This window comes from Oncorhynchus mykiss, chromosome 18, assembly GCF_057628025.1.
Source record: "Oncorhynchus mykiss isolate SJ-2025 chromosome 18, ASM5762802v1, whole genome shotgun sequence".
Classification (NCBI taxonomy): domain Eukaryota; kingdom Metazoa; phylum Chordata; class Actinopteri; order Salmoniformes; family Salmonidae; genus Oncorhynchus; species Oncorhynchus mykiss.
Window position 1 is genome coordinate 16,951,499 of NC_143039.1, and position 101,002 is coordinate 17,052,500.

The following is a 101,002-nucleotide window of genomic DNA, read 5'->3' on the forward strand; positions in this document are numbered from 1 at the left end:
ATTATAGGTGGGCTATGTACAGGTGCAGTAATCTGTGAGCTGCTCTGACAGTTGGTGCTTAAAGCTAGTGAGGGAGATAAGTGTTTCCAGTTTCAGAGATTTTTGTAGTTCGTTCCAGTCATTGGCAGCAGAGAACTGGAAGGAGAGGTGGCCAAAGAAAGAATTGGTTTTGGGGGTGACTAGAGAGATATACCTGCTGGAGCGTGTGCTACAGGTGGGAGATGCTATGGTGACCAGCGAGCTGAGATAAGGGGGGACTTTACCTAGCAGGGTCTTGTAGATGACATGGAGCCAGTGGGTTTGGCAACGAGTATGAAGCGAGGGCCAGCCAACGAGAGCGTACAGGTCGCAATGGTGGGTAGTATATGGGGCTTTGGTGACAAAACGGATTGCACTGTGATAGACTGCATCCAATTTGTTGAGTAGGGTATTGGAGGCTATTTTGTAAATGACATCGCCAAAGTCGAGGATTGGTAGGATGGTCAGTTTTACAAGGGTATGTTTGGCAGCATGAGTGAAGGATCCTTTGTTGCGATATAGGAAGCCAATTCTAGATTTAACTTTGGATTGAAGATGTTTGATATGGGTCTGGAAGGAGAGTTTACAGTCTAACCAGACACCTAAGTATTTGTAGTTGTCCACGTATTCTAAGTCAGAGCCGTCCAGAGTAGTGATGTTGGACAGGTGGGCAGGTGCAGGTAGCGATCGGTTGAAGAGCATGCATTTAGTTTTACTTGTATTTAAGAGCAATTGGAGGCCACGGAAGGAGAGTTGTATGGCATTGGAGCTTGCCTGGAGGGTTGTTAACACAGTGTCCAAAGAAGGGCCAGAAGTATACAGAATGGTGTCGTCTGCGTAGAGGTGGATAAGAGACTCACCAGCAGCAAGAGCGACCTCATTGATGTATACAGAGAAGAGAGTCGGTCCAAGAATTGAACCCTGTGGCACCCCCATAGAGACTGCCAGAGGTCCGGACAGCAGACCCTCCGATTTGACACACTGAACTCTATCAGAGAAGTAGTTGGTGAACCAGGCGAGGCAATCATTTGAGAAACCAAGGCTGTCGAGTCTGCCGATGAGGATGTGGTGATTGACAGAGTCGAAAGTCTTGGCCAGATCAATGAATACGGCTGCACAGTAATGTTTCTTATCGATGGCGGTTAAGATATCATTTAGGACCTTGAGCGTGGCTGAGGTGCACCTATGTATGTCTAAACCCTCTGTCTATTTCTACAATTTCTCTTCTTAAGATCTGTTTTTACACCTAACCCTAAGCACACTGCTAACCTTATGTCTAAACCTAACCTGACATTAAGATAATAAAACACATTTTTGTTTTCTTTATTTTTATATTTTTTACAATATAGCCAATTTCGACTCTGTGGCTGTGTTAACTAGTGACAACCGAGTTCCTTCAGCTTTCTACTCAGAGAGCAGAGGCAGGGGCAGAAGGGTTTAAAGTATGTTTTCTCATGACCCACTCATGAGAAATTATACTTAAAAAACATTATTCTTGAGAAAAGGTATTATGGTGTGCAGATAATTTGATTTCTGCCTGATGTTAACTAAAATGCCGTGAAATAGTTTTTAGTTGCAAGGTAGACATGAGCCATAAGGATGAAAATAATGAAAAATGCAGCAAACGCTCAAACTTGAAGCATATTGATAAAACCATGTCTATGTATTCATTCATCTACACAGTTATTCCTTTATTTCATTATGTTTTGTTTGGCTCTACCCTCTGCTTTGTCTGTTTCAGCCTGTTGACCACGTGTCTGGTCTGCTGAAGGGCCTGGCTGGGGCCACTGTGGCCCTGCTGCTTCTGGGTTTTGGGGTTTCTGATTGGGGCGACCCGGTCGGGGAACAGGTCCTGTACCACACTGTGTTTGTAGTCCTTCCAGCGGCTGTGTTCCAGGAACACAGTGCACAGCTCGTCGTCGCTACACAGGAAGACAACACAAACGCGGTCATAATAATAATAATAATATAGGCCATTCAGCAGACACTCTTTTCCAAAGCGACTTCCAGTAATGTGTACATTCTCCCTAGCTAGATCTGAGAGGATTAGATAGGTATAAGCAATACAGTGAAAGTTCCACCTTGCCCTCTGTGGATTGCTTGCCTCACACCTATCTAGTCCTGAGTCGTCTTAGATCTACACAAACACCTAGAGGGTAGGGGCTAGTGGTTGTCTTGCATGAATTGCACCAGTAAGGGCAGCCCATCTGAACTGGTATCCATAAGTCTCACCTTGGGTAGGTTTTCTGCAGGGCCTCCAGCTTCTTCATGGTGGTGTTGTCCACCAGCTTGTCAAAGCGAGTCTTCTCCACCCGCAGGATCTCCACGCTCTGGCTGACCAGAGTGAACCTGCGACAGTCTCTCTGCTTCGACGACATCAGGTACTGGTTCAGACCCTGAACCACACCACACAGCAGATACACGGAACCGTAGAGTTAGAAAACACTAGAGGAAGAGTTTAAGGAAGTGATTACAACTCAGAACACAGCATGCCATGGATGTCATATTATCATGTTATTACATGGTCATCCATGCTGAACACAAGGCACAAGTACCATACAGGTTTCTTCCAGTGTTGATGTGGGTAACGTCTGGACCTTAGGGCTACGTACAAATGTGCCGCTCTGATGAAGGGTGTCGATCAGGAAACAGGCGCTGGTGGGCAGGTCTGCAGGAAGTCCTCTGGGAGGACGTGGAGGATTATTGAGGAGGACTTTGTGTTTTATGACACTGAGGAAGAGTAGAACAGACAGACACAACTTATCACCGGGCAGCGAACTAACTGGACACAGCTGAGATGCAGCGATGTGACTGATGTGTGGTACATCCAGGTCAGTTACATTACCTTCCTGGTTGGTTTGTCAGCTCGCCTTTGAATCCGTGTGTTGGCAAACATGTACCTCTGCTTACTGAGAGAGAGGAAGAGGGAGAGAGAGAGAAAGAGAGACAGACATAGACAGAGAGATGGAGAGAGAAAGAGAGAGAGATAATGTTTTTAGTTTTTATTGTTCTTCAACATGTCATTACACAAATGTTATAATCTTACTCAAAACTCAATATAAACAACAGACACCTTTTTTAAAATAAAAATAAAATAAGTGTTATTCTGGTTGCTATAGGATACAGGGAAAACTGAGTTTGCCTAGAACTGAATGCTGAAATGTGAACTGTGTATATTGTATGCATATTTATTGTGTCTTCACATTACAGTAGGATTGTATTATAAACACGTGCCAGTACCTGAGTCTGCATACTGTTTTAGGAGGCGTTGGTAGGTACTGCAGGAGGTAAGGTCCACCACTCTCAACACGTCACATTGGCCCTGTAATGGAAATATTTCATCTCAAACATCTCTGCCTGCAACTACATTACCCAACATTCCCCACATGCACTGTAGGCCTACAACTTTGTCCTCCAGTTACCTTGCCAATGAAAATGATGTTGCCCATGTCGTTGGTGTCCTTGACGACCACGTGGCCGTATCGAAATTGCTCGGCCTTGGAATGGTCAGCCATCTGTTCAATGAGAGAGTATGACCAGGAGGACACTAGCTGGAGTGACCTGGGAGAGAAGGGGCACGAGGTGAATAGTTGCAAAGAGGGGCAATGTGACTCACGGTGAATGAGAGTTAGAAACACCGTTTGTAGTGGGAGTTCAAGGTGCAGCACCTCAAAGACAGGTTTGTAGCAGGAATTCAGGGAGGCCTTCGCTCTTCAGTAGGAAAGTAGGAGTGGTGCTCTGCTCAACAAAGACACGTTTGTGGCGGAAATTCAGGTAGGCCTTCGCTCTTCAGTAGGAAAGTAGGAGTGGTGCTCTGCTCAACAAAGACAGGTTTGTAGGGGGAATTCAGGGAGGCCTTCGCTCTTCAGTAGGAAAGTAGGAGTGGTGCTCTGCTCAACAAAGACAGGTTTGTAGGGGGTATATATTCAGATACTAAAACTCATCTCTGGCTGCAGAATCTCACCGGAAGAATCTGAAGCGATAGTCAAACTCCCTCTTGAGCTCTACGTCCATCTTGTTAGCGAAGAAGTCTTCCTTGTCGACCACCATGAGTTCCGTCTCCTCCATGCACACCACAGTGGCATTCCTCCTCAGCGTTTTGATCAAGGCCACATCCTGACAGACAACAGTTACAGACCATTAATAGTCAGAACAGTCAAAACCACACGATTGCGCCAGTAGCCTAGCTACAGTCAGGTTTGCTATTTCATGTGGTTGAAGCTACTCGTCTGCGTTGCCCATCGGGCTTTGAATGTATGTGAGTTATGACGTTCGCAAGAGCCCAGATATATTTTTCCTAAACACTAAACAATATCACTACTATTCTCACCACTACTACCTCCACTATCACTACTTCGACTATTGATAATGATATTGCATCTTAAAAAAATAGCTTCTACTAAAACACAGAATTGTGAGGCCTCACCCCGAAGCTCATGCCCTTCTTGATGAGGATGGGCTCCTTATCCACGAAGGCACTGCTACCGTCGTTGTCCTTGGTGACAGCCAGGAGCCCAGAGAACACAAAGTAGAAGCTGTGTCCCCAATGGCCCTTCTTAATGACCACTCTGCGCCGCTCCAACCTGCAGGCATAGCCGCGCGGGGTGATTGGTAACTCTTTATTTGGTATTTATTAGGATCCCCATTAGCTGTTGTAAAAGCAGCAGCTACTCTTCCTGGAGTCCCCACAAACCATGGAACATAATACAGAACATTAGACAAGAACAAACTTGTAAAGCATTAGAATGTCCTTGTAAACATATTTGTAGTACCTTACGCAGTCATAGTTAAATATAACTGCTGTGATAGGTCTATATTATGGCTTCTTGTTGTGCGTTAATGCTTGTACTCCTGTGTCCGTGGGAACCAGGGCTATCGCTCAACGCAAGCCATTTCGATCTACGGTGTCCACAGATCGATTTATGATCGAAAATGTGGGTCGGAACCAGTACCAGAACCGCGCAGGTCCCCTAAGCCGAAGGGGACTTTACATCTAAGTGGTTAATGCTTTATTGTACAGTTAAGTATAACGCTCTATGACTGCATCTATAAAGTCCTATGAATGTTTATAAGGCAATATAACACTTCACAAGAAGCCCCTTCAACTAAAGTGTTAGCGGACTATTATAGCCTACCAGTAGGTCAATGGCAGCTATACAGGCCAGCAAAGCCCAGTACAGACTAGTAAAACAAGGGTTGTGTTAATTTGACACTAAAAGAAACAAACTGACTGAAACAAGGAGGGACTATACTAGCTAGACATTTTCCATTGCGTTCCCTAAGACTGGGGTTTACAAACGTTTTCACTCAGGTCCCCCTTCCATGCAGAAGGCACAGTTCAGTTGAAGGCATTCAGTTGTACAACTGACTAGGTACCCCCTTTCCCTTTCCTTTCCAGCATTGGGGAACATCCGTGGGCCTCCCTGTGCACGCCATGTCTATTTCCATGGGCACAAGCACTGATCATGACATCAACTGTTCACACCCTTCTTGTTGGTGGAGAGAATGTTGCAGGTTTAAAGCTCATTTCCTGCAATTCTACACATTTTGTCATGGGGTGTGAAGAAAGCATTGCAGTTTTAAAGCTAATTTTGCCATGTCTAATGTGTATTCATGTGATATTTGAGAGACATGAACATTACTACAAAATCTACGGGCTAAAAAACATTAGCTGACATGAGCTAGTTTCTGACAAGTTATAAATAGCTCCCTAAGGTCTGCAATGACTGACATGACAAGAGAAATGACACCTTTTGCATTCTACTATTACAACTTTCAAGAGTAAGTTTGAAGCCGGACTGAGTTCCTTAATTTAAAAAAAAATATGTTTGGGAACCACTACCCTAAGGAACCCAAGTGATTGACAGGGGATTGACCTCTAACCTCTGATAGCGAACCACCCTGGCCAGTAGGAGTTGCAAGGTTCCACTGTAGCGACGGAACATGCTCACAGAGCTCAGCATGTTGTGAACCAGCAACACCTCCGACTCAGAACGCTCCTCTGGGCACTTCCGCATAATCTCCACCAGCAGGACAGGGATCCGGTCCTGGAATGTTCCAGACATAACGCTCACACACGTATACAAGCACACATATGCTCACACACATTCACACATAGCATTCACGCTCAGACAGAGACACACACACACACACCTACGCTCACACACCTACACACACAGCTTTCCCGCACACAGACAGAGACACACACGCACATAGCATTCACGCTCACAGACAGAGACACACACGCACATAGCATTCACGCTCACAGACAGAGACACACACGCACATAGCATTCACGCACACAGACAGAGACACACACGCACATAGCATTCACGCACACAGACAGAGACACACACGCACATAGCATTCACGCACACAGACAGAGACACACACGCACATAGCATTCACGCTCACAGACAGAGACACACACGCACATAGCATTCACGCTCACAGACAGAGACACACACACAAACGTACGCTCAAACACATACACACAAAGCTTTCACTCACACAGACGGAGACAAAGACACACACACCAACACAGGCAGACACACACACCAAGGAGAACAGCGTTCCTTCCAGTCATAAGCACAGTGTGGTCATACCCATCATAGGTCTTCTAAATCCATACGGTATCGTTACCTCTTTCACTTTGAAGTGGTTCAGGTCAAACACCAGACTTTTACCCTGCAGGAACAGAAATCACTGTTGACTTTCCAGTCTTTCTGGATATCAAAACTGTAGCTTCTTTCTCAATCTCCCATCAAGACCGCTACATAAACCTGGTGGCCCGTTAGTCCAGCAAAACACAGCACCTTATCACTTCCCCTTAACAGTAGCACTCTCCTACAAACACACACACACGACGCACCGTTCCACCGGCCGGCTGGTTGGTGATGGTCTCCCGGAAGTTGAACTCCATGAATTGGCGATAGTTGGAACGGGACATGAAGTAGCGGCAGAAGCGAGTCATCAGGATGACGCTGCGCACCGCCCACTTAAAGCCCAGCTTGCCCCGGCATGGAGCAGCCTGCACCGGGGACGAAAATAACATCTCCGCTGCCTGCTGGAAATGTAAAACCGCCGATGACTAGAGAAGGGAGGGAAGAACGGAGAGAGGGAGGGAGACAGAGAGGTCAATACATGGACTGGCTAGAGAAGGGAGGGAGACAGAGAGGTCAATACATGGACTGGCTAGAGAAGGGAGGGAGACAGAGAGGTCAATACATGGACTGGCTAGAGAAGGGAGGGAGACAGAGAGCTCAATACATGGACTGGCTAGAGAAGGGAGGGAGACAGAGAGGTCAATACATGGACTGGCTAGAGGAGGGAGACAGAGAGGTCAATACATGGATTGTAAGGTCATTGGCATTGTCCCTACATCTCCTAAACACCCATGGTCAGAGGACACAGGTTGGACTGAACTATGAACTAGAGTGGCATACATAACAGTACATGCCGTTGATAAGGGGGGAGGGGTTTATGTGGCCAGACCTGAAGGCCTAAACGTGAACTAAGAGAGCCTATGGAGAGCCCTGTTACCATAGAAATACAACTAAGATGGTATAATAATAATGGCTGACAGTTTGTGCTTGCAGTCTCTAACAAATATTCCTATCTAGCTTTCTATATCTATGCACATTACCACATCCTTGAGGTCCGTCTTGGCCTCCTTCGCAGCTGCTGGAAACAGAATGAGATGCTGATCAAATGAACTAATAGCCCTCACCAGGACAAAATGATAGACATACCGGTGGTGAGCATGTTTCTAAGCCACAGCATTTTTGTAGTGACTAAGATGTCAATTAAGAAACAATGTGGTTTTACCTTTCTCTGCTTTCTCTCCTGTCTCCATTGTCCAATGGTGTCAGGTGTTAGTTGTTTATTTTTGAGATATGGACTCCACCCACTAGAGAGGTTCCTCTGTGACATCACAAGGTGTATTTTATCACAGCGTCTCAGCCAGGACAGTGGTTGTGGAAGTGTCTTCTGAATCCCCCTGGAGAAAGGCCAAGTCCCCCCAGTGGTATACCTACCCCAGGTTGACAACCACAGCGCTAGTCCATATTTTAGGCATAGACTATTCAGTGATGTAGCTATGAATGTGTAGAAGTCAAACCTAACCACTGACACAGGGTCAGATATTAGTTCATCCCCCTAAAGGTTAAGTGGATGTGGGGTAGGATAATCTGATCTTAGATCTGTGGTTGGGGGAACTTCTACCTCAAGCAATGCAGTCCTAAACACATTATTGCCAAAAACCACCAATCCCAATGTCAACCTGACCTAACCCTTCAATAACCCCTTATACAGCTTTCTGCTTATTCAGGCTTTAACAGAGACTTCAGAAAGACCATACAGAACTTCCAAAGACAAGAAAAAAAGGGCCATTGTTTTAGAAAAATGTATAATGAATATATTTATAACACTTCTATAAGGCTCATACAGCTATAACATGTTTGATATGCACTGATACATAACATGTCTCTCATACACATAATCATCAATCACAGAATAAAACACATAAATGTATCATAAACAGTTCACAGATTTCATTAAAACGATACAATTGAGGACCCTCCCATTCGTTTATTATGACTAGAAGGAAGTGTATAGGGTAGCTGCATCTCAAACCACAGCAGTGGTCGTGTTATAGTTCTTATTTGATCACAGGGATTTCACTGGTTGTACAGGGGAGGGACAGCAGCCTGGTCAATCAGACGGACTGCTGAACTCACGTTTAGTTTCCCGTCGGGACTGTGAGCTATCGCGAGATCAGGCTGGTTTCACAAGACAAGAGGGATAACCATAGAACTTCCACTAACACACTAGCTATTCTCGTACCGTCTCTGCTCACACACTTATACACACTTATTATACCCTCTCCAACTCCATAACATATCTATTATCTATTATCTTCCTCTTCAAACCCTGACACATTATTATCTATGCCCTTTCACAGTCTAATAGCCTAAAATAGTTCACATTACTGTTCGTAGTACGATCCATATGAGTCCAGTGATGGGTCTTTAAACTGGCATAGGGGGTGTGTCCTCACTGTCCTGCAACGTCATTGGTTGTCATTGTCGTTGACCAGCAGCCACACCCATGGCACAGAGATCCTCATTGGATGGTCCAGGCAGAGCAGCTTCAATAATCCTGCCCTCCAATTCCAGCAGCTGGCCTATCTAAGGGGAAATGGCTCATTTCTGCCTCCAGGACAAGACTCAAGACAATAAACATCCACCTGCAGAGCCTTATTTGAGTTCCAAACCAAACATAGAAAAGCATAGAAAACTTGTAGAAAGGCTCAGAGTGGTGGGTAGGACAGGTCCAATCAGAGCACAGTAGAAAGGCTCAGAGTGGTGGGTAGGACAGGTCCAATCAGAGCACAGTAGAAAGGCTCAGAGTGGTGGGTAGGACAGGTCCAATCAAAGCACAGTAGAAAGGCTCAGAGTGGTGGGTAGGACAGGTCCAATCAGAGCACAGTAGAAAGGCTCAGAGTGGTAGGTAGGACAGGTCCAATCAAAGCACAGTAGAAAGGCTCAGAGTGGTGGGTAGGACAGGTCCAATCAAAGCACAGTAGAAAGGCTCAGAGTGGTGGGTAGGACAGGTCCAATCAGAGCACAGTAGAAAGGCTCAGAGTGGTGGGTAGGACAGGTCCAATCAAAGCACAGTAGAACGGCTCAGAGTGGTGGGTAGGACAGGTCCAATCAGAGCACAGTAGAAAGGTTTGGGCTCACTGTTTTTTTGATCGTTTTGATTGTCTTGAGTTAGGCTTGGTTGTCAGGTTTTGGGATGTTGGGGGGCAGAGGTGGAAGGGGGCAGGGAGGAGGGTTAGGAGAAGTCCCACACCTCCTCTGTGGAGTGAGCGATGGCGGAGGTGGGGGGGTGGCAGGACGGGGTAGGGGAGCAGGACACATGGGGGTCATCGGGGCTGGAAACTCCAAGGGGCACCGCGGGGTACATGAGACTGAGGAAGGAGTCCCGGGTATGATGCCTTTTCACCTGTCATACAGTCCACAGAAAAATACATGAATACGAAGTCAGCCACACCGTGCCACAGAATGGAATCCAGTCCAAAACACAGCCTTTTGATGATGATGAGACCTACCTGTTTGAAGAAGGCATGGGTCAACAGTGTAGAAGCAGAGGGTCTATGGAACACCAAAACAGGACAAAGTCACACCATGCCTTAATGTCCCACAACACTGTCATATCTAGCAGTCACACCGTGCCTTAATGTCCCACAACACTGTCATATCTAGCAGTCACACCGTGCCTTAATGTCCCACAACACTGTCATATCTAGCAGTCACACCGTGCCTTAATGTCCCACAACACTGTCATATCTAGCAGTCACACCATGCCTTAATGTCCCACAACACTGTCATATCTAGCAGTCACACCGTGCCTTAATGTCCCACAACACTGTCATATCTAGCAGTCACACCGTGCCTTAATGTCCCACAACACTGTCATATCTAGCAGTCACACCATGCCTTAATGTCCCACAACACTGTCATATCTAGCAGTCACACCGTGCCTTAATGTCCCACAACACTGTCATATCTAGCAGTCACACCGTGCCTTAATGTCCCACAACACTGTCATATCTAGCAGTCACACCGTGCCTTAATGTCCCACAACACTGTCATATCTAGCAGCACTGGGAATCTCACATATTACACACCTTTCAAAAATGACAGAAATTCAGACAGAACACAAGAACATTTAAAATTGTTCCTTGAATGAAATGAATGACTTCAAACGGAGGTACCAGAGCCCCTGTAGAACGTCTGCTGCTCCTGTGTAGAACGTCTGCTGCCCCTGTGTATAACGTCTGCTGCTCCTGTGTAGAACGTCTGCTGCCCCTGTATAACGTCTGCTGCCCCTGTGTATAACGTCTGCTGCTCCTGTATAACGTCTGCTGCTCCTGTGTATAACGTCTGCTGCCCCTGTGTATAACGTCTGCTGCTCCTGTATAACGTCTGCTGCTCCTGTATAACGTCTGCTGCTCCTGTGTATAACGTCTGCTGCTCCTGTATAACGTCTGCTGCCCCTGTGTATAACGTCTGCTGCTCCTGTGTATAACGTCTGCTGCTCCTGTGTATAACGTCTGCTGCCCCTGTGTATAACGTCTGCTGCCCCTGTGTATAACGTCTGCTGCTCCTGTATAACGTCTGCTGCTCCTGTATAACGTCTGCTGCTCCTGTGTATAACGTCTGCTGCTCCTGTATAACGTCTGCTGCCCCTGTGTATAACGTCTGCTGCCCCTGTGTATAACGTCTGCTGCTCCTGTGTATAACGTCTGCTGCTCCTGTGTATAACGTCTGCTGCCCCTGTGTATAACGTCTGCTGCTCCTGTGTATAACGTCTGCTGCTCCTGTGTATAACGTCTGCTGCCCCTGTGTATAACGTCTGCTGCTCCTGTGTATAACGTCTGCTGCCCCTGTGTATAACGTCTGCTGCCCCTGTGTATAACGTCTGCTGCCCCTGTATAATGTCTGCTGCCCCTGTATAGAACGTCTGCTGCCCCTGTGTATAACGTCTGCTGCTCCTGTGTATAACGTCTGCTGCTCCTGTGTATAACGTCTGCTGCTCCTGTGTATAACGTCTGCTGCTCCTGTGTATAACGTCTGCTGCTCCTGTATAACGTCTGCTGCTCCTGTGTATAACGTCTGCTGCTCCTGTGTATAACGTCTGCTGCTCCTGTATAACGTCTGCTGCTCCTGTGTATAACGTCTGCTGCTCCTGTATAATGTCTGCTGCCCCTGTATAGAACGTCTGCTGCCCCTGTGTATAACGTCTGCTGCCCCTGTGTATAACGTCTGCTGCCCCTGTGTATAACGTCTGCTGCTCCTGTGTATAACGTCTGCTGCTCCTGTGTATAACGTCTGCTGCTCCTGTATAATGTCTGCTGCCCCTGTATAGAACGTCTGCTGCCCCTGTGTATAACGTCTGCTGCCCCTGTGTATAACGTCTGCTGCTCCTGTGTATAACGTCTGCTGCCCCTGTGTATAACGTCTGCTGCTCCTGTGTATAACGTCTGCTGCCCCTGTGTATAACGTCTTCTGCCCCTGTATAACGTCTGCTGCTCCTGTGTAGAACGTCTGCTGCTCCTGTGTATAACGTCTGCTGCCCCTGTGTATAACGTCTGCTGCCCCTGTGTATAACGTCTGCTGCTCCTGTGTATAACGTCTGCTGCCCCTGTGTATAACGTCTGCTGCCCCTGTGTATAACGTCTTCTGCCCCTGTATAACGTCTGCTGCTCCTGTGTAGAACGTCTGCTGCTCCTGTGTATAACGTCTGCTGCCCCTGTGTATAACGTCTGCTGCCCCTGTGTATAACGTCTGCTGCTCCTGTGTATAACGTCTGCTGCCCCTGTGTATAACGTCTGCTGCTCCTGTGTATAACGTCTGCTGCCCCTGTGTATAACGTCTGCTGCTCCTGTGTATAACGTCTGCTGCTCCTGTGTATAACGTCTGCTGCTCCTGTGTATAACGTCTGCTGCCCCTGTGTATAACGTCTGCTGCCCCTGTGTATAACGTCTGCTGCCCCTGTGTATAACGTCTGCTGCTCCTGTGTATAACGTCTGCTGCCCCTGTGTATAACGTCTGCTGCCCCTGTGTAGAACGTCTGCTGCCCCTGTGTATAACGTCTGCTGCCCCTGTGTATAACGTCTGCTGCCCCTGTGTATAACGTCTGCTGCTCCTGTGTATAACGTCTGCTGCTCCTGTGTATAACGTCTGCTGCTCCTGTGTATAACGTCTGCTGCTCCTGTGTATAACGTCTGCTGCTCCTGTGTATAACGTCTGCTGCTCCTGTGTATAACGTCTGCTGCTCCTGTGTATAACGTCTGCTGCTCCTGTGTATAACGTCTGCTGCCCCTGTGTATAACGTCTGCTGCCCCTGTGTATAACGTCTGCTGCCCCTGTGTGTGTGTGTCTCACTTGCATTCGGTGTGTGTGTTGTTGTGTGTGTGTGTGCGTTGCGTTGCGTTCGGTGTGTGTGTTGCGTTCGGTGTGTGTGTTGTTGTGTGTGTGCGTTGCGTTGCGTTCGGTGTGTGTGTTGCGTTCGGTGTGTCTGCACACGTGTATGTCTCACCTGCAGTCGGGCTGCTGTTGCAGACACAGCTGGACCAGGTTGTGCAGGGTGACCGAGTGGTTCTTGGGGGCGGGGCTCTGAGGTCTCTCGGCGGTGGCGGTGCGGGTCAGGCTGCCCGTGGCAACACTCTCCCCGATGCCAGAGTCCACCCCGGAGCGGGACACCTTCAGCCCCCTCAGCTCCCCTAGGGGGGAGGGGGCCACGTCCAGCAGGCAGCAGTGGGACCCACGCAGCTTCTGGAGCAGCATCTGGAGGGAGAGACACAGACATATGGACACAGTCACACAGAGGGAGAGAGATGGAGAAAAAACGAGACTCTCATAGACTGAACTATGTTTTGTAATGTATGAGAACAGCCCTAGCGTATGGCATTGTGCTGTATTAATGTAAGGCCCCAGTACCTGTGTAGGGGGCATGTCCTGGAAAGGCACCCTGCCACTGACCAGCTCACAGACTACTATCCCCAGACTGTAGATGTCTGACTTCACCCCATAGCCATGCAGGTCCTGTCGTAGCAGCTCTGGGCTGAGCCAGGGTAGCAGGGCGGGGCTGTGGTGGGGCATGTCGTACACGGTCCTCACCTTCTTCCCATCCCGCATCATACTGTAAACACTGTGAAGCCCCGAGAGGTAGACACGGCCCTCCCCAGACAGCAGGATGTGACTGGCCTTCACTCCCCTGAGAGGAAGAGGAGAAGAGCGTTCACTCTCGCCAAATCTTCAGGCTTCTACACAACTACAGTCAACTAACTATTGATGATGCATGAGGTTGTTTTTACCAGCTCAGACCAACTGTCCCTGGCACATTCTACATGTTGAGAACAACTCCGAGCAACTATGTCCACCTGAGACAGCAAACTAGGCTGATTCTTTCAACAAATCAAATGAAATGTTATTGGTCACAAGCGCTGAATACAACAGGTGTAGACTTTGCCGTGAAGTGCTTACTCACGGGCCCTAGAAGCATTTGCTAAATAGGAAACACATAGTAACACAATAGCGAGGCTGTAAACAAGGAGTACCGGTACCATCTAACAGTTGGATTGGCTGTAGTTGGACAGAAGTGTATCGGTGTTGCTTCCGCCCCTCTCCTCGCCCCAACCTGGGCTCCAACCAGGGACCCCCTGAACACATCAGCAACTGCCACCCATGAAGCATCGTTACCTCTCGCTTGACCGCTAACTAGCGCACCGCTAACTAGCTAGCCATTTCACATCGGCTACATGTAGAAGCCTTAAAACGGTCCATATCTCTCCCTTGTCTCCATGGTGTCTTTCCTCCCTCACCTGTGCACGTAGCCCATGAGGTGCAGGTATTGCAGAGCCTTCAGGACTCCGTGGAGGAGGTAAGCGATCAGGGACTCACTCATCCCGTCAGGGAAGAAGGTCCTCAGCAAGCTATCTGCCGAACCTGGGACAGAGAGAGAGAGAGAGAGAGAAGTCGGTAACCATGGTTCCAAATAGTTCGTAATGTTTCTTACAAACATAGGCATTTTTTACCATGTCATTTCTGTACCATAAAAAATAAAGTTCAACCAACTTAACGCTGAGAGAAGGAGCATGGATGAAGAGAGATGGGGGGAGTAGGTGTGGGAGAGGGATGGTGAGAGGAAACGAGTGTTAGAAGATGCATGCAGTAGACTGACCGTAGCCCATGAGTGGCGTGAGGACCCAGAGCTGGCAGCAGGAGCTGAAGACCAGGCGAGAGGTCAGCAGGTTGGGGTGGCGGAAAAGCCTGGAGAGAAGAACCTCGTTCTGGGGACACAGCCAGGAAACACTGGGGTCACACAGCCAGGAAACACTGGGGTCACACAGCCAGGAAACATTGGGGTCACACAGCCAGGAAACACTTGGGTCACACAGACAGGAAACACTTGGGTTACACAGACAGGAAACACTGGGGTCACACAGTCAACCAGGTGGCTTGTACCACTGCCAAGTGCCAACAATGTTATTATGAACAATGACCTAAATGGTCCCTGACCCTGGATCTAGAGAGCAAGAGTGCAGGTTTTTGTTCCAGCCCAATGCTAACTCATCTTATTCAAGTAATCGTCCGACTCAAATAACTAAGAAATTGATTAGTTGAATCAGGTGTTTTGAATCAGTTGTGGCTGGAACAAAATATGTATCTTATGACATGAACTTCAATGAAAATACAAGGTATCTGTAGGACCTTTAAAACAGTACCGCACCATCAACTGTAGCAGCTCATCCTCAGTACACTCATCCAGGTTGGTGTTCTTGACTGCCACCAGCTGGCGGGAAGGGGTGTGGCGCGCCATGCGCACCTGGCTCAGGTTGTTGAAGCCTTTCCCTGTGAACACGGTTTGGTAATAAATATTAAGACATGTAGAAACACGTTCAACTCTGAAAATGCTTCATTCTCAGGTACTGTGTGGTTAGTATGGTCTTCAATAATCCAGGGAGATTTGTGAACTAATATTTTGAATTGGCCAGTTTATTCAACAGCTGTGCCAAAAGGTAATAGACTATGTGTAACAGAAAATGTCCACAATACAAACTATGTGTAGTATGGGACTTGGTCAGTGAAATTGTAAACAATGCTTTTGGATTAGCTATTCTATTCAACAGTAACATGCTAAAAGGAAATATGCTTTGTATTTGTCAGAGGAGATATTACTCTGCAGGCAACAACTATGTAGTGAAAGGACTTGTCTTTCTGGGTTGTAGTGATGAGTTGATTTGTGACCAATGGTATGCTCACCCAGCTCTGACAACAGCTGGTAGTGGGCGGAGTTAGCAGAGAGCGCTGTGATGTCATCGCTGCCTGCACCACCCCAGGTGAAAGTGCATTCTGAGACGTCGGAGCTCTGTGAAGAATCAAACACACACGTACTCACACACAACCCTGAAATGTATCAGCAGCATATTTCATTAGATCATAGAACATGTAGTGACAACATGGCAATAGTATGGAAACATGTTGTAGTTGGTCACAATAATAACCTTCTTTACCTGATGAGGGATAGTTCACCCAAAGGAACTGTTTTTCTTACCCTGAAGGCAATCTACAAATACAGTCTACAAGTACTTTAGTATAGTATGTTTAACTAACATGAAATGGGCCCATTTAGCAGAGAAGAGGAAGCAGAATGAGGGTGAGTGAGTGTTGCCTTTGAGCCTGAAGAGGTCAAAGTACTATGGTGTTGTGGTGATGACCAACCAGTGGCTGCCACAGGGGGGCCCTGTGGTGTTAAGCTACACAGGGTAATGCTGGGGTGGGGGTAGTTTCACTGGGGCCGGTGTTGGGGGGAGGGAGAGGCTGTAAAGTACTTTGTGTTAAGGGGTCAGGGCCGAGCACAGACCTTTCAGGGGGCCGATGCTTAAACGAATTTATATCTCGAAATTCAGAACAGCAAACTGTTTTATTTGTTTTAGCAGAGACCTTTTTATTTCTGCAACAACACACTCAATCATCACAAAATGAAAGCTAGTTAGTTACAGTGCCTCCTAAAGACGTGGGGAAAAGGAGGGCTATCAGCTGATCATTCATGTTGATGATTGATGTAAATCTGCTAGCTAGTTAGCAAGATTTGTTTTTATTGATTGTGATTTATCTTAAATGCTCTTAAATATTAACTTCATGATATGAACCTCATCATCCTCTAACTCAAGAGATGTGGTTGGCTGGCTATTGGCTTGTGTGGATATTTTAGTATCACCTGGTGGTTAACTAGAGTCTTAATCTCATGACTCTGGATCAGAAGGTTGTGAGGAGGACACTTGTGTTTTATTTTAACCCTATCCAAACCTTAACCCTTAGCTTAACCATTCAGAATGAGTGTCTAACCTTAACCCTTACCTTAACCAATCAGAATGAGTGTCTAAACTGAACCCTAAGCTTAACCATTCAGAATGAGTGTCTAACCTTAACCCTTACCTTAACCAATCAGAATGAGTGTCTAACCTTAACCCTTACCTTAACCAATCAGAATGAGTGTCTAACCTTAACCCTTAGCTTAACCATCCAGAATGAGTGTCTAACCTTAACCCTTACCTTAACCAATCAGAATGAGTGTCTAAACTTAACCCTTACCTTAACCATTCAGAATGAGTGTCTAACCTTAACCCTTACCTTAACCAATCAGAATGAGTGTCTAACCTTAACCCTTACCTTAACCATTCAGAATGAGTGTCTAACCTTAACCCTTAGCTTAACCATTCAGAATGAGTGTCTAACCTTAACCCTTACCTTAACCATTCAGAATGAGTGTCTAACCTTAACCCTTACCTTAACCATTCAGAATGAGTGTCTAACCTTAACCCTTAGCTTAACCATTCAGAATGAGTGCCTAAACAATGTTTTAACCCGATCCAAAACCTTAACCCTTAATCTTCTAAATTTGATGTTTGGAGCAATTTCGAAATGTGATGTTTGGAGAAATAGAACGATACCTAGCATGAGGAGTCAACCCAGAGTGTAAAAAGCACTTTGAAATGTGTCGTTTGGAGCAACTTCGAAATGTGACGTTGAGATAAATGTAAATAAACATCTGATTCTGCAGTGAGACTGTGAGAGCTTGTTGCGAGTCTAGACTACCTGTGACGCTGCTGCCAACTGAGGAAGGGATGGAGTCGGGTTGGGGGGAGGGTCGTTGATGCAGCCGCTCCTCTCTCTGTGCTCCGTGTATCAGCCAATGTAACAGTGTTCCTTCCGTCCCTCTCCTCGCCCCTACCGGGCCTCGAACCAGGGGTAACAGTGTTCCTTCCGTCCCTCTCCTCGCCCCTACCTGGTCTCGAACCAGGGACCCTCTGCACCCATCGAAAACAGTCACCCTCAAAGCAACGTTACCCATCGCTCCACAAAAGCCTTGCGGAGCAAGGTAAACAATTACTCCAAGGTCTCAGAGCGAGTGATGTCACCGATTGAAGCGCTATTAGCGCGCACCCCGCTAACTAGCTAGCCATTTCACACCGGTTACACCAACTAGACTGAATATTGATGATTATGTAACTCAAGGGTTAATCAAATGTTATACTGCTGTGGCAACACTGTTGAAATTATAAACTAGGTAGCTAGCTACACACACTAGACTGGTGGCCGCATCTCATGCATGTTTGGATACCGGGCATGTGCAATCTCAGTACATGGCAGACTGGGGAAAAAGGCGCAACTGGGCAAGCGCAAGATCTGTACAGGGCTGACCAACAGGAGCAACCAACAGGGCTGACCAACAGGAGCAACCAACAGGGCTGACCAACAGGAGCAACCAACAGGAGCAACCAACAGGGCTGACCAACAGGAGCAACCAACAGGAGCAACCAACAGGAGCAACCAACAGGAGCAACCAACAGGGCTGACCAACAGGGCTGACCAACAGGAGCAACCAACAGGAGCAACCAACAGGGGCAACCAACAGGGGCAACCAACAGGGCTGACCAACAGGAGCAACCAACAGGGCTGACCAACAGGAGCAACCAACAGGAGCAACCAACAGGGCTGACCAACAGGAGCAACCAACAGGAGCAACCAACAGGAGCAACCAATAGGGCTGACCAACAGGGCTGACCAACAGGAGCAACCAACAGGAGCAACCAACAAGAGCAACCAACAGGGCTGACCAACAGGAGCAACCAACAGGAGCAACCAACAGGGCTGACCAACAGGAGCAACCAACAGGAGCAACCAACAGGGCTGACCAACAGGAGCAACCAACAGGAGCAACCAACAGGGCTGACCAACAGGAGCAACCAACAGGAGCAACCAACAGGAGCAACCAACAGGGCTGACCAACAAGAGCAACCAACAGGAGCAACCAACAGGGCTGACCAACAGGGCTGACCAACAGGAGCAACCAACAGGGCTGACCAACAGGGCTGACCAACAGAGCTGACCAACAGGGCTGACCAACAGGGCTATCCAACAGGGCTGACCAACAGAGCTGACCAACAGGGCTATCCAACAGGGCTGACCAACAGGGCTGACCAACAGGGCTGACCAACAGGGCTGGCCAACAGGAGCAACCAACAGGGCTGACCAACAGGGCTGACCAAGAGAGCTGACCAACAGGGCTAACCAACAGGGTTGACCAACAGGGCTAACCAACAGGGCTGACCAAGAGGGCTGACCAACAGGAGCAACCAACAGGGCTGACCAACAGGAGCAACCAACAGGGCTGACCAACAGGGCTGACCAACAGGAGCAACCAACAGGGCTGACCAACAGGAGCAACCAACAGGGCTGACCAACAGGGCTGACCAACAGGGCTGACCAACAGAGCTGACCAACAGGGCTATCCAACAGGGCTGACCAACAGAGCTAACCAACAGGGCTGACCAACAGGGCTAACCAACAGGGCTGACCAACAGGGCTGCCCAACAGGGCTGACCAACAGGGCTGACCAACAGAGCTGACCAACAGGGCTGACCAACAGGAGCAACCAACAGGAGCAACCAACAGGTCTGATCAAGAGGAGCAACCAACAGACGACATCACGACAACTTGTGGGCAATCGGTTCAGAACAACAATGACCAAAACTTTTACAAAAAAAATTATATATACACCACCACACAAAAGGGCCCTTGGCGAGTGGGAGGGCAAAGTGCTGGGCACAGGTTGACTCCCATCTGTGCACGTGCCTGGGCAGGATGCTGTGGCAGTTAGCTCCAGGGTGAGCTGACACAGCAGCTATGAAAAAGGCTTGCTGCTGTGCTATACAGCATGAATAGCTTTGGTTCACTTATAGGCTATGTAATGTTCTAGAGATCTGGTCAGTGGCTGGCAGCCCTATTATGTGGTAGGTTACATGCAGCTCTACCATCACATAGACAGGACCCGGAACTGTCCTGTGTTGTCCTAGTGGTCCTTTTTGACCTCTGACCTGATAGAATAGGACTAGGCTGACCACACCATAAAGACAAGGCCGGGTGGGCTTCAGTGCTCCGATTGGATGCTAACAGAGTGGACACAGCACTGTACTGACCAGGTATTGGTGGCTGACGTCCTCATACTGGTCCTCTATGCTGATTGGCTGGACCTGAGTGGGGGAGATGCAGGAGCAGTCCTGGGGAAGAGGGGAGGAGGGAGGAGGGGGTGAGACATGCTCCCGGAGGAGAGGAGAATAGAGGAGAGGAGTGAGACGGTCCAATAGGGAAGGAGGGAGGAGAGGACAGGCATGCCGTCATGCCCTTATAGGGAGATAAGGAGGGACTTAGGAGGACAACACTGAAGAGATACTTTTGGAGCATCAAGGTTGGAGCCAATGTGGAAAACAACAGTGTTTGTGGAGGAAGACATGCAGTGCATGTCCATGAAGTGACTGCTACTTTAGAAAGAGACAGTTGATGACAGGGTTAGCAGCAGATTGGTACCCATGATATAACCTACAGGGAAAGGTAATGGCAATATGCATGGATAATGAGATGGGTTTTATGAATGAACCCTGATAAAGAAAGCATGAGTTCTAGGATTGGAGCATGGCCAGATCAATGCGCTATGAGAGAGAAACACTGCACACCTGGAGGAGACGCTGGCTCATTAGATCATCATCATCATCATCATCATCATCATCAACAACCTCTTTAGATAAATCAGTGTCATGATCGGCTAAACATCAAAGCCATGCTGATTAGAATAAATATCCCTTACCAAGAAAGACATGGATTTCTCTTCGTGGGGGTGTAGCGCTTCACGCGATGGCATTTATCCGCTCCACGACCACAGCACGCGCTGTACAATGAGAGCGATGGAGAGAGAGAGAGAGAGAGAGGGAGGGAGAGGGAGAGAGAGAGAATGAGCAAGAGGAGAAATACATGGTAACATGAGAGACTTAGTTAGGATTCAACCTGAGAGACAGCCTCCCCCATGGGGCGTCTGTATGTCCATACAGTTTACCTGGCTGTACTCTGCCGGGTTCAGATTCCACTGCGTTGGCATCTGGCTTCATCACTTCATGCAAAACACTGCTCCACGTTCTTGAAAAACATCAAACAAAATGATTGATGATTAAATAAGCAATAATAGCCCCAGCAGGGATTTTGTGCTGAACGCATGCTGTTGTAAAAAAATACATTTTCACGGAGGTATCAAAATGTCTCGACAAAAATAACTATGCCAGTCGGTGACCACAAAATACTGAGATTAAAACACGCATTACGTGACTGTTTGGTGCGCAATAGCCCGATTCACATCGGTATTCGTTACATTTTCGTGATACAGAATCATTGTAGCCACATCTGAATGTAAGCATCTGAAATGCATGTGGTCCATCGCTTTGGCTGTAGCTAAGTGCCTCGATGGATATTTTCTCCCCGTCTCTCCTGCCACAGCATGAATGGGAAGGGGACTTTGAGGACAGTGCGTCGTCGTGTCCCATTCTATGAGCGCGCGAACTAATGATGAGTCCTTGGTCCCTGACCGTTATTGTTCTTTATAGGTCGTCGCTGTCATCTACTCACCGTTGTGAAAACGGTAAGTCTTTAACAACCCTACATAGTGACAGTTCTTGCCTGTTGTTTTTGGGGAATTATTTAGCTTTTAACCGATATTCTATTGTATTGTATTCCAGTCTATTCTGTTCTATTCTAGCTATTTTATTATAATCTACTGACAGACACCCTACTAGGGAGGGTTAAATGGTTGAATCAACGTTGTTTCCACGTCATAAAATAATAATATGTAATGGCGTTGAATCAGCGTGGGGAAATGATTGGATGTGCCAAAAGTCATCAACATAAGGCCATTTCGTATTTTTTAAATCAGATGATGTGGTGACATTGTTGTTGATTTCCCGTTGATTTCACGTTAGTTGACAACTCAACAAAATGTAAATCAAAACGACGTTGAACTGACGTCTGTGTCCAGTGGAACGGGACCTACACATGTTTAGTACATGTTTTCATATAACCACGTAAAAAAAAGAATCCCATAATTAACATAATCACATAATTTGTGGATGCAGGATTGCATATGACTGCAATGAGTTTACTCACACTGAAAATCAGTTTATGAAATCTTCATGCCCAATCATAACAAAATCAGGCTGTTTTTTTTTAACCAACTTACTCTTGCTCTGAATGCGAAACAAACTTGAACAAACCAAGCATGACATGAGGAAGCTTACAACTCGAAACTTAAACATTTATAACTTGGCAAAATTAAGGTTTATGACAACGCAAAATATGACATAATGTACAAGTTGTGCGTACAGACACTGTTTTGACTGAAGATAATAAAATATTTTCAAGATGTAATGGAATGAAATAGAAACAAATTGCGATGCGTTATACACACTGTTAAAACAAATGTATATTGTTGAGAGTACGAAGTTTGAAACTTATAGTTAATGGCAACAACATACTTCACCTATGTTGTTGCTCTCCCCTCAGATGATTTGACGTAATGACGTAGACACTAAACTTGCGAGAACCTGATAAAAGTTTGGATATTATTGTTATACATTTAATTTTCATATGTGAACAGCACTGATTTATACCAGTACTTTTTTGGTATTTTTTTCCATAATTCGTAGTACATTTTAGTTTTAATTCCATGTATCTTAAATTGATTTTAAATATGAATTAACAAAATAGATAACAAATAACAAATCTCAATGTCTTTAGTGTAGGACTTTTATTTAGAAACACCACTCAATAAATATTGTCGCGTAATTTATACGTCACTCATTTAATCCGCGCGCTATTTCATGACGTGATGAAACTATCAACACCAACAGTCTGCCTGCTAATTTTCTCCCTAATATCTACTGTTGCCATTGTTTGAGATTTAGGATTGATGGGACCACATGTGCTCTGGGATTTGTCTAAGGTGTTTAAAATACATCGAAAGGTAGGTTGATGTTAATTTATATTACATGAAAATCCGGATCATGAAATCCTTGCCAAAGGCCGGATGGAAATCACGGATGTGCCACAGTACTACCTAGCTCTGCAATGTTCATCATACTATTCATCATCACAATCCCCCCAAAAAACAAATCTCAGTCTTCTCAGAACGAATTTTTTTGCGATTGTCGGTTTGGTTTATTATTATGAAACAAGTCCTTGCACTGTCCTCTTGTGTAATTGTTCCATTGGTAGCGAGATCAAGGATTATTTTTGCACTTGTCACTTCTGCTCATCGCAGTTTATATTTAAATCCATATACTACGCCGTTGTTTTTATTATTACCCACAATCAGCGAGATGTTTTGTTGTTGTTTGTGACGAACACTCCACGGTGGTTACACTGTATCCCGCGAACACATAATAGTATTCTTACTGTTGATAAAGTAACAATGTAGCTATCAATGTTTGACATTGCCCCATGCTGACTGTTGCAGATCCCAAAGTCCAGAAGACTATATTCGAATTCCCCGTTTAGGATCATTTAAGTGTAATGACTTGGGAATTAAACATTTTAGCTAATATCTAAACTTCACATCCAATCTTGTACTTGTTGGAATCAAGTAGATTATATTTCTACCAATCATTGGTTAAATTTGATTTATGAACATGTTAATGCACAAATTCTAGACCGAATGACAATTAGCTAATTATTTCTTCCCTCCTTTCTAACTTTTTTTTTTATTTTCCAAGTAAAAATAAGAGTACAGTTTCAAGTAAATGAGACATTTCTCCTCAGGATGAGTGTGGTTATGGACAGTTGTTCCACTAACTACTCAGCAGACCGTCCCAGAGCCGTTGTTATGTGTGCCTGGTGTTGAGTTGGAACTCCTGCTCAGACAGTCTGGTATCACATGGTCCTCTTGCCCCCTCCTGACACCCCCAAACAGTCATGTGCAGAAGAGAGTCCGTTAGATGGGGGCTAGCTAATTGGAGATTGTTTCTAGGGAATCACACAGAGTCAGAGGAAGAGAGTTGTAGGAACTCCTTTCACTCTACTGAACCGAGCTGTACTGCGCTGGCCAGGTTATGCAACCCTCATAGTTGCTAGAAAGGACACGGTTCGGCTCGTCACGATAGTATGAAAACAATAAAAGTGGGTGAGAGAGAAAGAGAGGGTTGGGGCAGAGCAGGTGGTCCTATCACTGCAGATGAGACCTTAGTCCGGCACCTGTACACAAGATTAGATAACCTCCCTTTCTCCTCTCTATTCCTTCATAACTACAGGAAGGGGAAAGGATGGCAACAGTCTCCACCACCAGCCCTTGTAGACAGTCTCCACCATGCTGCTTTGACCTGTCAAGCCCTTGTAGACAGTCTCCACCATGCTGCTTTGACCTGTCAAGCCCTTGTAGACAGTCTCCACCATGCTGCTTTGACCTGTCAAGCCCTTGTAGACAGTCTCCACCATGCTGCTTTGACCTGTCAAGCCCTTGTAGACAGTCTCCACCATGCTGCTTTGACCTGTCAAGCCCTTGTAGACAGTCTCCACCATGCTGCTTTGACCTGTCAAGCCCTTGTAGACGGTCTCCACCATGCTGCTTTGACCTGTCAAGCCCTTGTAGACAGTCTCCACCATGCTGCTTTGACCTGTCAAGCCCTTGTAGATCAGCGGTAGGGAATGACAGGAGACGAGGAAGGAAAGCCATCTCTTGGGAAATGCCTCTCATGACCTTTCACCTTATCAGAAAAGGGGGGGCGGGGCTACGCTCTGATTCTCTGCGCCTCTCCCCGACGTGTTTACTTGTTCACTGTCCCTCAGTTGTTAAAGGTATTGATTTCTTTGTGGTAACATGAGGTAGATGGGCTAGAATGAGATCACAGCTTGAAGAGAAGGATATAGGCTAGACAAGGCTAGAGAATCTTCCTGCAGTCAGGGAGAAGGAACAAAATAAAGAAATATAAACCCATGTCTCAGTTAGCTACCTTGTCTCTTGTGTGTAGAGTAGACCAGTGACAGCATGTGGTGCAGTGTACTGTCAACTCCAATTTGGTTTGCCTTGCCCAAGGATGGATATGTCACTGAAACGAGGCCTGCTGCACTACTGTGGGTAAGGATGGATGTATCTGATGCTAAGTCCAATTCAAAAGGTTGCATTAAACATACTTGGTGGGGCTGCTTCATCTCAAAGCAGGACTTCTGGGTCTTATTTACTGGGAAACGGCAAGAGGGCCAAAACGGGGAGGGACTTATAGTACCTGTACCTGACTTTGTCCAATAAGAAATGCATGTTTTAGTTTTCCATTGAAAAATGTTTTGATACGGTGTGCACTAATGAATACGACCCTGGTTGGGGTATGGAACATCTAGGCTATTTTGCTTCTAGTCATATGTAGTTGACTCATAAGCACAGTCCCTATGACTATCACCCCTGATATTGGAAATAGAGGGAAAACGAGAAGGAATGGAAAGATGAATGTCACTGTGATGATTCCCCTGAGGATGAGTACACTGCAGCAGGGATATTTTGGGGGTTCGTGAGACTGACAGAGTTATCTTATGTAAGGAGTCTGAGCTGCTATTTAGCTGAGGAATACAATCTCTTCTCTCGCTCTCTCTCGTGTGTGTGTGTGTTTCACATGCAGAGGGATACTCAGTCTCTCTCTTTCACATGGAGAGATTTTATATCATCTTAGAAGGCACTGCACTAGCCCTGACCCAGGATGCAAGTCTGGGACACGCTCGCACACGACACAACACACTCAGACAGAGACTCCTACTCTATTTTCACCTTGAAATGTTGTAGACAGCACTAGCTCTATACTAGCCTAGCCTTGACCCGGGACCAACACACCACACATGTACGACACACACTGGTCACTCGGTGCCTTAGCTCTGCCTCCAACTCCATAACACAGTCAGAAGCCTTTGCCTTTAAGACTGTGCTTGGCTTCTCGTGGGAAGCCGCCCCTTTAAGAACTCACATCCTGTCTTGTGTCATCCCTTTAACATTGGAAGGTGTCTCGGTGTCAAACAACAGGAAGGGGCTTCCCCCCCACCCCCTCTCTAATGCTATGTGGCACATTTCTGTCTGCAGCTTGCCTGTCCTTATAATAGGACTGTGATTGGCATTTTAGCTGCTGGAGGAGGCCAGGAGTGGTCTATATAGACAAATGTTTTCACTAGAGCCTGGAGGAGACTAGGAGTGGTCTCTATAGACAAGTGTTTTCACTAGAGCCTGGAGGAGGCTAGGAGTGGTCTCTATAGACTAGTGTTTTCACTAGAGCCTGGAGGAGACTAGGAGTGGTCTCTATAGACTAGTGTTTTCAGCAGGGCTCTAGCTGCTAGTCAGTATGACTCACTCAGACACTAAATGGTTAAGACCTCCAACAGCAGAATCAGCTGGAGGAATGTTTGTCCTAAGTGTTGAAATGTCAGAGAGGGAGTGAGATGGAGAGATGACAAGGAAGGATAGAAGGGGGGGGGGGGGGGGGCTAGAGGAGGAGAAGCTACAGCTCAATTTGTTTGTGGGTAACACTGAACATTTTTACAATAGCCTAGATTTTTGCCGTTTATGTTCTTATTGGACATGCTAACATACACTGAGTGTACAAAACATTAAGAACACCTCTTTCATTGACAGACTGACCAGGTGAATCCAGGTGAAAGCTTTATGATCCCTTATTGATGTCACCTGTTAAATCCACTACAATCAGTGTAGAAGATTTAAGTGCCTTTTAATAGGGTATGGTAGTAGGTGCCAGGTGCACCGATTTGTGTCAAGAACTGCAATTCTGGCTGGGTTTTTCACGCTCAACAGTTTTTAAAAAACAACATGTATTTCGCCAATTCCTCCTTTGGCCGGCTTTCCTTCCAGGTCTCTGCTGCCAATGTCTGGAACGAAATGCAAAAATCACTGAAGCTGGAGACTCGTATCTCCCTCAATAACTTTAAGCACCAGCTGTCAGAGCAGCTCACAGATCACTGTACCTGTAAATAGCCCATCTGTAAATAGCCCATCCAACTACCTCATCCCCATACTGTATTTATTTATTTGCTCCTTTGCACCCCAGTATTTCTACTTGCACATTCATCTTCTGCACATCTATCACTCCAGTGTTTAATTGCTATATTGTAATTACTTCTCCACCATGGCCTATTTATTGCCTTACCTCCCTTGTCTTACCTCATTTGCACACCCTGTATATAGACTTTTCTATTGTGTTATTGACTGTATGTTTGTTTCATGTCTAACTGTTGTTTGTGTCGCACTGCTTTGCTTTATCTTGGCCAGGTCTCAGTTCTAAATGGTGAGGTGCAACTCAATATTAGGAAGGTGTTCCTAATCTTTGGTATACGCAGTGTAGCCTATTCAAATATATGTGTGTGTGTGTGTGGGGGGGGGGGGGGGGGGGTTTGTACTCAGTGTATTGCCTACCTACTAGTAGTATCTCCTGTTTCACTCTGTTCCAAAACGTTTCTCCCTACTAAACACTTCTCTGGTCTGTTTCACTCTGTTCCAAAACGTTTCTCCCTACTAAACACTTCTCTGGTCTGTTTCACTCTGTTCCAAAACGTTTCTCCCTACTGAACACTCTGCTGGTCTGTTTCACTCTGTTCCAAAACGTTTCTCCCTACTGAACACTTCTCTGGTCTGTTTCACTCTGTTCCAAAACGTTTCTCCCTACTGAACACTTCTCTGGTCTGTTTCACTCTGTTCCAAAACGTTTCTCCCTACTGAACACTTCTCTGGTCTGTTTCACTCTGTTCCAAAACGTTTCTCCCTACTGAACACTTCTCTGGTCTGTTTCACTCTGTTCCAAAACGTTTCTCCCTACTGAACACTCTGCTGGTCTGCTTCTTTTGTTTCTGCTAAGGGTTAGGGTTCAGAGGCCAGTTGTGGAGACTGTGTGTGTTTGACACCACTGTCCTCCAGGCTCCTGGACGCCTGCCCGCCTCAGGAGGGGGCAGGATGTGATGTCACAGCGGCGCTCCCTTCTTCCTGTCCGGCGGTGTGTGTGAGAGAGGTGGAGGCTCCACCCACACGGCGAGCAGACGAACAGGAGAGATGTTTGAGGTGAAACCCTGTGGCGTGGAGAAGAAGGGCGGAAGCACAGAGACTGGTGAGTGAAGAGGAAGGGGGAGAAGAGTGGAGGAGAGAGGTAAACAGGAGGAGAGGGGGCAGTAGATACTGAGGAGAGAGAAAGGAGAGGAGAGAGGGCAGGAGACTGCAGGATAGGGGGAGATGGCTGGAGGACAGGAGACTGCAGGATAGGGGGAGATGGAGAGAGGACAGGAGACTGCAGGACAGGAGGGAGATGGAGAGAGGACAGGAGAGAGATGGAGAGGGGACAGGAGACTGCAGGATAGGGGGAGATGGCTGGAGGACAGGAGACTGCAGGATAGGGGGAGATGGAGAGAGGACAGGAGACTGCAGGACAGGAGGGAGATGGAGAGAGGACAGGAGACTGCAGGACAGGAGGGAGATGGCTGGAGGACAGGAGACTGCAGGATAGGGGGGAGATGGAGAGAGGACAGGAGACTGCAGGACAGGAGAAGGGAGCCTTGCGTGCCTGACTGAGGAAAAACTGCAACCACACACCCTTCAAGGCCTGTTTGATGATGGTGTGTGTGTGTGTGTGTGTTCCTGTCTGTGTACACAGTTGTGAGGACTCGAGTCTCCTGCTATAGTTAGCCCAGCCCACTAAACCACATAACCACTGAACCGGAAGACATTGTGTTATGCACCGCCAGAGCCACGGGAACACACACACATTCATGATTCACACACACACTCCCTGCCATACATACACATTCATGACTCTCTCTCTCTCTCTCTCTCTCTCACACACACACACTCATCCCTACTCTCAACCCAGCACTCAGTCTTCGCTCAGACGGATGGTGTCTAAGGCAGCATTACCGAAATCAGCTTCAGCAATGAGTTGGTTTCATCTATAGGGGGCGACGTGTAGATTCACTGTAATAGTTACTGTATTAGTATGGCGCCCCCCCATGATCACCACGAGTACTGCACCCACTATTTTGATCATACTATTTTGTTGCATGAATGATGGCAATATTTGTTTCTCTCTTTGGATGCTTAACCCCCCCCTCTATTCCCCAGATGACACCAGTAGCAGCAGTAAGCTGTGTGGTGGTGGGGGGTCGGGGTCGATGGGCTCCCAGGGGTCAGAGTCTCTGTACCTGTATGACAGCCAGGACTGGGTGATCTCTCCCATCTGCTCCCCTGAAGAGGAGCCCTGCCCCACCGCCATCTCCCCGATGCTGGCCGAGGAGACCTTCAGATACATGAGTGAGTCACCGTCGTGTGTGTCGGTGTGTGTGTCGGTGTGTGTGTGTCGGTGTGTGTGTGTCGGTGTGTGTGTCGGTGTGTGTGTGTCGGTGTCTGTGTGTCGGTGTCTGTGTGTCGGTGTGTGTGTGTGTGTCGGTGTGTGTGTGTCTGTATGTGTGTGTCTGTATGTGTGTGTCGGTGTGTGTGTGTCTGTCTGTGTGTCTGTCTGTGTGTCTGTCTGTGTGTCTGTCTGTGTGTCTGTCTGTGTGTGTCCGTGTGTGTCCGTGTGTGTCCGTTAAGGTTGGGAGGTATACGTACACCAGGTTATGTGGAAATACCCACGGGATGGTTTTCATATACCGTCAATACCGTTGAAACTATTTATTTTAAGTTTTTCAATTCATTTTAATATGTTGTAGGAAATGTACGTACAGTGCCTTGCGAAAGTATTCGGCCCCCTTGAACTTTGCGACCTTTTGCCACATTTCAGGCTTCAAACATAAAGATATAAAACTGTATTTTTTTGTGAAGAATCAACAACAAGTGGGACACAATCATGAAGTGGAACGACATTTATTGGATATTTAAAACTTTTTTAACAAATCAAAAACTGAAAAATTGGGCGTGCAAAATTATTCAGCCCCCTTAAGTTAATACTTTGTAGCGCCACCTTTTGCTGCGATTACAGCTGTAAGTCGCTTGGGGTATGTCTCTATCAGTTTTGCACATCGAGAGACTGAAATGTTTTCCCATTCCTCCTTGCAAAACAGCTCGAGCTCAGTGAGGTTGGATGGAGAGCATTTGTGAACAGCAATTTTCAGTTCTTTCCACAGATTCTCGATTGGATTCAGGTCTGGACTTTGACTTGGCCATTCTAACACCTGGATATGTTTATTTTTGAACCATTCCATTGTAGATTTTGCTTTATGTTTTGGATCATTGTCTTGTTGGAAGACACATCTCCGTCCCAGTCTCAGGTCTTTTGCAGACTCCATCAGGTTTTCTTCCATAATGGTCCTGTATTTGGCTCCATCCATCTTCCCATCAATTTTATCCATCTTCCCTGTCCCTGCTGAAGAAAAGCAGGCCCAAACCATGATGCTGCCACCACCATGTTTGACAGTGGGGATGGTGTGTTTAGCTGTGTTGCTTTTATGCCAAACATAACGTTTTGCATTGTTGCCAAAAAGTTCAATTTTGGTTTAATCTGACCAGAGCACCTTCTTCCACATGTTTGGTGTGTCTCCCAGGTGGCTTGTGGCAAACTTTAAACGACACTTTTTATGGATATCTTTAAGAAATGGCTTTCTTCTTGCCACTCTTCCATAAAGGCCAGAGTTGTGCAATATACGACTGATTGTTGTCCTATGGACAGAGTCTCCCACCTCAGCTGTAGATCTCTGCAGTTCATCCAGAGTGATCATGGGCCTCTTGGCTGCATCTCTGATCAGTCTTCTCCTTGTATGAGCTGAAAGTTTAGAGGGACGGCCAGGTCTTGGTAGATTTGCAGTGGTCTGATACTCCTTCGATTTCAATATTATCGCTTGCACAGTGCTCCTTGGGATGTTTAAAGCTTGGGAAATCTTTTTGTATCCAAATCCGGCTTTAAACTTCTTCACAACAATATCTCGGTCCTGCCTGGTGTGTTCCTTGTTCTTCATGATGCTCTCTGCGCTTTTAATGGACCTCTGAGACTATCACAGTGCAGGTGCATTTATACGGAGACTTAATTACACACAGGTGGATTGTATTTATCATCATTAGTCATTTAGGTCAACATTGGATCATTCAGAGATCCTCACTGAACTTCTGGAGAGAGTTTGCTGCACTGAAAGTAAAGGGGCTGAATAATTTTGCACGCCCAATTTTTCAGTTTTTCATTTGTTAAAAAAGTTTTAAATATCCAATAAATGTCGTTCCACTTCATGATTGTGTCCCACTTGTTGTTGATTCTGAACAAAAAAATACAGTTTTATATCATTATGTTTGAAGCCTGAAATGTGGCAAAAGGTCGCAAAGTTCAAGGGGGCCGAATACTTTTGCAAGGCACTGTAAATACCTGCAGTCAATTGGTGCAATACGTTAGGAGATAAAGAACATTCCGTTCTTCATTTCACCTGTCACGTTATTTAAAAAGCTTCCCGTAGTTCCCCAGAACAGCAGCCAGTCAGGTGTTGGTTGTAAAGAGGACAACGAGACAAAGCTGGTGAGTCCATAGTGTTGTGCGATGCTCATGAGGTGATGGAAGTTAGTTGTGTGCAATTCACTACTAAATGTTTGCCATCAGATATCTTGTAACTGTCTAAGATGTGCTTTTCTCTCCAGCTGGGTATTTGGTTACTTGTTAGTTAGCTGAGTAAGTGTCTGAATTAATAAGGGTGTTGGCTTTCTGACGTGTTTGAGAAGTCAGAGCTCTAGAGAAGGGATCCGTACAGCTGCCACTATTTCCCCACTAGTAGTTTTTTCATCCTCTGTTCTTCTCCCCTCTGCTCCATGTACACAGGCTGCTCTCCGCTCTGCTCCATGAACACAGGCTGCTCTCCCCTCTGCTCCATGTACACAGGCTGCTCTCCTCTCTGCTCCATGTACACAGGCTGCTCTCCCCTCTGCTCCATGTACACAGGCTGCTCACCCCTCTGCTCCATGTACACAGGCTGATCTCCCCTCTGCTCCATGTACACAGGCTGCTCTCCCCTCTGCTCCATGTACACAGGCTGCTCTCCCCTCTGCTCCATGTACACAGGCTGCTCACCCCTCTGCTCCATGTACACAGGCTGCTCTCCCCTCTGCTCCATGTACACAGGCTGCTCTCCCCCATGTACACAGGCTGCTCTCCCCTCTGTTCCATGTACACAGGCTGCTCTCCCCTCTGCTCCATGTACACAGGCTGCTCTCCCTTCAGACAAGCATGCATCACGGGCGACGCACAATTGGCCTAGCGTCGCCCGGGTTAGGGAGGGCTTGGTCGGTAGGGGTGTCCTTGTCTCATCGCGCACCAGCGACTCCTGTGGCGGGCTGGGCGTAGTGTACGCTAGCCAAGGTGGCCAGGTGCACGGTGTTTCCTCCGGCGCATTGGTGCGGCTGGCTTCCGGGTTGGATGTGCGCTGTGTTAAAGATTGGTTGTGTATCGGAGGACGCATGACTTTCAACCTTCGTCTCTCCCGAGCCCGTACGGGAGTTGTAGCGATGAGACAAGATAGTAGCTACTAAAATAATTGGATACCACGAAATTGGGGAGAAAAAAGGGGTAAAATTAAAAAATACAAAAAATGGTTATTAGCAGTACTTCTATAACTTTATGAGCTGAATTTGTCTTTGCATTTGGTTTGTGAATTTAGCTAAAAGAGCCTATGCGTCTTGTGTTCTATGCTGGTAATATTGTAAATCCTGGGATGGCAGAAGAACGGTATGAACACCTGGATACTGTAAATCCTGGGGTGGCAGAACGGTATGAACATCTGGATACTGTAAATCCTGGGGTGGCAGAACGGTATGAACACCTGGATACTGTAAATCCTGGGGTGGCAGAAGAACGGTATGAACACCTGGATATTGTAAATCCTGGAGTGGGAGAACGGTATGAACATCCGGATACTGTAAATCCTGGGATGGCAGAAGAACGGTATGAACACCTGGATATTGTAAATCCTGGGGTGGCAGAAGAACGGTATGAACATCCGGATACTGTAAATCCTGGGGTGGCAGAACGGTATGAACATCTAGATACTGCCCAGTTTAGTGGTTGAATGTTATTAACATACGAGAAAGAATGGGAATCCTGTGTGACTTTCTAGTTACAGGAAAGAGGTGGAATCTGTGTTTTGTATCCGTGGTAAAAGTACCTTGCTCTCATCACTTCCTGTTGTGTATTCATTGGTGTGACTGGCAGAGCAGTGTTCTATGATCTGGTGGGACTGACAGGGCAGTGATGGTGTTGATGGTGTGACTGACATGGCAGTGATGGTGTTGATGGTGTGACTGACATGGCAGTGATGGTGTTGATGGTGGGACTGACAGGGCAGTGATCGTGTTGATGGTGGGACTGACAGTGATGGTGTTGATGGTGTGACTGACAGTGATGGTGTTGATGGGGGGACTGACAGGGCAGTGATGGTGTTGATGGTGTGACTGACATGGCAGTGATGGTGTTGATGGTGTGACTGACATGGCAGTGATGGTGTGACTGACATGGCAGTGATGGTGTGACTGACATGGCAGTGATGGTGTGACTGACATGGCAGTGATGGTGTGACTGACATGGCAGTGATGGTGTGACTGACATGGCAGTGATGGTGTGACTGACATGGCAGTGATGGTGTGACTGACATGGCAGTGATGGTGTGACTGACAGGGCAGTGATGGTGGGACTGACAGGACAGTGATGGTGTTGATGGTGGGACTGACAGGGCAGTGATGGTGTTGATGGTGGGACTGACAGGGCAGTGATGGTGTTGATGGTGGGACTGACAGGGCAGTGATGGTGTTGATGGTGGGACTGACAGGGAAGTGATGGTGGAGCTGACATGGCAGTGATGGTGTTGATGGGGGGACTGACAGGGAAGTGATGGTGTTGATGGTGGGACTGACATGGCAGTGATGATGTTGATGGTGTGACTGACATGGCAGTGATGGTGTTGATGGTGTGACTGACATGGCAGTGATGGTGTGACTGACATGGCAGTGATGGTGTTGATGGTGTGACTGACATGGCAGTGATGGTGTTGATGGTGTTGATGGTGTGACTGACAGGGAATTGATGGTGTTGATGGTGTGACTGACAGGGAAGTGATGGTGGGACTGACAGGGAAGTGATGGTGGGACTGACAGGGAAGTGACGCTGGGCGTGCGTGTCGCTGGGCGTGCGTGTCACTAGGCGGCGTGTCGCTGGGCGTGCGTGTCACTGTGTGTGTGAATGCAGAACATGTTGATGTCTCCTAGGTCATAGAGATGCAGGGTTCAGTTAGTCTGTGTGCGTGCATGTTAGTAACATTTTGCAGCAGTCTCTGTGTGTATGGATGCACTCATACCTTTGCAGCAGAGTCTCTGTGTGTGGATGCACTCATAACTTTGCAGCAGAGTGTGTGAGTCGTAGCAGGCAGGAAATAATGTGTCCATGTAACTGTTTACATTGAAACGTGTGGTATGTGGTTACAAGTAGACAGTCTTGCAGTTAACAGTACATCACTACTCATTCTGGAACCCAGGCTGATCTGCTCCATACTGCAGTGATGTTATCTTCAGGTGCCAGTCAGTCTGGCAGTAGCAGAGAGCTGGCACAGTACTCTCTCTGGTTGTCATGTAATACACTCAGATCACATATCACCTTTGTCTTTGGATAATCAGTGAAGGGCATTGAACAACAGCAACACTGTTATTGCGGATGTTATGGACTCTGAAAGAAGAGGAATTGTGTGTGTGTGTGTGTGCGCGTTGACGATGCGTGTGTGCGTGCGTTGACGATGCGTGTGTGCGTGCTTTGACGGTGCTTGGGTGTGTTGACGGTGTGTGTTGGCGTTGGCATGTACTGTATGTATGCTATGCATCCTACTGGGACAGTAAAGGGGTACAGTAAGATTTAGGGGGTCAGACAGTTTCTCTTGGCACAGCCCACAGTGTACTGCCTGGAGGGTTGTTCAGTGGGGCGTTAAGCTCCTGTTCAGATAAGGGCCAGTGGGACACTTGCTCCACTTCTCTCCGAGGGTAAATGAAGACCGCCATGCAGTTATCAAATAAAATGTATTTATAAAGCCCTTCGTACATCAGCTGATGTCTCAGTGTTGTACAGAAACCAAATCAAATGTATTTATAAAGCCCTTCGTACATCAGCTGATATCTCAAAGTGCTGTACAGAAACCCAGCCTAAAACCCCAAACAGCAAGCAATGCAGGTGTAGAAGCGCGGTGGCTAGGAAAAACTCCCTAGAAAGGCCAAAACCTAGGAAGAAACCGAGAGAGGAACCAGGCTATGAGGGGTGGCCAGTCCTCTTCTGGCTGTGCCGGGTGGAGATTATAACAGAACATGGCCAAGATGTTCAAATGTTCATAAATGACCAGCATGGTCAAATAATAATAATCACAGTAGTTGTCGAGAGTGCAGCAAGTCAGCACCTCAGGTGTAAATGTCAGTTGGCTTTTCATAGCCGATCATTAAGAGTAGCTCTACCACTTCTGCTGTCTCTAGAGAGTTGAAAACAGCAGCTATTAGACCCCGGGGCAGCCAGACAGAAATGGCATGTCATATTTTAATGAGTCTCAATCCGGCGCCCGTTATCCCCACTGAATGGTACCCTCCAGAGACGAAGGGGGTGTGGATTGGAATGGAGTGACGGCGTGTGTATAGAGATAAGTGGGAGTGTTAGGATGGGAGGGATGAGGATAGATCTACAGTAACAACTGTTACTGTAAAACAGTTATGCCTAAAAATGTGATGGATTAATTTATAGAGGAAGACTTAAGTTGCTAGTACGACTTTCTTTACGTATTCTGTGTCTAGCATCACCTGGATGTTCCTAACTATCAGTCTTGATTGTTTTGATATAGACTAGGCCTAGTTAGCTTTTACAGGCAGCATGATCAGGTGAACTTACGTCAGTTGGCATCCATTCAACGTCGTCTGTCACTTAGAAACCCAGCGACTAGAACTGGCCGTGTTCGGACTCTGGCTTGCCTACTACTTACTTAAACTGCATACGGTGTATTAATCGTACTACTTACTATTTAGCATGTACTGTTCAGTAAACAGTATGTAGTAAATCTACGGCCCGAACCCGCTGGTTCCCAGAGTAGCTAGCCCGCTACAAGATCATTACCGGACTCGATCTTCATCAGCCTTCTCCCTGGTCATCTCCTCTGATCAAGCCATCCACTGTCCCTCTCAGACTTGGCCTCTATTGGTTGACCTAGCCAACCAGCTAGGCTACTCATGAGATTGTTTGTTTGATTATGAAAAGCGCAATAAAAATGTCAGCACTTATTATTATACCAAATATGGTTTACTTAGTTTAGTAAAGCAGAAAGCTCTGGCGAAGTGATTATTATTTTCTTTCAACTTATTGTTACCATGCACCTGCAACAAGAGAGCTCCGATGTGCAAGTGCACTTTTGAATGTTGTAAGTAAACATTTACCGGTCTAGCTAGCTAGACCTATTCAGACCGTAACCGTTTAGGTAGAAACTAATGCATAGCATGCACTTTACAAGCAGTTTAACACAGATAAACCGACGTGACAAATCAGGAGACAGAGAAGTGTTGGGACCAGCACCGCTGTGGAAAAGTGTAGGCCACCGCGTTACTAAGGTTCACTATAGCTAGTGGTAATGATTAGTGCGGTGGCAAGAGAGCGAACTACGGCCTCATGACTTACTTTTTTGCGGCATTTCTCCTGTGGTGTTCACCACTGAATGGAATGCCTGGTATTGTCATCAGACCCTGTAACAAGTTTGAACACAAGTCCTGATTTGTACAACTAATAGCCAGCTAAAGTAATATTATGACATTGTCGCTCAACAGCAAGTAACCCCGATGCCAACGTTACTGTTGAACAGTTAGTTATAACTTCTAGTCCTACGGAATCACGTAAGTAGCTACATAGTCACCGCATGCTGCAGGTATGTTGTAACGGTACGTCGAAATGGTCATGATCATTTTAAGGAGAATTAAAAACTACTTACATTTGGACTCCACTGCAGAAGCTGAGCTATTCACCATCTTCTAGGTTGTTTTGTTGTTTACTTGAAGAGATTTACATATAAAAATTAAGGCATTGGCTGCGAAATTCCTGTAAAGTGTGCAGCGAATTCTACCAGATGAAAAGCCGAAATCAGTATAACATTCTGGCATAAAGCATACTTTATTTGATCAAATGAACATACTATAAAACAGAATATTTTCGCATACTGAGAACGCGTCATGCGCGATTGCGTTGTTTCCCGCTATTCGTTGATTAAGGTAGCGCATACCGTGTCTAATTGATCAGCTGTTGTCCTAGTCGTTGATTAAGGTAGTGCATACCGTGTCTAATTGATTAAGGTAGTGCATACCGTGTCTAATTGATCAGCTGTTGTCCTAGTCGTTGATTAAGGTAGCGCATACCGTGTCTAATTGATCAGCTGTTGTCCTATTCGTTGATTAAGGTAGTGCATACCGTGTCTAATTGATCAGCTGTTGTCCTATTCGTTGATTAAGGTAGTGCATACCGTGTCTAATTGATCAGCTGTTGTCCTATTCGTTGATTAAGGTAGTGCATACCGTGTCTAATTGATCAGCTGTTGTCCTAGTCTAAATGAGTATGACTTCCGGACATTTAAAGTATACTAGATTTCCGAAATGTCACACTATTAAACTAGTTTCTCGCATACTCAAACGGCCTACAATTTAGGACGCAAGTATGGATATTTGGACATGGCTACTGATTCCCCTCCCTGTGATTATAAAATCACCCTAACCCCAAGGAGTTTGCTGTGTTTTATTCACAGCATATTACTCATAAGCCTAATTTATGACAAGTGTGCACTCGTTCACTCCTCAAGGATCAAAGCCCCAGCACACACTGCTGCACTAATATCGCTCCATAGTAATGGGAGAATCAGAATTGTGCTTTTGTCATCTGTGGGTGATCTATAGGCCTACCCCAGTCTTGCCTGCTGACAGAGTAGTACTAGATCACATGTGGGGTTGGTTTATAGGATTCGGCACTAATGCCAGTATGCCACTCTGAAGACTGGCCTAGATCAGAGGCTTTACACTGTAACACTGAAGACTAGATCTGAAGACTGGCCTAGATCAGAGGTCCTAATCTCCCATGCTCTCTCATTCCCCTCTACTGCATAGCTTTTGAATATGAATATGAAAATAGATTATGATTATGAATAAATAATAAACCATTATGATTTTGAATTAAGAAATTACTCTGTAATATGGTATGTTTTTTTCAAAGCTAAGGATAACCAGTTTTGATGACCCCCTACCCTTGAACTCTAGACAGGAGGTGTTTCGGAAACAGAAACCTTAGCCAGAGAGGAAGAGGTGAAGAAGAGGGTCCAATCCCGTGAATCTGTCCATGCGGGTTACGGTGATAAGCAGACCGCCAGCCAGCCTTCCCACCTTTGGGACGACTCCAATTGTTAGGGCGGAGACCATCTCGTCATAATATACAGTGTCTTTGCCTTAGCAGAGAGATCGTCTCAGTCATTTTATTGGAGAAAAAGGTTCAACCATGTTTGTCAGACCGTTAATAAGTCACTCATTGGTCATTGCTTTCTCAGACGCTGTGTGGGTTTACAGTGGCTTGCGGAAGTATTCACCCCCCTTGGCATTTTTTATTTTGTTGCCTTTACAACCTGGAATTAAAGTCGTTTTTTGGGGGGGGGGGGGGGGGGTTTGTATCATTTGATTTACACAACATGTCTACCACTTTGAAGATGCAAAATATATTTTCTTGTGAAACAAAAAAAAAAACAGAGTAGTTATGCACTCAAGTTTTTACCCCCTCAAAGTCAATACTTTGTAGAGCCACCTTATGCAGCAATTACAGCTGCAAGTGTCTTGGGGTATGTATCTGTAAGCTTGGCACATCTAGCCACTGGGATGTTGCCCATTATTCAAGGCAAAACTGCTTCAGCTCCTTCAAGTTGGATGGGTTCTGCTGGTATACAGCAATCTTTAAGTCATATGACAGTTTCTCAATTGGATTGAGGTCTGGGCTTTGACTAGGCCATTCCAAGACATTTAAATGTTTCCCCTTAAACCACTTGCTTTAGCACTATGCTTTGGGTCATTGTCCTGCTGGAAGGTGAACCTCCATCCCAGTCTCAACTCTCTGGAAGACTGAAACAGGTTTCCCTGTATTTAGCCATCCTTCAATTCTGACCAGTTTCCCAGTCCCTGCCGAAGGAAAAACATCCCAGGGATGGTGTTCTCGGGGTGATGGGAGGTGTTTGGTTCGGGCCAGACATAGTGTTTTCCTTGATGGCCAAAAAGCTCAATTTTAGTGTCATCTGACCAGGGTACCTTCTTCCATAGGTTTGGGGAGTCGCCCATATGCCTGTTGGCGAACACCAAATGTGTTAACTTATTTTTTTCTTTAAGCAATGGCTTTTTTTCTGGCCACTCTTCTGTAAAGCCCAGCTCTGTGGAGTGTACGGCTTAAAGTGGTCCTATGGACAGATACTCCAATCTCCGCTGTGGAGCTTTGCAGCTCCTTCAGGGTTATCTTTGGTCTCTTTGTTGCCTCTCTGATTATAGCCCTCCTTGCCTGGTCTGTGAGTTTTGGTGGCCGGCCCTCTCTTGGCAGGTTTGTTGTGGTGCCATATTCTTTCCATTTAAAAAAAATAAAATAATGGATTTAATGGTGCTCCGTGGGATGTTCAAAGTTTCAGATATTTTTTTATAACCCAACCCTGATCTGTACTTCTCCACAACTTTGTCCCTGACCTGTGGAGAGCTCCTTGGTCTTCATGGTGCCCCTTGCTTGGTGGTGCCCCTTGGTTAGTGGTGTGGCAGACTCTGGGGCCTTTTTTAATTTTATTTTTATCTTTAGCGTTGGACTAGTAACCAAAAGGTTGAGAAGAAAAAAATACTTGTTTTTCAACAATTCCACACATTTCTTGTTAACAAAATATAGTTTTGGCAAGTCGGTTAGGACATCTACTTTGTGCATGACCCAAGTAATTTTCGCAACGATTGTTTAGAGATTTTTTTCACTTATAATTCACTGTGTCACAATTCCAGTGTGCCAGGAGTTTACATACACTAAGTTGACTGTGCCTTTAAACGGCTTGGAAAATTCCAGAAAATTATGTCATGGTTTTAGAAGGTTCTGACATGCTAATTGACATAATCATGGGAAAATCAAAAGAAATCAGCCAAGACCTCAGAAAAAGAATTGTAGACCTCCACAAATCTGGTTCATCCTTGGGAGCAATTTCCAAATGCCTGAAGGTACCACGTTCATCTGTTGAAGCTATTCTGTTGTTGATTTACTTTTGTGTTTTTGTTGTGGTGCATCACCCAGCTTCTGATGAGCTTCAATTGGAGGACAAATAACATTACATTCTCCTGCAAAATGTCTTGATAAACTTGGGAATTCATTTTTCTGTCTGATGGCAAGCTGTCCAGGCCCTGAGGCAGCAAAGCAGCCCCAAACCATGATGCTCCCTCCACCATACTTTACAGTTGGGAGGAGGTTTTGATGTTGGTGTGCTGTGCCTTTTTTTCTCCACACATAGTGTTGTGTGTTCCTTCCAAACAACTCAACTTTAGTTTCATCTGTCAGAGAATATTTTGCCAGAAGCGCTGTGGAACATCAAGATGCTCTTTTGCGAACTTCAGATGCAATGTTTTTTTCGGACAGCAGTGGCTTCTTCCGGGGTGTCCTCCCATGAACACCATTCTTGTTTAGTGTTTTACGTATCGTAGACTCGTCAGAGATGTTAGCATGTTCCAGAGATCTCTGTAAGTCTTTAGCTGACACTCTAGGATTCTTCTTAACCTCATTGAACATTCTGCTCTGTGCTCTTGCAGTCATCTTTGCAGGACGGACTCTCCTGTAGCAACAGTGCTGAACTTTCTCCATTTATAGACATTCTGTCTTACTGTGGACTGATGAACATCAAGGCTTTTAGAGATACTTTTGTAACCCTTTCCAGCTTCATGCAAGTCAACAATTCTTAAGTCTTCTGAGATCGCTTCTGTTCGAGACATGGTTCCCATCAGGCAATGCTTCTTGTGAATAGCAAACTCAAGTTTTGCAGATTTTTTTTTTTATAGGGCAGGGCAGCTCTAACCAACATTTCCAATCTCATTGATTGGACTCCAGGTTAGCTGACTCCTGACTCCAGTTATCTTTTGGAGAAGTCATTAGCCTGGGGGTTCACAGACTTTTTCCATCCTACACTGTGAATGTTTAAATTATGTATTCAATATGGACAAGAAAAATACAATAATTTGTGTGTTAGTGTGCTTAAACTAATATGTTCATCTATTGTTGTGACTAAGATGAAGATCAGATCAGATTTGATGACTAATTTATGCAGAAATCCAGGTAATTCCAAAGGATTCACATACTTTTTCTTGCCACTGTACATACACACATACAGTGCCTTGCGAAAGTATTCGGCCCCCTTGAACTTTGCGACCTTTTGCCACATTTCAGGCTTCAAACATAAAGATATAAAACTGTATTTTTTTGTGAAGAATCAACAACAAGTGGGACACAATCATGAAGTGGAACGACATTTATTGGATATTTCAAACTTTTTTAACAAATCAAAAACTGAAAAATTGGGCGTGCAAAATTATTCAGCCCCCTTAAGTTAATACTTTGTCTAATTTATCATCATTAGTCATTTAGGTCAACATTGGATCGTTCAGAGATCCTCACTGAACTTCTGGAGAGAGTTTGCTGCACTGAAAGTAAAGGGGCTGAATAATTTTGCACGCCCAATTTTTCAGTTTTTGTTTTGTTAAAAAAGTTTGAAATATCCAATAAATGTCGTTCCACTTCATGATTGTGTCCCACTTGTTGTTGATTCTTCACAAAAAAATACAGTTTTATATCTTTATGTTTGAAGCCTGAAATGTGGCAAAAGGTCGCAAAGTTCAAGGGGGCCGAATACTTTCGCAAGGCACTGTATCTGTAAATAATCTGGGTTTTCCCCCTTTCCATCTGTGGAGCTCCATATGTATAAAATGACTTCCTTGAATGAGTCAGCGTTGGATAGAAATTCACTATTTGAATGCTAATTATATCTTTAGATGCTAAGACGAGTGTATGTAGTTCTACCCATACAATATTTATTCAGTGTTCCACAGACAGGCGATGCTTTTAATCCAGAGTAGGTAGAGACCAGGGATCCAGGATGTGTGTTTTTTTTGACCTACTCTTGTATATTATGGAACACATTTAGTATTTACATGTGGAGAAGTAACTTTAAACGTATTTGTAACATTGTCAATTATCAGATTGTAGTCTGAATTTAACAGAGATCACAGAAAGAACAATACTTATTAAAATAATAATCACCCATGTCCAGGTTAATATTTGTGTTTCTGTACGTACCTGGGTGTGTTTCCTGCTCCTCGTTGCTCTACACAGTCCACCTTCTGTCAAGAGGGGAGAGTTATGCAGTTGTACTTTCACTTTAGCAAAAAGGTATCTCTCAACACCTCCCTGTTCTGGACAGAACTTAACTGTTGCACTTTCTCTGCTTGGCTTAGTTTAGTTTATTTGACAACTAATTTTGTTTTGGTAAAGGAAAACTAGCTGTTTGTGTTCAAGTCATGTATAAATGTATCAGAGCCCAGTGTCGGTCCAGTCAACATGTCTGTTTCTTCCTGTGTCTCAGATGGCACCAGGGCCTGTATGTATTTTAACCCTAGGTGCTGGGAGGTAGAGGGAGGTGGAGGGAACAGCCAGATCTAGAGGTCAGTGTGGGTCTCAGATTACTACAATGCACTGCTGCAGTAACCCCTCTGTTCCACTGCCCTCTGGGATGCATCGTCCTTATAAACTATTTGGACTCATAAAAACAAGAACAACACATTCATTCACTGTATTTATGTTTAGTTGACATTGACCACATACAATGAAAACTCACAAGAAATTGGATGCATTGTACTAGATTTGGATAATTCAGGACATACTCCCAAATGAATCCAAACAACGTCTCAACACACTATACTGAAAAATGGGGAAAAGAAATGGGAACAAAGACACCAACTAAAACATATTCTACTGTAGATCAGATTTCAAGCATTATCCTATGATTTTAACACCAAAACCATATCAAACATCATGGTCTAAACAGGCCGCAAAGAAGTCATGCTGCACAAATGAACCAATCATTGAACACCACGTTAGATATATTGCAGTCATGCTTCAGATGATCATGTTGATGTAGTTTCTGACATGATGTTAAACCCCTAGATGTTATGAAATTTGGTGTACGACTACTTGGCAGACCCCCTGAAAAGCGGCCCAATATTATCAGCACTTCTGCCTTATTGGACCTCAATTCAGGCAGTGTGATTGACAGGAGAGATGACCAATGGGGCTGAGTTTGAACCCTCCTCATTATCACAGGGGTTCAAGTATGGATATAGCTTCTCAGTGAAGGTACAACCAGTGAAAGAGTAGATATGAGACCTGTTTTCTACATCATAAAAGGAGATCTGACCCTCCTCGTAATCCACAAACACCCCCACCTTCTGGGGTTTCTGACTCAGGAAGAGGTGCATATGGGGTGTGTCCTTGGCTATATACTTATTCCTATTCATATACAGAGCCCAGAGTCCACCCTCAGGGCTTACAGCCGTTGGTCCCTTCCTGATGATGGACTCTCTGGCCACTCCTACCTGCCATTCAATCTTCCCTCTAACCTGAACCTCAAAGTAGAATCTCCCTGAGGAGAAGCCCTCCTTTCCCAGGACCGATAGATAACATTCAAACCTCTCTGGGAGGTCAGGGAGAATCTGCCGTATGTCTCCATAGCTCACTTGTTTCCTGTCCTCCGACACAATGAGCTTGCAGTGTGCTGTATCAGGATCCAGAGTCACATCCACTGACCACTGCTGTAACCTCCTCAGCTCAGGATCCAGTCGCTCCTGGACCATCTGCTGCACTTGTGCTACTTCTCCAGGCTTGGAAGAGGACTCCTCTCTGTCTGAGACCTTCATCCTCTTAAAATGATCTGCAACATCTCTGAGTGTTGTGTTGGTTTTTAGGTCAGGTCTTCTGTTGAATGTGTCCTTACACAGTGGACACTGGCACAGGGCAGTGCTGTTCCAGTATTCATTGATACAGGCCTTGCAGAAGTTGTGTCCACATGGAATAGAGACTGGCTCAGTGAACACATCCAGACAGATTGAGCACAGGAACTGCTCTTCAGACAGGACATTGCTGGAGGTGGCCATTTCTGAAACCTAATAGAAGACCACAGAGTTAGAAATGTAGCTGTCTTCATTTTAGAGTTTTACTGCCCCCTGCTGAACTGGAGTGCTTGTTCAGGAACATGATTTATTGATTGATCCCTTCCACTGGCTTGGATGGAATCCTGTGATCCCTCCCTAACCCAGAACAAGTCCCACCCACTAGACTACTTTAAAAGGATGCATGTCTCTGTGTGAACAATCTTGTTTTCCCCATTCTATCTGTGGAAAAACCAGTTCTATAAAATGACTTCCTTGAATGAGTCAGTGTTGGAAGGTATCTTTAGAAGGTTAAACAAGAGTGTATATAGCTCTACTAAAATAATATTGATTCAGTGTTCCACAGACAGACCATGCGTTTTACCCAGAGTACTGTAGATAGAGAAACGATATCCAGGAGATGTATAATTTGTTCTACCTTTGTATATTATGGAGCACATGCACTAAATGTCTTTACATTTGGAGAAGTGACTTTCAACGTACTTGTAACATTGTCAATTCTCACATTTTTACCTGATTGTTTTACAAAGATCAAAGAAAGAACAGCTGAGAAACACAAAGTAATGTGATTTTGGAGTAAAATGATCACCAGTGTCCATATTCATCTCTTTCTCTACTTACCTGGGTGTGTTTTTCCTCTTTGTCTTGTGAGAAGGTTGACTGTGTATCTGTGTGTAGAGTGATGTGGAGCAGGAGAGTTATGCAGTTTCACATTAGCTAAATGTTATCACTCAACTCCTCCCTGTTCTGCACACAACTTAGTCAATCACGGACTACAAAACGAAATCCAGCCCAGTCACGGACACCAATGTCTTGCTCCCAGACAAACTAAACAACTTCTTTGCTCGCTTTGAGGACAATACAGTGCCACTGACACGGCCCGCTACCAAAACCTGCGGGCTCTCCTTCACCGCAACCAACGTGAGTAAAACATTTAAACGTGTTAACCCTCGCCAGGCTGCAGGCCCAGACGGCATCCCCAGCCGGCGTACACATCCTCGGCATACACATCACGGACAAACTGAAATGGTCCACCCACACAGACAGCATGGTGAAGAAGGCGCAACTTCAGGAGACTGAAGAAATTAGCTTGTCACCAAAAGCACTCACAAACTTTTACAGATGCGCAATCGAGAGCATCCTGTCGGGCTGTATCACCTCCTGGTACGGCAACTGCTCCGCCCACAACCATAAAGCTCTCCAGAGGGTAGTGAGGTCTGCACAACGCATCACCGGGGGCAAACTACCTGCCCTCCAGGACACCTACACCACCCGATGTCACAGGAAGGCCATAAAGATCATCAAGGACAACAACCACCCGAGCCACTACCTGTTCACCCCGCTATCATCCAGAAGGCGAGGTCAGTACAGGTGCATCAAAGCAGGGACCGAGAGACTGAAAAACAGCTTCTATCTCAAGGCCATCAGACTGTTAAACTGGGAGGTAGAGTATTGAGGTGCTGGGAGGTAGAGTAGTGAGGTGCTGGGAGGTAGAAGGAGGTAGAGTATTGAGGTGCTGGGAGGTAGAGTATTGAGGTGCTGGGAGGTAGAGTATTGAGGTGCTGGGAGGTAGAGTAGTGAGGTGCTGGGAGGTAGAAGGAGGTAGAGTATTGAGGTGCTGGGAGGTAGAGTATTGAGGTGCTGGGAGATAGAGTATTGAGGTGCTGGGAGGTAGAGTATTGAGGTGCTGGGAGGTAGCCAGATCTAGAGGCCATTGTGGGACTCAGATTAATTCAAGGCACTGCTGCAGTAACCCCTCTGTTCCACTGCATCACCCTTATAAACAATTTTACACACATAAAAACAAGAACAAAGCATTTATTTATTTTATCTTGTTTATTTCACATGGACCACATGCAACTAAAACTCACTAGAAATGTTATGCATTGTACTAGATTTGTAAAATTCAGGACATACTCCCAAATGAATCCAAACAACGTCTCAACACACTATACAGAAAAATGGGGGAAAATAAATGGGAACAAAGACACCAACTAAAACATATTCTACTGTAGATCAGATTCCAAGCATTATCCTCTGATTTTAACACCAAAACCATATCAAACATCATGGTCTAAACAGGCCGCAAAGAAGTCATGCTGCACAAATGAACCAATCATTGACCACCACGTTAGATACATTGCAGTCAGGCTTCAGATTATAATATCTTATTGATGTGGTTTCTGACATGATGTTAAACACCTAGATGTCATGAAATTTGGTGTACGACTACTTGGCAGACCCCCTGGAAAGCGGCCCAATATTATCAGCACTTCTGCCTTTTTGGACCCCAATTCAGTCAGTGTGATTGACAGGAGAGATGACCAATGGGGCTGAGTTTGAACCCTCCTCATTATCACAGGGGTTCAAGTATGGATATAGCTTCTCAGTGAAGATACAACCAGTGAAAGAGTAGATATGAGACCTGTTTTCTACATCATAAAAGGAGATCTGACCCTCCTCGTAATCCACAAACACCCCCACCTTCTGGGGTTTCTGACTCAGGAAGAGGTGCATATGGGGTGTGTCCTTGGCTATATACTTATTCCTATTCATATACAGAGCCCAGAGTCCACCCTCAGGGCTTACAGCTGTTGGGCCCTTCCTGATGATGGACTCTCTGGCCACTCCTACCTGCCATTCAATCTTCCCTCTCACCTGAACCTCAAAGTAGAATCTCCCTGAGGAGAAGCCCTCCTTTCCCAGGACCGATAGATAACATTCAAACCTCTCTGGGAGGTCAGGGAGAATCTGCCGTATGTCTCCATAGCTCACTTGTTTCCTGTCCTCCGACACAATGAGCTTGCAGTGTGCTGTATCAGGATCCAGAGTCACATCCACTGACCACTGCTGTAACCTCCTCAGCTCAGGATCCAGTCGCTCCTGGACCATCTGCTGCACTTGTGCTACTTCTCCAGGCTTGGAAGAGGACTCCTCTCTGTCTGAGACCTTCATCCTCTTAAAATGATCTGCAACATCTCTGAGTGTTGTGTTGGTTTTTAGGTCAGGTCTTCTGTTGAATGTGTCCTTACACAGTGGACACTGGCACAGGGCAGTGCTGTTCCAGTATTCATTGATACAGGCCTTGCAGAAGTTGTGTCCACATGGAATAGAGACTGGCTCAGTGAACACATCCAGACAGATTGAGCACAGGAACTGCTCTTCAGACAGGACATTGCTGGAGGTGGCCATTTCTGAAACCTAATAGAAGACCACAGAGTTAGAAATGTAGCTGTCTTCATTTTAGAGTTTTACTGCCCCCTGCTGAACTGGAGTGCTTGTTCAGGAACATGATTTATTGATTGATCCCTTCCACTGGCTTGGATGGAATCCTGTGATCCCTCCCTAACCCAGAACAAGTCCCACCCACTAGACTACTTTAAAAGGATGCATGTCTCTGTGTGAACAATCTTGTTTTCCCCATTCTATCTGTGGAAAAACCAGTTCTATAAAATGACTTCCTTGAATGAGTCAGTGTTGGAAGGTATCTTTAGAAGGTTAAACAAGAGTGTATATAGCTCTACTAAAATAATATTGATTCAGTGTTCCACAGACAGACCATGCGTTTTACCCAGAGTACTGTAGATAGAGAAACGATATCCAGGAGATGTATAATTTGTTCTACCTTTGTATATTATGGAGCACATGCACTAAATGTCTTTACATTTGGAGAAGTGACTTTCAACGTACTTGTAACATTGTCAATTCTCACATTTTTACCTGATTGTTTTACAAAGATCAAAGAAAGAACAGCTGAGAAACACAAAGTAATGTGATTTTGGAGTAAAATGATCACCAGTGTCCATATTCATCTCTTTCTCTACTTACCTGGGTGTGTTTTTCCTCTTTGTCTTGTGAGAAGGTTGACTGTGTATCTGTGTGTAGAGTGATGTGGAGCAGGAGAGTTATGCAGTTTCACATTAGCTAAATGTTATCACTCAACTCCTCCCTGTTCTGCACACAACTTAGTCAATCACGGACTACAAAACGAAATCCAGCCCAGTCACGGACACCAATGTCTTGCTCCCAGACAAACTAAACAACTTCTTTGCTCGCTTTGAGGACAATACAGTGCCACTGACACGGCCCGCTACCAAAACCTGCGGGCTCTCCTTCACCGCAACCAACGTGAGTAAAACATTTAAACGTGTTAACCCTCGCCAGGCTGCAGGCCCAGACGGCATCCCCAGCCGGCGTACACATCCTCGGCATACACATCACGGACAAACTGAAATGGTCCACCCACACAGACAGCATGGTGAAGAAGGCGCAACTTCAGGAGACTGAAGAAATTAGCTTGTCACCAAAAGCACTCACAAACTTTTACAGATGCGCAATCGAGAGCATCCTGTCGGGCTGTATCACCTCCTGGTACGGCAACTGCTCCGCCCACAACCATAAAGCTCTCCAGAGGGTAGTGAGGTCTGCACAACGCATCACCGGGGGCAAACTACCTGCCCTCCAGGACACCTACACCACCCGATGTCACAGGAAGGCCATAAAGATCATCAAGGACAACAACCACCCGAGCCACTACCTGTTCACCCCGCTATCATCCAGAAGGCGAGGTCAGTACAGGTGCATCAAAGCAGGGACCGAGAGACTGAAAAACAGCTTCTATCTCAAGGCCATCAGACTGTTAAACTGGGAGGTAGAGTATTGAGGTGCTGGGAGGTAGAGTAGTGAGGTGCTGGGAGGTAGAAGGAGGTAGAGTATTGAGGTGCTGGGAGGTAGAGTATTGAGGTGCTGGGAGGTAGAGTATTGAGGTGCTGGGAGGTAGAGTAGTGAGGTGCTGGGAGGTAGAAGGAGGTAGAGTATTGAGGTGCTGGGAGGTAGAGTATTGAGGTGCTGGGAGGTAGCCAGATCTAGAGGCCATTGTGGGACTCAGATTAATTCAAGGCACTGCTGCAGTAACCCCTCTGTTCCACTGCATCACCCTTATAAACAATTTTACACACATAAAAACAAGAACAAAGCATTTATTTATTTTATCTTGTTTATTTCACATGGACCACATGCAACTAAAACTCACTAGAAATGTTATGCATTGTACTAGATTTGTAAAATTCAGGACATACTCCCAAATGAATCCAAACAACGTCTCAACACACTATACAGAAAAATGGGGGAAAATAAATGGGAACAAAGACACCAACTAAAACATATTCTACTGTAGATCAGATTCCAAGCATTATCCTCTGATTTTAACACCAAAACCATATCAAACATCATGGTCTAAACAGGCCGCAAAGAAGTCATGCTGCACAAATGAACCAATCATTGACCACCACGTTAGATACATTGCAGTCAGGCTTCAGATTATAATATCTTATTGATGTGGTTTCTGACATGATGTTAAACACCTAGATGTCATGAAATTTGGTGTACGACTACTTGGCAGACCCCCTGGAAAGCGGCCCAATATTATCAGCACTTCTGCCTTTTTGGACCCCAATTCAGTCAGTGTGATTGACAGGAGAGATGACCAATGGGGCTGAGTTTGAACCCTCCTCATTATCACAGGGGTTCAAGTATGGATATAGCTTCTCAGTGAAGATACAACCAGTGAAAGAGTAGATATGAGACCTGTTTTCTACATCATAAAAGGAGATCTGACCCTCCTCGTAATCCACAAACACCCCCACCTTCTGCGGTTTCTGACTCAGGAAGAGGTGCATATGGGGTGTGTCCTTGGCTATATACTTATTCCTATTCATATACAGAGCCCAGAGTCCACCCTCAGGGCTTACAGCTGTTGGGCCCTTCCTGATGATGGACTCTCTGGCCACTCCTACCTGCCATTCAATCTTCCCTCTCACCTGAACCTCAAAGTAGAATCTCCCTGAGGAGAAGCCCTCCTTTCCCAGGACCGATAGATAACATTCAAACCTCTCTGGGAGGTCAGGGAGAATCTGCCGTATGTCTCCATAGCTCACTTGTTTCCTGTCCTCCGACACAATGAGCTTGCAGTGTGCTGTATCAGGATCCAGAGTCACATCCACTGACCACTGCTGTAACCTCCTCAGCTCAGGATCCTGTCGCTCCTGGATCATCTGCTGCACTTGTGCTACTTCTCCAGGCTTGGAAGAGGACTCCTCTCTGTCTGAGACCTTCATCCTCTTAAAATGATCTGCAACATCTCTGAGTGTTGTGTTGGTTTTTAGGTCAGGTCTTCTATTGAATGTGTCCTTACACAGTGGACACTGGCACAGGGCAGTGCTGTTCCAGTATTCATTGATTCAGGCCTTGCAGAAGTTGTGTCCACATGGAATAGAGACTGGCTCAGTGAACACATCCAGACAGATTGAGCACAGGAACTGCTCTTCAGACAGGACATTGCTGGAGGTGGCCATTTCTGAAACCTAATAGAAGACCACAGAGTTAGAAATGTAGCTGTCTTCATTTTAGAGTTTTACTGCCCCCTGCTGAACTGGAGTGCTTGTTCAGGAACATGATTTATTGATTGATCCCTTCCACTGGCTTGGATGGAATCCTGTGATCCCTCCCTAACCCAGAACAAGTCCCACCCACTAGACTACTTTAAAAGGATGCATGTCATCACAGGCTTTTGTCTCTGTGTGAACAATCTTGTTTTCCCCATTCTATCTGTGGAAAAACCAGTTCTATAAAATGACTTCCTTGAATGAGTCAGTGTTGGAAGGTATCTTTAGAAGGTTAAACAAGAGTGTATATAGCTCTACTAAAATAATATTGATTCAGTGTTCCACAGACAGACCATGCGTTTTACCCAGAGTACTGTAGATAGAGAAACGATATCCAGGAGATGTATAATTTGTTCTACCTTTGTATATTATGGAGCACATGCACTAAATGTCTTTACATTTGGAGAAGTGACTTTCAACGTACTTGTAACATTGTCAATTCTCACATTTTTACCTGATTGTTTTACAAAGATCAAAGAAAGAACAGCTGAGAAACACAAAGTAATGTGATTTTGGAGTAAAATGATCACCAGTGTCCATATTCATCTCTTTCTCTACTTACCTGGGTGTGTTTTTCCTCTTTGTCTTGTGAGAAGGTTGACTGTGTATCTGTGTGTAGAGTGATGTGGAGCAGGAGAGTTATGCAGTTTCACATTAGCTAAATGTTATCACTCAACTCCTCCCTGTTCTGCACACAACTTAGTCAATCACGGACTACAAAACGAAATCCAGCCCAGTCACGGATACCAATGTCTTGCTCCCAGACAAACTAAACAACTTCTTTGCTCGCTTTGAGGACAATACAGTGCCACTGACACGGCCCGCTACCAAAACCTGCGGGCTCTCCTTCACCGCAACCAACGTGAGTAAAACATTTAAACGTGTTAACCCTCGCCAGGCTGCAGGCCCAGACGGCATCCCCAGCCGGCGTACACATCCTCGGCATACACATCACGGACAAACTGAAATGGTCCACCCACACAGACAGCATGGTGAAGAAGGCGCAACTTCAGGAGACTGAAGAAATTAGCTTGTCACCAAAAGCACTCACAAACTTTTACAGATGCGCAATCGAGAGCATCCTGTCGGGCTGTATCACCTCCTGGTACGGCAACTGCTCCGCCCACAACCATAAAGCTCTCCAGAGGGTAGTGAGGTCTGCACAACGCATCACCGGGGGCAAACTACCTGCCCTCCAGGACACCTACACCACCCGATGTCACAGGAAGGCCATAAAGATCATCAAGGACAACAACCACCCGAGCCACTACCTGTTCACCCCGCTATCATCCAGAAGGCGAGGTCAGTACAGGTGCATCAAAGCAGGGACCGAGAGACTGAAAAACAGCTTCTATCTCAAGGCCATCAGACTGTTAAACTGGGAGGTAGAGTATTGAGGTGCTGGGAGGTAGAGTAGTGAGGTGCTGGGAGGTAGAAGGAGGTAGAGTATTGAGGTGCTGGGAGGTAGAGTATTGAGGTGCTGGGAGATAGAGTATTGAGGTGCTGGGAGGTAGAGTATTGAGGTGCTGGGAGGTAGCCAGATCTAGAGGCCATTGTGGGACTCAGATTAATTCAAGGCACTGCTGCAGTAACCCCTCTGTTCCACTGCATCACCCTTATAAACAATTTTACACACATAAAAACAAGAACAAAGCATTTATTTATTTTATCTTGTTTATTTCACATGGACCACATGCAACTAAAACTCACTAGAAATGTTATGCATTGTACTAGATTTGTAAAATTCAGGACATACTCCCAAATGAATCCAAACAACGTCTCAACACACTATACAGAAAAATGGGGGAAAATAAATGGGAACAAAGACACCAACTAAAACATATTCTACTGTAGATCAGATTCCAAGCATTATCCTCTGATTTTAACACCAAAACCATATCAAACATCATGGTCTAAACAGGCCGCAAAGAAGTCATGCTGCACAAATGAACCAATCATTGACCACCACGTTAGATACATTGCAGTCAGGCTTCAGATTATAATATCTTATTGATGTGGTTTCTGACATGATGTTAAACACCTAGATGTCATGAAATTTGGTGTACGACTACTTGGCAGACCCCCTGGAAAGCGGCCCAATATTATCAGCACTTCTGCCTTTTTGGACCCCAATTCAGTCAGTGTGATTGACAGGAGAGATGACCAATGGGGCTGAGTTTGAACCCTCCTCATTATCACAGGGGTTCAAGTATGGATATAGCTTCTCAGTGAAGATACAACCAGTGAAAGAGTAGATATGAGACCTGTTTTCTACATCATAAAAGGAGATCTGACCCTCCTCGTAATCCACAAACACCCCCACCTTCTGCGGTTTCTGACTCAGGAAGAGGTGCATATGGGGTGTGTCCTTGGCTATATACTTATTCCTATTCATATACAGAGCCCAGAGTCCACCCTCAGGGCTTACAGCTGTTGGGCCCTTCCTGATGATGGACTCTCTGGCCACTCCTACCTGCCATTCAATCTTCCCTCTCACCTGAACCTCAAAGTAGAATCTCCCTGAGGAGAAGCCCTCCTTTCCCAGGACCGATAGATAACATTCAAACCTCTCTGGGAGGTCAGGGAGAATCTGCCGTATGTCTCCATAGCTCACTTGTTTCCTGTCCTCCGACACAATGAGCTTGCAGTGTGCTGTATCAGGATCCAGAGTCACATCCACTGACCACTGCTGTAACCTCCTCAGCTCAGGATCCAGTCGCTCCTGGACCATCTGCTGCACTTGTGCTACTTCTCCAGGCTTGGAAGAGGACTCCTCTCTGTCTGAGACCTTCATCCTCTTAAAATGATCTGCAACATCTCTGAGTGTTGTGTTGGTTTTTAGGTCAGGTCTTCTGTTGAATGTGTCCTTACACAGTGGACACTGGCACAGGGCAGTGCTGTTCCAGTATTCATTGATACAGGCCTTGCAGAAGTTGTGTCCACATGGAATAGAGACTGGCTCAGTGAACACATCCAGACAGATTGAGCACAGGAACTGCTCTTCAGACAGGACATTGCTGGAGGTGGCCATTTCTGAAACCTAATAGAAGACCACAGAGTTAGAAATGTAGCTGTCTTCATTTTAGAGTTTTACTGCCCCCTGCTGAACTGGAGTGCTTGTTCAGGAACATGATTTATTGATTGATCCCTTCCACTGGCTTGGATGGAATCCTGTGATCCCTCCCTAACCCAGAACAAGTCCCACCCACTAGACTACTTTAAAAGGATGCATGTCTCTGTGTGAACAATCTTGTTTTCCCCATTCTATCTGTGGAAAAACCAGTTCTATAAAATGACTTCCTTGAATGAGTCAGTGTTGGAAGGTATCTTTAGAAGGTTAAACAAGAGTGTATATAGCTCTACTAAAATAATATTGATTCAGTGTTCCACAGACAGACCATGCGTTTTACCCAGAGTACTGTAGATAGAGAAACGATATCCAGGAGATGTATAATTTGTTCTACCTTTGTATATTATGGAGCACATGCACTAAATGTCTTTACATTTGGAGAAGTGACTTTCAACGTACTTGTAACATTGTCAATTCTCACATTTTTACCTGATTGTTTTACAAAGATCAAAGAAAGAACAGCTGAGAAACACAAAGTAATGTGATTTTGGAGTAAAATGATCACCAGTGTCCATATTCATCTCTTTCTCTACTTACCTGGGTGTGTTTTTCCTCTTTGTCTTGTGAGAAGGTTGACTGTGTATCTGTGTGTAGAGTGATGTGGAGCAGGAGAGTTATGCAGTTTCACATTAGCTAAATGTTATCACTCAACTCCTCCCTGTTCTGCACACAACTTAGTCAATCACGGACTACAAAACGAAATCCAGCCCAGTCACGGATACCAATGTCTTGCTCCCAGACAAACTAAACAACTTCTTTGCTCGCTTTGAGGACAATACAGTGCCACTGACACGGCCCGCTACCAAAACCTGCGGGCTCTCCTTCACCGCAACCAACGTGAGTAAAACATTTAAACGTGTTAACCCTCGCCAGGCTGCAGGCCCAGACGGCATCCCCAGCCGGCGTACACATCCTCGGCATACACATCACGGACAAACTGAAATGGTCCACCCACACAGACAGCATGGTGAAGAAGGCGCAACTTCAGGAGACTGAAGAAATTAGCTTGTCACCAAAAGCACTCACAAACTTTTACAGATGCGCAATCGAGAGCATCCTGTCGGGCTGTATCACCTCCTGGTACGGCAACTGCTCCGCCCACAACCATAAAGCTCTCCAGAGGGTAGTGAGGTCTGCACAACGCATCACCGGGGGCAAACTACCTGCCCTCCAGGACACCTACACCACCCGATGTCACAGGAAGGTCATAAAGATCATCAAGGACAACAACCACCCGAGCCACTACCTGTTCACCCCGCTATCATCCAGAAGGCGAGGTCAGTACAGGTGCATCAAAGCAGGGACCGAGAGACTGAAAAACAGCTTCTATCTCAAGGCCATCAGACTGTTAAACTGGGAGGTAGAGTATTGAGGTGCTGGGAGGTAGAGTAGTGAGGTGCTGGGAGGTAGAAGGAGGTAGAGTATTGAGGTGCTGGGAGGTAGAGTATTGAGGTGCTGGGAGATAGAGTATTGAGGTGCTGGGAGGTAGAGTATTGAGGTGCTGGGAGGTAGCCAGATCTAGAGGCCATTGTGGGACTCAGATTAATTCAAGGCACTGCTGCAGTAACCCCTCTGTTCCACTGCATCACCCTTATAAACAATTTTACACACATAAAAACAAGAACAAAGCATTTATTTATTTTATCTTGTTTATTTCACATGGACCACATGCAACTAAAACTCACTAGAAATGTTATGCATTGTACTAGATTTGTAAAATTCAGGACATACTCCCAAATGAATCCAAACAACGTCTCAACACACTATACAGAAAAATGGGGGAAAATAAATGGGAACAAAGACACCAACTAAAACATATTCTACTGTAGATCAGATTCCAAGCATTATCCTCTGATTTTAACACCAAAACCATATCAAACATCATGGTCTAAACAGGCCGCAAAGAAGTCATGCTGCACAAATGAACCAATCATTGACCACCACGTTAGATACATTGCAGTCAGGCTTCAGATTATAATATCTTATTGATGTGGTTTCTGACATGATGTTAAACACCTAGATGTCATGAAATTTGGTGTACGACTACTTGGCAGACCCCCTGGAAAGCGGCCCAATATTATCAGCACTTCTGCCTTTTTGGACCCCAATTCAGTCAGTGTGATTGACAGGAGAGATGACCAATGGGGCTGAGTTTGAACCCTCCTCATTATCACAGGGGTTCAAGTATGGATATAGCTTCTCAGTGAAGATACAACCAGTGAAAGAGTAGATATGAGACCTGTTTTCTACATCATAAAAGGAGATCTGACCCTCCTCGTAATCCACAAACACCCCCACCTTCTGGGGTTTCTGACTCAGGAAGAGGTGCATATGGGGTGTGTCCTTGGCTATATACTTATTCCTATTCATATACAGAGCCCAGAGTCCACCCTCAGGGCTTACAGCCGTTGGGCCCTTCCTGATGATGGACTCTCTGGCCACTCCTACCTGCCATTCAATCTTCCCTCTAACCTGAACCTCAAAGTAGAATCTCCCTGAGGAGAAGCCCTCCTTTCCCAGGACCGATAGATAACATTCAAACCTCTTTGGGTTGTCAGGGATATTCTGCCGTATGTCTCCATAGCTCACTTGTTTCCTGTCCTCCGACACAATGAGCTTGCAGTGTGCTGTATCAGGATCCAGAGTCACATCCACTGACCACTGCTGTAACCTCCTCAGCTGAGGATCCTGTCGCTCCTGGACCATCTGCTGCACTTGTGCTACTTCTCCAGGCTTGGAAGAGGACTCCTCTCTGTCTGAGACCTTCATCCTCTTAAAATGATCTGCAACTTCTCTGAGTGTTGTGTTGGTTTTTAGGGCAGGTCTTCTGTTGAATGTGTCCTTACACAGTGGACACTGGCACAGGGCAGTGCTGTTCCAGTATTCACTGATACAGGCCTTGCAGAAGTTGTGTCCACATGGAATAGAGACTGGCTCAGTGAACACATCCAGACAGACAGAGCACAGGAACTGCTCTTCAGACAGGACATTGCTGGAGGTGGACATTTCTGAAACCTAATAGAAGACCACAGAGTTAGAAATGTAGCTGTCTTCATTTTAGAGTTTTACTGTCCCCTGCTGTACTGGAGTGTTTGTTCAGGAATATGATTTATTGGTTGATCCCTTCCACTGGCTTGGATGGAATTCTGTGATCCCTCCCTAACCCAGAGCAAGTCCCACCCACTAGACTGCTTTAGTTTACAGAATGGCAATAAAAGGACAGCCACAGAGTTAGATATATCCTGTTAGAGGTCGTAGCAAAAAGTAGATTTATACCTTAATAGACATTGATACCCAATTATGAGAGGGCCATAAACAATAACTAATAATGCTGCATATGGTTAAATCTCACCTTCCTGGTAAAAATGGTTTTAGTTGCTGAGGTGTAGTCATTGACTTTTGAGGACACAAGCTCAAGTACATAGTAGAAAAATGATGCTAACATGTGAATTTTTTTTAAATTGAACCTTTATTTAACTATTCAAGTCGGTTAAGATCAAATTATTTTGGACTCCCGATCACAGCCGGTTGTGATACAGCCCGGAATTGAATCAGGGTCTGTAGTGACACCTCTAGCACTGAGATGCAGTGCCTTTAGAACGCTGTGCCACTAGGGAGCCCAGGTAAATATCATGTTATGTAGCTCCTATTCAACCAAAGTGGTTGAATGGGGCCTGAAATGACTGAAATGCCTTCTAAATATAGTAATAATTAAATGATCTATTGACTAACTATATGATTTCAACTTCCTTATAACTGTAAAATAATATATTTTGTGAAAGTACAATATGGCACCATTTTCATAGAACTGATGATAGTGAATGGTCTTCCCTGCTGGCTCTGAGCAATGCACAGATGCCATTTAAATGCCTGCCGACTTATAGTAACTCCCGCTTTAAGTACAAAGTGATGTTTGTCCATCTGTGACCAAGAGAAAGGGGCTGTTTCAGTTCTACAAAATGGTTTTGTATTTTTTCATGTTGGTTGGTCTTACTCTGTGTGAACATCACAGCGTTTGGGGCTGTGACCTACTGAGCCAGAGGAGATCAGTCCTTTGTTTGAATAGGTCCTGCTTTTTTGGTCTCACTCCTTCAGCTATTGAGTGGAACGGGACAACCTTAATGCTTTTTTGTAAATCCTTCCATTTGTTTCTAAACCCTCCACAGACACATCTACAAGCCAAAAACATTCAGGACAAATCCAAAACCCAAGTAAGTCCCTGATGTCAGGACTTTGTCTCTAGCAGGTCTTAGAGGGTGCACGTGGAACCTCTTATCTTTGGCATTGGGGAGTGTCATGGAGGGCCAGCTCCATTTTAAAGTAGTTGGTACATTTTCTTCTTTCCTGTTTTTGAGGGGTTGTAGAGCCAATGTTGGTGATTTACTGCCACCTTCCACGCTGGAGTGTCTGCTCAGTAGTGTCTGATCCCTTCAACTGATCTGGATGGAGTTATCTGATCTCTCCCTAACCCACAGCAAGTCCCACTCCGTTGACTACTTTAAAATGTTGCACGCTATCGGTCACAGGCATTTGTCCCAAGTGCCAAACCTTTTCTCACTCTGTGGAGGAACCGAATATTCGTATAGCTCACCTTAGATCGTTCATAACCTTGTGGCACCAGACTGATTGCTGCGTTCACCATTCTGTTTTACTGCACGTATAAGTCTGGGCTTTCTCCAACAGAAGGGCGTTTGGACCAGCCATTTTCTTTCTTATTCCAATCAGCTTCCTCCTTAGAAATAGGGGGTGTATATGGGACAAAAACCCACGCAACCAAATAGTGTGCTTTGAATTAGGCCGTCCTCTGATTGAATGGAACGTGTGATCCAATCGCTGACAAGTAGTTTTGAATTATACCTGCCGTTATAGACATGTACTCAAACTGTTTAAATTAATTAATTGTTAATTAACTGGTAATTCAACCAATATGGTTGGACTTTAGAGCCCTGGTTGGCATAGAGTCAAGTCTACAAAACCTTGTGGATTTTATTCATAACGGATTCTAGTTTTGGGAACAGAAAATTGTAGTGAAATCAGATTTTCATCTATGAAAACGTTTTGCTGAATGTCAACCCAGTTTCAGATATGGTAAGGAGATGGAGCCCCTAGTGGATGTGACAGGTTGTCCTCTAGTATTCAAATAGCGAATTTCAGTATAAGGCTTTATCGTTCCAGGAAGGACATTTTATGGTTATGGATGCACTATAGATGTGATAAGGAGAACGGGGATGGATCACATATAGAGGATATCCTCACGTTTGTTATGGGCTTCCTGTCCTGACCATATTTGGTAAGAAGAGGAAGTCCAGTGATAAGGCAGACAAGAGGAGCAACATGATGGATGAAACGTCCAATCTGTATACAGATTGAAAGGTTGTCAATGAGTCAAGTCTACAAAACTTAGTGGACCTTTTTCATAACAAGTTTTGTGAACAGAAAATTGTATGGAGATCTGTGAAAGAACATCAACCCACTTTCAGTTTCCTTCTGCCTTGCACTGGACCTCTTCTTACCAAATATGGTCAGGACAGGAAGCCCCTAGCAGTTGTGATAAGTCAGCGTTTTCCATGTCTGTCTGTGGAGCAACTATAACATGAAAGGACTTCCTGGAATTAGCCAAAATGACATAGGAATTCCCTATTTGAACACTACATTTATCTTTATATGGTAAGACGTGTGTATGTACATGTAGTTCTACCGAAATGATATTGATTCAGTTTTCCACAGACAGACCCTGCTTTTAATACAGAGTAGTAAGAGAAAATAATATACTTACTATGACTGAGGTGGTTGTCCCACCTAGCTATTTTAAGATGAATTCACTGACTGTGACTCACTGGATAAGAGCGTCTGCTAAATGACTTAAATGTAAATGTTTTCACATTTTGGATAAGTTCACATTTTGGATAAGTTCACATTTTGGATAAGTTCACATTTTGGATAAGATAAGTTCACATTTTGGATAAGTTCACATTTTGGATAAGTTCACATTTTGGATAAGATAAGTTCACATTTTGGATAAGTTCACATTTTGGATAAGTTCACATTTTGGATAAGATAAGTTCACATTTTGGATAAGATAAGTTCACGTTTTGGATAAGTTCACATTTTGGATAAGTGACATTTAACATACTTGTAACATTGTCAATTCACAAATTATTCCAGATTTTTTTTTTTAAACACATCTGAAGTAAAAACAGAACAGGTGAGAAACACAAAGCAGTGTGATTACAGAGTAAATAATCCAGGTTAATCTCTTTCTCTACTTACCTGGGGGGAGGGGGTCCCTTTTTGTCTTGACAGAAGGTTGACTGTGTCGCTGTGTGTAGAACGATGAGGAGCAGGAGAGTTATTGCACTTTATACTTCCACTTTCACAATCAGATATGGCCAGTCAATCAAATCAACGTTTATTAGGCACGTGCACACAGTACAGTGAAACGCTCGCTAACTCTTCTCAAAAATGCTGTACAATATCATTCAAAAATCAAATGCCAAATACAAAAGCGCCAAAAATAACAAGTAGTAATAAAAAGTAGAAGGAAAAACTAGTATGAGAAGTATGTACATATTATATCTGTGATTTATCAAAATGGAGACTTTAATACAAGTAGCGAAGTGACTTGGTACTGCAGCTTCAGTAAACAGCAGTTGAAACCAGAGGAGCACTGTCTCCTAGTCTGCTGTGTTCTGTTGCTGCTGGTCTGCCCGTCATCTGTCCACCAAACCAGAGGTGTTAGGCTAGGTAAACTGCCACTGACATGACGTTGTGAATGTATTTTCCCTTCCATTTACAAGCTGAATTGCAATAAACATGATGCACACATAGTATTACATAGAATGCTGTTTTATTTGATGGTTACCAGGTTGACCTCGTGTAAAGGGTCAGGCTGGGGTTGGAGGCCAGGGGTCAAGGTTGACCATAATAAATAAAATGGGTTGGTATCTCTCTACCCAGGGCCATCTGGCAGCGCTGCTGGGGTTGCGGTTCTGAGTCAGGTGCTGAACCCAAACAAACCACTCATCCTAATCCCCCTAACCCTATCTAAAGTACACACATGATTTATCCTGCTTCTGCTCTCTCTTTCTGTCCCTATATCTCTGTTCCTCACTATCTTTTTTCTCTCCCTCTATCTCTCTATTGCTCTCTTGATTTGTAGGTATTTCTCTCCTAGGTTATTCTCTCTCAGCTCAGCTGGTATTTCTCTCCTAGGTTATTCTCTCTCTGCTCAGCTGGTATTTCTCTCCTAGGTTCTTCTCTCTCTGCTCAGCTGATTCCCCTCTTTCTTGCCATCTAACATCTCTTTCTCTCTCTCTCCTTGTTATTCCCTCATTCCCCTCCCTGTCCTCCGTTGTCTCTCCTTGTTATTCCCTCTTTTCCCTCCCTGTCCTCTGTTGTCTCTCCTTGTTATTCCCTCATTCCCCTCCCTGTCCTCCGTTGTCTCTCTTTCTCTTCCTCCAGCTTATCTTTCCCTGGATCCCTCTTCCTACTCTCACCCTGGCTCCCGAGGTAAAGTGCTTCCCTCTATCTCTCTCTGCATCTTTCTCCATGGATAGCTCCAGAGCGTGAGGGGTAGGGCTTCAGTCCTCCAGTAGGCCCAGACAGTGCTCTCAAACCTGGATTAGACTAGGCTGAGTGGCCCCCTGGAGCTCTGGAGTCTTTCTCTTGCTATACCTTAGGACAGCATACACTCACACACTATGTCTACTGCCACTAGTGGGCTTGTCCTGGCATCTAGTAGTGTGTGGATGCATAGCTTGTAGTGTCTTAGGCTGTTTCACAGGAAAGTTGGTGTGCTTGCATGGAGGCGCATGCATTAGCATATATAGTCTGTGTCTTTGTGCATGAACGTGTTGCTTATTTTGGTGTGTGTGTGTACAGTATACATGTATGTGTGTGTATGCTGCCGTGTTTTCTTGTTCCCCTGCTAAAATGTGATTGTCTCTCTCTCGTTCTCGCCATCTCTCTCGTTCTCTCCTGTTCTCTATCTATCTCGCTCTCGCTCTCTCTCTCTCTCTCCAGTTCTCAGTGCTGATAGGGTGGAGCAGATGACCAAGACCTACAATGACATTGAGGTTGTCACACATCTATTGGCTGAGGTGGGCTCTCATTGGTGCACGGTCTTTGACACATGGCGGTGATTAGTTGTCATTGATGATTCTGACCGCGTGATTGGTGGACTAACTGTTGTATGTATCATTGATTGCAGCGGGACCGGGACTTGGAGCTGGCCGCTCGGATTGGTCAGTCTCTGCTTCAGAGGAACCACCTGCTCCAGGAACGCAATGAGTCTGTGGAGGAACAGCTAGCACAGGCCCTGGACCAGGTAACACACACACACTACTGTACGCACACACACTACTGTACGCACACACACTACTGTACGCACACACACTACTGTACGCACACACACTACTGTACACGCACACACACTACTGTACACGCACACACACTACTGTACACACACACTACTGTACACACACACACTACTGTACACACACACACACTACTGTACACACACACACACTACTGTACGTACACACACACTACTGTACGCACACACACTACTGTACACACACACACACACACACACTACTGGACACACACACACTACTGTACACACACACACTACTGTACGCACACACACTACTGTACACACCACACCCCCTCTGACCCCCCCTGTCCCAGGTGCACCAGCTACAACATGAGCTGGGGAAAAAGGATGAGTTGCTGCGGATGGTGGCCAGCGCTTCGGAGGAGAGTGAGACTGATTCCAGCTGCTCAACGCCGCTGCACCCCCGCCAACCCCTAGCACCAGCTGTGGCCCTCAGCCAGCTGGAGGCCCTGCAGGGGAAAATGTCTGATCTGGAAGAGGAGAACCTGGCCCTACGCTCTGAGGTATAGCTGACATGACACCCTATTTCCTAGAGTTCACTACTTTTGACCAGGACCCATAGGGTTAAGGTTAGGATAAACGTTAGGGTGATCTGATCCCAGATCTGTGGTCCGTGCCAATTCTACTCCGACTGTGCACTTTATGCGGTCCAGGCTTTTAAACGCTTCATAGTGGGGCCCCCCCACCTTACTCTAACCTCTGTACCTCTGGTCCTACCAGGCCCCCCCCACCTTACTCTAACCTCTGTACCTCTGGTCCGACCAGGCCCCTCACACCTTACTCTAACCTCTGTACCTCTGGTCCGACCAGGCCCCTCACACCTTACTCTAACCTCTGTACCTCTGGTCCGACCAGGCCCCTCACACCTTACTCTAACCTCTGTACCTCTGGTCCTACCAGGCCCCCCCCACCTTACTCTAACCTCTGTACCTCTGGTCCTACCAGGCCCCTCACACCTTACTCTAACCTCTGTACCTCTGGTCCTACCAGGCCCCCCCCACCTTACTCTAACCTCTGTACCTCTGGTCCTACCAGGCCCCCCCCACCTTACTCTAACCTCTGTACCTCTGGTCCTACCAGGCCCCCCCCACCTTACTCTAACCTCTGTACCTCTGGTCCTACCAGGCCCCTCACACCTTACTCTAACCTCTGTACCTCTGGTCCTACCAGGCCCCTCACACCTTACTCTAACCTCTGTACCTCTGGTCCGACCAGGCCCCTCACACCTTACTCTAACCTCTGTACCTCTGGTCCTACCAGGCCCCCCCCACCTTACTCTAACCTCTGTACCTCTGGTCCGACCAGGCCCCTCACATCTTACTCTAACCTCTGTACCTCTGGTCCTACCAGGCCCCTCACACCTTACTCTAACCTCTGTACCTCTGGTCCTACCAGGCCCCCCCCACCTTACTCTAACCTCTGTACCTCTGGTCCGACCAGGCCCCTCACACCTTACTCTAACCTCTGTACCTCTGGTCCTACCAGGCCCCTCACACCTTACTCTAACCTCTGTACCTCTGGTCCGACCAGGCCCCTCACATCTTACTCTAACCTCTGTACCTCTGGTCCGACCAGGCCCCTCACATCTTACTCTAACCTCTGTACCTCTGGTCCGACCAGGCCCCTCACACCTTACTCTAACCTCTGTACCTCTGGTCCGACCAGGCCCGTCATTTGATAGTTCCTCACACCTCACTGTAAAACCCTGTGGTCCGACCAGGCCCGCCATCTGATAGTTCCTAACACCTCACTGTAAACCCTATGGTCCGACCAGGCCCGTCATCTGATAGTTCCTAACACCTCACTGTAAACCCTGTGGTTCGACCAGGCCCATCATCTGATAGTTCCTAACACCTCACTGTAAAACCCTGTGGTCCGACCAGGCCCGTCATCTGATAGTTCCTAACACCTCACTGTAAACCCTATGGTCCGACCAGGCCCGCCATCTGATAGTTCCTAACACCTCACTGTAAACCCTGTGGTTCGACCAGGCCCATCATCTGATAGTTCCTAACACCTCACTGTAAACCCTATGGTCCGACCAGGCCCGTCATCTGAAGACGGAGACCATCACCTTCGAGGAGAAAGAACAACAGCTGGTCAGCGACTGTGTCAAGGAGCTACGTGAGTCACATGCACTCAAACACACACACACACACACACAAAAAAGGAATGAATCAGGTCAATTAACAAGTAATTAGGTTATTGATCTCTAATGATTAAAGAGCTGTGTGGGTGTGGGTTGGTTCAGGTGAGTCCAACAGTCAGATGGTGAACCTGACAGAGGAGCTGTCCCATAAGAATGAAGAGGTGATGCGACACCAGGAGGAGATTTCCCAGCTCCTCTCCCAGATAGTAGAGCTCCAACACCGCGTCAAAGAGGTGAGGGGAGAGGAAGAGCGCAGTTTGAAGTTGATGTTGTAGTAATACTTGTAGAGGAATAGTACTAAGGAAGTGTGTTTCCAGCTGGCCCTGGAGAAAGAGGAGCTGAGGATTCACCTACAGGCCTCGAAAGATGCCCAGAGATCACTCACTGCAGAGGTGAGTTGTCTAGCAATGAACAGTTCAATGAACTCTGACTCCATAGAAGTGCCTTAAGGTGGGCCCTTTTTCCGAACTCTCCAACATCATTTGAACCACCGCTATATGTCAGAGCAGAACTGCACCTGATAAGCAGTATGATATGGCCCAGAGTTGTAGTATTTAAAATATTATCTTGGGTTTCGTCTGCTATGTTGACACAAGCAGTGAATTTGTGTTCAATGTTATTAGCTGCATCAAGGTTTAAGTTAAGGTGTTTATTACTGAAGAATGAGTATGTGTGGAATACGGTCATGAAGTGTGGGTATTTAACTGTTGTGTAGCTGAACCAGCTAGCAGAGGGTTAACTGTGTTGTTGTGTAGCTGAACCAGCTAGCAGAGGGTTAACTGTGTTGTTGTGTAGCTGAACCAGCTAGCAGAGGGTTAACTGTGTTGTTGTGAAGCTGAACCAGCTAGCAGATGGTTAACTGTGTTGTTGTGTAGCTGAACCAGCTAGCAGAGGGTTAACTGTGTTGTTGTGTAGCTGAACCAGCTAGCAGAGGGTTAACTGTGTTGTTGTGTAGCTGAACCAGCTAGCAGATGGTTAACTGTGTTGTTGTGTAGCTGAACTAGCTAGCATAGGGTTAACTGTGTTGTTGTGTAGCTGAACCAGCTAGCAGAGGGTTAACTGTGTTGTTGTGTAGCTGAACCAGCTAGCAGAGGGTTAACTGTGTTGTTGTGTAGCTGAACCAGCTAGCAGAGGGTTAACTGTGTTGTTGTGAAGCTGAACCAGCTAGCAGATGGTTAACTGTGTTGTTGTGTAGCTGAACCAGCTAGCAGAGGGTTAACTGTGTTGTTGTGTAGCTGAACCAGCTAGCAGAGGGTTAACTGTGTTGTTGTGTAGCTGAACCAGCTAGCAGATGGTTAACTGTGTTGTTGTGTAGCTGAACTAGCTAGCATAGGGTTAACTGTGTTGTTGTGTAGCTGAACCAGCTAGCAGATGGTTAACTGTGTTGTTGTGTAGCTGAACTAGCTAGCAGAGGGTTAACTGTGTTGTTGTGTAGCTGAACCAGCTAGCAGAGGGTTAACTGTGTTGTTGTGTAGCTGAACCAGCTAGCAGAGGGTTAACTGTGTTGTTGTGTAGCTGAACCAGCTAGCAGAGGGTTAACTGTGTTGTTGTGTAGCTGAACTAGCTAGCAGAGGGTTAACTGTGTTGTTGTGTAGCTGAACTAGCTAGCAGAGGGTTAACTGTGTTGTTGTGTAGCTGAACCAGCTAGCAGAGGGTTAACTGTGTTGTTGTGTAGCTGAACTAGCTAGCAAAGGGTTAACTATGTTGTTGTGTAGCTGAACCAGCTAGCAGAGGGTTAACTGTGTTGTTGTGTAGCTGAACCAGCTAGCAGAGGGTTAACTGTGTTGTTGTGTAGCTGAACCAGCTAGCAGAGGGTTAACTGTGTTGTTGTGTAGCTGAACTAGCTAGCAGAGGGTTAACTGTGTTTGGGGTAAAAAAAACTAAGGTCAATGTCCTTGCCCCAGCTGAAATCTAATTAGCTAACAAAGAAAATCCCCATAAAAGATAAGTGTTAGATATCTGTTCTTTTGCATTAGATGCATCTCATTCCACCGCATGTGTATACTGTATGTCACACTTCCACATCTGAGGTGAAAGGTGACAGTGCTAGAGTGGTGTTTGTCAGACCATGAGACATCTTGAAAATAGTTATTGTCACAGAATGATCTGTAGCGTCCGACCGGTTTGGACTACAAAACTATTACCTCTATGGAAAGATGAGACTACTCTCAGTAACACGATGGTGTTCTCCGTTTTGCTCTACGACCCCCCCCACACGAGTCTCAGTACAGTCGATCTGCCTGTAGTGTCTGATCAGTCTGGGCTACACACTAATTTGACCCTCTGTGGAACACGTACTCTACCGGTCAAATGTTTTAGAACACTTAGTCATTCAAGGATTTTATTTATTTAGACTATTTTCTACATTGTAGAATAATAGTGAAGACATAAACTATGAAATAATACATATTATAAGTGTTAAACAAATCAAAATATAGCCACCCAAATCAAATAGCCACCCTTTACCTTGATGACAGCTTTGCACACTCTTGGCATTCTCTCAACCAGTTTCAACTAGAATGCTTTTCCAACAGTCTTGAAGGAGTTCCCACATATGCTGAGCACTTTTTGGCTGCTTTTCCTTCACTCCGTGGTCCGACTCATCCCAAACCATCTCAATTTGGTTGAGGTCGGGAGATTGTGGAAACCAGGTCATCTGATGCAGCACTCCATCACTCTCCTTCTTGATAAAATAGCCCTTACACAGCCTGGAGGTGTGTTGGGTCATTGACCTGTGTTGGATTATTATCCCCCCCCCCCCGGCTTATGGGTTAACTATGTTGTGTTGTATAGCTGAACCAGCTAGCAGTAGTGTTAACTATGTTGTGTTTTGTAGCTGAACCAACTAGCGGAGGGTTAACTATGTTGTGTTGTGTTGTATAGCTGAATGAGCTAGCGGACCGTAATGTAGAGTGTGTGGGGATGCTACATGAGTCTCAGGAAGAAATCAAGGAGCTGCGCAGTAAGAACACTCCGTCTGCAGGCATGAGACGACACCTGCCCTACGGACTCTTCCCCATGGTGAGATATATACCTTCTGTAATGTGTGTGTGTGTGTGTTAGGGATGTAACGAGTCACCAAAACACAGATCCAGCTCAGACAGATCCAGCTCAGACAGATCCAGCTCAGAGAGGGCCAGCTCAGACAGATCCAGCTCAGAGAGGGCCAGCTCAGACAGATCCAGCTCAGACAGATCCAGCTCAGAGAGGGCCAGCTCAGACAGATCCAGCTCAGAGAGGGCCAGCTCAGACAGATCCAGCTCAGAGAGGGCCAGCTCAGACAGATCCAGCTCAGAGAGGGCCAGCTCAGACAGATCCAGCTCAGAGAGGGCCAGCTCAGAGAGGGCCAGCTCAGAGAGGGCCAGCTCAGAAAGGGCCAGCTCAGACAGATCCAGCTCAGACAGATCCAGCTCAGACAGATCCAGCTCAGAGAGGGCCAGCTCAGACAGATCCAGCTCAGAGAGGGCCAGCACAGACAGATCCAGCTCAGAGAGGGCCAGCACAGACAGATCCAGCTCAGAGAGGGCCAGCACAGACAGATCCAGCTCAGAGAGGGCCAGCACAGACAGATCCAGCTCAGAGAGGGCCAGCTCAGACAGATCCAGCTCAGAGAGGGCCAGCTCAGACAGATCCAGCTCAGAGAGGGCCAGCTCAGACAGATCCAGCTCAGAGAGGGCCAGCTCAGACAGATCCAGCTCAGAGAGGGCCAGCTCAGACAGATCCAGCTCAGAGAGGGCCAGCTCATGAGCTCCATCCGCAGCAGATTTGTATTTAGAATGGAAAATGAATGTGTTTATGCAGCAAATTTCAGTGCATCGATTCATTCTCTAATTAAACCCAATCATTTCAAACTAAAACGTATCGTTCCTGTATCTTATTGAAGCCCATGTATCTAGGTATCTATCAAATTATCTTTAAAGTGTAAGATGCATATCCATAGTGTGTGTATGTGTGTGTGTCAATCCTATTTATGTGTGAATATGTGTGCGTGTGCCCAATAGTGTGTGTACCTATTAATGAGTGTAAATGACTGTGTCTCAGGACTCCCTGGCAGCAGAGATTGAGGGCACCATGAGGAGAGAGCTGAGTGTCGAGGACGAGGTGGCTTTCCAGGACCAGAAGTGAGTATAGAACACACACACACCGACAACAACAAACACACACACACACACACACACACCCACACCGACAACAACAAACACACACACAAATAGAAGAGCAAAAGCAATCAAAGCAGAAGCTCCCCTCTCTAACTCCCCTCTCTAACTCCCCTCCTCTCTTCCCCTCTCTAACTCCCCTCCTCCTCTAACTCCCCTCCTCTCTTCCTCTTCTCGAACTCCCCTCCTGTAACTCCCCTCCTCCTCTAACTCCCCTCTCTTCCTCCTCTTCTCTCTTCATCTCCTCTCTACCTCCTCTCCTCTCTTCTTCCCTCTCTCCCCGTCCCCAGAGTTTCCCAGAAGAAGGTGTTTCAGACTGTACGCGTGGTCAACGAGTCGGTAGAGCGAGCTGCGGCGATGGCCACGCCCCCTATCCCCGGCTCGGGAGGCAGCTGCCTGGTGATGACGGCCCAGCCCTTCCTGTCCGCACAGGGGATCGACCAATCCCACGGCCGCGCCAAGTGAGTTACCCAGGTTGATCCTGATTGTTAGACCTGCAGCCTAAAGCACCCGTATTGACTGTAGTGGATTCATTGAGTCAGTGGCAACAACATGTGAGAGAATTCAAAGCATATTATTTGATATGATTTCATTCAAACCTATTTCAGTGAATTTAGAGCCCACAGAGGAGTATATTTGGGTAAGCATGTGTTTGTGTTGCGTGTCTGTCTGTCTTTGTAGTAGGGAGGAGGTCCCGCTCGGCAAGCCTGGCGCACCAGGAGGAAATGACCTCGTGTCGGCGCTGCACCGCCTCTCCCTGCGGCGGCAGAATTTCCTGTGCGAGCGGCAGTTCTTCCAGGCGGAACGCGACAAGAAGCTGGAGGCCCTGGCTGGGGGGCCGGAATCGGATGTGGAGGGGAGTGGCTACAGCTCACCAATGAGCAGCGTCATGTCATCCTTCACCAACCTATCAGAGTTCTCGGTCTCGTCCAGCTGTTTTAAGACCTTCCTGCCTGAGAAGCTGCAGATCGTCAAGCCCATGGAGGGTAAGGATACGTTCATGCTTTAAGTGTAGTCATGATAATGGGCGCGTTCCAGGCAGTGCGATAAGCAGCCCCTCTGCACAAGACCAATTAGTGAGAAAAATATCAGAATTGGGCTGCCTGTCTAAACACACCCTTAGAGATGTGGTTACTGAATGTAGGTGGCCTGGAATGCAGCCAAAAGCTATGATATCTATCCAGGAGTTATTCCTGACCCAATATCTATGATGTCTATATTATCATATCTGTATACTGGTACTCTTGAAATTAGGATATTAATTAGGAGTTTTAGTTTAGTTGTGACGTAACACATTGATCCCTGACCTCTAACCTTTGCCCTCTCTAGGCTCCCTGAGACCAGAGTTTGAACCCACTTGGTCACATTATGATATCTGTCAACTGTAACACTCCTAATTGTCATCTGTGAGTAATGCCTGACCCCTAACCTTTAACCTCTGACCCCTCTAGGCTCTCTGACTCTGCACCACTGGCAGCAGCTGGCCATGCCCCACCTGGGCACCATCCTGGACCCCCACCCGGGCGTGGTCACTAAGGGCTTTCGGCCCCTGCCCCATGATGCTCTCGCCGACACAGTCTACCGCCTCACTGACCTGGAGGAAGACGAAGAGGGAGGCAACGAAGAACAGAAATATGACATGAGAGGTACTTTTATTCACTATGTACATTTCACAATTGATACATACATACATACATACATACATACATACATACATACATAGTGGGGCAAAAAAGTATTTAGTCAGCCACCAATTGTGCAAGTTCTCCCACTTAAAAATATGAGAGAGGCCTGTAATTTTCATCATAGGTACACTTCAACTATGACAGACAAAATGAGAAAAAAAAATCCAGAAAATCACATTGTAGGATAGATAGATAGATCTCTCCTATTGTAAATGACTGACTGGGTATTATATATATATATATATATATATATATAGATAGATAGATAGATAGATAGATCTCTCCTATTGTAAAATGACTGACTGGGTATTATATACAGTGCCTTGCGAAAGTATTCGGCCCCCTTGAACTTTGCAACCTTTTGCCACATTTCAGGCTTCAAACATAAAGATATAAAACTGTATTTTTTTGTGAAGAATCAACAACAAGTGGGACACAATCATGAAGTGGAACGACATTTTTTTGATATTTCAAACTTTTTTAACAAAAAAAACAAAAACTGAAAAATTGGGCGTGCAAAATTATTCAGCCCCTTTACTTTCAGTGCAGCAAACTCTCTCCAGAAGTTCAGTGAGGATCTCTGAATGATCCAAGTTGACCTAAATGACTAATGATGATAAATACAATCCACCTGTGTGTAATCAAGTCTCCGTATAAATGCACCTGCACTGTGATAGTCTCAGAGGTCCATTAAAAGCGCAGAGAGCATCATGAAGAACAAGGAACACACCAGGCAGGTCCGAGATACTGTTGTGAAGAAGTTTAAAGCCGGATTTGGATACAAAAAGATTTCCCAAGCTTTAAACATCCCAAGGAGCACTGTGCAAGCGATAATATTGAAATGGAAGGAGTATCAGACCACTGCAAATCTACCAAGACCTGGCCGTCCCTCTAAACTTTCAGCTCATACAAGGAGAAGACTGATCAGAGATGCAGCCAAGAGGCCCATGATCACTCTGGATGAACTGCAGAGATCTACAGCTGAGGTGGGAGACTCTGTCCATAGGACAACAATCAGTCGTATATTGCACAAATCTGGCCTTTATAGAAGAGTGGCAAGAAGAAAGCCATTTCTTAAAGATATCCATAAAAAGTGTCGTTTAAAGTTTGCCACAAGCCACCTGGGAGACACACCAAACATGTGGAAGAAGGTGCTCTGGTCAGATGAAACCAAAATTGAACTTTTTGGCAACAATGCAAAACGTTATGTTTGGCGTAAAAGCAACACAGCTCATCACCCTGAACACACCATGCCCACTGTCAAACATGGTGATGGCAGCATCATGGTTTGGGCCTGCTTTTCTTCAGCAGGGACAGGGAAGATGGTTAAAATTGATGGGAAGATGGATGGAGCCAAATACAGGACCATTCTGGAAGAAAACCTGATGGAGTCTGCAAAAGACCTGAGACTGGGACGGAGATTTGTCTTCCAACAAGACAATGATCCAAAACATAAAGCAAAATCTACAATGGAATGGTTCAAAAATAAACATATCCAGGTGTTAGAATGGCCAAGTCAAAGTCCAGACCTGAATCCAATTGAGAATCTGTGGAAAGAACTGAAAACTGCTGTTCACAAATGCTCTCCATCCAACCTCACTGAGCTCGAGCTGTTTTGCAAGGAGGAATGGGAAAAAATGTCAGTCTCTCGATGTGCAAAACTGATAGAGACATACCCCAAGCGACTTACAGCTGTAATCGCAGCAAAAGGTGGCGCTACAAAGTATTAACTTAAGGGGGCTGAATAATTTTGCACGCCCAATTTTTCAGTTTTTGATTTGTTAAAAAAGTTTGAAATATCCAATAAATGTCGTTCCACTTCATGATTGTGTCCCACTTGTTGTTGATTCTTCACAAAAAAATACAGTTTTATATCTTTATGTTTGAAGCCTGAAATGTGGCAAAAGGTCGCAAAGTTCAAGGGGGCCGAATACTTTCGCAAGGAACTGTATATAGATAGATAGATCTCTCCTATTGTAAATGACTGACTGGGTATTATTTTTATATATATATATAGATAGATAGATAGATCTCTCCTATTGTAAATGACTGACTGGGTATTGTAAATATATAGATAGATCTCTCCTATTGTAAAATAATATATATATATATATATATAGAGATCTCTCCTATTGTAAAATAATATATATATAGATCTCTCCTATTGTAAAATAATATATATATAGATCTCTCCTATTGTAAAATAATATATATATATATATATATAGAGATCTCTCCTATTGTAAAATAATATATATATAGATCTCTCCTATTGTAAAATAATATATATATAGATCTCTCCTATTGTAAAATAATATATATATATATATATAGACAGATCTCTCCTATTGTAAAATAATATATATATATATATATAGACAGATCTCTCCTATTGTAAAATAATATATATATATATATATATATAGACAGATCTCTCCTATTGTAAAATAATATATATATATATATATAGACAGATCTCTCCTATTGTAAAATAATATATATATATATATATATATAGACAGATCTCTCCTATTGTAAAATAATATATATATATATATATATATAGACAGATCTCTCCTATTGTAAAATAATATATATATAGATCTCTCCTATTGTAAAATAATATATATATATATATATATAGAGATCTCTCCTATTGTAAAATAATATATATATAGATCTCTCCTATTGTAAAATAATATATATATAGATCTCTCCTATTGTAAAATAATATATATATAGATCTCTCCTATTGTAAAATAATATATATATATATATATAGACAGATCTCTCCTATTGTAAAATAATATATATATATATATATATATATAGACAGATCTCTCCTATTGTAAAATAATATATATATATATATATAGACAGATCTCTCCTATTGTAAAATAATATATATATATATATATATATAGACAGATCTCTCCTATTGTAAAATGACTGACTGGGTATTGAAAATGAAAATGTGCTACACATATCATATTAATATAATTATGAAAATAGTTTTTTGTAAACGATTTATTTAAAATCATTTCGCAGTCTCACTAACAAAGGTTTGGGACTTTTCAGGAAACAGAGGGAAGGAAGGGACTGACGCCTGGGAGAAGAAGGGAGAGGAGGAGGAAGGAGGGATCACCTTCAAGGTGCAGTACTCATCAACACCGGAGGAGAACAGGGAAAGGATTAGGGAGCGTTTGCCGTTGAACAGGCCACCGGTGTCTCCCGTTTTCGTACCAGTACCAGGCTCTCCACAGCTCCCTCTAATCTCAATCCCCTGTGACCTCCCTATGACCTCTAATGCCCCCTGTGACATCATCAGTGTCCCGGCCCTCTTGGCTCTGCCCGTCAGTGTAACGTCCATGGCTCCTGTCCAATCCCAGAGCCTGACTGTCACCAGTCTTACTGCTACAACATCCTCGTCAGGTAAGTTTAAAAAAATATTTGAAGAGCACAATTAGTTTCACCGTGTTGCCCGATGCTCCCCAGCCCAGCAACAACAACCATGACAACGTGGTGGAGCGACCAGTGGTTTCCCCTTACTGCGGATTACATCCTTTAACCAATCATCATCTTCTTTCACAAGATAAGGAACTGAAAAGGGTCGTTATTGGAAGCCGTTGGTCTGTGATGGAATGTTTGAATGGTGTGTTTTGTCTCTTCAGTTTATAACCCGGGGAAATGTCAGAGTTCAACGTCTTCCACCTATACCTTTACAACCTGCCGCATCCTGCACCCCTCTGACATCACCCAGGTCACCTCCAGGTACACACACACACACACACACACACACACACGCCTATGAAGGTGATTGGTGTTGTGTGTTTGTGCTGTAGTGTTTATGACATGGCTATGTAGGGTAACATTGTCTTGTCTCTCTCTCTCAGTTCCCACTGTCAGTCTTCTGTCTCAGAGTACACTCCCAGCTCCATGAGGACAGGCCCCAGCACCCCGGTGACCCCCTGCAGGCTGAGTTTGGGGGTGGACTCCTTCCCCCCTCGCCGTCCCCCCGCCCCCTGTGGCCTGGCCAAGCTGGTCCTGGAGAGGGGCATCTCTGCTTCCCTCTCCACCGCCGATGCCCCCCCTCCCTCTCACCTTAAAGCCCCACTCCCCCAGCGTCTCCTCCCCAGCACGCCCCCCAACTCCCCGTCCCACTCGCCGACCCCCTCGCCTGTGCCCTTTGAGTCCCGCGCCTCGGCGCCAGCCACCTGTGACAACTTCCTGGCGTCGCGTCCGGCCGAGCTCTTCCTCCAGGACGTGTATGGGCTGAAGTTTGGCCGCACCCATCGCCCCAACCTCCCAAGCCCCGACCCCGCCTCACATAGCTTCAGCCACGGCCCCAGAATCAAATCCAAAGCCAAACCCGACCCCATCAATGTAAACTTAGTCGAGAGGCTACGCCGGCTGGGATTGGTCAAGGTTCCCCAGGGGGTGGAGCCGTTGTCAGAGGGCCTGGTGCGTCAGGACTCGGCCACCTTCCTAGCCACAGGCGGAGGCAGCCTATTGGACGGCCTGCGGCGGAACCAGAGCCTCCCCGCTATGAGTGGAGCGACGCGGGGAAGCCCCTCCCACCATCTGGGCCAGGCCCCACCTCAGCCACCCACCTCCCTAGCCATCGCCCCGCCACTCTGGGGCAACCTGAAGGGGCAGCGCTCTGTCCGCTCTAGGCCCGCCTCCACCTCCCATGCCCCACCCCCTTCACTCAAACCATGAAGAAGTTATGACACTACAGGGAGACAGGGTTTGGAGGGGAGCCAGCACCGAACAGAAGCATTTGGGCCCACACCCTCTCTCCTCTTTCCTCCCTCCACCCCTCCCTACCTTGCTCCTTCTCCACATCTCTTTTAGACTGATATTCGATGAAGAAAAGGGCAACAAGTGGGGGGGAAAAGTCCCTCTCCTTTTTTATAAATTCTTTTTAAAAGCACAATATTGTTAAAAATGGAAATGTGCATTAATGCCACGGTGTATATGCCATTTTAAAAGCCTTAGATTGCCTGCAAAGGGCTTTATTAGCTGTTCTTAGCCTTGCCTGCCTTGCCTGCCTTCCCCCTCCAGCCCTCTAGGAGCGCTGTAGGTAGACGTTCTCCCTGCTCTCTTCTGCTCTGCCCCTGCTACAGTAGTTATTCATCTGTGAGGCTCTGGATGCTCAAATATCAAATAGATGGGAAGATGACTGAGGGAATAAGTAAGTTGATGAGGGCTTGAGAATGTTTAGAGGGATGGGGAAGAAGAGGTAAAAAGGGGAAGTGGCAGAATGTGACAGAATGTCAAGGAGAGGAAGAACAAACAAGAGAAAGAGATGAGAGGGAGACGAGGAGGACAGTGATGAGGGGGGATGAGAGAAGAGCAGTGTAAAGAGAGAGCTTGAGCCTCCAGAGCCTCAATGTCTAGGGGCTTGTTGTTCTGTAGTTCGAATAGCTTTCTAAAGTTCATTTTTAAAAGCAGTAGAGTAGTTTTTCATGTGTATATACGCTAGCTAGACTCTCTACGCCCCTTAGCTTCTCTTAGGAACTAGGCTGGTGCCCATGCACCTTACTACTGCCAGCCCGTTGCTAGGGAACTACAATCTAGCCTTCCCAGTGTTACTACTAATACAATGATCCTTTTGCTTTGCTGTCGTCAGGGGCAACTCTCTCTGTGCATTGTAATAGGCTACAACCAGTCTCTGAAATGCATGGTATGTCCTGAAAACGACACACTTCTTTGCCTACAGGTCCCAGCATGCACCTGGCCCTCTGGGGGTGGGTAGGACCCAGCCGTGCAGCGTGATTGGCTGTAGTGGTCTGACTGACAGGTCCGAGGCTGCTCCTCCTCAGGTCTCCCATAAGGAAGAGGTTGTAAAGCTTTAAAGGAGAAGCCTGTTTGTACTGTTGGGGTGTTTCTGGTTTAAAGCCATGTGTATATTTTATTAGACACTGAGTGGGATTGGTAGGTTTTGTTTTGGATGCCGTTAGCCTGGTCCCAGATCTGTTTGTGCGGTCTTGCCATACCCCTATTGTCATTGTCATGTTACAGCACAAACTGATCTGGAACCAGGCTAGGATGCAGCTGGGATGGACTATTCCTCAGCCTGTGGAGATCTGAGAGGATTTGATTGGTATAACCAATATGGTGAAACTTCCACCTAGCCCCGCTGAGGAACAGGCCCTTATCTCAGGCCCATGGCGTGCTCAGGTCTGCGTTCATTAGGGCACACCATTGTGGAATGTTCCAGTAGAAATATATGCAGAACAACTATGCCTCTGACATAAGGAATCACGTCAGCTCTATTCTAGACAGTTCTAACGTTCCACAACGTTTACCTCCTCAACATGCTCCTGGTACAAGAGGTTTGGTCCCAAACGGGGAACCATCAGCATCCTAGGTAGTAGAGGGTGTACTATGTTTTGATGCAGGTTAGCTCTGAGTCTCATCTCATGTATGGTTCACTATTACTGTGGTTATGGTCTTTAAAGGTACTTTATTCACTCAGCGGCCAGTAGAGGGCAGCATGGTGTTGTGTGATATTGAACAGCCTCTAGTACCTTCCACTGTAATGCTGTTTATTTTAAATCTGAAAGGACTTGATGGGTGTAGCGGCAGAGCCTAAGCATTATGGGGAAATTCCAGCTAGCCTATCAGAGGTCAAGGTCAAACAAATCCACTATTGTTATTCCTTTCAGGTCTACTGGAGTGTGTAGTGAGGAGGGCCTAGACTAGAGCCTGTACCTGTCTGTGTTCACATGACACAGAGTACATGACCTGGAATGCTAGCAAGACAGGTTCTGTATTTCAAGCTAGCTAGACTAGTGTGTGACCCTTTGACCCGGTGCCCTTTGACCCATACTTGACCCCTGGTGTGACTCTCAGACGTCCCTGCTATGCATCTTTCCTTACCGTCCGTCCATATGACCTGTCCCACTCATGTACTGCACTTTTTAACCTGATTTACAGAGATCACTAGTTAGGAAATATTATTAGTGACAAATATTGATATTTAGACTAGGTTATAGCATCAAATACTGTATCATTATCAAAGGTAATAAGTTATTTAGCATTTCATGTAGACATTTATTTTAGATGTTTTGTTGTGCCTCCATTGTGTGATGAACCATTGAAAAGGGAATCCAAGCTGTCATGTTTTTAAAACTGTATATCAGTGCAAACCAAAACTCATTTTTAAATACAGTGAAATGCTTTGTGTTGGCTTGTGTGTGTTGTAATACCTATTACCTATGTAACCACGAGGAAAGAGCATCAGTTTTATACTAGGGTTTCTGCTCTGGGGGAGGTATAGGAGGAGAGGCTGTTCGTTCTATTGCATCTAGTTCTATGATTCACACCGTTAGCTCTATTGAATGTAGCTGATGGGTGATGGTGCAGGTTGTTATGGGCTCTGTGTAGTTGGAAGTGTCCATTATTGGTTTTCAACCTGGCGCCTCTCCTCCATGCTTCATATCCTCCATGCTTCATATCCTCCATGCTTCATATCCTCCATGCTTCATATCCTCCATGCTTCATATCCTCCATGCTTCATAAAATACCCAAGATGACCTTTTTGGTGCTTTTGCTTTAATAAAGGAAATGAGAAATGATTTGGTTGTCTTATATTTATTGTCTTATAACGTGTGTGTGGTGTGTGTGTGTGTGGTGTGTGTGTGTGTGACACCATTTGTCAGTTCAGTCTTCTATTAGTGTTTGTATGTAATTTGTTTGTCAGAAGTGCAGCACTTGGGCTGTTCTGTAAATGTTTAGGAAACAAACTAATTCTCGTTAAATTATGTCATATAAAGCGGTGATAGCAGATGGGGATCAGAGGTCGTAGGTCACATTACGTAGGTCATGTCACATGGGGCAGATCTATACAGATGTCGTAGGTCTCCTCACATGGGGCAGATCTATACAGAGGTCATTGGTCACGTCACACAGGGCAGATCTATACAGAGGTCGTAGGTCTCATCACATGGGGCAGATCTATACAGAGGTCGTAGGTCTCATCACATGGGGCAGATCTATACAGAGGTCGTAGGTCTCATCACATGGGGCAGATCTATACAGAGGTCATAGGTCTCCTCACACGGGGCAGATCTATACAGAGGTCGTAGGTCTCGTCACACGGGGCAGATCTATACAGAGGTCGTAGGTCTCCTCACATGGGGCAGATCTATACAGAGGTCGTAGGTCTCGTCACATGGGGCAGATCTTGATGCTGTCGGATGTCTGGCTGAACTGACCCAGAGCGAAGTCCAGTCCAACACCAACCCCACTTCCCACCCCGAAGGCCGCATACAGTGGCTGTGTAAAGTTGGCACGGAACGTGTGCAGGTGCGCCATGCTCTCCGCCACGCTATAGAACGCCAGGGTGCCCGCGTTGAGGTCCAGGAACAACCCCAGACGCGGCGAGTACGTCACCGGGATGTCCCTCTTCTCATTGTCATGCATTGCCGTGCAACACGTATCCGACAGCTCCAGGCTCCATGATTGGGCGTTGTAGCCAAGCCCCGCCCTGGCGTCCGCCCCCTTCCTGCTCAGGGCTCCATAAGCCACACCCATTGATGACCCCCTCCCCCGCCAATCCACCTCCCAATAACATCGCTGGGCGGAAAGAGGGGCCTGGCACAGCACCTGGGTCCAGCCGTCGAAGCGTTGGGGGCAGTCTGGATAGGGTTGCCGTGCCCCCTGTAGGGTGGCCTTGGTGTTGCTCTCCGACAGGGTCAGACGCCGGTGGGCTGTCCTCGTGTCTAGGGTCAAGGTACAGGCATCTGGGGGAGGGAAGAGTGGAGGGATGGATGGATGAATAGTTAAGTTGTGGGGATAAGGACTTTGCAGATTTGGTTGTCAGCTGTTGTGAGTACTCCTTCCCCTTGGCCCCAACCTTCTGAAGTTTTCAGATCTGAAAGTTGTAATCAATATGGTGGATGCTACAATGCTCATACCTTTCCCTTCATGTCTGCGAACATGGAAGGGTGAGGGCCAAGGCCACACGGTAGGGAGCTAACTGGAACAGGCTGTGTCTGTGTAGATGTTTAGCTGTTCTATACTCACACTGCAGGAACTCCTCTCTGCTCCTGGGCTCTGGGGCCTGGATGCTGGAGATGTCTATCTCCCTCACTACAGGAGACGAAGACAGGCAGTATGAGGGGAGAGGATCACAACCAGTGGTGGAAAAAGTACCCAACTTGAGTAAAAGTATACAGTAGATACTTCAATGGAGAGTTACTCCAGTAAAAGAGAAAGTTACTCCAGTAAAACACTACTTTAGTAAAAGTCTAAAAGTATTTGATTCTAAATATAATTAAGTATCAAAAGTAAAAGTGTAAATAATTTCAAATTCCTTATATTAAGCAAAGCAGACTGCACCATTTTCTAGTTTTTAAAATGTACAGATAGCAGGGGCACATTCCAACACTGAGACATCATTTACAAAAGACGTGTTTAGTGAGTCGGTCAGATCAGAGGCAGTAGGGATGACCACGTGTTCTCTGTTTAGTGAGTCGGTCAGATCAGAGGCAGTAGGGATGACCACGTGTTCTCTGTTTAGTGAGTCCGTCAGATCAGAGGCAGTAGGGATGACCACGTGTTCTCTGTTTAGTGAGTCGGTCAGATCAGAGGCAGTAGGGATGACCACGTGTTCTCTGTTTAGTGAGTCCGTCAGATCAGAGGCAGTAGGGATGACCACGTGTTCTCTGTTTAGTGAGTCGGTCAGATCAGAGGCAGTAGGGATGACCACGTGTTCTCTGTTTAGTGAGTCCGTCAGATCAGAGGCAGTAGGGATGACCAGGGATGTTCTCTGTTTAGTGAGTCCGTCAGATCAGAGGCAGTAGGGATGACCACGTGTTCTCTGTTTAGTGAGTCCGTCAGATCAGAGGCAGTAGGGATGACCACATGTTCTCTGTTTAGTGAGTCGGTCAGATCAGAGGCAGTAGGGATGACCACGTGTTCTCTGTTTAGTGAGTCGGTCAGATCAGAGGCAGTAGGGATGACCACGTGTTCTCTGTTTAGTGAGTCCGTCAGATCAGAGGCAGTAGGGATGACCACGTGTTCTCTGTTTAGTGAGTCCGTCAGATCAGAGGCAGTAGAGATGACCAGGGATGTTCTCTGTTTAGTGAGTCCGTCAGATCAGAGGCAGTAGGGATGACCAGGGATGTTCTCTGTTTAGTGAGTCCGTCAGATCAGAGGCAGTAGGGATGACCAGGGATGTTCTCTGTTTAGTGAGTCCGTCAGATCAGAGGCAGTAGGGATGACCAGGGATGTTCTCTGTTTAGTGAGTCCGTCAGATCAGAGGCAGTAGGGATGACCACGTGTTCTCTGTTTAGTGAGTCCGTCAGATCAGAGGCAGTAGGGATGACCACGTGTTCTCTGTTTAGTGAGTCCGTCAGATCAGAGGCAGTAGGGATGACCACATGTTCTCTGTTTAGTGAGTCTGTCAGATCAGAGGCAGTAGGGATGACCACGTGTTCTCTGTTTAGTGAGTCCGTCAGATCAGAGGCAGTAGGGATGACCACGTGTTCTCTGTTTAGTGAGTCTGTCAGATCAGAGGCAGTAGGGATGACCACGTGTTCTCTGTTTAGTGAGTCCGTCAGATCAGAGGCAGTAGGGATGACCACGTGTTCTCTTTATAAGTGTGTGAATTGGGCCATGTTCCTGCCCTGCTAAGCATTCAAAATGTAATGAGTACTTTTGGATGACAGTTAAAATATATGGAGTAAAAAGTACATTATTTATTTTAGGAATGTATTGGAGTAAAAGTTGTCAAAAATATAAATAGTAAAGTACAGATACTCCAAGAAACTACTTAAGTAGTATTTGAAAGTATTTTTAATTAAGTACTTTACACCACTGATCACAACAAGGGTAACCGTAAATATAGGGCAATATGCTTTCCTCAGATGTCGAGAGGAAGAACTGGAGAATGAAGAAAAGGAATGAATGATGACTCACATGCAGGGAAAGCTGGCATCTGATTCATGATGGGGTCAGGGGTCGGCGGATCCAGGAAAAGACTGGTATTCACTTCCGGTTGGGATTCAGTCAGTGCACCCATCCCCCCTGTCAAAACAGTATGTTTATAGCCATGATTTTCAAACAATGTGCTGTGGCACCAGCAAGGTACATTATACAGTGTCTACACTGGAGAAAGGCTAGTAAGACCAGGGTTTATGACCTCTGATGGGGTTAAAGCGGTGAGGGTCGGGACCATAGAGATATATAGAGGACTCATCTTTGTATCTGTGCCATTAAAGAGTCTGTGGCAGCATGGGCAGCGCCATTGAGGCAATTTCCATTTTCCCGATTGGCTGATCCCTCCTCATGACCCGTTGTACATGACTCCAAGAATGTCACAAGGAGGGATTATCCAGTGGACTTGAAAGCCACCCAGTTGACTACATTAAAATGCTGAAAGCCCTCAATGGTGATGCCTGTGCTAATATGGCCTTTTGGCTACTAGAGGCCTCAATCATTCTCTCGGGTCGGGACTCACATGGGTCAACTCCACCAGTGTTGTTGTTGACTGGCCCAGGTGCCGGTGTGGCACGTCGATGGGAGCGGAAGAGACTTGCTATGGATCCCATCCGGCTGAAAGCTCCTGAGGCTGGGGTGGCTTGGGTAACAGCACTGGGGGTAGGGGTGGTGGTGGGTTCTGGTCTGGGTGTCTCTCTCCGGCTGGGCGTAGGGCTGGGTCTGGCTGGCTCTCTACGACTTGGAGTGGGACTGGGACTGGCTGGCTCTCTACGACTTGGAGTGGGACTGGGACTGGCTGGCTCTCTACGACTTGGAGTGGGACTGGGACTGGCTGGCTCTCTACAACTTGGAGTGGGACTGGGACTGCGTCTGCGCGTCTCTCTTCGACTTTGGGTAGGGCTATTTCTGGCTGGCTTTTTCCGCCTCTGAGTGGGACTAGATCTGGTGCTTGGTCTGGGGGCTGCCTCTCTGGCTGTGGAGAGACGAGAGGTATTACTGGGTGAGCATGGCTTGATAAGTCTAGAGGCGTCCACATAGGTTCGGTTTGCTTCTAGCAGAACTCGGCTAGGTGAAACGAACGTCTGACGTCTTGCTTGAAAAATCTCAGTATTACTGTTTGGTCCGGCTTGAGCCACTGTAGCAACAATATACCCAGTAACACTTCCTCAACATAGAAGAAAATAATAAAGATAAATCAAGAAATCTGTATTTATCTTTTATGTTTTTTGCCAGGAAGATCCTAGTCGCGCAATTTTACATCTAACTAAAATGTTTGGTGCGGTATTTCTCAAGTGGAAAAATGTGCATTAAAACTAGCCAGCAAACAATCCCGTTCATTGCTCCCACTCCTACTAGGAGCAGTACCTAGTCCAGTAATACCATTGACCAATCACAGACGAAGGGGCGTAGACTTCGGACGAACGAACATTGACTTGCCTCAAGGAAAAATGTTGCGTTGCCGAACAGCTGAACCAAAGCGTCACAACGTTTCATCATAATAAATGCTTAAACTGTTTCGACTATGAAACATACAGTAAGCTTAAAGCCTGTCGCGTGCTTCCCAGTCGAAACAGTTCCATCATATATTATGAAACATACAGTAAGCTTAACGCCTGTCGCGTGCTTCCCAGTCAACAGTTCCATCATATATTATGAAACATACAGTAAGCTTAACGCCTGTCGCGTGCTTCCCAGTCGAAACAGTTCCATCATATATTATGAAACATACAGTAACGCCTGTCGCGTGCTTCCCAGTCGAAACAGTTCCATCATATATTATGAAACATACAGTAAGCTTAACGCCTGTCGCGTGCTTCCCAGTCGAAACAGTTCCATCATATATTATGAAACATACAGTAAGCTTAATGCCTGTCGCGTGCTTCCCAGTCAACAGTTCCATCATATATTATGAAACATACAGTAAGCTTAAAGCCTGTCGCGTGCTTCCCAGTCGAAACAGTTCCATCATATATTATGAAACATACAGTAAGTTTAAAGCCTGTCGCGTGCTTCCCAGTCGAAACAGTTCCATCATATATTATGAAACATACAGTAAGCTTAACGCCTGTCGCGTGCTTCCCAGTCGAAACAGTTCCATCATATATTATGAAACATACAGTAAGCTTAACGCCTGTCGCGTGCTTCCCAGTCGAAACAGTTCCATCATATATTATGAAACATACAGTAAGCTTAAAGCCTGTCGCGTGCTTCCCAGTCGAAACAGTTCCATCATATATTATGAAACATTTCTGTGACGTTTTGGTTGGTTTTGGTGTTCGCCGGGCGTTTACTTGGCTGTTGGCATACACTACATTTTCTCCAGAGGCAAGTGGAAGTTCGGTAGCCAAAGTCTATACGCCCCCTTCGTCAGAGATTGGTCAACAGGACTACTCTTAGTAAGAGTGGGAACTATAGATGGGATTCTTCAATTAAGTGTTTGTCATTCAACAAGAGATGACTAGTTTTCATGTAGATTTTTTCACTTGAGAAATACTGCACCAAACATCTTTAGATAGATGTGAAATGATGCGACTAAGACCTTATTGGCAAAAACGTCAAAATGAATGACACATTTCCTGATTTATCTTAGATTAATCCAGACTATTTTGAGAAAGTATTACTGGGTATGTTGTTGCTACGGTGCTTCAAGAGGGACAAACAACAGTAATGTTAAAGCTTTTTCTCCTTTTTTAAGCGACGGTCATGAGGGAGTACGTTTTGCTCGTAGCAAACCAAACCTATGTATCCGGACACCTTTCTGATTGCATAGAGAGAGAATGAGAGGAAACGCGAGGCAGTTGAGTAGATTTTATAAACACTCTAATGATGACTGAATTTGTAGTATTGGTCAAGACCACCTAAGGGAGGTGGTCAGAGATACATTTATGGAACTGATATCTGCAGTTATTCTGAAGAGGTTCAGGATGTGACACAGTACGGATGGAGGAGACAGGAAGAAGGAGCATACACAGATGATAAGGAAATGTTCCTCTTGTGAGGCAGGCCAACCTGTGGAACCGGTTATGTTCACAAATAAATTCTGGGCTTTGTGTGTGTGTGTGTGTGTGTGTCTGTCTGTCTGTCTGTCTGTCTGTGTGTGTGTGTGTGTGTGTGTGTGTGTGTGTCTGTGTCTGTGTCTGTGTCTGTGTCTGTGTCTGTGTCTGTGTCTGTGTCTGTGTCTGTGTGTGTGTGTGTGTGTGTGTGTGTGCGTTTGCGTGTGTGTGTGTGTGTGTATGTGTATGTGTATGTGTATGTGTATGTGTATGTGTATGTGTATGTGTCTGTGTCTGTGTCTGTGTCTGTGTCTGTGTCTGTGTGTGTGTGTGTGTGTGTGTGTGTGTGTGTGTGTGTGTGTCTGTCTGTGTGTGTGTGTGTGTGTGTGTGTGCGTTTGCATGTGTGTGTGTGTGTGTGTGTGTGTGTGTGTGCGTTTGCGTGTGTGTGTGTGTGTGTGTGTGTGTGTGTGTGTGTGTGTGTCTGTGTCTGTGTCTGTGTCTGTGTCTGTGTGTGTGCGTTTGCGTGTGTGTGTGTGTATGTGTATGTGTATGCGTATGTGTATGTGTATGTGTCTGTGTGTGTGTGTGTGTGTGTGTGTGTGTGTATGTGTGTATGTGTATGTGTATGTGTCTGTGTCTGTGTCTGTGTCTGTGTCTGTGTGTGTGTGTGTGTGTGTGTGTGTGTGTGTGTGTGTTACCTGGTTCTTTCTCCTCTCTCCTCGGCCTGTCTCTGTCAGCTAAAGGAAAGAGGTAGAAGAGAGTTTAAACCCCTTTGCACGCAAACACACACACACACACACACGCAAACACACACACACACGCAAACACACACACACATGCAAACACACACACACATGCAAACACACACACACATGCAAACCCACACACACACATGCAAACGCACACACACACACATGCAAACGCACACACACACACACATGCAAACGCACACACACGCAAACACACACACACACACACGTCTGACCTCGTGGTTCCTCTCTGCTCCTAACATCCTGAGAGCGCAGGCCTACACCTACAGAAGGAAACATGATTAAGCTGATCTAATGTTTGATCATGATCGTCATAGTGAGATTTGTAATGAAACTAGCCCTACCACGTGAGTTAGGTCCTCGAACCGCCACGGAGACAGTCGGTGTGGGAGCTGAAACACGACCACGAACGTACACATCATTATGTGTCATTCAATGACCTATCACAAACCGCATGTTAAAACCGATACAGGAAACAGTCGCTACAGTACATACCTGCAGGACGGTTGTTGTTTGTTGTTTTGGATCCCAGACCAGAAAACACTGAGGAATTGTCATTGAAAATAAAAAGGCACAACACTCACCATTAAAAACATACTGTTTAACCATGAAAACATACTGTTTAACCATTAAAAACATACTGTTTAACCATGAAAAACATACTGTTTAACCATGAAAACATACTGTTTAACCATGAAAACATACTGTTTAACCATGAAAACATACTGTTTAACCATTAAAAACATACTGTAACTATTAAAAACATACTGTTTAACCATTAAAAACATACTGTTTAACCATGAAAACATACTGTAACTATTAAAAACATACTGTTTAACCATGAAAACATACTGTTTAACCATGAAAACATACTGTTTAACCATGAAAACATACTGTTTAACCATTAAAAACATACTGTAACTATTAAAAACATACTGTTTAACCATGAAAAACATACTGTTTAACCATTAAAACATACTGTTTAACCATAAAAACATACTGTTTAACCATAAAAACATACTGTTTAACCATGAAAACATACTGTTTAACCATGAAAAACATACTGTTTAACCATGAAAACATACTGTAACTATTAAAAACATACTGTTTAACCATGAAAAACATACTGTAACTATTAAAAACATACTGTTTAACCATTAAAACATACTGTTTAACCATGAAAAACATACTGTTTAACCATGAAAACATACTGTTTAACCATGAAAAACATACTGTTTAACCATGAAAACATACTGTAACTATTAAAAACATACTGTTTAACCATGAAAAACATACTGTAACTATTAAAAACATACTGTTTAACCATGAAAACATACTGTTTAACCATGAAAAACATACTGTTTAACCATGAAAACATACTGTAACTATTAAAAACATACTGTTTAACCATGAAAAACATACTGTTTAACTATTAAAAACATACTGTTTAACCATTAAAAACATACTGTTGAACCATTAAAACATACTGTTTAACCATGAAAACATACTGTTTAACTATTAAAAACATACTGTTGAACCATTAAAAACATACTGTTTAACCATTAAAACATACTGTTTAACCATTAAAAACATACTGTTTAACTATTAAAAACATACTGTTTAACCATGAAAACATACTGTTTAACCATTAAAAACATACTGTTGAACCATGAAAACATACTGTTTAACCATGAAAACATACTGTTTAACCATTAAAAACATACTGTTTAACCATGAAAACATACTGTAACTATTAAAAACATACTGTTTAACCATGAAAACATACTGTTTAACCATTAAAAACATACTGTTTAACCATGAAAACATACTGTAACTATTAAAAACATACTGTTTAACCATTAAAAACATACTGTTTAACCATGAAAAACATACTGTAACTATTAAAAACATACTGTTTAACCATTAAAACATACTGTTTAACCATGAAAAACATACTGTTTAACCATGAAAACATACTGTTTAACCATGAAAAACATACTGTTTAACCATTAAAAACATACTGTTTAACCATGAAAACATACTGTTTAACCATGAAAACATACTGTTTAACCATTAAAAACATACTGTTTAACCATGAAAAACATACTGTAACTATTAAAAACATACTGTTTAACCATTAAAACATACTGTTTAACCATGAAAAACATACTGTTTAACCATGAAAACATACTGTTTAACCATGAAAAACATACTGTTTAACCATGAAAACATACTGTAACTATTAAAAACATACTGTTTAACCATGAAAAACATACTGTAACTATTAAAAACATACTGTTTAACCATGAAAACATACTGTTTAACCATGAAAAACATACTGTTTAACCATGAAAACATACTGTAACTATTAAAAACATACTGTTTAACCATGAAAAACATACTGTTTAACTATTAAAAACATACTGTTTAACCATTAAAAACATACTGTTTAACCATTAAAAACATACTGTTGAACCATTAAAACATACTGTTTAACCATGAAAACATACTGTTTAACCATTAAAAACATACTGTTTAACCATGAAAACATACTGTTTAACCATTAAAAACATACTGTTTAACCATGAAAACATACTGTTTAACCATGAAAACATACTGTTTAACCATTAAAAACATACTGTTTAACCATGAAAACATACTGTTTAACCATTAAAAACATACTGTTTAACCATTAAAAACATACTGTTTAACCATTAAAAACATACTGTTTAACCATTAAAAACATACTGTTTAACCATTAAAAACATACTGTTTAACCATGAAAAACATACTGTTTAACCATTAAAAACATACTGTTTAACCATGAAAACATACTGTTTAACCATGAAAAACATACTGTTTAACCATGAAAACATACTGTAACTATTAAAAACATACTGTTTAACCATGAAAAACATACTGTAACTATTAAAAACATACTGTTTAACCATTAAAAACATACTGTTTAACCATTAAAAACATACTGTTTAACCATGAAAAACATACTGTTTAACCATTAAAAACATACTGTTTAACCATGAAAACATACTGTTTAACCATTAAAAACATACTGTTTAACCATGAAAACATACTGTTTAACCATGAAAACATACTGTTTAACCATTAAAAACATACTGTTTAACCATGAAAAACATACTGTAACTATTAAAAACATACTGTTTAACCATTAAAAACATACTGTTTAACCATGAAAAACATACTGTTTAACCATTAAAAACATACTGTTTAACCATGAAAACATACTGTTTAACCATTAAAAACATACTGTTTAACCATGAAAACATACTGTTTAACCATGAAAACATACTGTTTAACCATTAAAAACATACTGTTTAACCATGAAAAACATACTGTAACCATTAAAAACATACTGTTTAACCATGAAAAACATACTGTAACTATTAAAAACATACTGTTGAACCATTAAAAACATACTGTTTAACCATTAAAAACATACTGTTGAACCATTAAAAACATACTGTTTAACCATTAAAACATACTGTTTAACCATTAAAACATACTGTTGAACCATGAAAAACATACTGTTTAACCATGAAAACATACTGTTTAACTATTAAAAACATACTGTTTAACCATGAAAAACATACTGTTGAACCATTAAAAACATACTGTAACTATTAAAAACATACTGTTTAACCATGAAAACATACTGTTTAACTATTAAAAACATACTGTTGAACCATGAAAAACATACTGTTTAACCATGAAAACATACTGTTTAACCATTAAAAACATACTGTTTAACCATTAAAAACATACTGTTTAACCATGAAAACATACTGTTTAACCATTAAAAACATACTGTTTAACCATTAAAACATACTGTTTAACCATTAAAAACATACTGTTTAACCATTAAAAACATACTGTTTAACCATGAAAACATACTGTTTAACCATTAAAACATACTGTTTAACCATTAAAAACATACTGTTTAACCATTAAAAACATACTGTTTAACCATTAAAAACATACTGTTTAACCATTAAAAACATACTGTTTAACCATGAAAACATACTGTTTAACCATTAAAACATACTGTTTAACCATTAAAAACATACTGTTTAACCATTAAAAACATACTGTTTAACCATTAAAAACATACTGTTTAACCATTAAAAACATACTGTTTAACCATTAAAAACATACTGTTTAACCATGAAAACATACTGTTTAACCATTAAAAACATACTGTTGAACCATGAAAACATACTGTTTAACCATTAAAAACATACTGTTTAACCATTAAAAACATACTGTTTAACCATGAAAACATACTGTTTAACCATTAAAAACATACTGTTTAACCATTAAAAACATACTGTTTAACCATTAAAAACATACTGTTTAACCATTAAAACATACTGTTTAACCATTAAAACATACTGTTTAACCATTAAAACATACTGTTTAACCATTAAAAACATACTGTTTAACCATTAAAAACATACTGTTTAACCATGAAAAACATACTGTTTAACCATTAAAAACATACTGTTTAACCATTAAAAACATACTGTTTAACCATTAAAACATACTGTTTAACCATTAAAAACATACTGTTTAACCATGAAAACATACTGTTTAACCATGAAAACATACTGTTTAACCATTAAAAACATACTTTTTAACCATTAAAAACATACTGTTGAACCATGAAAACATACTGTTTAACCATTAAAAACATACTGTTTAACCATGAAAACATACTGTTTAACCATTAAAACATACTGTTTAACCATGAAAACATACTGTTTAACCATGAAAACATACTGTTTAACCATGAAAAACATACTGTTTAACCATTAAAACATACTGTTTAACCATGAAAACATACTGTTTAACCATTAAAAACATACTGTTTAACCATTAAAACATACTGTTTAACCATGAAAACATACTGTTTAACCATGAAAACATACTGTTTAACCATTAAAAACATACTGTTTAACCATGAAAACATACTGTTTAACCATTAAAACATACTGTTTAACCATGAAAACATACTGTTTAACCATGAAAACATACTGTTTAACCATTAAAAACATACTGTTTAACCATTAAAAACATACTGTTTAACCATGAAAACATACTGTTTAACCATTAAAACATACTGTTTAACCATTAAAAACATACTGTTTAACCATTAAAAACATACTGTTTAACCATTAAAAACATACTGTTTAACCATTAAAAACATACTGTTTAACCATGAAAACATACTGTTTAACCATTAAAAACATACTGTTGAACCATGAAAACATACTGTTTAACCATTAAAAACATACTGTTTAACCATTAAAAACATACTGTTTAACCATGAAAACATACTGTTTAACCATTAAAAACATACTGTTTAACCATTAAAAACATACTGTTTAACCATTAAAAACATACTGTTTAACCATTAAAACATACTGTTTAACCATTAAAACATACTGTTTAACCATTAAAACATACTGTTTAACCATTAAAAACATACTGTTTAACCATTAAAAACATACTGTTTAACCATGAAAAACATACTGTTTAACCATTAAAAACATACTGTTTAACCATTAAAAACATACTGTTTAACCATTAAAACATACTGTTTAACCATTAAAAACATACTGTTTAACCATGAAAACATACTGTTTAACCATGAAAACATACTGTTTAACCATTAAAAACATACTTTTTAACCATTAAAAACATACTGTTGAACCATGAAAACATACTGTTTAACCATTAAAAACATACTGTTTAACCATGAAAACATACTGTTTAACCATTAAAACATACTGTTTAACCATGAAAACATACTGTTTAACCATGAAAACATACTGTTTAACCATGAAAAACATACTGTTTAACCATTAAAACATACTGTTTAACCATGAAAACATACTGTTTAACCATTAAAAACATACTGTTTAACCATTAAAACATACTGTTTAACCATGAAAACATACTGTTTAACCATGAAAACATACTGTTTAACCATTAAAAACATACTGTTTAACCATGAAAACATACTGTTTAACCATTAAAACATACTGTTTAACCATGAAAACATACTGTTTAACCATGAAAACATACTGTTTAACCATTAAAAACATACTTTTTAACCATTAAAAACATACTGTTGAACCATGAAAACATACTGTTTAACCATTAAAAACATACTGTTTAACCATGAAAACATACTGTTTAACCATGAAAACATACTGTTTAACCATTAAAACATACTGTTTAACCATGAAAACATACTGTTTAACCATTAAAAACATACAGTAACTATTAAGAACCTGAATATGATGATCCTTCACCAGGAACAATAAATCATTATTTCAAGTTAGGTATTTCATATCCAAACTGCACAATTAATGATGATGACCAATCACTCAACTAGACAAGTGAAAAGACTAGCACCAAAAGGAACAGGCACTGAGTAGAAAGCATTTGCACTACGTAAATTAAATATTGCCTTTCCTCACATTATTTGCTGTTGACTAAAATGTCCAATTCAGATTAGTTCACAATCTCAGTGAATTATTAAAGTCCAACTCACACTACCAATAAAGAAATGGGAAAACTACTCACAACTCCTGAACCCTCCCGTCTTCTGGACGCCATTTTTTTTTGCTATGATGGGGAAAACAGTGCAGTGAGTAAGTACAGTCTGTCAATCCACAATTTAAATGTTTATTGGTAATCGATGGCTTCTAGCTCTAGCATTACGAGTGGCTTGCTTATGCTGAGCCTTCTTCAAGCCCCACAGAACACCCTGGACCAGAGCTAGAGACATCTCTGGACCAGAACTCACCTTTGTCTCCTAAGGTGAACAGTGTTGTGTCATTCACTGAAGAGAAGGATGAGAAATGGCAGTTTATTAACTCATTGACATTGTATTGATCCACTGATATCAGTCTAAAACGTAGTATGGAAAAAATATTTATATTTATAGTGGACAAGGTAATGGTGATAGAGATCTCTGCAAGTTGTGTGTGTGTGTGTGTGTGTGTGTGTGTGTGAATTGATGTGTGTGTGTGTGTGTGTAGTATGCATGTCTGCCACTCTGACACACCTGTCTTGGTGATCTTGACCAGTTCCACGTTGCACATGTCCTCCACGCTCTCCCGTAGGTTCAGGATGGCTTCACGTACAGGCTCAAACGTAGCCTCTGGATTGGCCACCACACACGACAGATCATTACACTCAAACGGGCTGCACAGAGACTCACAGGTCTGTAGGGCGGCGCACAGGAGAAGGAGGAAGTGGAGAAGAGGATGGGATGGAAGAGGGCAGAGATGGAGAAATGAGGAGAAGAGGATGGGATGGAAGAGGGCAGAGATGGAGAAATGAAGACCGAAAGAAAGGCAACGTCAGAAAAAGAAGACACGTCATTTAAGAAATAATGCCTTTTGTGATAGAAGCTCCACATTTCAAACATGACTAGGACAATGCTGCTTTTTAACTTTTGTCCCATCCCAGATGTGGTCTTTCACACCCTGGCAGCCATGTCCAATATGGCCATCAACCAGCTGCATGCAGCGAAAGTGGATCATAAAGATATAAAAGGTAGCAGAAAGAGACAAGCGTCCTACCTCCAGGAAGTGGATGTTGTCCTCACAGCGGAACACCTCCTTCATGTCCTTGTCTCTCCTCTTCAGCTCCGAGATCTCGGCCTCCAGCTTGTTCACCACGTCCTGGGCCTCGCTTACTTTCTCCTGCCCAGCCTGGTTCATCACACCCTCCACCAGCTCCTGGAGCCTCTCCACTGAGCGCTGGAGCTCCGACAGCACCGTCTCTGTGTCATCATGTACCCTGTCTGCTGAGCGCTGGGGGACACAAACACAGGTATGAAGACATACGCACACTGGTACTGTATGGAGGTGGATAGAAAGGTACTCACTGAGGAACACACACACACACCTACGCACTGGTGTAGTGAGGTGTAGTGTAATGGAGTGTGGTGTGGTGTAGTGTGGTATAGTGTAGTGTGGTATAGTGTAGTCGGGTGTAGTGTGGTATAGTGTAGTGTGGTATAGTGTAGTGGGGTGTAGTATAGTGTGGTATAGTGTAGTGTGGTATAGTGTAGTGTGGTATAGTATAGTGTGGTATAGTGTAGTGTGGTATAGTGTAGTGGGGTATAGTGTAGTGGGGTGTAGTATAGTGTGGTATAGTGTAGTCGGGTGTAGTGGGGTATAGTGTAGTGGGGTATAGTGTGGTATAGTGTAGTGTGGTATAGTGTAGTGGGGTGTAGTGTGGTATAGTGTAGTGAGGTGCAGTGTGAAGTGCCGTGTGGTGTGGTGGGGTATAGTGTAGTGGGGTGTAGTGGGGTGTTGTGGGGTTTGGTGTAATGTGGTGTGGTGTGGTGGGGTTTAGAGTAGTGGGGTGTAGTGGGGTTTGGTGTGGTGTGGTTTAGTGGGGTGTAGTGGGGTATAGTGTAATGTGGTGTGGTGGGGTTTAGAGTAGTGGGGTGTAGTGGGGTTTGGTGTGGTGTGGTTTAGTGGGGTGTAGTGGGGTATAGTGTAATGTGGTGTGGTGTGGTATAGTGTAGTGGGGTGTTGTGGGGTTTGGTGTAATGTGGTGTGGTGGGGTGTAGTGTAGTGGGGTGTAGTGGGGTGTGGTGTGGTTTAGTGGGGTGTAGTGGGGTATAGTGTAATGTGGTGTGGTGGGGTTTAGAGTAGTGGGGTGTAGTGGGGTGTAGTGTAGTGGGGTTTGGTGTGGTGTGGTGGGGTTTAGTGGGGTGTAGTGTAGTGGGGTTTGGTTTGGTGTGGTGTGGTGGGGTTTAGTGGGGTGTAGTGTAGTGGGGTTTGGTGTGGTGTGGTGGGGTTTAGTGGGGTGTAGTGTAGTGGGGTTTGGTTTGGTGTGGTGTGGTGTGGTTTAGTGGGGTGTAGTGTAGTGTGGTATAGTGTAGTGGGGTGTAGTGTAGTGGGGTGTAGTGGGGTATAGTGTAATGTGGTGTGGTGGGGTTTAGAGTAGTGGGGTGTAGTGTGGTGTAGTGGGGTGTTGTGGGGTTTGGTGTAATGTGGTGTGGTGTGGTGGGGTTTAGAGTAGTGGGGTGTAGTGGGGTGTAGTGTAGTGGGGTGTAGTGGGGTGTGGTTTAGTGGGGTGTAGTGTAGTGTGTCCTAAGCCCTTACCTTTGTTGCCTCCAGCATCTTCTTCATGTCTTTCAGCTCTCCTTCTCTTTCTTTCAGTCTCTGATGATTCTCTGTCTGCACCTCAGCCAGCTCTTTCTGCAAAACACAGTCACATCAACTCACTCCTGAATGGACTGGAATGCAGTCTGGAATGCTCACTGGCCCACAAAGACAACTACATAATCACTTAAGATATGGCACCACCTTACTCTACACACACACACACACACACACACACACACACACACACACACACACACACACACACACACACACACACACACACACACACACACACACACACACACACACACACACACACACACACACACACACACTTCTAATGAATCACCACAGCAAAGGCTGAATGAGAGGCAGTTTCTAGGTGTGTCCAGATCAGCTGTGATGGGACACAGACCAGCAGCCTGTATTAATGTTTTGATCAGACTGTATTTACAGGTTTTTGTGGAGTGAGTCTGTACATGGTGGTGTGTTTGATTAATATTATAATAATAATATATACCATTTAGTAAACGCTTTCATCCAAAATGACTTACGGTCATGTGTGCGTACCGTATGTGTGGCCCCAGCGGGAATCGAACCTTGGCTTTGCATACAGAGCCACACAGGACCTGATTGGGTGTTGTTTTGTTGTAAAGGTCATGAGTAACCTTGCCTGAGACCTGAAGACTTGTGTTAGCTCCCAGAGCGAATGACTAGCCTTTGGTTCAACGGGATAACACAGTCTTGTGCCAGGCAGTTGATCACATTAGTGGGTGGGTATGGTGGTGTCCATGTACAGCGCATTCGGGAAGTATTTCAGACCACTTGACTTTTTCCACATTTTGTTACGTTACAGCCTTATTCTAAAATGGATTAAATAAATACAAATTATTCACCAATCTACACACACTACCGCACAATGACGAAGCGAAAACAGGTTTTTAGACATTTTTGCAAATGTATTACAAAAAAAAACTGAAATACCTTATTTACATAAGTATTCAGACCCTTTGCTATGAGACTCAAAATTAAGCTCAAGTGCATCCTGTTTCCATTGATCATCTTTGAGATGTTTCTACAACTTGATTGGTGTCAAACTGTGGTAAATTCAATTGATTGGACATGATTTGGAAAGTTACAGTTGACAGTGCATGTCAGAGCAAATACCAAGTCATTAGGTCGAATGAATTGGCCGTAGAGCTCCGAGACAGGATTGTATCTAGGCACAGATCTGGGGAAGGGTACCAAAGAAATGTCTGCAGCATTGAAGATACACAAGAACACAGTGGGCTCCATCATTCTGAAATGAAATAAGTTTAGAACCACCAAGACTCTTCCTAGAGCTGGTCGTCGGCCAAACTGAGCAATCGGGGGAGAAGAGCCTTGATCAGGGAGGTGAGCAAGAACCTGAGGGTCACTCTGAAGGAGCTCCAGAGTTCCTCTGTGGAGATGGGAGAACCTTCCATAAAGACAACCATCTCTGCAGCACTCCACCAATCAGGCCTTTATGGTAGAGTGGCCAGACGGAACCCCCTCCTCAGTAAAAGGCACAAGACAGCCCGCTTGGAGTTTGCCAAAAGGCACCTAAAGGACTCTTAGATCATGAGAAACAAGATTCTCTGGTCTGATGAAACCAAGATTGAACTCTTTGGCCTGAATGCCAAGTGTCACGTCAGGAGGAAACCTGGCACCATCCCCAAGGTGAAGCACAGTGGTGGCAGGATCATGCTGTGGGGATGTTTTTCAGTGGCAGGGACTGGGAGACTAGTCAGGATCGAGGGAAAGATGAACGGAGCAGAGTACAGAGAGATCCTTGATGACACCTGATCCAAAACACTCAGGACCTCAGACTGGGGTGAAGGTTAATCTTCCAACAGGACAACAACCCTAAGCACACAGCCAAGAAAACACAGGAGTGGCTTCGGGACAAGTCTCTGAATGTCCTTGAGTGGCCCAGCCAGAGCCCGGACTTGAACCCGATCTAGCATCTCTGGATAGACCTGAAAATAGCTGTGCAGCGATTGCTCCCCATCCAACCTGACAGAGTTTGAGAGGATCTGTAGAGAAGAATGGGAGAAACACCCCAACCAACCTGACAAAGCTTGAGACAATATGCAGAGAAGAATAGTAGAAACTCTTGAAATACAGGTGTGACAAGCTTGTAGCGTCATAACCAAGAAGACTCAGGGCTGTAATCGGTGCCAAATGTGCTTCAACAAAGTACTGAGTAAAGGGTCTGAAAAATTTATGCAAATGTGATATTTCAGTTTTATATTTGAATACATTTGAACAAAATCCTAAAAATCTGTTTTCGCTTTGTCATTATGGGGTATTGTTTGTATATTGTTTGAGAATATATAAAAATAATTGAATTTAGAATAAGGCTGTAACGTAACAAAATGTGGAAAAAATGAATACTTTCCGAATGCACTGTATGTCTGAGGGCTTACCTGTCTCTCTGTGCGCTCTGCCTTGGTGGAGGTGGTCTCATGGTCCTTGTGCTGGTTACTGGTGCACAGCCAGCACACAAAAATCTGGCACTGGCGACAGTAGAACTCCTGCAGGTACTTGTGCTCGGTACAGATCTTCTGCGCCAGCTTGCCCGTGGGTGCAATCAGCTCATGCTTTTTCAACTCCGCTTTCGTCTGATGCGGTTTCAGGTGGGCCTCGCAGTAGGACGCCATACACACCAGGCAAGACTTCACCGCAGCCCGCTGATCTCCAGCGCCGTGGCACATGTCACAGGGCACGGCCATGGCTGGCAGCCTGCTGACACCACCACTACGGGAACTTCCCTTGGCTCTACCCATGGTGTTGGCACGGTGGGCGCTCCGGATGGACTCCCTGGCGGAGGTGGTGAGGGCCCCCTTGCGGAGCTGCTCCACGGCCTCTGCCAGCATGGTGTTCCTGGACAAGGAGGGCTTGGGACAGAATGTCTGGCGGCACTGGGGGCAGCTGTAGACTCCAGGGGAGCGAGGGTTGTCCTTGCTCCAGTAGTCCTTGATGCAGCCCATGCAGTAGCTGTGGCCACACGGGATGGTGACTGGCTCATTGGGGAGGTCCAGGCACACAGGACAGTTGAACTGCTCCTCCGTCCACAGATTACCACTCATAGTGAGACCACAGGTAGCAGAGGTGAATGTAGACTATTACAAAGAGAGAGAGCGGAAGAGAGAGAGTGACAGAGAGAATAGAGAAAGGCAACTGAGAGGAAAAAGTTGAGGTAGAGATGGATGAAAACAGAAATGGGTAGAATCAGAAAGAATGCTGTACACACAGAGAGATATGTAGCTACAGAGCAAAGACACACGGAGAGATATGTAGCTACAGAGCAGAGACACACAGAGAGATATGTAGCTACAGAAAAAAGACACACAGAGAGATATGTAGCTACAGAGCAGAGACACAGAGAGATATGTAGCTACAGAGCAAAGACACACAGAGAGATATGTAGCTACAGAGCAGACACACAGAGAGATATGTAGCTACAGAGCAGAGACACACAGAGATATGAGGTATAAGACAGAGGTATGACTCTGTCCAGGGTGTTAGTCAGAGAGTGGTGATCTCATATGAGATGGACCAATGGTGTTATAAAAGGAATAAAAGGAAGACAGGTAGAAGGGCGGGGCTAGAGTCACAGAGCTGGTTTAGGGAGAAAAACAGGAGGGGATGAGTTTCTTTGTGATGTCACATACCATTACAGTAAATAGAATAGAATGTCACCGGAATGTTACAGTAAATAGAATAGAATGTCACCGGAATATTACAGTAACTAGAATAGAAGGTCACCGGAATGTTACAGTAACTAGAATAGAATGTCACCAGCATGTTACAGTAACTAGAATAGAAGGTCACCGGAATGTTACAGTAACTAGAAAAGAATGTCACCAGCATGTTACAGTAACTAGAATAGAAGGTCACCGGCATGCTACAATAACTAGAAAGAATGTCACCGGCATGCTACAGTAACTAGAAAGGTAATTGGCATGTTACAGTAACTAGAATAGAAGGTCACCGACATGCTACAGTAACTAGAATAGAAGGTCACCGGCATGTTACAGTAATTACAATAGAAGGTCACTTGCGTGCTACAGTAACTAGAAAGAAGGTCACCGGCATGTTACAGTAACTAGAATAGAAGGTCACCGGCATGTTACAGTAACTAGAAAGAACGTCACCGGCATGTCACATTAACTAGAAAGAAGGTCACTGGGATACTGCAGTAATTAGAATAGAAGGTCGCTGGCATGCTACAGTAAATAGAAAGAAGGTCACCGGCATGCTAGAGTAACTATAAAGGTCACCAGCATGTTACGGTAACTAGAATAGAAAGTCACTGTTATGCTACAGTAACTAGAAAGAAGGCCACCTGCATGTTACCGTAACTAGAAAAGAAGGTCACCTGGCCTGTTACAGTAACTAGAATGAAGTTCACCTGCATGTTACAATAACTAGAATGAAGTTCACCTGCATGTTACAGTAACTAGAATAGAAGGTCACCGGCATGTTACAGTAACTAGAATAGAAGGTCACCGGCATGTTACAGTAACTAGAATAGAAGGTCACCGGCATGTTACAGTAACTAGAATAGAAGGTCACCGGCATGTTACAGTAACTAGAATAGAAGGTCACCGGCATGTTACAGTAACAAGAATAGAAGGTCACCGGCATGTTACAGTAACTAGAATAGAAGGTCACCGGCACGTTACAGTAACTAGAATAAAGGTCACCATTACAGTAACAAAACAATAAAGAAAGTCACATGCTTCCTTCCTTGCCTATCAGCTGATTATACCTAGACCATTCCACTATAGGTGAACTCTCTCTGTCTCTTTCTCTCCCTCCATCTCTTTCTCTAAAAACAACATAGTGTGTGAAAACAGACGCTAGGTGGAAGTGGTGATCTGACCAAGCCTGTCTTCAACCAGTAGAGAACACAGGAGGCTGGTGACACCTTCATTGGGGAGGATAGGCTCGTGGTAATGACTGGAGCTGAATCAGTGGAATGGTATCAAATACACCAAACACATGGTTTCCATGGTTTCCATGTGTTTGATGCCATTCCATTCGCTCCATTCCAGCCATTAGTATGAGCCGTCCTCCCCTCAGCAGCCTCCACTGGTAGAGGCCTACCATCCTCACTGTGAAGTGGTGATCTGAACAAGCCTGTCAACAACCAGTAGAGAGAGGTCTACCATCCTCACTGTGAAGTGGTGATCTGAACAAGCCTGTCAACAACCAGTAGAGGCCTACCATCCTCACTGTGAAGTGGTGATCTGAACAAGCCTGTCAACAACCAGTAGAGGCCTACCATCCTCACTGTGAAGTGGTGATCTGAACAAGCCTGTCAACAACCAGTAGAGAGAGGTCTACCATCCTCACTGTGAAGTGGTGATCTGAACAAGCCTGTCAACAACCAGTAGAGGTACCATCCTCACTGTGAAGTGGTGATCTGAACAAGCCTGTCTTCAACCAGTAGAGGCCTACCATCCTCACTGTGAAGTGGTGATCTGAACAAGCCTGTCAACAACCAGTAGAGGCCTACCATCCTCACTGTGAAGTGGTGATCTGAACAAGCCTGTCAACAACCAGTAGAGAGAGGTCTACCATCCTCACTGTGAAGTGGTGATCTGACCAAGCCTGTCTTCAACCAGTAGAGAGAGGTCTACCATCCTCACTGTGAAGTGGTGATCTGAACAAGCCTGTCAACAACCAGTAGAGGTCTACCATCCTCACTGTGAAGTGGTGATCTGACCAAGCCTGTCTTCAACCAGTAGAGAGAGGTCTACCATCCTCACTGTGAAGTGGTGATCTGAACAAGCCTGTCAACAACCAGTAGAGGTCTACCATCCTCACTGTGAAGTGGTGATCTGAACAAGCCTGTCAACAACCAGTAGAGGTCTACCATCCTCACTGTCTGTATGTGTCATGTGCATTTGACCAATCAACCTTCCCTTCCCTATTGCTGTCTTGCTCCATAATATCCATCCATTGTTATGGCGTCTACCTCCACTGCAAGGTGTGCGGTTTCATTCTCTAATGCCAGGCCTAATTCAGTTCATTAGCATCTTAGCTGGGCGTTGTAGGGTTAGGCTCATTAGCATACCTGTGAAAAGACAGATGCGACCCCTCCTGTCTCCGCCTCCAGTATCTACGCTGCAGTAGTATCAGAGGCCTAGGGTAAGTCTGTTATATCTGCTGTCATTCTCCTGTCTTATCCGGTGTCCTGTGTGAATTTAAGTATGCTCCCTCTAATTCTCTCTCTTGGATGGTAGGCCTCTACCGCACCTGCTTTCTCGAACTCTGAATGCTCAGCTATGAAAAAGCCAAAGCCAATTGACATTTACTCCTGAGGTGCTGACCTGTTGCACCCTCTACAACCACTGTGATCTATGGTCATCTATGAACGTTTGAACATGTTGGCCATGTTCTGTTATAATCTCCACCCGGCACAGCCAGAAGAGGACTGGCCACCTCTCAGAGCCTGGTTCCTCTCTAGGCTTCTTCCTAGGTTCTTGCATTTCTAGGGAGTTTTTCCAAGCCACAGTGCTTCTACATCTGCATTGCTTGCTGTTTGGGGTTAAAGGCTGGGTTTCTGTACAGCACTTTGTGACATCGGCTGATGTAAAAAGAGCTTTATAAATACATTTGATTGATTGGTTGATATGTGCTCAGGTCTCTGTTTGTGTGAGACTAGCTGTAATTGACTTGTTACAATGTTGAGTTACAGGGTGCAGGAATGACCTATGTCTGTGTGCTGTTAGAGAGTTGGAATGCTGAGGGTGGGCTAATCTGGACAGGATTCTCTGTGTTTTAGTATTGGCTTCAGATCACAGAGAGCTGCTATGGCTTCATCATCAACACAGTATCTTCACCCCGTACCTAGGACCTGCCAGTGGCTAGAAGTCTCTATAGTTTTAAAACCTCTCCTCACGTGTAGCCTATTTCCTTCTGGGTTTCCTTTCAGTACCTATGCAAACTCTTGGCTGTTTCATTGTATGT

At 44.6% G+C, this 101,002-nt stretch overlaps 8 protein-coding genes and 1 pseudogene across 19 annotated transcripts; 1 reads left to right on the forward strand and 8 right to left on the reverse strand.

The window, feature by feature from the left end:
• Positions 1-1,691: 1,691 nt before the first annotated feature.
• Positions 1,692-7,338, reverse strand: LOC110495569 (cyclic nucleotide-binding domain-containing protein 2). Of its 5 annotated transcripts, none has more exons than XM_036951404.2 (11): positions 6,890-7,338; positions 6,661-6,705; positions 5,902-6,065; positions 4,445-4,601; positions 3,983-4,134; positions 3,441-3,579; positions 3,259-3,340; positions 2,864-2,927; positions 2,631-2,748; positions 2,251-2,414; positions 1,692-1,940 (listed from the first exon to the last, which is right to left on the reverse strand). In XM_036951404.2, exons 1-11 carry the CDS (start codon positions 7,070-7,072, stop codon positions 1,718-1,720), a joined length of 1,491 nt encoding a protein of 496 aa, XP_036807299.2. In that variant the 5' UTR covers positions 7,073-7,338; the 3' UTR covers positions 1,692-1,717. The 5 variants fall into 5 exon arrangements, with proteins under 5 accessions (XP_036807299.2, XP_090063585.1, XP_090063586.1 ...); XM_090207459.1 differs by having other exon boundaries at positions 6,624-6,705; positions 6,890-6,992; XM_090207460.1 differs by lacking the exon at positions 6,890-7,338 and having other exon boundaries at positions 6,624-6,726.
• A 1,073-nt stretch (positions 7,339-8,411) lies between these two features.
• LOC110495571 (STE20-related kinase adapter protein beta) lies at positions 8,412-22,508 on the reverse strand. 6 transcript variants are annotated; one of them, XM_090207465.1, is made up of 12 exons: positions 22,453-22,508; positions 20,983-21,062; positions 20,737-20,817; positions 20,072-20,152; positions 15,852-15,957; positions 15,319-15,440; positions 14,770-14,878; positions 14,411-14,534; positions 13,527-13,803; positions 13,126-13,373; positions 10,133-10,175; positions 8,412-10,026 (listed from the first exon to the last, which is right to left on the reverse strand). In XM_090207465.1, the coding sequence occupies exons 3-12, from the start codon at positions 20,788-20,790 to the stop codon at positions 9,856-9,858; spliced, it is 1,335 nt and encodes a 444-aa protein (XP_090063591.1). In that variant the 5' UTR covers positions 20,791-20,817; positions 20,983-21,062; positions 22,453-22,508; the 3' UTR covers positions 8,412-9,855. The 6 variants fall into 6 exon arrangements, with proteins under 6 accessions (XP_090063591.1, XP_090063590.1, XP_090063595.1 ...); XM_090207464.1 differs by having other exon boundaries at positions 22,448-22,508; XM_090207469.1 differs by lacking the exon at positions 10,133-10,175.
• A 259-nt stretch (positions 22,509-22,767) lies between these two features.
• On the forward strand, positions 22,768-77,693 carry LOC110495570 (trafficking kinesin-binding protein 2). Of its 2 annotated transcripts, XM_090207470.1 has the most exons (18): positions 22,768-22,935; positions 27,809-28,054; positions 29,059-29,247; positions 61,186-61,233; positions 61,747-61,823; positions 61,934-62,050; positions 62,413-62,622; positions 64,165-64,243; positions 64,371-64,501; positions 64,586-64,660; positions 67,152-67,289; positions 68,310-68,389; positions 68,716-68,886; positions 69,107-69,411; positions 69,877-70,071; positions 73,189-73,542; positions 73,782-73,881; positions 74,004-77,693. In XM_090207470.1, exons 2-18 carry the CDS (start codon positions 28,000-28,002, stop codon positions 74,827-74,829), a joined length of 3,150 nt encoding a protein of 1,049 aa, XP_090063596.1. In that variant the 5' UTR covers positions 22,768-22,935; positions 27,809-27,999; the 3' UTR covers positions 74,830-77,693. The 2 variants fall into 2 exon arrangements, with proteins under 2 accessions (XP_090063596.1, XP_090063597.1); XM_090207471.1 differs by lacking the exon at positions 61,186-61,233.
• LOC110495573 (E3 ubiquitin-protein ligase TRIM39-like) lies at positions 42,767-44,874 on the reverse strand. Its single transcript, XM_036951744.2, has 2 exons — positions 44,773-44,874; positions 42,767-44,145 (listed from the first exon to the last, which is right to left on the reverse strand). The coding sequence occupies exon 2, from the start codon at positions 44,134-44,136 to the stop codon at positions 43,240-43,242; it is 897 nt and encodes a 298-aa protein (XP_036807639.1). The 5' UTR covers positions 44,137-44,145; positions 44,773-44,874; the 3' UTR covers positions 42,767-43,239.
• Positions 45,969-48,081, reverse strand: LOC149975417 (E3 ubiquitin-protein ligase TRIM39-like). The gene is made up of 2 exons (XM_090207476.1): positions 47,980-48,081; positions 45,969-47,352 (listed from the first exon to the last, which is right to left on the reverse strand). Exon 2 carries the CDS (start codon positions 47,341-47,343, stop codon positions 46,447-46,449), a length of 897 nt encoding a protein of 298 aa, XP_090063602.1. The 5' UTR covers positions 47,344-47,352; positions 47,980-48,081; the 3' UTR covers positions 45,969-46,446.
• Positions 48,267-50,389, reverse strand: LOC149975418 (E3 ubiquitin-protein ligase TRIM39 pseudogene; annotated as a pseudogene). The gene has a single exon (XR_016488300.1). The product of XR_016488300.1 is annotated as an E3 ubiquitin-protein ligase TRIM39 pseudogene (transcript).
• LOC149975419 (E3 ubiquitin-protein ligase TRIM39-like) lies at positions 50,589-54,363 on the reverse strand. The gene is made up of 2 exons (XM_090207474.1): positions 54,262-54,363; positions 50,589-53,634 (listed from the first exon to the last, which is right to left on the reverse strand). The coding sequence occupies exon 2, from the start codon at positions 53,623-53,625 to the stop codon at positions 52,729-52,731; it is 897 nt and encodes a 298-aa protein (XP_090063600.1). The 5' UTR covers positions 53,626-53,634; positions 54,262-54,363; the 3' UTR covers positions 50,589-52,728.
• On the reverse strand, positions 55,702-56,735 carry LOC149975420 (E3 ubiquitin-protein ligase TRIM39-like). Its single transcript, XM_090207477.1, has one exon. The coding sequence runs from the start codon at positions 56,728-56,730 to the stop codon at positions 55,834-55,836; it is 897 nt and encodes a 298-aa protein (XP_090063603.1). The 5' UTR covers positions 56,731-56,735; the 3' UTR covers positions 55,702-55,833.
• Positions 77,694-97,667, reverse strand: LOC110497032 (E3 ubiquitin/ISG15 ligase TRIM25). The gene is made up of 14 exons (XM_090207473.1): positions 96,448-97,667; positions 93,995-94,090; positions 92,456-92,689; positions 91,936-92,095; positions 91,675-91,710; positions 91,452-91,493; positions 85,320-85,367; positions 85,169-85,216; positions 85,040-85,087; positions 84,753-84,791; positions 81,581-82,033; positions 81,040-81,147; positions 79,144-79,209; positions 77,694-78,860 (listed from the first exon to the last, which is right to left on the reverse strand). The coding sequence occupies exons 1-14, from the start codon at positions 97,108-97,110 to the stop codon at positions 78,286-78,288; spliced, it is 2,616 nt and encodes an 871-aa protein (XP_090063599.1). The 5' UTR covers positions 97,111-97,667; the 3' UTR covers positions 77,694-78,285.
• Between the last annotated feature and the right edge of the window lie 3,335 nt (positions 97,668-101,002).

Coding starts and splice junctions, on each gene's coding strand:
- LOC110495569 (XM_036951404.2), bottom strand. CDS start 7,072: ATGTTATTTTCGTCCCCGGTGCAGGCTGCTCCATGCCGGGGCAAGCTG. Junction 3,341..3,440: donor ACATCATTTTCATTGGCAAG/GTAACTGGAGGA, acceptor TTTCCATTACAG/GGCCAATGTGACGTGTTGAG. Junction 2,415..2,630: donor TTCATCAGAGCGGCACATTT/GTACGTAGCCCT, acceptor GGTGTGGTTCAG/GGTCTGAACCAGTACCTGAT.
- LOC110495571 (XM_090207465.1), bottom strand. CDS start 20,790: ATGCCATCGCGTGAAGCGCTACACCCCCACGAAGAGAAATCCATGTCT. Junction 20,153..20,736: donor AGAAATCCATGTCTTTCTTG/GTAAGGGATATT, acceptor CCTCTTCCCCAG/GACTGCTCCTGCATCTCCCC. Junction 10,027..10,132: donor CCCATGCCTTCTTCAAACAG/GTAGGTCTCATC, acceptor ACTGTATGACAG/GTGAAAAGGCATCATACCCG.
- LOC110495570 (XM_090207470.1), top strand. CDS start 28,000: ATGTTTGAGGTGAAACCCTGTGGCGTGGAGAAGAAGGGCGGAAGCACA. Junction 28,055..29,058: donor GGGCGGAAGCACAGAGACTG/GTGAGTGAAGAG, acceptor TCTATTCCCCAG/ATGACACCAGTAGCAGCAGT. Junction 64,502..64,585: donor TCCAACACCGCGTCAAAGAG/GTGAGGGGAGAG, acceptor GTGTGTTTCCAG/CTGGCCCTGGAGAAAGAGGA.
- LOC110495573 (XM_036951744.2), bottom strand. CDS start 44,136: ATGGCCACCTCCAGCAATGTCCTGTCTGAAGAGCAGTTCCTGTGCTCA.
- LOC149975417 (XM_090207476.1), bottom strand. CDS start 47,343: ATGGCCACCTCCAGCAATGTCCTGTCTGAAGAGCAGTTCCTGTGCTCA.
- LOC149975419 (XM_090207474.1), bottom strand. CDS start 53,625: ATGGCCACCTCCAGCAATGTCCTGTCTGAAGAGCAGTTCCTGTGCTCA.
- LOC149975420 (XM_090207477.1), bottom strand. CDS start 56,730: ATGTCCACCTCCAGCAATGTCCTGTCTGAAGAGCAGTTCCTGTGCTCT.
- LOC110497032 (XM_090207473.1), bottom strand. CDS start 97,110: ATGAGTGGTAATCTGTGGACGGAGGAGCAGTTCAACTGTCCTGTGTGC. Junction 85,368..91,451: donor GACGGGAGGGTTCAGGAGTT/GTGAGTAGTTTT, acceptor ACAATTCCTCAG/TGTTTTCTGGTCTGGGATCC. Junction 78,861..79,143: donor CAGAGAGGAGTTCCTGCAGT/GTGAGTATAGAA, acceptor TCCCTCCCCCAG/ATGCCTGTACCTTGACCCTA.